The sequence below is a fragment of the Sorex fumeus genome, unplaced genomic scaffold, assembly GCF_029834395.1.
Source record: "Sorex fumeus unplaced genomic scaffold, SorFum_2.1 ptg000026l, whole genome shotgun sequence".
NCBI lineage: Eukaryota > Metazoa > Chordata > Mammalia > Eulipotyphla > Soricidae > Sorex > Sorex fumeus.
This window is the reverse complement of record NW_026606083.1, coordinates 821526-965704: the sequence shown is the minus strand read 5'-3', so window position 1 is coordinate 965704 and position 144179 is coordinate 821526. Positions and strand designations below refer to the sequence as shown.

At 40.6% G+C, this 144179-nt stretch overlaps 1 protein-coding gene across 1 annotated transcript; it reads left to right on the top strand.

The window, feature by feature from the left end:
- The first annotated feature begins 42753 nt into the window (after positions 1-42753).
- On the top strand, positions 42754-130934 carry RAB38 (RAB38, member RAS oncogene family). The gene is made up of 3 exons (XM_056114693.1): positions 42754-42955; positions 73412-73692; positions 130782-130934. Exons 1-3 carry the CDS (start codon positions 42754-42756, stop codon positions 130932-130934), a joined length of 636 nt encoding a protein of 211 aa, XP_055970668.1.
- Positions 130935-144179: the final 13245 nt, after the last annotated feature.

Sequence of the window (144179 nt, the reverse complement as noted above, 5' to 3'; positions counted from 1 at the left end):
TTCCTCATTCTCAGCATATAGTTTCCAAGATCTTGATGCTTTTCTTGATCAAATAGTGGAAAGAGAGTGCATGAAACATCACAAGTGGGAAACTTTTGTGAATCAAACTTGAAAGTGATTACTCATGTTATGACAATCCTTGACCACACATCACACATGGTCACATTTGATTGGGAAATAATAGTTCTATCTAGAAAAGGAAATGACTTTTGGTGAATATCAAGTCAGTTTCAGCTACCCTGTACTTTTATGAACCATAGGCCATAAATACCCATTTTACTCTTTCTCCCACAAATAGAAAATATTGTTTCCATTTTGAGGCAATTGGTTATCCAGGTACTTATGGTACTTTTCTATCAACTTTGAGTGCCACTTCTAATGACTTGAGAGAGAATACAAAGAAAAAAAATTATTTGTGTGATCTCTCTTGCCTATCCATTAAATAAACACTTGGAAAGGTGTAAGATTACTACCACTAAAACTTACAAACAACAATATCAAAAAGAATGGATTTCACAGATGTCAGTGGTCCATAGCCATAATCAGTATACTGGCAAATAGGAAATGTGAAGTTCCTTTCCTGTGGCACACGGAAAGAATTTCTTAGATAGTTCTCCTTTCTGAAGACATTTCTTCTTTCTGTGTCTTTTATGTATTGTCTCATGTCCTGACTTCTCTAGTTGGTGTTTCTCTAATAATTATCCTCCATTACTTTCCATGATGAGAGCTGAGATTCATTTGGGGAGTACTGTTTTTTGTTTTGCTTTTTTTTCTTCTTCTCAGATATGGCATAGATTCATACATTTTTTTTTGTTTGTGAAATTTTGAGACTTGTGTTTGAGTCACTGTCATTGTCCTCCCATTGTTCATAGATTTGCTCAAGTGGGCCCAGTAACGTCTCCATTGTGAAAGTTGTTACTGTGTTTGGTATATTGAATACTTCATGGGTAGCTTGCTAGGCTTTTCTGTGCTTGGGAGGACCATATGGGATGCTGGGAATCAAACCTGGGTCGGCTGTGTGCAAGGCAAATGTCCTACCCGCTGTGCTATTGCTCCAGCCTCAAAGCCAGATTTTTTTAAAACATGTTTTTCTCTTCCACTTACCTTACATTCTCAGCATGAAGATAGGTATCTGGAAATTATGGACTGTGGTCCTCTGAAGGCTTTTTAACTTGAATTTTACTGATTAAGTCTAGAAGCAGTTATCTTTTTCAACAGCATGAAGCCCCAAATTCTAGAATCTATGCTTTATGTTTTGTTTCTGATTGAAAATTATGACCTACCTAATTTATTTCTTATAATATTTTGTTGAAAGATATGTGGATCTGGTAAAGTATAATGGGAAAAACATTATTTTTAAACTAGCCCTAAGGCTATAAGGACTTTGATTTAAAAAAATATTAGAAGCCTGGAAAAACACTGAGGGTCCAGGTCCAGGTACAGTGGGGAGGGCGTCTGCCTTGGTGGCTGAACTGGTTTATAGCACCAGCATCCCACATAGTACCCCAACCACTGCAAGGAGTGATTCCTAAGTTCAGTCAGGAGTTAGTCTCTGAGCAACGCCAGCCAGGTGTGAGGTTCCACTGCCCCCATAAAAGAAAAGAAAAACCATTCAGAAGCAGAATTCCAGGCACAAATATGATGTTTTGAATGGAGAGGTAGTTGAATCCCTTGAGGAGAGCCCCTCACACTGGATAAAGGCAAGGCTAAGGATGTTGAAAGACCATCAACAGCTCCAGACTCTACTCCTCAGCAAAGACTCTAGCAAAGGTCTCAGTGGTGGGGTTGGGGGCAGTTTGGGAAAACTGATAAACTTGGCAGAGGAAAAGGGATCTCTTTGGCCTCATCTACCTGAAAAGTGGAGCTTCAGAAGTTAGGGAACATTTCCCCATTCTCCTGGGATATAATTTGCCTTTTCCACTTTGGAGAAGCCCTTGTTTTCTACACACACACACACTCACACACACACACACACACACACACACACACACACACACACTCCGACTGCAAATAAACTCACTTGACTTCACTTCCTTTTGAAATTATTTTTTGTTAGGGAAGGCAACAAACCTGAAAAACCTGGTATAATTTAGGACAGAGTTTTTTTTCCTGCAAAGAGCAATTCCTCACTCCAGACTGCATTTCTTGATTCTATCACAAACTGGAGTTAGGCATCATTTTCCACGCCAGGCAAAACAAGTGGAATCCAGAACAGACTGGCAACCACCTTGCTGGTCTGGTGAGGTATGAAATCTGCACTGAGCAGGAGCTCATTACACACTCTGGACAGCTGTGGATTCCTTCTGGAGCTTCCCCAGTTTTCTGAAGTGAGTCAGCAGGAAAGGGACAGATGCCCTTCCCAGGCTCTTTCTTCCCGGTTTCCATGAGTCACCCGAGGACCCCGACTCCTTCTGATGGCAGTCACATCTCCCACCAGCAACAGAAGCAACACATATTAGCAACATATACTAGTATTTGTTTTATAAGGTCTTTTTTTCTATAGCACAATGTGAATCAGCAATTTTGTAGTGTTTTCTGTTTATAATCAAAACAAAATAGTAAGCCAATTCCATAAAGTTTAGATTGATATGGGTCATAATTGTGACTGTTATCAATATTTTATAGTAAATAAAAAATAATGCAAAAACTACATTTTTTTCTTTCACAGATAGTTCAGTATCGACATACTTCATTAGACTCTTACTCAAGTAGCCTTGATAAGACTGGCCCTATTTTACACAGAGATTGTAAGATTAAAACATATTTCTCCATCAGTTTGTGGAAGGACATGGAGGATTACGTACGAACTATGTGTAAAAGTAGCAATGTAGCACTGTCCTCCCGTTGTTCATCGATTTGTTCAAGCAGGCCCAGTAACGTCTCCATTTTGAGACTTGTTACTGTGTTTGGCATATTGAATATGTCACGGGTATTGTTGTGCAGGCGAGATACTTTTGGTAGCTTGCCGGGCTCTACAAGAGGAGCAGAGGAATCGAACTTGGGTCTGCCATGTAGGCCACTTGCAAGGCAAACACCCTACCACTGTGCTATCGCTCCAGCCCATGTAAAAGTAGATAGTTTATCAGTCAAGTTTCACTATATCATCAAAGTTTTTCACTACATTAGCAAAACTTGATTCATAATGCTAAAGGCCAGTTTTGTGTTCCTGATTAGCTAAAACATCATTGTATTCAATATAGTTACCAAATACATTTTCTATTAAGGTAAAGGTAAAGGCCCTCCCGTTGATCGATTTGCTCGAGCGGGCCCAGTAACGTCTCCGTTGTTACTTTGTTGTTACTGTGTTTGGCATATCGAATACTCTCGGTAGCTTGCCAGGCACTCCAATAGCTTGCCGGGCTCTCCGAACATTTTCTATTAGCATCAATTAACACAATAAAACTCCCTACTTCCTCCCTATTATCCATGGTATAAAGCACAGTCTAAATGCTTAATATTCGATCTCTTATATCTGTTGTATTAGGCACCTATCTTAGAAAATTCAATTTTGTGCAAAAGATAAGTCTTTAACATTCTTACCTGTAGCTTGGGCTGGAGCAATAGCACAGCAGGTAGGGCATTTGCCTTGCAAGTGGCCGACCCAGCCAACCCGAGTTTGATTCCTCCACCCCTCTCGGAGAGCCTGGCAAGCTACTGAGAGTATCTCTCCCACACAGCAAAGCCTGGCAAGCTACCCATAACGTATTTGATATGCCAAACACAGTAACAAGTCTCACAATGTTACTGGGCCCACTTGAGCAAATTGATGAACAATAGGAGGACAGTGACAGTGACAGTGATTTGTACCTTGGGGTAATTGAATTCAGGTTTGTGTGAATGATGCATCAGGATTCATGCTTCCTTAAAAGTTGGTTTTTGGTCTTAAAGCAGGAGTGTACTCTGTGAAGGTCTGCTATGACCAACTATTGAGTCTCAAATTAGACCATGATTTAGATTGAACTTCTAATATTCCTACCCCCCCCTCCCCCCAGTTTGGAGGTTATCTGGGTTCACACTACAGATTTTTGTGATTTATAGTCTGAACTCAGGTCTTCAACTAAATTCAAAGCACCTTTCAAGAATGGACTCCACCCGAGCATTGGTGTTCCCCTCCTGGCATCTCTTCCTTTTGCTTCCCTTGTGACAACAAAAGCATCTTCCATTTAGTTTTTCTGCTTTTGGGAATCATTCATGTATTCACTGATTTCTTCAACAAATATTTATTGAGTGTCTGATATGAGCTCCCACAATGTGGAAACTGGCAAACTGAATGACTTTGATAGGGTGGAGTGAAAGGGGAGAGTGGCAGGTAAACGGTCACTGTTACTGTCACTGTCCTCCCGTTGTTCATTGATTTGCTCTAGTGGGGCCCAGTTACATTGTGAGACTTGTTACTGTGTTTGGCATATCAAATACATCACGGGTAGCTTGCCAGGCTTTGCCATGCGGGCAAGATACACTCGGGAGCTTGCCAGCCTCCCAGAGAGGGGCGGAGGAATCGAACTTGGGTCGGCCATGTTGGCTGTGTGCAAGGCAAATGCCCTACCTGCTGTGCTATCGCTCTAGCCCAGCAGGTAAACTAGTTAATTTAATTAGTTATTAAATTAACTTGGTTATTAAATTAACCGGCAGAGTCTCCTACCCTGTGCCTGATTATCCTCGCCAGGGCCCAACAGCTGAAGACCTCCAGGCCCCAGCCAAGGCCATACTAAAGGCCACTCTCCACAAACTTGGATAAGCCTCAGGCATAACAGAACTGGCAGAGGAACCCAGGTGTGTGGGACCCGGGGCTGAGATCTCCAAGCCTGCACAGTTTGGGACTGGACCTGTCAGTAGCTAGACAGTTACACCCTCCAGCTGCCGTGTAAGCCCAACAACGGCCAGGATCCAGAGATTATCACAACAAGCTCCCGGGAGAGCACAAGGCAGAGTCTCCTACCCTGTGCCTGACTATCCTCGCCAGGGCCCAAGAGCTGAAGACCTCCAGGCCCCAGCCAAGGCCATACTGAGGCCACTCTCCACACACTTGGATAAGCCTCAGGCATAACAGAACTGGCAGAGGAACCCAGGTGTGTGGGACCTGGGGCTGAGATCTCCAAACCTGCACGGTTTGGGACTGGACCTGTCAGTAGCTAGACAGTTACACCCTCCAACTGCCGTGTAACCCCAACAATGGCCAGGATCCAGAGATTATCACAACAAGCTCCCGGGAGACTATTTATTTACTTTTCTCTAAGTTTTCAGGGTACCTTTAAATATCCCACCCGCAAGGCAGAGCCTGGCAAGCTATCCGTGGTCTATGCCAAATAGACCAAATTGATATGCCAAATCCAGTAATAAATGGATCTCATTCCCCTAACCCTAAATATGGCAGAGTCCAGAAGGATATGGAAGGAAAGGCTGATAAAATACCAAGGCAGAAATAGGCTGCCAAAACAAAGAAAAACAAAAATGATTGTCTGTACTTTTAATGCTCGTACGCTGGCATCTGCTGCATCCATTGAAGACCTTATGGTACAAGCGCCAAAGATCAAGTACGACATCATTGGTCTGACCGAAACTTGAAGACATCAACCACATCATGCCGTTTTCGACACTGGAGAAGAACTGTTCCTTGGAACATGTGATAAAAGAGGCGTTGGTGGTGTCGGTATCCTTGTCAACACAAACTTAGCCACGAGCATTGATTCATTCGAATGCCTAACAACCCGAATTGGACGATTACACTTGAATAGATGTGACTCACTACCGGCAGTTTCTATCTTTGTTGTCTATGCACCAACATCCAGTTATGGTGAAAGAGAAACTGAGAAGTTCTACATGGAGCTGGAGAAGTTCTATAAAGAAGATCACACCTTCTACAAGATCATTGTCGGTGATTTTAATGCCAAGATAGGACCAAGAAGATCAGTCGATGAACTCCACATCGGGACCCATGGCCTAGAATGGAACGAACAGGGTGACAGACTGTCTGAGTTCATCATGTCAACCAAAACCTTCCATGGTTTCTCACAGTTCCAAAAGGCTGAATCTAAACGTTGGACATGGGAGTCTCCCAATGGACGGTTCCACAATGAAATAGACCACATCATATTCAATCAGCGGTTTTGCCTAACCGATGTTGCTGTTGTCCCAAAATTCCAAAAGGGATCAGACCACCGTCTTCTTCGTGCAAAATTCTACCTCACAGAACGAGGAGAAAAGAATGCAAGGTTTAAGAAGAGGACTCCCAGAACGACCACCAACTGGGAGCTCTTTGGCTCTGTTGCGGCAACATGGGAAGATGCCGTCATTGACAACATTGATGAGGAATACAATCGAATGATTCAGCACCTCCATTTTGCGAGGTATGCCAAGAGAGAGATAACCACAAAAAACCGCCTTTCTTCGAACACTCTTGAACTTATTCGCCAACGTGGCTTGGCACATGCCTCAGGCAACCACAAGCGAACATCCGAATTGGCAAAACAGTGCAGAGAAGCCATCAAAGATGACCTCAAAAACAGGAGAGCAGCAGTACTGGTAGATGCGGCAGAAGCTGGGAAAAGCATTCGTAATGCCCGCCTGTCCTTCACCAACTACAAAACCAAGATGACTGCCCTCCGACATCATGATGGATCTATCACATCTTCCAGAAGGGCAATGGAGAAGATTATTCATGACTTCTACTCAGATCGCTTTAATAGCCACGTCCACTTGCCCACATACCACATACCACATGATGGATATGTCGTTCCCACTGTTCTCCCTTCCGAAATCCAACATGCCATCTCGTCGGTAAAGAAACAAAGAGCACCTGGCCCGGACAAGATCAGACCTGAACACCTGAAGAACTTACCATCAGTACTCATCAATACATTGGCTCGGCTCTTCACATACTACCTGTCTGAATGCAAGGTTCCATCCCAATGGAAAACCAGCAGGACTGTACTACAATACAAGAAGGGAGACATCCACGACATTGGCAACTATCGCCCAATCTGCCTATTGTCTGTCGTCTACAAACTGTTCACTCGAGTCATCCTGAATAGGATTAGCAGAACACTAGATGAAGGACAACCATGTGAACAAGCCGGATTCTGAAAAGGATTCAGTATCATCGACCATATCCACACAATTACTAAGCTCATTGAGGTTTCTCAGGAGTTCAAGATGCCGCTCTGTCTAACGTTCATTGATTTAAAGAAGGCCTTTGATTCTGTTGAGACGGAAGAGGTCATGGAAGCCCTAGCCAATCAGGGCGTACAAACTCAATACATCAGTATCCTTCGTGAGCTCTATTGCGGATTCACTACCAAGATCTCACCATTCTACAAAGAAGTAATCATCCATATCAAGAGAGGGGTTCGGCAGGGTGATACCATTTCACCAAAACTCTTCAGTGCCACCCTCTAGAACATCATGTGACGACTGGAATGGAAAGGCATGGGAGTGAAGATAGATGGTCGGCAACTACACTACCTCTGCTTTGCTGATGACATCGTTCTAATAATACCAAACATCAGCCAAGCGGCACAAATGCTGAACGACTTTGACCGTGAATGTGGAAAGGTCGGACTACAGCTGAATCTTACGAAGACAATTTTTATGAGAAACAGCCTTGTTCCTGACGCTCCATTCGCTCTCAACGGAACCACCATCTCCGAATCACTTAATCACTTAACTTAACTTCCCGTTAGTCGTCGATTTGCTCGAGCGGGCGCCAGTAACGTCTCCATTTGTCCCTGTCGCGTGCTAGTGTAGCCCAATGGCATCTCTTCGCTCCGGGAACATGGAGGGCCTCAAACCGATCGTTCATGACCTTGACAAAGAAGTCTGACCATCTGGTAGGTGGGCGGCCACGCGGTCTCTTGACATCCCGTGGAATCCAATCAGTAACAGCTCTAGTCCAACGGTCGTCTTTAAATCTCATTACGTGACCAGCCCATCTGATTTTCGACACCTTGGCAAATGAGACAGCGTCCCTGATCCTTGATCGTCGACGGATGTCAGAACTCCGGATTCGTTCTCTCATTTGAGTGAAACGTGATATTCCAAGCAGAGCTCTTTCTATTCTTCTTTGGGAGACCTGAATGGCATTCTCATCTTGTTTGCGTAGGGCCCAGGTCTCTGAGGCATATGTTAATGCAGGAAGAACAGTGGAATCAAAGAGATGTGCCCGGAGCCGGAGGTTCTTCGTCCTCTTAGCTATTTCTTCGACGTTCTTGAAGGCGTTCCAAGCCGCTCTCTTCCTCCTGTGCAGCTCGGGTGCCAGGTCATTTGTCATGTTGACCTCTCGACCTAGGTACACATAGCTGTTGCATTCGGAGATGGTCGTTCCATTGAGAGCGAATGGGGCGTCAGGAACAAGGCTGTTTCTCATAAACATTGTCTTCGTAAGATTCAGCTGTAGTCCTACCTTTCCACACTCACGGTCAAAGTCGGCCAGCATTTGTGCCGCTTGGCTGATGTTTGGTGTTATTAAAACAATGTCATCAGCAAAGCGGAGGTGGTGTAGTTGCCGACCATCTATCTTCACTCCCATTCCTTCCCATTCCAGTCGTCGCATGATGTTCTCGAGAGTGGCACTGAAGAGTTTTGGTGAAATGGTATCACCCTGCCGCACCCCTCTCTTGACATCAACGATCACTTCTTTGTAGAATGGTGAGATCCTGGTAGTGAATCCGCAATACAGCTCACGGAGGATCCTGATGTATTGGGCTTGAATGCCCTGATTGGCTAGGGCTTCAAAGACCGCTTCCGTCTCAACAGAATCAAAGGCCTTCTTTAAATCAATGAACGTTAAGCAGAGCGGCATCTTGAACTCCCGAGAAACCTCAATGAGTTTGGTTATCGTGTGGATATGGTCGATGGTGCTGAATCCTTTGCGGAACCCTGCTTGCTCACATGGTTGTCCTTCATCTAGTGTTCTGCCAATCCTATTCAGGATGACTCGAGTGAACAACTTGTAGATGACAGACAATAGGCAGATCGGGCGATAGTTGCCAATGTCATGGATGTCTCCCTTCTTGAACAGTAGTACGGTCCTGCTGGTTTTCCATTGAGATGGAACCTTGCATTCAGACAGGTAGCGAGTGAAGAGCCGAGCCAGTGTATTGATGAGTACTGACGGCAGGTTCTTCAGGTGTTCAGGTCTGACCTTGTCTGGGTCGGGTGCTGTTTGCTTCTTTACTGACGAAATGGCGTGTCGGATTTCGGAAGGGAGAACGTTGGGAACGACATACCCATCCTGTGGAATTTGGTATGTCGGCAAGTGGACATGGCTATCGAAGAGATTTACCATCTCCGAATGCAACAGTTATATATACCTAGGTCGAGAAATCAACATGATGAATGACCTGGCACCTGAGTTGTGCAGGAGGAAGAGAGCAGCTTGGAATGCCTTCAAGAACGTTGAAGAAATAACTAAAAGGACAAAGAACCTCCAGCTACGAGCACATCTCTTTGATTCCACTGTTCTTCCTGCATTAATATATGCCTCAGAGACCTGGACCCTACGAAAACAGGATGAGAACGCTATTCGGGTCTCTCAAAGAGGAATCGAAAGAGCTATGCTTGGAATATCACGATTCACTCAAATGAGAGATAGAATCCGGAGTTCTGATCTTCATCAACGCTCAAGAATCAGGGACGCTGTCTCATTTGCCAAGACATCAAAAATCAGATGGGCTCGACACATATTGAGGTTTACAGGCAACCGCTGGACTAGAGCCATTACTGATTGGATTCCACGGGACATCAAATGATCATGTGGACGCCCACCTACAAGATGGTCAGACTTCTTCGTCAAGACCCTGAATGATCGGTTTGAGGCTCTGTATGTTCCTAGAACAATCAGATACCATTGGGCTATGCTGGCACGCAACCAGGTGAATGGAGACGTTACTGGCACCCGCTCGAGTAAATCGATGAATAACGGGGATTAAGTGATTAAGTGATTAAGTGATTAAATTAACCAAGTTAAATTGGTGAAATATAACAGGCTGAAAAGGCATCCAGTCAGAATCGTAAATGGTATAGCTGTGGGTGGGCGATGATACCAAGAGGTAACATGAAACCCCCACCCAGGCAATGTTCTTATTGCTCCCCACCTACTCCCACAGTTGTCAGTAATAAGATTCTAACTCACACATGTGGCTTTGGTCAGAGACTAAAAAAAGCCTCGGAATGGCAGCTGCTGGGAGAGTCTCACAGAGGCCTTTGACAGGTTAAGGAATAGCAAGAGTCAGCGACAGGAAAACAGAGTGACAGGGCTCCAGCTACAGATTCCGGATTCAAACAGTATGTGCTGGATAGAGAATTATGTAGGCAGAAGAACAGGCGATCATGCATTGGCAGTGAACACAAAATGAGTGACAAGCAGAGGATTTTGTACTCTGGATTAGACATTGAAGGAAACAAGTGATGTCATACATATATAATAGGAGAAACCTGGGCTCTGGGGAGGGACCCATCTATCTAGACTGTACAATAACTAAATTCTTAAGCATCTGAATTTTGTGTGCAAATTTCATCAAATTTTAATTGTTTTTAATTGAATAACTGAATATACCGTTACAGAGTTGTCATGTTTGAGTTTTAGGCACAATGCTCCAACACCTTTCCCTCCCTTCAGTGTACATTTCCCATCACCAGTGTCCCATGTTTCTTTCCAGATTCCCCACAGACAACCTTACTCTTTGGCCATCACTTTTCTTCTCTTTTTTCTTTTATTCTGTTGTATTTTGCCTTTTAGTATAGTTGTTCGCAACAGTGTTACAAAAGGTTATCATGCATATCATTTTACCTCCTACAGCACCAAGTTTTTGTCTAAAGTGCTCATTTCCAATTATCCCTGTCGTGTGCCCTTCTCTGCTCTAATTGCCCTCCTTCAACCTCACTCTTGAGGCACTCTTCCTACCAGGGACCAGTTTTTTTTTTATTCTTGAGCATTATTTAATACTTTTTATAATCTCACAAAATATCTCATACAAGCAAATTTCATGATTTCATTTTGCCTAATAGCTGCATAGTATTTCATTGTGTAGATTGTGTAGCTGTACCACAGTTTCTTAAGAAACCAGAGGCTCAGTAATAAATTCATTTTCGCTCTAACACTCCCATAAATCAGGCAAGAGGAAAACTCATAAAATACTCAGGCAATTTCTAGAAAATTAGAGTGAAATTTTGAGAAGAACATGTCTTTAAAGTCAGATGCTATTTAATTTAAAGTCCAATTTAATTACATTCAGGGTGGCTAATTATAAAATTAAGCTGTAATTTTTTCATCTTTGAAAATGTAGGTAAATATATACTTTAAAGTTACATGACAAAGTGAGATGAAACAGTATTAGTAAAAATGGTTGGCACAGAATAGTGGTGTAGATAATATATTTTCTTCTTTTCCTAATTTGTTTTCTAGGTAAACATCTGAATGGCTATTTCCAATCTCCAACAAAACAGATTCTAACACTCTTCAGCCTAAGTGCACCAGATAATATGTTCTTAATGGATTAAATATAATCAAAACAATAAGTAAAATGTAATGATAATTATAAGTAAAATTATTTTTTAAAAACTTGTCCTCCGTTGAAGTTGTTAGAGACAAGGGTCACATACATCCTTGATTATAGTTCTTGCATGTTTTAAAATTGGTTCTCAATTATTCAAACCGGAGACTTTGCTTTCCCTGTGTACACTCCCCAGGCATCCTCTACGACCCTGGGCCACCCACCATCCCTGAGCCTCTTCCTGTTGTCCTGAACACCTTGCCCGTTTTTCTTCTCCTCCCAGGTCAGTCATTATCTGAATTCGGGACTTTGCTTTCCCTGCACATGTGCCCCAGGTGTCCTGTAGGACCCTGGGCCGCCCATCATCCCTCAGCCTCTTCCTGTTTGCCCCCAACCCAGTGCCCGGTTTTCTTCTCCTCCCAGGTTGTACCTCCCCCCTCTACACACCAGGTACTCCCAGGGGCGTGGCCTCTGCAGAAGTGGGCGTGGCCTAATTTTTGACCAGCTGCCGCTATGCAACCACAAATAATTACTCATACCCAACAATCTCATGTAACATCTCAGTCTCCATACCACCACACCAACATGAAGAAACAATGCAAATCCCCACCATGAGGAGAGGATGATGAAAAGAGTCGAAAAACCTCATTAGGTGTTACTCAGTTAAGGGAGCTCTCTGAGAAAGAATTCAGATATGAAGTGATAAAGATGTTCAAAGAACTTAATGAAACAGTGACACAAATATCCAGTAAATTAAAGGGGGATATGAAAGAAAAAATCGGAAAATACAGGAAGAAATGAGAGCAGAAATTGGTAAGCTACACACAGAAATGTAAGGAATAAAAAATTCGGTAGATGAAATAAAATCTCAGTGTGTGCCCTCAACAGTAGAATGGTTACAGCTGAAGACAGAATAAGTGAGCAGGACGATGAGCTGCACGAAGCCTACAGGCAACAACAAACAATGGCAAGAGACCTCAAAAAAGCTCTAGAGTGAATCAGAGTTCTTGGGGAATGATTCCAAGAGGAACAACACTAGAATCATTGGAGTACCAGAAGGTCAGGGAAACAGTCCCAATGAAAAGGTAAAGGTAAAGGTAAAGGCCCTCCCGTTGATCGTCGATTTGCTCGAGCGGGCCCAGTAACGTCTCCATTGGAGACTTTGTTGTTACTGTGTCTGGCATATCAAATACTCTCGGTAGCTTGCCGGGCTCTCTGAGAGGGGCGGAGGAATCGAACTCGGGTCGGCCATGTTGGCCGCTTGTAAGGCGAACGCCCTACCCGCTGTGCACAGTTAAACAAATCATTGCTGAAAAGTTCCCAGAGCTGGACAATGAAGGCATCCAGATTCAAGGAGCCAGAAGGGTGCGAGCTAAAAGAGACCCTAACAAAAACACTCCAAGACATATCGTGGTTAGAATGATGGATGCCACTGATAGAGACACAATACTGCAAGCAGCAAGGTCAAAGAAGGAAATCACATACAAAGGAGAACACCTTAGATTCACAGCAGACCTATCAGAGGAAATGCTCCAAGCCCGAAGGCAATGGTGGGATATAGTGAAAAAACTCAATGAAATGAATGCCTCACCAAGAATACTTTATCCAGCTAAACTCTCACTCAAACTCGATGGAACGATATACCATTTTGTAGATAAACAACAGCTCAGGGACTTCATAGACTCAAAACCAAATATAAAAGAAGGATTAAAGGTGCTCCTGTAAGACAAGAAGGAAAACACTTAGAAACACAACCAACCCCTACAGAAAGAGGGCACAAAATCCCATGACAATAATCTCTCTTAATGTCAATGGTCTAAATGCACCAATCAAGAGACTCAGAGTGGCAAAATGGATTCAGAAACTGAAACCAACATTCTGCTGTCTACAAGAAACTCATCTGAACAATCAGAGCAAACACAGACTCAAAGTTAAAGGGTGGAAAACAGTCCTGCAAACAAACAGTCCCTCAAAAAAGCTGGAGTGGCCTTACTAGTATTGGACAACATAGATTTCAGGTTGTAAAAGATTAGAAGGACAGTGAAGGCCATTTTTTTATTAATCAAATGATATATACAGCAGGGAGAAATCACACTCCTAAACGTATATGCACCCAATGAGGGAGCAGCCAAATACCTACAACAACTGCTTGCAGACCTTGAGAAGGACATTACAAGCAACACAATAGTAGTTGGAGACTTCAACACCGCTTTATCACTCCTAGATAGATCAAGAATATTGAAACTCAGCAAGGAATTAATGGCTCTGAAGGAAGAAATCGAAGACAGAGGGCTAATAGATCCATAGAGGACTTTATACCCCCCCCTCCAAAAAAAGAATACACATTCTTTTCCAGTGCACATGGAACATTTTCCAGAATAGACCATGCACTGGGACACAAAACTTACCTCAACAGAATCAGGAAGATAGACATTGTATCAACTATCTTCTCAGACCACAATGCACTGAAGATATAAGTTAATCATGTACAGATGCAGAAAACCAAATCAAACACCTGAAAATTAAACAACTCAATGTTGAAGGATGAGTGGGTCAGGGAATAAATCAAGGAAGAAATCAAAAGACATCTGGAAACAAATGAGAATGAAGACACGAGTTACCAAAACTTATAGGACGCAGCTAAAGCCATGTTAAGAGCAAATTTTATCGCTCTGCAATCATTTCTCAGGAAGGAAGAAAGGGCCCACGAAGATCTGAACTTCACAGCTCAAGATCTTATGAAAGGACCATCAAAAGGAGCCCAAATCAGGCAGAAGGAAAGAGATCATAAAACTTAGAGCATAAATCAATGACATGGAAACTCAAAAAACAATCCAAAAGATCAATGAAACCAAGAGCTGATTCATCAAAAAAAAAATAGATAAACCACTAGCAACACTCACAAAGAAAGAGCGAGAAATTGAAGAAATTGAAATTGAAGAAACAGGAACTCTCCCAAACAGTTTCTATAAAGCACATATCTCCCTAATGCCAAAACAAACAAATACATCACTGAAAAAGAAAACTACAGGCCAATTTCCCTGAGGAAGACAGATGCAAAGATCCTCAATAAAATGTTAGCAAATAGAGTATAGCGTCTCATCAAAAAGATTATACACCATAACCAATAGATTCATCCCAGGGATGCAAGGATGGTTAAACATTCAGAAATCAACCAACATAATCCATCATATTAATAAAAGAAAACATAAAAACCATATGATCATATCAATAGACGTAGAGAAAACATTTGACAAGATCCAGCACCTGTTTATGATGAAAACCCTTGCCAAAATGGGTATAGAAGCACTTTCCTCAATATAGTTAAAGCCATCTACCACAAGCCTATGGCAAGCATCATCCTCAATGGGGAACAACTAAGAGCCTTCCCTCTAAGGTCAGGGATGAGACAAGGATGCCCACTCTCTACACTGCTCTTCAATATAGTACTGGAAGTACTTGCAATAGTGGTTATGCAAGAAAAAGATATTAAGGGCATTCAGGTAGGAAAGGAAAAAATCAACCTCTCACTATTCGCAGATGATATGTTACTATACTTAGAGAATCCTAAAGCCTCCACAAAGAAACTCCTAGAAACAATAGGCTTGTATAGTAAAGTTGCAGCCTATAAAATCAATACCCACAGGTCCATGGTTTTCCTATACGCAAATAGTGAGAGAGAAGAAAATACCATGAAAAAACAATCCCGTTCACAAGCATGCCCCTGAAAATCAAGTAACTACAAATCAGATTAACTAAGACGTAAAAGACCTGTACAAAGAAAACTACAAAATGCTACTTCAGGAAATAAAAGAGAACACAAGGAAATAAAAAGATATCCCCTGCTCATGGATAGGGAGAATTAACACCGTCAAAATTGCAATACTTCCCAAAGCATCGTATAAATTCAATGCGATCCCTATAAAGATTTTTATGACATTCTTCAAAAAAAATGGAGCAAATGCTCCTGAAATTTATATGAAACAATCAGCACCCACGAATAGCTAAAGCAATTCTTGGGAAAAAGAAAATCAGAGGAATCAACCTCCCCAACCTCAAACTCTATTATAAAGTAGTAATAATTAAAACAGCATGGTACTGAAACAAAGGCAGAGTCGCAGACCAATGGAATAAGGTTGAATATACTGACATCTCCCCCAAACATATGATCATCTAATCTTTGACAAGGCAGCAAGAAATGTGAAGTAGAGCAAGGAAAGCTTCTTTTCTTTTCCTTTTTGGGTCACTCCCGGCGATGCTCAGGGGTTACTCCTGGCTCATGCACTCAGGAATCACTCCTGGCGGTGTTCGGGGGACCATATGTGATGCTGGGAATCGAACCTGTATCTGTCATCTTGGCTGCGTGCAAGGCAAACACCCTACCCGCTGTGCTAAAGCTTCTTTAACAAATTGTGCTGGCAAAACTGGACAGCTACATGCAAAAATTGGGCTCAGATCTCTATGTACAAAATTTTGTAAATTTTTTTTTAAATTTTGTAATTTTGTAAATTTTGTAAAAATTCTTGTACACCATGTACAAAAGTAAGATAAAAGTGGACTAAAGACTTCAATATCAGACTGGAATCCATAAAGTACATTGAAGATAAGGTTGGCAAAACCCTCCACAACATTGAAGCTAACAGTATCTTCAAAGATGACACCCACTGGCCAAACAAGTGAAAACAGAGATAGACAAATGGGACTATCTTAAACTAAAAGCTTCTGCACCTCAAAAGAAACAGTGACCAAAATACAAAGACAGTCTACAGAATGGGAAAAGATATTTGCCCAATACCCGTCTGACAAGGGATTGATATCAAGGATTTACAAAGCACTGGTTGAACTCCACAAGAAGAAAACCTCCAACCGCATCAAAAAATGGGGCGTCGAAATGAACCAAAGCTTTCTCAAAGACGAAATCCAAATGTCTAAATGGCACATGGAAATGCTCTACATCTCTAATCATCAGGGAGATGTAGATCAAAACAATGAGATATCATTTCACACCACAGAGACTGGCCCACATCCAAAAGAACCAAAGCAACTGGTGTTGGCGCAGATGGGGCAAGAAAGGAACCCTCCTTCATTGCTTGGTGGGAATGCCGACTGGTTCAGCCCTTTTGGCAAACAGTATGGACGATTCTCAAAAAATTAGAAATTGAGTTCCCATTTGACCCAGCAATACCACTCCTGGGAATATATCCCAGAGAGGCAACAAAGTACAGTCAAAATGAAATCTGCACTTCTATGTTCATTGCTGCACTCTTCACAATAGTCAAAATTTGGAAAAAAAAAACCCCGAGTGCCCGAGAACAGATGACTGGTTAAAGAAACTTTGGTACATCTGCACAATGGAATACTATGCAACTGTTAGAAAAGATGAAGTCATGAAATTTACATACAAGTGGTTCTACATGGAAAATAACATGCTAAGTGAAATGAGCCAGAAAGAGAGGCACAGATATTGAAAGACTGCACTCATCTGGGGAATATAAAGTAACAGAATGGGAGTCAAACACCAGAGAATATTTGATATAAATACCAGACAGTCTGCTCCATGACTTGGAAGTCAACAGCACATGCTGGGAAAGACAGCTCAGATAGAGAAGGGAACACCAAGTAAAGGATGTTTGGAGGACTTGCTTGGGATTCGAAATGAGAGCTAAAAATAGACTATAGACCAAACATGATGGCCAGTCAATACCTCTACTGCAAACTACAAGACCCTGTAGGAAAGGGTTAGAAAAGGGAATGCCCTGCCACAGAGGCGGGGTGGGGTGGGGGGGATAGGGGGGTGGGTGTGGGAGGGCTAATAGGATCATTGGTCGTGGAGAATGTGCACCGGTGGAGGGATGGGTACTCGATCATTGTATAACTGAAACCTAAGCACAAATGTCTGTTAAGTCTACAACTGTATCTCATGGTCTTTCGCTAATAAAAATAATAAAATAAAATAAAATAAAAAATAGTAGGACTTTTGGCAGGAAAAAAAAAACAAATCAAAACCTAAGCTGCTTTTGTCAAAAAAAATGGTTGTCACTAAAAATTCTAGGGAAGCTGTAATGATTGTATAATGGGATATCATGCACACTGGGAGTCATAACCCTTCAGCTGTGGGCTTTTGATACAGTGCTCACCAGCAGACAATGAGGTGGGGCTACATATGTGCTCACTGCAGTTTCCACTCATGGATGCAGTGCTCACACAGTTCTAGTCGTAGTTCTTTCTGAGTGCTTCACTCTTTAGCTGTGATGCTTACAAGAATGTGACTGTAGACTGGCGAGAAGTTGTTTTGGGCACCAGGGATCTCAGAAAGCAGAGCTTTCAGACACAAACAGCATATTGCCAGGGTCACGCAATGTATTTTGTCTCTAGAAGGAAATTACTGTCCGGTAAGACTGATGTCCAGTGTCACTTTCAGTAAATATTGTTTATAAATGTTGCTGAGATGATTTAACTAGAAATTCCAAACAATCATCCCAAAGGCCAACAAACTAACAAAAAATTTAAATACTACTAATGGAAAACTAAAAGAAAAGAGTATTAGGTAAAGTTTTAAAAGTTATGTCATTTACTATTCTTCGTATAATTGATATTCATATTTATTTTAATAAATAATTATTATAGGTAAAAGTTAAGATAAATAAAATTTGACTCCATTTACTATGCATTCATCTTTTGATAGGGCATTTATTTCAGTGTTCCATAAACTGAGTCAGTAACTATATATTACATGTAGCTTCTTACAAAGTATATTTTTATAGACTTTCTTTGTTTAATAGCACCCCAAATTAAATCTTTAATTAAAAAAACTTTGAATCTTTATTAAGATGTGTGAAATACTTTGATGCACTCGAGATAAGAAGTGCTAAGTGCTAAGTATAATTAGATGTAGAAAATTTGCATGTGCTAAAAAATATGTTCAAAGACTACATTGACTTTTTTGTAAAATTTGCATTTGGATGAACTCCCAAGTATAAGAAAGATAATTTGTATAGCTCAAGAAAACTATTTTTATCAGTTATTTCCTATTTCCTTCTGGAAAAAACAGATGCTTTATATATTTTTAAAAGTGAAATGTGACCGGAAATATAGTACAGTAGTTAGGGCACTTGCCTTGCATCCGGTAGACCCCTATTTTAATCCCTGGGGCCATTTAGGGGCTCTTAAGCACAACCAGGAATCACTGCTGAGCAAAGAGCTGGGAATAGGCCCATTGTGTATGTCTCTCTCCAAAATGAAACCAAAATATGATTTTTTTTTCTTAAAATGGTATTTCTTATGTAAATTCATGAAAATATGTTAAAATTAAAGAAAAGTCATTAGTTTTTTAGTAATGATGTTATTCCTGGAAAACTTTAAGTTCAAAAGTCACAGTTTACTGATAGAAGGTTAAAAAAAAGATAGGGAGGGATATTAAATACTTGTTAGGTAGTCACTGTTTCAGGAAGACTTCACTCCCATCAACATAATTATTCTAAATAGAGCTCCAGCAAGGTTTTCAAAGCAACTACTAATAGCCCTGAGTAGATACACCAATGTCAGTACAATAACAGTGGGAGATTTCAATAACCCATTTTCCTCTCTGTACTGATAAGTTAGACAAAACATCAATAAAGAAGCAAGAACCCTAAATAATAAACTGGATGGACTTCTTAGATCACTTCCCCCCAAAATAAAATAAAATAAAAAGAATATTCATTCTTCTCTAGTGCATCTGGAAAATTCTCCAAAATAGGTCACATTCTCTAGTGTAGGGCCACATCCACAAAATCACAAAAATGAAACCATACCAAATACCTTATCGGACCACAAAAGTAGAAATCAAATCATAATAACTACCTTGTAACCGGATCAATCTATAGCACATGTCTGTGTCATTAATTTTGACTGATCCTGCTGGACAAAGGTCAAAGGTGGCAATCTGATGGGTTTTATTGTGGCAAGATGTCACATGAGAGAAAAATGAAATATTTGAAAAATTGAACAAATATTAAATGGTAATTGAGTCAAAATGGAAATTAAAGAAAAAATAAAAATATTCCTTGATACAATTGAGAATAAAGACACTGACTTCCAGGACCAATGGGTCAGAGCAAAAACAATACTAATGGGGATGTTCATAGATATTCAAGCTCATACCAGAATAATACCGAGATCTCCAAGCCTACTCGGATTGCTGGAGCGATAGCACAGAGGTAGGGCGTTCGCCTTACAAGCGGCCAACATGGCCGACCCGAGTTCGATTCCTCCGCCCCTCTCGGAGAGCCCGGCAAGCTACCGAGAGTATTCGATATGCCAGACACAGTAACAACAAAGTCTCCAATGGAGACGTTACTGGGCCCGCTCGAGCAAATCGATGATCAACGGGAGGGCCTTTACCTTTACCTTTACTCGGATTGGAGTCGAGCATCCTCCACCCAGATCCTCCAAATTCCAGTAGGCGGGGGTCACACCCACCAACTGGTCCCCTGGCGCCGTGTAATCCCATCAGCGGCCAAGACTCAGAGACTATAAAAACCAGATCCTGGAGGGAGAACAGTGCAGTCTCCTGTCGCGGCCGCGCGACATTTTATTATGACATCTCATTCCTACTTTGACAAACTGGCAGGCTCCCGAATGTATCCTGCCCACATGGCAGAGTCTGGCAAACTCCCTGTGTCGTACCCAATATGCCAAATACCAGTAACAATGATGGGTCTCATTCTCCTAAAGAGCCTTGAATATAATCTCAAGGCTAGGATGAAGGAGACGTTACTGGGGCCTGCTCGAGGCAATTGACGAACAACAGGATTATCTGTGATCTGTGACCAGAAATAAAGAAAAATTTCAGATCAATGACCTTCCTTCACAGCCAGAGAAAGTAGTAAAAGAACAGCAAATAACTATACTATATCAACAAAAGGAAAGATAAAGTTAACAGAAAGTTAAAGGTTTGTTAACACAGATAAGTCTTATGACAAAATCCAATATTCATTCATGATTTTAAAACACCCCAAAAGAAACATGCTGTAACAGAGTAATGCTTATCTACAGCAAACCTACAGCCAATATCATACTAAACGATGAAGAACTGAAAGCCATTCTTTTAAGAGCAGGCACAGGACAAGGATGTCCATTGTCACCACTCCTGTTCAACATAGCTTTAGAAGTGCTCACCACAACAATCAAAGAGGGAACAAATATCAAATTGATGAAACTTGGAAAAGAATTTGAACTATCACCTTTTGAAGATGACATGACAATACCCATTGAAAAGCCCAAAGAGTCTACCAAAAACTTTTAGAAACAGTAAGCCAATACAGGAAAGTAGCAGGCTACAAAATTAAGACACAAATTCTATGGCATTGGTGTATGCAAATAATGAACTAGAAGAGAAATAAACTAAAAAGACAGTCCCTTTTAAAATAATAGCCACATCATCAAAGACCTTGGAATCAGCTTAATGAAGGAGATGGAAAACATATAGTGGAAATAACAAAAACTACTAAAATAAAGAGTAGAGGGTATCATAAAAAATATTTTCTGTTCATAGATTAGATAAATAAACATTGCCAAAATGATCTTCTTACAGAAATATACACATTCAATACAATGACCATTAAAATTACAATGAGTTTCTTCAAAGACTAGGAATAAATTATACCAAAATTTATATGAAACCATAAAACTCTCTAAATAGTCAAAGCAATTCTAAGAAAGAAAAGAATATGAGAGGTATTTTGTTTCCCAAATTTTAATTGTATTAGAAAACTGTAATAATCAAACTGCATGGAACTGGAATAAAAATAGAACTTGAAATCAGAGGAACAGAGTGGATAGTGCTGAGTTAAACCCTCAGTTAATCTCTGACAAAGTAGCTAAATTCATGAAGCAGAGAAAAGAGAGTCTCTTTAGCAAATGTAGCACTGTAGCACTGTCCTCCCATTGTTCATCGATTTGCTTCAGCAGATACTAGTAATGTCTCCATTGTGAGACTTGTTGTTACTGTTTTGGGCACATCGAATATACCACGGGTAGCTTGCCAGGCTCTGCCATGCGGGTGGGATACTCTCGGTAGCTTGCCGGGTTCTACTAGAGAAATGGAGGAAAAGAACTCGGGTCAGTCACGTGCAAGGCAAATGCCCTACTTACTGTGCTATCGCTCCAGCCCATTTTGCAAATGATGATGGAAAAACTGAATAGTCACATATAAAAAAATTAGCAAGTAATTTATACCACTCACAAAAGTAAATTCAAACTGCATTTGTTAGGCCAGAATCCACCAAATACATTGAAGGAAACATAGGCAGAACTCTCGAGAAAATGAACCTCAGAAGTATCTTCAACAAGATGACCACAGTAGCAAAGAACGAAAACAAACAAATGCAACTATAAGTAAAGTAAAGTAAAGGCCCTCCCATTGATCATCGATTTGCTCTAGCGGGCCCAGTAACGTCTCCATCATGAGACTTGTTGTTACTGTGTTTGGCATATCGAATACGTCACGGGGAGCTTGCCAGGCTCTGCCGTGCGGGTGAGATACTCTCGGTAGCTTGCTGGCTCTTCGAGAGGGGCGGAGGAATCGAACTCGGGTTGGCCATGTTGGCTGTGTGCAAGGCAAATGCCCTACCGCTATGCTATTGCTCCAGCCCTAAATGCAACTATATCAAATTAAAAAGTTTTAATACAGCTAAAAGTAAAATTTAAAAAATTTTAAAAATTATATAAATATAATGATACACCCCTATATATATATGTCAAAGAAATAAACATAAAAAATAAATAATCAGAGTGCCAGAGGTATAGTATGGGGATTAAGGTGCATGTTTGATGTGGCCAAACTCATTTCACTGACACCCCATTCCCTAAACTTTGTCAGCTGCAGCCCCAGAAGCCACTGAGGTCCTCTGGGTATAACCAGAAATTGGTCCTTGAGCACCAACAGGCTTGGCCAAGTCATCCCCAACACCGTAAGGCCTGAGCAGCACCATATCAGCAGACCCTTGTATTGGACCACCATTTGCTTGGTTAGCTGAGAATTAGCAGGGCTAGCCACCAGGCCTTACAAGCACTGTTTATGAGGCCCGTTGTACCCTCCCAACTTAAATAATTGAATAAATGTTGGTTTTTATGTCAGATGATGAAGATATGACTACTTTGAACTCTACAGAATTATTTTTAGTGACTATACTTAATGTTTTCATAAAGAGCCTTATAAAACAAATTAGTGAAGAAAATTTAAGTAACACAATTGGTATTAGTGAAGTATTTATTAACTCAGTGCTCAAAACAATTCTATAATGTAGAGGCAGACTTTAAGACACAGAAAAGTAAAGCATTTAGCAATGGTCACTATCACTGTCACTGTCCTCCCATTGTTTACTGAGTTGCTCGAGCAGGCCCAGTAACATTGTGAGACTTGTTACTGTGTTTAGCATATCGAATACGTCATGGGTAGCTTGTCAGGCTTTGCCGTGTGGGCGAGATACTCTCGGTAGCTTGCAGGGCTCTCTGAGAGGGGTGGAGGAACTTGGGTCGGCCGCATGCAAGGCAAACGTTCTACTTGCTGTGCTATGGCTCCAGCCTGCAATGGTCACACATTTAATAAATGGTGGATCAGAACAAACCCAGCCAACTTAAATCCTGTACTTGCTAATTTGCTTGAGCTTACAAATACCTATTTCATATTTTGAGCTTTTATTATGCATAATGAGCTTGAGCAATAGCACAGTGGGTAGGGTGTTTGCCTTGCACGCAGCCAACATAGCCGACCTGAGTTCGATTCCTACACCCCTCTCGGAGAGCCCAGCAAGGTATCGAGAGTCTCTTGCCTGCACGGCAAAGCCTGGAAAGCTCCCTGTGATGTATTCGATATGCCAAACACAGTAACAAGTCTCACAATGTTACTGGGCCCGCTTGAGCAAATTGATGAACAATGGGAGGACAGTGACAGTGACAGTGATTATGCATAATTGATAAATTATAATTTAAGATCTGGATGTTTGGAGTTCAAAGGGTTACCCAGGTTACGGCAATGGAGATTATCCATGACTTCTACTCAAATCTCTTCGATAGCCATGTCCACTTGCCGACATACCAAATTCCACAGGATGGATATGTTGTTCCCAACGTTCTGCGCCATTTCGTCAGTAAAGAAACGAATAGCACCCGACCCAGACAAGGTCAGACCTGAATACCTGAAGAACCTGCAGTCAGTACTCATCAATACACTGACTTGGCTCTTCACATGCTACCTGTCTGAATGCAAGGTTCCGTCCCAATGGAAAACCAGCAGGACTGTACTACTGTACAAGAAGGGAGACATCCATGACATTGGCAACTATCGCCCCATCTGCCTATTGTCTGTCATCTACAAGTTGTTCACTCGAGTCATCCTGAATAGGATTGGCAGAACACTAGATGAAGGACAACCATGTGAACAAGCCGGATTCCGAAAAGGATTCAGCACCATCGACCATATCCACACAGTGACCAAGCTCATTGAGGTTTCTAGGGAGTTCAAGATGCCGCTCCATCTAACGTTCATTGATTTAAAGAAGGCCTTTGATTCTGCTGAGACAGAAGCGGTCATTGAAGCCCTAGCCAATCAGGGCATACAAACTCAATACATCAAGATCCTCCATGAGCTGTATTGCAAATTCACTACCAAGATCTCACCATTCTACAAAGAAGTAATCATTGATGTCAAGAGAGGGGTTCAGCAGGGTGATACCATTTCACTGAAATTCTTCAGTGCCACCCTCAAGAACATCATGCGACGACTGGAATGGGAAGGAATGGGAGTGAAGATAGATGGTTGGCAACTACACCACCACCGCTTTGCTGATGACATTGTTTTAATAACACCAAACATTAGCCAAGAGGCACAAATGCTGGCCGACTTTGACCGTGAGTATGGAAAGGTCGGACTACAGCTGAGTCTTACGAAGACAATGTTTATGAGAAACAGCCTTGTTCCTGATGCCCCATTCGCTCTCAATGGAATGACCATCTCCGAATGCAACAGCTATGTGTACCTAGGTCGAGAGGTCAACATGACAAATGACCTGGCACCCGAGCTGCGCAGGAGGAAGAGAGCGGCTTGGAATGCCTTCAAGAGCTTCGAAGAAATAGCTAAGAGGACGAAGAACCTCCGGCTCCGGGCACATCTCTTTGATTCCACTGTTCTTCCTGCATTATCATACACCTCAGAGACCTGGACCCTATGCAAACAGAATGAGAATGCTATTCGGGTCTCCCAAAGAGGAACTGAAAGAGCTATGCTTGGAATATCACGTTTCACTCAAATGAGAGAAAGAATCCGGAGTTCCGACCTGCGTCAACGATCAAGAATCAGGGAAGCTATCTCGTTTGCCAAGGCATCAAAAATCGAATGGGCTGGTCATGTAATGAGATTTAAAGATGATCGCTGGACTAGAGCTGTTGCTGACTGGATTCCACAGGATGTCAAAAGACCGTGTGGCCGCCCACCTACCAGATGGTCAGACTTCTTCATCAAGATCATGAACGATCATTTTGAGGCTCTTTGTGTTCCTAGAGCGAACAAACGCCATTGGGCTACACTAGCACGGGACAGGGACAAATGAAGACGTTACTGGCACCCACTCGAGCAAATCGACGATTAACGGGAAGTCAAGTGGTGTTTGGGGTTCAAGTCTCAGTTCAATATGTATAAATATGTGTGTGTATATAAACATATATATAAATATATGAAATGTCTTTGGAAAAGGTACTTAGTCTTGTCTTTTAGGCTAAACTTTTCATAAATAGAAAGAAGTAAAAATATTTCAAAGAATAAAAATAAATGGAATAGAATTATATAATAGATTCATACATGATAATAAACTCCAAGACAGAGCATTAAGTTCTTTTTCAATTTAGTTTTGTTTTTGAGCCACACCCATCAGAGCTCAGGGGCTATTCCCAGGTAGGAGGTTGGGGGTTGTTCTGGGCAGTGCTAGAGCATCCAACTAAGCCTGCTTGAAGGAACTTTGGTTTTTTGAGTTGCTTCCATGGTTCTCTAAGACACATGAAGTGGTTCCCCATTATTACACACATAGTGAGTTGCGGTGACATTATTTAAGTTAAGTTTCCTTTGACTGATGAAGGGGCCCACAATTGACTTTTCCTGGGAGTGCTCATGGGTCCCTCCCAGTGGCATATGATCTTGACTTGGGCCACCATATGCAGTGCCAGAGCTTGATCCAGGCAGGCAGTATGCAAGACGAAGTGACTTACCGTGTCCAATTTCCACTGTCTGTGTAATTTCCTTTTTATAAAGAACAAATAAAGATTATTTTAGTCACAGTGATTTATAATACTGTTAAGATAGGGTTCCATTCAACACTGTTCCTTCAGCATCCCTTCCCCAGAGGAAGCAGTGCTATGGCTACACTGCGGGGGACCCAGTTACCCACCCATTCTCTCCCATTCTCTCTCTTATCACCTCTGTAAAAATAGGCTCAGTTCTGTAGACCAGTTTTCAGGTTCTATTGCCTTTGGCCATTTTTATTCCCTTACGCTGCCTTTTAAAAAAAATTCCACACAGGAGAAGAGTCATTCTGTGTCTGTTCCTCCCCTTGTGGCTGATATCTCCTTAAGGCAAAAATGTCATGTGTTACACAGTTTCAAAAGGGACAGGGATTTTCTTCTAGTTGAGAACAAAGAGATATATACTTTCTTTAAAATGACATTACTTTAGTTTTGCAGTTTTTATAGCATGGTAAATAGAGCTCATTTAACTGACACATAACTGTGTTTAGTCTTAGAGAAAAAGTTAGTATCCAGTCTTACAAAAGACATATTTTAATCTGACAATATAGGCAACAGAAGTAATGAGAAAATACAAAAATAAACAATAAAAAATACCTAATTTTTGTATAGTACTCTTTAATTTCCTAAGTGATTTCACAGTCATTTATCTGTTCAGATTTTTATAACTAGTGTCACTTGTCATCCTGTTGATCATCAATTTGCTCTAGCGGGTGCCAGTAACGATTCCATTTGTCCCTGTCATGTGCTAGCGTAGCCCAATGGTGTATTAGAGGCTCTTTCAGGGTCAGGGGAATGAGGCCCATTATTGTTACTGTTTTTGGTATATCGAATACATCAAGTGTAGCTTGTCAGGCTCTGTCGTTCAGGCAGGGTACTCTTGGTAGCTTGCCACGCTCTTTGAGAAGAGGTAGAGTGAATAATATTTTACCTAGGTAGAGTGAATAATATTCATTATATTTAATAATGGTGTAAAATTTGAAGATAATTGAGAACCAATGATTTCTTAAGTCATGATTGAAATGATTTGCTTGTCTAGATGAAATGGATTCCATGAGACTAGACTAAGTATTTTTCTTTTTTCATTGTAAATGTAACAGTTATTAGTGCAATGTTATGAATTATCATTGATCTTCCATTTTAGTGTGTCCCAGGAATCTCCTATACTTTTCCTGCGATTAGCAAGTCAATCACCTCTTCCCTTTCAGGGACTCATGGTGACAGGCTCCTCAGCAATGATTGTCAGATCAGTGTTCCAAGTCCTGTATTCCCCAGTCCTACTGATGTCCCTGTCTAAGAAATGCCAAGCAACAGTAGCTAGTTAGCAAGCAGCACAGTGCACTGATACATAACTCTTACTCTTTCAAAACTTCTCTTTACTGCCAGTGTCTTGTGACTTGACTGTGAACCCAGGTGACAATAAAGCTACCACTGTGCTTAGATATTTGTAATGTTCTTCCCCATGGAATAAACAGTGAAAATCCTTTTAATATTCAATTATCCATTTCCATGGAGGGCAAACTGGGGCTCAATAATTCCTTGGGCAGAGTCTCGGGAGTCTGTAGCAACAAAAAAGCAATCCAAATCTGTATGCCAGGAGCTGTAAGTCTGTGCTCTAGACTGGAGAGACCTTGATTGTGATGAAGTTAGAAACACCTCCTAGTGAGTATCCAAGTGAGCCACTTTAAAAATGACTCAGGATAAGATCATGGCAATTTTCAATTGTTCTAAGTGGAAAAAAATAACTTGAAACAAAGTTTTATTAAAAATTAATAAAACTGTATATAACAGGATAAACTGAGATACAGCACTTTTTTGCACACAGTTGACCCAGGTTCTATCACTGGTACTTCATAGAGTCCCCTGAGCACAACAAGGAGTGATCTTTGAGCACAGAGCCAGGAGTAAGCCCTGAGTGCCTCCGACTGTGGCTCAATCCCCTCTCCAACTAAAGCTGAAAATGACAAATATTAGCAAGGAAATGAAGATAACAAAACCTTGGATCACTGTAGATGGAAATATAATTGGTGCAGAAATACAACTTGGAAAACGGCATAAGGATTTCTTTAAAAAATATTGAAATACTGTATGATCCATGATACCACTTGTAGGCACTGATTCAAAGGGTATATAAAATACATGAAACAGCATGAAAGCACACCAACAGATGACTGAATAAAAAAGCTGTGGAATATTGCTTTGTAATTATGATAAAATGAAACTGCATCATTTGGGACTTGGTAGAAACTGTGATGATTTTCAGGGGAAAAAGAGGATGGAAAGAGATATAGGTAGAAAAAACAAACTAAAAACCATTGTCAATTTATACTCTTAATGAAGGATTCATTTAAAAACAAAAAAACACTATACAAAATCCATATAATTTTTCTCCTATAATGTACATTATTGTTCAGAGATGAGAAATCTTAAAGCAGCATATAATTCCAGAGCTATTTAAACATTTTCAATATGGGAGGGAGGTGGTGAGTTGTCCTAGAAAATAATGTTTCTAATCATTTTTGGAAGCTTTTAATGATATTATTTTAAAAATTGGTGAAAATATCTAAAATATCTAAATTGGTCAAGTTGAAACTGTTCCTTTAAAAAAGACAACAAAGGGGCCAGATGAATAGCACAGTGACTAGGAAGTTTGTCTTGAACGTGGCTGACCTAGGTTTAATCCCCAGCACCATATATGGTCCCCTGAACATGAGCACAGGCGGTTTTCACTTGGAGCGCCCCAGAGGGGGATGGGCAAGAACCCTCCCCACCCCAAGGGGCCCCGCCCCAGCAGCCGACCTCCACTACCCAACTGTTGCCACGCTCCAGGCCTCTTTCCAGATGGACCACATGCCGTATTATAAGACACTTCCTACCCATTTTCCATAATTATCACACCATGTTTGTATACCTCTTGGAGAGCCCGGCAAGCTACTGAGAGTATCCCACCCACAGGGGCAGAGCCTGGCAAGCTACCTGTGTCATATTCGGTATGCCAAAACCAGCAACTATTAACAGGTCTCATTCCCTTGATCCTGAAAGAGCTCCAATCATTGGGAATGATGAGTAAGGAGAGGCTGCTAAAATCCCAGGGCAGGGATGAATAGAGGTGTTACTGGCACCTCTGGAGTAATTTGACAAACAATAGGGTGACAGTGATACCGTGATACAGAGCATGACTAGGATTAAGTCCTGAACACAACCAGACGTGGCCCAGAAATTAAAAAAGTAAAAAGAAAGAAAGAGAGAAATAAAAAAGGCAACTAAACCAATCTACAGAGCTCTTGGAATTAAAGTAGCTAATAAAAATCTTTTAATGGTGGGAGTGGAGCAATAGCACAGCGGGTAGGGCGTTTGCCTTGCACGTGGTCAACCCGGGTTTGATTCCCAGCATCCTACATGGTCCCCCGAGCACCACCAGGAGTAATTCTTGAGTGCAGAGCCAGGAGTAACCCCTGTGTATCGCCAGGTGTGAGTCCCCCTGCAAAAAAAAAAAAAAAAAAACTTTCAATGGAAGATTTGCTAAAGCAAGTTAAACAAATCTTCCAGAAAGTAGCCTAAAAAGAGAAAAGAAATAAAACCTCTTATAAAAAGTTTAAGTAAAGGCCCTCCCGTTGATCTTCAATTTGCTCGAGCGGGCCCAGTAACGTCCCCATTGGAGACTTTGTTGTTACTGTGTCTGGCATATCAAATACTTCACGGGGAGCTTGCCAGGCTCTGCCTGCGGGCGAGATACTCTCGGTAGCTTGCCGGGCTCTCCGAGAGGGGCGGAGGAATCGAACTCGGGTCGGCCATGTTGGAGCAGGTCAAAATCTCTTATAACTGTTAATAATGATGTTTTAGATTTATATTTTGAAAATCAAGCTAATAAAAAGACAGAAATTCATATAAAAATGAATAATACAAGTTTCTGAAAAAGAAATGACAGGTGTCAGAGATTATGTGACATTAATAAAATCAGATTTGTAGAATTTTAAAATACAGGAGTAAATAAAAATAGAAGATTCCAGATTTTTTTCAAAATAATTGCACTTTAACTTTATGTGAAATTTATATCTTATAAGTTATATATAATGGTACAAAATAGTATGATATACATACATATTAGTATGATGTCACTGGCTATAAATTATTTTTATTGACAATCCTTTGTCTTTGCAGGGAGTTATCTGAGCCATACTTGGATGTGCTCAGGACTTAATCCTGACTGTGCTTAGAGATCAGTCTTGACAGTGCTCAGGGACTGTGTGCGGTGCCAAGGATTGAACTGGGTTGACTGTGCGCAAGGTTAGTGCCATATCCCCTTGGACTATCTCTCTGGCTACTGAGTTTGTTCTTTTTAGCCAATTTTCTAATGACTTAAACTTAGGTTGCTACAAAAAATAGGGCTGCATTAAATGTCTTGTGTATAAATTTTTTTTTAACATTCGTAAAAGAGGAACAACTGCGCAAAGGACATTTGCCATTCATGTTAGATAATTATGTCTGTATTTAAGACTCAGAACATAAGATCAGATTTTGCGAAGATCTTATCAACCTAGTGAAACCATTGAAAGGAAATTGGAGGAGTATGCAGTGACATGCCAACTTCAGTAACATTATAAATAAAGACCCTCTCCCCCCCGCTCATTGCTTTCTTGGAAGCTGAAAGCTATGATAAAGTTCTTTGTAGAAAAAAGCAATAGGTGGAGAACAGTATATAGGTTTCAAAGTGGTTGACAATAACCCATGAGACCTATGGTCTAATGTTATTCATATTTTCCAATGTTTAATGAGTATCTATGCAGGTCTCGGTACAGATGTAACCTGGCCTGAATGAAGATAGAACATGTCTAGAGCCCACAGGTATGCCAAAGATGATATATACACACATATTTTTTAAAAATATTTATTGAATAACTGTGAGACAAACTATTACAAACTTATTTTGCAGAGTACCTAAATTAAATGGTAGAAAATGAATTGGAGAGAATTATTTCAAAGGAATTCTGGGAACACATAATCTTGTGACAAGGCTGACATATAAGCTATTGTTTTGAAGGAAGAGTATTCACTTCTTTTTACTGGACTTACAGAAAGTTTGACAAGCATTTATTGAAACCCCACTGTGAGCCCCATCGACTCTCTACCAACCAGACTGGTAATGAGGTGCCTAAGGATGCAATGCTGCATGGATCATGTGGTGTTACCTGGTGGCTTTTAGGGGCCTCTAGGGCCACCCCCTGAAGTGCCAGGGCATCCAGGGCTGTATCAGGCGACTGTTGCACTACTACGAGTCATAGAGATCCAACTGGGATTGACTTCCTGCAAGGTACACTCCTTTACTCCTGGACTATTTCTCTAGACCAAAACTCACAGAAATTTATCTCATAGGATTGGTTTGGCATATAAGAGAAATAAAAATTCGACAAAAAATTAAATGGGGTTATTTCTCTCCCAAAAAATCTACCTTCAGAGTCTGTGAGCAGAGACTACTGAAGCAATTCATTTTTGAGGAAGACTCATAAAGGAATAATGACAAGTGCAAGCAGGGGAAATGGATTTTGGGAGATTTCCTTAGGGAGCAACACTGTTGAGCTGCTAAGAGGGACCAAACAAGAATAACATGGGTTGGAGAAATAAAAAAAGTAAGAATAGAAAAGAAGAGCATGAGAAGAAGGAAGTATGATGAAGACCAAACCTTTCATGCACAAGACCAGCAATAAATAAATAAAGAAGTAAAGACTGGAATTCAGACTTTGGAAGGCCATGTCTCTGGGTAGAAACACCTGCTTTCTTTCAGGCACATGGAGTTCAGGGGATGGTTTCTCTCTGCTGGTACCTTGGGCATGACACCTGGGCTGTCAAGATACTCAAATCTGTGTATCCTGAGTACTAAAGTTTGGAAAGACAAATGGCTCAGTGTTGATAACAGCAGTGAAATCAGGAGGAGAAGTATTGACTGAAACATACAGAAACCTCAGCACTGAAACTAAATTCTAGTGTAGGGATCTAGGAAGTAAGTCAAGTGCGGGATGAGACTCCTGGGTCTCCTGTAAGACACATTCCATAGAGTTATCATAAACCTTAACATTTTTGTATTGTTTTGAAATAATAAGTGTTGTTATTAAATATGGGACATTAGAAAAATGTAATAAAGCAAAGTAGCATTCTTATAATCCAGAGATAACTTCTGATAACATATGGCATATAGTTTTCTATACCTTTCATCACCTATGTCCTAACCTGGAACCCAGATGACAACACCTCCCAGCATCTCTCTGAACTACAGCGTGGCAGGGGTTGTGGCCTCCTGGGGAGAGGGGGCAGCTGCCATTTCCTAGCATTCTGGACTCACAACTCAATCTCCATTACCTAATTCTGTGGAGGACATCCTGGCTATCTCAAACACATTAGACCAATAACCTACTAGCCCATTTGACCCAGCAATACCACTTCTGGGAATGTATCCCAGAGACGCAAAAAAGTATAATAGAAATGACATCGGCACTTTCATCTTCACTGCAGCACTGTTCACAATAGCCTGAATCTGGAAACTCCCGAGTGGCCGAAAACACATGACTGGTTAAGGAAACTCTGCACAGTGGAATACTATGCAGCTAATAGAAAGGATGAAGTCATGAAATTTGCATATAAGTGGATGGTCATGGAGATTATCATGCTAAGTGAAATGAGTCAGAAAGAGAGGGACAGATATAGAAGACTGCACTCATTTGTGGAATATAAAGTAACATAATGGGAGACTAACACCCAAGGATAGTAGAGATAAGGAAGATTGCCTCACAGCTTGGAAGTCGGCCTCACATGCTGGGGGAAAAGACAGCTCAGATAGAGAAGGGACCACCAAGTAAAGGATGCTTGGAGGGCCTGCTCGGGATGAAAGATGTATGCTGAAAGTAGACTATAGACTGGAAATGATGGCCACTTAATACCTGTATCACAAACCATAGCACCCAAAAGGAGAGAGAGAGAGAGAGTAAAAGGGAAAGTGCCTGCCACAGAGGTGAAGGTGGGGGTAGGGTGGGGTGGTGGGAGGGATACTGGAAACTTTAGTGGTGGAGAATGGCCACTGGTGGAGGGATGGGTACTCAATCATTGTATGACTGAAATGTAATCACAAAAATTTGTAAGTTTGTAACTGTACCTCATGGTGATTAATTAAAAATTAAAAAATTTTAAAAAGTAATGAGTCATCTCTTGCAAGCCGCAGGACCCAAAAGGAGAGAGAGAGAGAACAAAAGGGAATGCCCTGCCACAGAAGCAGTGTGGGGTTGGGGGATGGGGGTGGGAGGGATACTGGGACCTGTGGTGGTGGAGGATGGGCACTGGTGGAGGGATGGGTACTTGATCATTGTATAACTGAAACCCAAGCACAAAAATTTGTAAGTCTATAACTGTACCTCATGGTGTTTCACTAATAAAAAATAAATTAAAAAAAATTAATGAGTCATTAGATATTTATAGCATCATGTTTATTCTAATATTTATTTAGAGAGTTTTTCTATGATAGCAAAATAATGATATGCACTCCTGAAGTCAAATATGCATGAAGTTTTTTAGTGATTTTTAAATAATAAATTTCTACAAACAAAATTGTTAGGTCAAAGATCACATATATTTTTAAGGCTTTTTTGATACATATAACCAGTTTTTCTCCAATAGGTCATCCTAAATTATAATCCCACCAGTAGTACTGTACTTCCGTTGTTAATTGATTTGCTCGAGCAGGCACCAGTAAGTCTCCATGTGAGACTTGTTGTTACTGTTTTTGGATATTGAATATGCCATGGATAAGCTTGCCAGGCTTTGCTGTGCGGGCGGTATACCCTCTGTAGCTTGCGAGGGATAGAGGAATTAAACCCGGGTGGGCCACATGCAAGGCAAACACCCTACCCGTTGTGCTATCCCACCAGTATCATATAATAGATTTTTTGAATCTTAGTTAATATTGGGTATTTTTGATATTAAAACTTTGTCTTTTAAAAGCAAAAATGCCTAACTTTTGTTTAATTTTTAAATTTCTGTTGTATCAAACTTTTTTTCATATTAGTTTTTATTTTGTGTCTGCTTTGTTCTTTTTATATTCTGTCCCTTTTTATGTCTTGATGTTTTGCAATAACTAAAATTTGGGGGTTGGCCCACACATGGCAGTGTTCAGGACTTACTTTTGGCTCTGTGCTCACATATCACTGCTGGTGGGATCACGGGACCATATGGAGTGCTCCAGGTCAAACCCTGGCCAGTTGCATGCAAGGCAAGCTCCCTATTATCCCTGAAGCACTGTTCATCCTTGATTTTGAAATACTTTATAAAAGGTTTAGACATAATATATGTCCTTTTTGGCCTATCATAAATGTTGAAATGCCCTCTACCATTTTGCATTATCACTTGCTTTGATTCTGGTGATTTTAATTTGTATGCACTCATACATATTTTATAATTTTTGCTTTCCACATGAAGCCTAAAAATCATTTTATCACAATACTATTTACCACATGTTTGCCTTTATGTCTATAGCAATTTGAAATACTAGAGAAAAATGTATGGAATTTTCAGAAACTTGTTTGAGATAGGCTCAAAGAGCATGTGGGAATAGAAGATGGGAATTGGAGCAATGTTAAATTTTAGACTCAATAGACTCCTAAGAAGGTAAAACCACTGACTAAAACCAGAAATACACGAAAAGGAGCATGTCTGTGTGGGTAGATAATGATTTCAGTTTTGCACATGTTGTATCTGAAATGTCTGCCAGAGAATCTGATAGAAATGCCCAAAAGGCGGTTGGAAAGAGGGTATGGAATGCAGAAGTGAGGCTGCAGAAAATACAGAGCTAGAAATCATAAGCAGACATCTGATATTTTAACAACATCTTCTTTTCCATGTGTATCCCTGGCAAATGCTATGCTAAGCACTTTACAACATTATTTTATTTAGACTTGCTAACAACTTTAGGAAGTGGAAATTAGTATCCTTATTTACACATGAGAGGACAAGTTTAGAGGATTTTAATCTCTTTACTGAAGTCAGACAACTGGCCAGTGATAGAATAGAAATGTAAAATCAAATATGACTGTGTGATTTCAGAGTTTATTCTCTATCTCTGTTATGCAGCTATGAGAGTATATGTTCTATCAAGAAAACTCAGCATCTTAGGGATGGAGAACTGATTGAATTATATAACGAATAGCATATTTTAGTGTAAGCAGCAGAGAAGGAAGGCACAATGGCGGTGTCTGAGGTGGAGGGTTATGTGTATATAAGCCCACTAACAATGTTTTGTTTGTCTTTGGGGCCTCAACTATGGTGCACAGGGGTTCTGCCTTTCTCTGCAGTCAGGAATCACTCCTGGCAAGTGCGGGGGACAAAATGGGATGCTGGGGATCAAACCCAGCGTGGCCCCACGCAAGGCAAACATCCTACCGCTGTGCTGTCACTCTGCTCCTGCTCACTAACCATTTAATCCAAAAGCAAACTTGGTGATAGGGACTTATACATTTTACATTCTTTTAGACAAATTTCAACTCTAATCCTGACCTGTCTCTCAAATTTGTTGTTGTATTGTGCTTTGTGTGTATTTCTAGATCGAAACAATTGTGGTCTGTAAGTAAATTTGCTTTCTTCCGAGTTTTCCATACCAGCCTCTGAATCCTCACAAGTTAGGGACTAGAGGTTAATTTGTAGAGGAGCACCAGGATTATTAAACTATTGCCCTCTCAAAGAGCAAGCGAGGTTGTAAGTCTTGATGTATCCTCTCTGCATATACTAAGTGTGTTACTGAGTTGTTGAGAGAGTATAATATTATATACTTTTTATCATTAAGTTACAGGATTTTGTTTTCTTCCTTTACTGTTTTTCTACACATTAGGAAATCAACCTCTTTTATTTAGAACTTAATTTCTAGTAAAATAGTGAAAACGAAGCTAGAATATACACTAAAGGAGTGTGATACAGTAGAAAAGGCTTAGGTTTAGAAGTCAGGGACCACAATTTGTTCTTGTGGTTTGGGATAACTATTAATAAAGCCCCCTATCACTTGCTAGACTCCTGGTTAAATGTTAAATTTATTTTCATCTTCCCAATATCTTTCCAGAAAAAAAACTCATTTCATTGTATTGATCTGATAATCATGATCTTACCTTTTAATAGAGTCTTTGGCACCCATCTTTCAATTGTTTAATATTCCTTCAACACAATAATTAAGAATCATAAAGAACAGAGCAGCTCTGGAAGTGAAACACAGCTGCCAGTTTGTCTGAATGGTCACATCCAGTTATTTAGATTAATTTTCTATCTTATAAGCACCTGAATAAATATCCACAGTAGGTGGCATGGAATGGAGACTTAAACAAATTTGGCTCTGTAGTTTTCTGGAACACCAGAATTCTTTATGGTTTCACACGACTTTTACATACTAGATCCACCTGGTTTTCTGTTCTCAAGGAGTGGGTGTGCTGTGTTTTTGCCATTTAAGGGCAACAGGATTACCATTGCCAGAAATTTGAGAGTTACCACAGAACATAGATTTTTATGGTTCAAGGCAGATTCTGGAAAGAGAAGCCTTGTGATAGGGTAGGATAGATTTGTCAGGCTGAAGATGCAATCCTTCTAGAGAGTCTTTAGGTGGCATAGGTAGATAGATTTTCAGATTAGACCAGATTAGTTATTTATATTTATTTTCAATTTTTAAGGGCATGTAAAGCTTTCTCCCATGTGCCAAGTAAAAACAATAAAGCCAAACCAGACAGAACCACAAAGGAGAAACATGCATGCTGTAAGGAACTCTAGGACTGTCCTTGGAGTGAAAGGAACAAAATACAAACATGATCTTCTGGGTTCTCAGGAAGGACAAAGGACAATCTTAATCTTCATTTTCCCTTCTGTTTTTGCCTCCTCCCTCCGCCCCCTCAGTCTTCTCATGAAGCTTGCTCCCTAAACTCCAGGCCTCACTTCTGTCTTGGGGCTTGCCCCTCCTCCTTTCCTTTCACCAGGGAATGTCCTAGTTGCTTCTGATGGAGTCATAAGAACAAAGTCTAGGGGAGCTGGAGAGGCAAGGCCTGAGGACTGGAAGTTCCCAAGTGAGGAACAGTTTGGTTCTTATGAAACCTTCTGATCTGGCAGAGGAGGGAGGACAGGAGGTAAACCATGGCTCATTTTTGCATTGCATTTTTTATCTAAAGATGCAATGCCTGAATCTCATTTATAGTCTGTCCTCAGCTAACTGGCTTCTTGTTTGTAGCCTAGATTTGACAGAAGGAAAAAATTCAAAATAAGGCAAGGGATTCCAGAAGAGTTTTCCATCCAAAAAATGTGCTTATAGAGTCCTTTCTTTGGGGAAATACGTGTAGCAGCTGGGGAAAGAAGTCATGGAACCAAAGGGAATTACAGCAGAAGCTTTGCTTTGAAATGGCCTCTCCACAGCCAGTGCTTCTAACAGAAGGGCAAATGGGACACAAAGCAAAACAAAACTCCACTTCCTGTAAGCCAGAAGAAACATAAACAGAGGATGATATCACTTATATATGGCATTTTGAATAACTGGATGAGGAAAGACAATGTTTTTTTTTGTTTTTTTTTTTTGGGGGGGGAATCACACCCGGCGATGCTCAGGGGTTATTTCTGGCTCTGCAATCAAGAATTACTTCTGGTGGTGCTCAGGGGACCATATGAGATGGTGGGAATCAAACCTGGGTGGGCCGCGTGCAGGGCAAGCACCCTACGCACTGTACTATTGCTCCAGTCCCAAGACAATGGTGTAGAGGGGGATGCCTTAATCATCTTGGTCCCAAAGCATGGGGGAGGAAAGGAAAGAGAGATATTGGAGGGAGTAGCGGGGAGAAGAGACAGACACAAAGCGATAGGCACAGGTCAAGGTACATTAGTTGTGTTAAGAAATGACAGAATGAAATGTCTAAGCCAGAGTCAATAACACTGAAATAACAATATCCAAACTTTTAAAAAAATATTTAATTTACTTTTTGACTTTTTGCGTCACACCTGGCCATGCTCAGGGGTTACTCCTGGCTCTGCACTCAGGAATTACTTCTGGTGGTGCTTGTGGGACCATATGGGATGCTGGGAAGTCGAACCTAGGTCGGTCATGTGCAAGGTAAATGCCCTGCCCACTGTACTATCACTCTGGCCCAATATCCAAACTTTAATAACCAATTTTTAAAAGGTAACTATTGAGATCACAGGCTAGGGTAGGGTAGGTAGGACAGGAAATCGGGAACACCGGTGAAGGGAAGTTGACATTGGTGGTGGTACTGATGTTGGAATATTGTATGTGTACAATCCACCCAACTATGAATAACTTTTTAAGCCATAGTGCTTCAGGAAAATAAAATTTGGAAAAATATCCACTTCTTGTGTATTTGAACCATCTTGGGGTGCTTAGAATTTACAGCGTATCACTCCACCCAGAGGATATCTAGAAAGCCTGGTATACAGATATTTTAGCAACAAAAGTACTCTTAAAGATGCTGCAAGCCAAATTCCTCATTCCTCACACCCTGCTTTACCTTCCTGAAATTTTTAGATTCAGAGAAATTGATTCTCTTTATAGAGATGTTACTTGACTGCTAGCCCCATGTTAACCAAACTTTTTGTTTTCATCCGTTTTGCATTGCTTTTGTGCCATACCCAGTAGTGCTTATGGGCTACTCCTGGCTCTGCAGTCAGAAATACTCCTGGTAGTTTGTGGGACCATATTTGGATGCCAGGCATTGAACCTTGGTATGCTGGGCAAGGCAAGCACCTTACCTACTCTAGTATTTCTTGGCCTCTCCCAAACTGTGTTACTCTAAATTATTAGACTAAAATATAGAGATAGATGCCACTGGACTGCTAACCATATATTTACCAAACCATTTTTGTCTAAATGGTTCAAAATTATGAAGCTAGAATATTTTTCTCGTACTATAAATATTTTTATGGAAGTAAATCAGATTATATTCTGCTTGACTACCACTGTCTGTCAGTGTCCTTGACAAAAACATTTGTCCCTTGAAGAGATAGGGAAGTTCAGCTTAAAAATAACTCTTAAGTTCGTCTTCTTTTGCTTTGAAACCACTCCTTCTTCAATTTATAAGCAGGAGGTCTCAGAAAACCAGAATTGTAGCCAGTCTGATACAATAAATTGAAACATCTGAGGCTCCCACATGTTCCTGAGGAGAAGAGGGGACAGGTACATGTGAGGGTGACTCAGCCTGGCTGGCTGGAAGCAGACTGGGGCCTGTGAAGAAGTGTGAGTCTCTGGCACCAACAGACTTCCACCTCTTCCTGTTTTTTTTTTAAACCATTAGCCCTTTCTCAGAGCAAACTTATTTTACAGATCTGGAATGTTAAGGGTGGCAAGGTTCTCTGTGTTTTCATGCTCCCATTCCACAGGATATAAGAATTGCTGAAACACCTCCTACTTAATCAAAACTCTGAATTTTATTGTTCTATTTAGCCTTCTTAATAGCTCTATCTGGAAGATAAAATTGCTGGCATGCTGCTGCATAAACAGGCTCTGAGATGCGAGATGGAGTGTCCTGCTCAGGTATGTACAGCATTGCTCCTCTTGTGAAGGGCTTATGGCAGCAATAGATGGGGCATTCAGTGCCTTAGAAGGAAAAACAGTTGGCTACTAAGCCAGCTGCCCTGTTTCAGGGTATGACTACATCCCAGTTCTAGCACTGTGGCCAGGCCTTGGGAAAGTGGCTGTCTGGTTTTCATCTATATAAATTTAGCAATTGATAATGCAATTGGAACAGTGAAATGAAACAACGTGAACGTTGCTCAATTCCCAACATGTCCAGGCATTAAGCAGCTCCTTTTAGCACAGAGTATTCATCCCCTCGATCAACATGCCACTTTCTTGCCAACTTCAGGTTTCTCAATAAGGCATTCTCTGATTGCCAATCCAGAAAGTCAACCCACATTCACTCTCATTCTCTACATCTTCTTTTTCTAACACTAACCAAAATATTACAAATTGTACTTATTTCTGTCCTGCCTGTCTTCACCTGAAAGAAAGTAAATAAGCTTTTTAAACTGGGAATTTTTGTGTTGAAAGAATGAGTAACAAGAAGAAAAATATTTGGAACATAAAAGATTAGAGTTTTCATTTGGCTTTGAAAAAGCATTAAGGGGCCAGAGCGATGGTACAGCGGGTAGGGTATTTGCCTCAAATACAGCTAACCCGGATTTGGTCCCCGGCATCCCATATGGTCCATGAGAACTCCCAGAAGTAATTCCTGAGTGCAGAGCCAGAAGTAGCCCCTAAGTATGCCGGGTGTTGTCGCCTCCCCAAAAATATATAAATAAAAATTTAAAACTAACATAAGGGTCAGAGAGATAGTACAAGAAGTAAGACTGACCCTGTTTTGATGCCTGTTATAACCACCGAGCACAAAGCAAACAAATACTGTTTGTTTATACTTGGCCACCTCTGATGTGTAGGGTCCCTGACTGGCCTTGCTGAGGCCACTCACATCTATAATGCCAAGCGTTGAACTGGAGTTGGTGGCATGAAAGGTAGACATCTTATCCTTTGTACTCTTCCTAAGACACCCCCCCCCTCACACACAAAATCATTTATTTCTCTCTTCCCTTCCCTTTGTTGCTGTTATTACAATGATCAGGGGTCACACACATTTGGTTGTGGTGCTCAATAGCATGTACTGGAGGTATTCACACACATACCTGCAAAGGGCTGTACCCAGCTGTAGAATTCACACACCTTTGGTTGTGGGTCTTGCATGCAAGCTTACTGGGTTAGGTTCCTGAATGCAGAACTCACACATCTCAGCTGTTCTGCTCACCAGGACACTGACGTCACACACTGTTCGTATGGGTCTGACACATGTCTTCGTTTCACTTCACACTCTGTTGTGAAGCTGAGATCCCAGACAGTCCAACCACCAAGTTGGGGCTGAACTCAGTTGGGGAAGGCACTCCTGATCAACTCAGTGAACCTGGCACCATGAATCAAACTTGTCCTAGCAAGTATTCACAAGGCAGGCCCTCTTAACCAACATCACCCAGGTCCCTTGAATTTGCCTCTTTCCTTACTGGCATTCACCCTGGGTGTATTACTTGGGAGTCTGCCTTGCAGGCAGTCAACCTGGCCAACCTGGGTTCGATTCTTCTGCCCTTCTTGGAGAGCCTGGCAAGCTACCGAGAGTATCTGGTCTGCACGGCAAAGCCTGGCCAGCTACCCGTGACATATTTGATATGCCAAACACAGTAACAACAATTCTCACAAGGAGACGTTACTAGGCCTGCTTGAGCAAATCAATGAACAACAGGAGGACAGTGACAGTATTACAGTGCCTAGACCTTGCTTTTTCATTGGTAAAGTGGGAAAAGATAACACCATCAGTAGTTGAGATAGCTGGGATGATTGGCATATGTATAAAACCTGGCACACAGCAAGTGCTGAGTATTAGTACTGAAACTAGTATGACCTGTTGCTCAAAATACTGTTCAGCTTTGTTCCACGGGTACAACAGCATCTGCAGTGCACAGCGGTCCATCTACTAGCAGCTCTAGCTGAGTGGTGGGCCAGAGGGCTGTTCTGCCTCTCCACCTGTAGTGCAGGTAATGAAGTGGGACCAGCAGTAACCCACTCAGGTGTCTACAGCACTACAGTCTTGTGAGGACCATGTGCAAGCAGAGGCCTGGGAAGCAGCGCCAGAGGAAGACAGAGAGGGAGAAAGGGTGGCTGTGCTTCTCTCCCCCTAACTCTCAGCTGAACACCTGGTGTGGCCTAGCCCAGGAAGAGCTTTGGGCTCTTGGTCAAATACCAAAGCTCCCAGCTTTGAGGGTATGAGAAAGGGTGGCTAAAAGCCCACAACACTCTCAACTTTTTTTTAAAATTGAATCACCATGAGATACACAATTACAGTTATTCATGATCAGGTTTCAGTCATGCACAGATGCTCTCCTCCCCTTCCTCCTCCTCCTCCTCCTCCTCCCCCTCCTCCTCCTCCCCCTCCTCCTCCTCCTCCTCCCCCTCCTCCTCCTCCTCCTCTTCCTCCTCCTCCTCCTCTTCCTCCTCCTCCTCCTTCTCCTTCTTCTCCTCCTCCTCCTCCTCCCCCTCCTCCTCCCCCCCTCCTCCTCCTCCTCTTCCTCCTCCTCCTCCTCCTCCTCCTCCTCCTTCTCCTCCTCCTCCTCCTCCTCCTCCTCCCCCTCCTTCTCCTCCCTGAGAGGTTATTCTGTTTGTTCCTTTACCTGTTTTCTGCACTCAGTTCTTATCCAGATTTCCAACTGTCTTTGTCATAGTGGCCCTTCCTCCATCCCAACTGCCTTCTTCCCTGCACTTGAGGCCTCTTCCAATTGTGGACCAATCCTCTGGGTTCCTACTGTCCTTGGGTATTGAGATTATGTATATATTATATATATTTCCAAAATGAGTGCAATTATCGTCTAGCTGTCCCTTTCCTTCTGGCTCTCAGCTCTTTTAACCCAACAGTGCCCATTCAATGCCATGAGGGATGAAAGCCCCGCTCGGCCCCTGGCTGCTGATCATCAGCCCCCCAGAGCAAGAGGGTGCGGGCAGCTCAAACACTGGCCCTGCCCCCTCTCACAAACCCGGGCAGGCGCAATCCCACCCTGACACCGCCCGCTAACTTCGTCTCCTGTGCGTCGCGGGGTCTGCTGCGCTGGGAAGAGGGCGGTGACCCAGGCCCTGTCCCGGCGGGCTCCCCGGCACACGAGCCCGAATGCAACCCCCACCCCCCACACCTCTCGACGCGCGGGCCCAGGGACCCCCGGCCCGGCCGGTGCGCTCCCCGCAGTCTGTCCGTCCCTCCCTCCCGTCGGTTCCACCTCCCGGCTGGCCCTCCTGCCTGTCCCTCCCACCCGGCCGTCCCTCCCATCGGCCCCTCCCACGGCCCCTCCCTCGCGTTCGTCCCTCCCGTCGGTCCCTCCCTCCCGTCCGTCCGTCCCTCCCCGTCCCCCCCAGCCGTCTCGGGGCGTCCCGGCCGGACTCCCCGTCGCCGCCGGCATGCAGGCCCCGCGCGCCGAGCGCCTGTACAAGCTGCTGGTCATCGGCGACCTGGGCGTGGGCAAGACCAGCATCATCCGGCGCTACGTGCACCAGAACTTCTCGCCCAACTACCGGGCCACTATAGGTGTGGACTTCGCTCTCAAGGTGCTGCCCTGGGACCCCGACACCGTCGTGCGCCTGCAGCTCTGGGACATCGCGGGTGAGCGGCGGGGCTTCGGGGGTCGGGACCCGGGTCCGCGCGGCCTCCGGGGCACACGGACACTTCGGGCGGACCCTCCTGGGCTCGGCCGGGGAGCACGGCCCCGGCGGACACGCTGTCCAGGCTGCCGGCAGGGACTGCAGGTCGTGCCACCCGCCACCCTCTGCCACTCCCGGCCAGCCCGACTGAAGGAGCAAGGGCCCCTCTGTGCAGAAAGAACTTTCCAAGGGCCTCGGCTCCCTCCCATCTCCTCTCTCTCTTTCTCTCTCTTTCTCTCTCTCTCTCTCTCTCTCTCTCTCTCTCTCTCTTTCTCTCTGTTCTCTCTCTCTGTTCTCTCTCTCTGTTCTCTCTCTCTCTCTGCTCTCTCTCTGTTCTCACTCTCCGTTCTCTCTCTCTCTCTCTCTCTCTCTCTCTCTCTCTCTCTCTCTCTCTCTGTCTCTCCCCCCCCCCCCCTTTCTCTCTCTCTGTGTCCCTGTCACATATATTGCATATATTGTAAGGCCACTTTTGTCTACAGGTCCAGGATACTAACCGCAAGTTCTTTTCATTTGATTCTTAACTCTTCACTGAGAAATTTGGAAAGAGAAACACTTCTCTAGAACGTTTGAAACCAGAATTTGTTTGGAGAATTCTACGGAGTTAGTCTCAGGCAACTGTCAGGTTCAACACTGTCAACCCCAAGGGTAAATTCCTGAAGCCCGGGTGGGGCTAACCCCTCATGGTAGATTCTGGCTCTGTTGCTCACTGATCTCATTCATAGCTTCAGACAAGTCCCTTCAGTGGAGAAGGGTGGGGAGCTTGGGGTCCATAGCTTGGAACTGGATGCCCTCCTAGCCCCAGCACTGTATAGTGTGCTCCCCCATATCAGTTTGCAAAAGAATTAACTTTGCTCAGCATGACACCTTCTATTTCCATTGCCGAGTAACATTCCATCATTTGTTAGTCAGAAGGAGGGTCCAGATACAGAATAATCTCTCTTATAGGTGAGCTATAAAGAACATAGTAAGGAAATAATGATAATGAACAAAGACAACAGAAGCTGAGAACTGCCCTACAGACCTGGTTTTACCAGGGTAGGGGAGGTGGTAGAGAAATAGGAGTGAGCCCTGGGACCCTGGTGGTAGGTGTGGTGTGGGAATGTGCTATGCATTAGAATCTTCCATGAAGAGTATTGCAAGTTACAGTGCCTCAAATGAAAATTTAAAAATAAGGAAGGGTGAGATATTGACAGCCCAGCTCTCCAGCTAACAGGTATTAAGTTCCTTAAAGGTCTCTCTGAGCTAGTTCTAACAGTACCATCTTACCTCAGTGGATCATCCCAAGAAGCTTTTCTAATGCTGGACTCAAACTCACCTCTCCTTTTTCACAAAACAGATTAATTTTAGCTTATATATTTGAGTACTTTACAATGCTTGAAGCAAGAATGAATCTCGAATTTTTTGAGGGGACTTTTTCTCTTTCTGGGGACCCCATGGCTATGTCTTAAGAAGTTTAGATATTTAAAGTCATCTTCAGCAGATCCAGGAGCACAGAGTTTATCAGAAACTGAAAGATGTCATCAGCTGCTATCTTTTTGGGCTTTTTGTGTAAGAAACATACATTAGACATGGAATCTGTTGTATGTTTTGGCTTTATAGACATCTGTGGGTCTCTGGTTTAGGTTTAGTTTACCACTTGAAAGCAACATAGCTATAAGTTGTGCTTTTTAGTCAAATGCAAGTAATGTTATATATTTCATATAACCTCAGGTGTATTATCTATTAATGTCTGTGAGTCTCAGAGTTTTCTTACAACTGGAGAACTAGAACGACATAGTAATTAAGAGCCTAAATTGCTGAGTCCAATGCCTCTGTAATCTCTTTACTCCATATGTCCAGGGCTTTCATAGATCCAAGTTCCCTAAGTTCCCTAACTTTTCTTAGTCACAGTTTCTTTACCTATAAATAGGCTGAGTATTTTCCTCCAACAAATGGGAAAATGAACACTCGAGGTTGAGGATTGCTGCAAGGGTGTGATATACTAGCATTTATTTACCTAAGTGAGAGAGTTTCAGTGGGGCTGGACTAAATAATTTCTCTTAAGCCTTAAAACAAGTTCCAACTTATAAGGAAACTAGTTCCCTGCAGGACACATTAGTACTATTTTCCATAACTAAGCTGATGTTAGAAAACTTGGGCGATGCAGGACCTTAACTACCCAGATTTAGGAACCCTTGGAAAACAATGGCTGTGAGATTTATCTGGGGCATATTATGTGTTGTTTTATTTAACTATTTATTGATTTTTGCTTTGGGGATGCACCCAGTGATACTTAGGACTTTCTTCTGCCTCTGTGCTTAAGGACACTTTTTGTGTGCTCAGAGAACCATAAAGGATTCCAGGGAACAAACGCATATTGGCACATACAAGGCAACTGCCTTACCCTGCTCTAGTATTTATATGGCCCTGGTGTGTTATTTTAATGTTTGCAAAGGGTGTTGTGGTTTCTTCTGTGGTAAGGATTTAGACTTGATCACCTCTTCAGTAACAATTTCTGAAACTCTATAATCCTCAAGGGGTTTTAAAAGTGTCTCAAATATTAGTGTAATAGATATAGAAATGTGTAAAGAACTAAATCTGGCAGTAAAGATTTAGTTCAATCAAATGAATAAGAAATTTGTAAGGAAATAAATCTGGCAACCGAGATTTAGTTAAATCAAATAAGTAAATAAATATGCATGTGAAGTCAGGGAAATTCTCTGTTGAGAAGTTTATTGCCTTGTTTCAAGGCTTATTAATTATAGATGCTATAAATATCCTGTGGAATAATTCAGTATATGTTGTTATTGATCAATAATGTGTACACTGAGCAAAATTCATGACTATTTAAAATAGATGAGGGACATATAGGGAAAGCATTTCAGGGACTACTGTAGGGCAATTGTTTGACTCTTATGTGCGAAGACTATATTGGGCAGCTGGGAAATGCTTCATCTTTCAGGGGAGATCATACAGCCACTTGGCCAAGGAATTCTACGTTGTTTGAATGGAGGAGGGATGGAGAGGAATATATGTGTGGCTCTTATATGTGTGGTTCCTTCAGCAAATAAGCATGTTAAGTGCCCGATATATGTGAGGCACTGTGCCAGATAAGGGGAAAGCAAACAAGGTTTAGGTTCAAATAAGTCATGATTTCTGACCTCAAGGAGTTCACATGAATTGACATTACAAAAGGAAGGCAAATAAATCCCTGCAAAAGTGTGTAAAGTATACTGATACAAGTAACTTCAAAACACTTTGGAATGCAAAAGGGATCCTATTCATGGTATCTGGTCACTTTTTGAGATTGGATTTGGGTATGTAGGAACAACCCTACCTCTACCTAGCACCTGTTTGCTCCCTGTGTGTGACTCCAGGGCTGTACAAATTAAGAGAGAACTTATTCTCTCACCCTGCTTAATTTGGTCTCCTTTCCTTGAAGATCTTGTAATTACAGAACTTAAAATTCTATTCAGGTAAATCTGCGTTCAACTTTTTTACATAAATTTCAGTTACTACAATTTTAGTTGCATGCCGGACATAACCTTTATGATATGGGTGTGCTGCAAGATTAATATGTCACAGAAAAGTTGCATAAAATGACTGTTTCCATTAATAAGGCAATGCCTGCTCAACATAGCAAAATTGGAAATTACAAAAGAAAAAATGGCGTCAGCAATGTAGAAACGCAGACAGAATATCTATAATCTTCTCTCAGTCGTAGGTAGTACAGGATGCTACATGTACGTCTGAACTAAGTGTCTTTCCCCACACATTTTCCATATTACTTTTCTTCACTTAGACTTGAAATTTGTCATGTTTCTTCTCTTTTGACTCTTATATGCCAGGAATCTTCAAATCAGATTATGATTATGCCTTCTTATCCCAGCCCTAAGTCAGGAATCGCACTATTATTATTCACTCATCCTGCTGTCAGAGCTATCTCTCCTGGCCTCTTTTCCTCACACCAATATTAAGTATTTTCTCAGAATATCACTATGGTGATTCCTGGGTGCCAGTAGATTGAATAAATCTAATGAAAATTAAATGTGGATGAAGTAACAAGAAGATAGGTGCCAAGTCATAGAAGTATTGATAGAGGAATTTGGGGGGGTCTAAGAAAGTGAGTCCATGAGGCCTGACAAGGTCAAAAGGAAACCCAGAATATGTCTATTTATGGTCTTGTTTTAAGAAACAGTATCTTTCACTGTCTCATAAAAATAATTTTTCTTTTAATATATTTCATTTTTAAAAATTAGCATAAGATATTGCCTGGGAAATGTGTTCATTCTCTTCATAAGCTGCAGACAGCTAGGAAAGGACCTATATGTTAATCTAAAGGTTAAGAGCAGTAATTTATTGCATTTATCAATCTGTCTAAGTGATCTTTGCAGCAGTCTAAACAGCACAATATTTTGGCAAAATTCTAGTTTCATAGTTGTATAAACCAAGTCATGCACAGGTTGAGCACAATTTTAGTACATAATAGTTATTCAACAAAGAGATGAATGTTAAGCAGCCTCAATGTGGTTCATACTACATTGTTACGATCTGATACAGACTTTTCTTCTATACAGTAGAGCTCTTTCTCTTATCTTTTTATATTTTCTTTGTCAAATTTGAAAAACTTTCAAATCATTAAGAACTTCCTTTTTATTTTCTCTCCATGTCTTTGGTCCTCAGATGGATATTTGCAGAATATAATGTCTGGTCTGCTCCCTGTAAGGGTGGTGAGGATGGTTAAATCAGCTTTAGTCCACCAAGGAAGACACTAGTCCTTTAGTTTATGTACCTCAGTGGTCTACTTCAATTTGGCAAACTCTAAGATTATAGCCTGGGATTCCAAATATTGTTAAACTAAGTGTTTACAGCTATTAAAGAATTTGTTTAAAATGTCATAATACTTTAAATTATTCTCTGAAAATTACTTGTTTAAATTGACACAATTCCATGTTTGCTTTACTTTTCATTCTTTGGTGTTAAACAAACCCTGTATTTCCTACCTTGAAACATAACTCCATCTATTTCTCCTGTAAGTAGTTATGTCTTCTTTAAGTTCATCTGAACTCCAGGAGAAGCCTCCAGCTTGCAACCTCTTTCTCCGCAGAGTGTCATTATTAAGTCCCCAGCATGGCATCTGTCAGTAGATTCCCATCACTTTCAGAACTGCAAGTCTGTCATCCATCCAGCCCTGGTTCTCAGGTCTCTTATTCTTGGCTGTTGCAGACAATTTACATCGTTTTCAATTTGCCCCTTTCTCCTCTATTTTGTGGGACACAGAGTTGCCTCCACCTAAATACATCCCTCTTCTTCTCTTTTTTTTGTGGGTGGTCACATCTGGATGTTCACTTGTTACCCTTGGATCTGCACTCAGGAATTACTCTTTGTGGTGCTCAGGGTAACATATGGGGTGCCAGGAATCGAACCCAGGTCAGCCACGTGCAAGGCTAGCATCCTATCCCCAGCTCTGGTCTCAACTTCCCTGTTCTTTGCACATATATCTCCTATGGTCATGATATATTCCCAAGCTCACCACATCCTTTTACAAGTTTGTAATGAATCCAAGAGGCTGAAGGAGGCAACAGTTCTCTGCTCCTAGCAATAGCACAGCAGGTAGGGCATTTGCCTTGCACACGGCTGATCCAGGTTCGAGTCCTCCATCCCTCTCAGAGAGCCCGGCAAGCTACCGAGAATATCTTGCCTGCACAGCAGAGCTTGGCAAGCTCCTCATGGTGTATTCGCTATGCCAAAAACAGTAACAAAAAGTCTCACAATGGAGATATTACTGGTGCCTGCTCTAGCAAATCACTGAAAAATGGGAGGACAGTGTTACAGTGCACTCCAGATTACAAATGCTTTAATACTGCTGCTTTGGAATTTTGAAGGGGAACTTTGCTATTAGTATGATCTTTGAATTGCAAAAACACTAGCTATTATTAAAAAAACTATTATGAAGTGAATTACAAATAGAAACATATTATAACTCATAGCAAGAAACTCAGGTGTCCAGGTCCCTGGCTTGGTTCACAGATCAGATCACAGATCATCCTGTTATTCGTCGATTGCCTCGAGCAGGCCCCAGTAACGTCTCCTTCATCCTAGCCCTGAGATTATATTCAAGGCTCTTTAGGATAATGAGACCCATCATTGTTACTGGTATTTGGCATATTGGGTGCGCCACGGGGAGTTTGCCAGACTCTGCCGTGTGGGCAGGTTACATTCGGGAGCCTGCCAGTTTGTCAAAGTAGGAATGAGATATCATAATAAAATGCGCGGCATTTTATTATGATATGGCTTGGTTAATCTGCAGCATATTAATATAAATTGCTCTGTCTTTCTTTTTGCTCCTTCACTCCAGCAGCAATATGTTCCCCATGACAGTCACTAAAGAATGGGGGGGGGTGTTTAATTTCAACAGATTTTTCTTACCAAGGCAAAACAACCTTTCTCACAAAAATAAGGTACTGGCACTTGGGACAGTGTCCAGGGAACTGGGGGATGGATCTGGATCTCTTGAATAGAAGCATGCATTTAACCCATTGAACTATCTATTGTTCCCTATTAGAGACTCTTTAGAAGACTTTTCTTTAACATAATTCACCAGAGCTGAATCCTAATGGTCACTTCTAGTTCTGAAAAAGCTTCAAAATTTCTTGGTATTTGCACCCTTTCTCATCGAAAGTGGGAACTGCTAATTAGATCAGGTGGGAACTGTCAATAGAATCGCCAATAGGAAAGCCCTAGTTCATAGCATAGTATTTGGAACATAGTACCAGTTACACTAGTGTTCCATAAAATGTTTTTAGTCAACTATTTTATTGTTGCCTTAATCCTAGGAAATATTTTTGTTCTAAAAATATCATAAATATATAAAGATTAACTTGCTACATCAACATAAAATGTATTCTCTTCTGTACTTGATAAATAAGGTGGTGACTCTTCTTATGGTGAGAGTCTATTTTATTTTGCGCCCTAAGAATTGGAGAATGATTTAAAAAAGATAATTTGGCTTATTAGTTTCCCTAATTTAGAGTTAAATGTCATTCATTTTGAGGAAAAGTGGTAAATCTGTCTTTTTTAAATTTTAAGATGCATTAGATGAAGTAATAGCTTCTTTTTTTTCTGTTAAATTTATTTATTGAATCACTGTGAGAAAAGTTACAAAGCTTTTAGGTTTAAGTCTCGGTCATGATCAAACACCCTTTCCTAAATAAGCAGTAATTATTTTCCACCACCAAGAACCTCAATATTCCCTCCTCCCACCCCTCCCGATGCCTGTGAGGCAGATGATTTCTACTTAACTCTCTCTACTTTGATTGCATTCATTATTTAGACAATAGATGCAACATTATTGTTTGGAATTCCCCCCCCCCCCAACGATCAAAACTGCTGAAAAGGTATTGTGAAATAATTTTTGTTTTCTGTTGCTGGTTATAAAAACCATATAATGTTGCATGGCCACTATTGCGGCCACGCGATTTTGGATTTCTGATATTTTACTAATTAACTCTGGAGGGCTTTTTGCCAAGAGCCAGATAATTATGAGATTGGTTTCTGTACATCTGGTACCATGGTCATTCCGGAGAGCCGCTCATGAGGGGGCAACTCGTGGCCTCGGTAAGGAATGAATGTAATAACTTTTTGAAGGATAAATTTTACTAAGTTAAGACTTTGGAGGACCAGTATATTAAACCCTTCATTTTGTGGATGATGTAGATAGATTCTGAAAGGGAAGTGGCTTTAGATTCTCATGTCCATGTCTAGCACTGGAAGAATTGGATTGAGGACTAAAACATCTCTGGTTTATTGACTATAAAATTTTTTTTTTCTAATGTGAGCCTGGCAGTTTAATTATAAAATATGTCAAAGCTTTCCTTCCAGAAGCGATTACCACCAAAACATTGAATAACGTTACCATGGGCAGAACAGACTAATTGGTAGAGTAGGGTCTATTTTTTTAAATTTTTTTTATTATTAGTGAAACACCACAGGGCTGGAGCGATAGCACAGTGGTAGGGTGTTCGCCCTACAAGCGGCCAACATGACCGACCCGAGTTCGATTCCTCCGCCCCTCTCGGAGAGCCCGGCAAGCCACCGAGAGCACTCGACGACTATAAAATTTAAAGAATAAAAATACTTATTTTGAACATTAAATATTTTGGTGTGTGTTAAATATTGAGGCAATAGGACAATTGAATTGAGTAGGAGCCCACTCCTGAGGGAGGGATATGACGAAGAGAGGATGAATGCATGGCTTGGACATATTCCAATCCCAAAGTCATTCATGTAATGATTCAAATAATGTTTCTCCTTCTTATTGTTCTCCTTCTCCTCTTCTCTCTCTCCTTCTCCTTCCCCTCCTCATTTGTTTTATGGATCATGCCAAGTGGTGTTCATAATTACTCCTTGTTTCATGTTCAGGAATCATTCCTGATGGGGTGCCACATGTAGTGCCAGGTATTGAACTCAGATTGGCTGTGTGCCAGGCATGTGCTCTATTCGCTGTACTATCACTCTGGCCCATCTTAGTACTAATTATCCTGCTCTCCAGCACCCATTATGATGGTCAAAGCCTGACTGTGTGAACTCCCTGCTATTCCCTTTCAGGTTCTGTGTTACTACCTCTGTGCCTTTCACTAATTCTCCTTGCTGGCTCATATGCCTTCCCTTTCACAAGTCTACCTTATTTCACAAATTCTACCTGAGACTTATGATCTATCTGAAAGGTAAACTCCTCTGGGAAGACATTCTTTCAAGTGTTAAGTTATTATTTAAAAAACGTGTACTTTCCTTCACTATTCTTTTGAGGAGATGCTTGCTCAGAGGGTTTGGAAACTGCAGCTGGTGACACTTGGAGCAGCGGAGCCTGACAGTTTGGGTGCTTAGGTCAGTGATGCTTGATCTGTTGGGGACTGTGAGGGCCACACTCACCCTGGGAGGCAGCCTCTGGGCAGGGGATGGAACTTGAGATATTGAGGAGATCAGGCATGAACACCCTTCCTTTGTGTTATCTCCCTGCTCACCAACGCACACTCTTTCTTTATTTCCATTGCTGCACTTCTGTTTGGTATTAGAGTTGATTTGTATCTTTCCAGAGAGCCTTCATCACTTTTTGCAGACTTTGCCACAAGCTGTTTGTTATATACTCAAAATCAATTACTTTAAAGTAAGTGAAGAATTAGAGGAGAAAGTACCATATAAGAGAAGGTAAGAAGAGGTTTTAGAAAATCAAAAGAAAATAATTTCATAAGGGGTTGAACAATAGTTTCAAACATTTCAGAAAAGAGGATGGAGAGAGTAGAGTGAGTTAAGCTGTTACCACACAGTTGACCCTCCCCTCCCCCCGGTATTTATCTCTGAGCACAGAGCAGGAGTAAAGACCTGCACACTCTGGGTATGCCTACCTCCCAACCCCATTTATTCCTGGAGAAGTCAGTATTTTTTTTGGTGTGTGTGTGTGTGTTTGGGGGGGGGGGCGTGTTCTGTGCCTCTTCTTTTGGTAGTCTCTGTATTCCAGATACAGAGGCTGATAAATTTTTTTCTTTCTTTCCTTTATAAGCCTGTATCAGCATTTCAGTACTCAAGAAGAGCAGATGAAAAATTTAACGTTTTGTGAAACTTGTCAGCCAGATATGTATCCATGGTGTGAAGGATTTAGAAAAATTTTAACTTAATTTATTGGACGAAGTCTAAAGCAAATTTATTTAAACTACGTGCTAGGACTACTGCTTCCACTATTGGTAAAATGAGATATCAATAGCTTTTATTTGTATTAATAGAAAGTTTAATGTATCATTTCATTTATTGTCCATAGTGACCTTTTTTGGTGAGTGCTATCCTGTTAGTTACTAACTTCTTTATAGAGCTGAGAGAACTCTGCTTAGTCTAGGAAAAAGGTAAGCAAGTGAACAAATGAAAAATTATGAAAAGTTATACAGATGATAAGGGATGTTGCTTGCATATGAAATGATGTTTGTCTATTACAGATCCTGCTTTCTAAAAATTCTGTGTCCTACCATGTGTGATAGGACTATACAGTAGTTTTGACACATCATAGATTGTTTTAGTTACACTTAGCAAATATACTATTTTTATTTTAAAAAACTAATATGTGATATTTGAAACTTTATATGTTTAGGTAGAGCTAAAATTTGAACGACTTGAATTATTTCCATATTTCTTGATGAAATTGTGTGGTTAGTTTGGTTAATAAAAATTATTTTCCTATACTACTTTCTGGTAAGAAAACCATAGTGTCTGAGGAACATACATCTCTAGTGTGAGAATGTTCAGAATAGTCTGATGGGGATTGAAGTTAAAATTGTTATTGGTGGTAGATAAAAATGTGTGTATGTTTGTGTGTGGGGGGGTGTCTGTGTCTGTGTGTATGTGTGTGTAAATCTGTCCATATGACATAATTTTAAAAAAAGCAATTCTGCATCAGATTCTAGAAGCTGCATAAGACAGTCTCAAATTTCCTCATTTCATGGTACCCTTAATTTAAAAACAATTTCTGCATGGTGCCTCTGGGTCAATAGAACAACTTAAAGTTATGTCTAGTAAATAGAACCATATCATTTGTTGTTATGCTCTAATTACTTAATGGCCATATGAAAGAAAATGCTTGCTTAAATAAATTATTTTTATTTAATTTTTAATAACTAGAATTATTTAACATAGTCATGTATCTTTCATTCATCAAAAACCTCAAGACCTCCGTGTCATAGTGGACACTGCAACCCTGATTTCATGGTTTATATTGTTTTTCAGATGACTTTTGCTTTTTATCACACAAACTTCAAAAATCAGTTCAGGAAGGTAGGATGGGGAGCCTGAGTGGTAGAGCACAGTGGGTGGGGTGCTCGCCTTGTACAGGACTGATCTGAGTTTGATCCCTGGCATCTCAGGTGGTCCCCTTAGCACTGCCAGGAGTGAACTCAGAGTCCAGAGCCAGGAGTAACCCCTGAGCAATACCTGACATATCAGGTATGTCACCAAAAACAAAGCAAATTAAAAAAAAATAGAAGACAGGATGGTATTGAAAGATACGCAGCATGATATAATGTTAATGGGTTGAACCACCTCAATCTAGCAGATTCTGTGATAGAAGATCTTGGTTCCCAGTGTGCTTGCCACAAAATTTTTAAATATGTCTTTGCATCCCTGTGAGTTCACTGGGATACTCCAGAACACCTGGCATGCATTTTTTTGGCTTTTATCTCTAGATGAATGTGAATTTCTATGGAAAGGTGGTGTGGGGAACTCAGGGTACACTCAGGGAGCCTGGGGCTACTCCCGACATGAACCAGCTGTGGAGATCTGGAGTGAACTCAGAGCCAGAGATGCCGCTAAATGCTCAGAGCCAGAGATGTCATATTGTTTGAACTCAGCAGTGATGGTTGATGAGGACCATCCAAGTCAGACTCGCCTGTGCTTGAGAAACCATTGGATACTCAGCATCGAATGCTGAGTCTGGCACATGAACGATATTTACTCCAGCCTTTGGGTCATCTCTCAGGTCCAGTAATCCAGATTGAACTACATGGAGCTCAGCTCCCTTGTGAATTATTTACAAATTGTAGGTTACTTAAAGGTGATATCTCAAATGCTAAACAATACAACTTATTGTTTTACTTAATACATTTGAGCTTCTAATTCAGTGGTGGGGCTATTTTTAGGTAGGCTGGTTAATTTTTTTTTTAAATTACCAACATGAGGTGAAAATTTCTGTATTTTGATATCTGCTACCTCTTTATCTGTGACTTATTTTAATTTCATCCCTTTAACCAATAAAGTAAAGGCCCTCCCGTTGATCATCGATTTGCTCGAGCGGGCCCAGTAACGTCTCCATTGGAGACTTTGTTGTTACTTATGGTATTTCACCTTATTTCTCCACTCAAATGAGTTCTTTCATTTAAACTTAACTCCAGAAGCCATTTAAAAAGTTTCCCCTCACATTTCCTGATGTCATACTAGCATGTATCCCCCACATATACAAGTGCCTTAAATATAGGTAAAAATTCTAAATTTAGACTATTTTAAAATTTAATCTAAAAATTACAAATGTCTATAATCAACTGCCTTTAGTTTTGAAAATATTTTCATTTATGGACACCTCTGAAAATAACAGTTAATTTTTATCATCTTATTCTCTTGTATGGTTTAGTTTAATCAGTACACCATAATTACTTTTATCTTCTTGGTGAATAGAAGCAAGGTTTGCTTATAAAAGATGAAAAACAGTAGAAATATGAAATGACAAGCATTCATAATGGGAAAACTAGAGAAACCTCACAAAGAGCTTCAATGGCTCCAGACTCGGGGAATTACTTTTTTCATAATAAATTTTAAGAATGAGCAGGAGTTTGGGAGACTTTAAAAGTGAATTAGTTGGATTAGAGATTCTGCTTTATTATGTTCACTCCTGTCCTCACCACTGAAAACAAATCAATATTAATTGTTAAATCATTGTGTAAGGAGTACTTGTATTTCCAGTTCTATTCTATTTTGCAAGTCTACTGTGAACATAGAATGAGAACCTCTCAGAATAAGTGTGATGTGGAAACACGGGGCACTATAATTGAGTAATTCTGAAGTGACCCTTCAGAGCCTGCAGGGTGACTGGGGACAGGAGTGCAGAGGTTTGCGACACACTCAGAATAGTGCAGTGTGAGGGAAAACAGCAGAGCGTGTTGAGGGTCTCTGCTTTGATCTCAGACACCACATGCCCACAGTCCCCGTTTAGGCTACCAGCCTCTTGCACCCCACACTGAGCCCTCAGTCTTCATCAATAGGAGGACCCCTGCACCCTCCCTCTAGTGCCTCAACACTGTTGTGGGTCGGACTTACAGAAAAGCAGTGTAGGCAGGACTTGCTCAGTGCAAAGTCTGTGATATAGTGTGAAATGCTGTAGGAGAGAGAAGGAAAGAATTGAGCGTGGTAGTAGCCATGTAGTCATCAAAGTTCCAAGAAGAGAGGCTTTGAGTAAAAACAAGATTGTTTTCTTTCCACTCCTGACCTTGACTTCTGTAAGCCGTGCCTCAGTCCTGGAAGCCTCGTCACCCCTGGAAGGTCATGCCTTTTATTTATTTATTTTTATTTATTTATTTATTTATTTATTTTATTAGTGAGACACCATGAGGTACAGTTGTAGACTTACAAATTCTGTGCTTGGGTTTCAATTATACAATGATCAAATATCCATCTCTCCACCAGTGCCCATTTCCCACCACCATGGATCCCAGTATCCCTCCCACCTCCCAACCCCCCATCCAACCCTGCCTTTGTGGGTTGGATTCCCCTCTGTTCTCTCTCTCCTTTTGGGTGTTGTGGTTTGCAAAATAGGCAATGGGTGGCAATCATGTTTGGTCTATAGTCTACTATCAGCATGCTTCTCCCATCCTGGGAGGATCCTCCCAACACCCTTTATTTGGTGCTCCCTTCTCTATCTGAGCTCCCTTTTCCCCCAGCATGTGTGGCTGGCCTCCAAGCCATGGAGCAAAATTCCTGGTACTAATCCCGCAGCAGCCCTTCAGTTCTTGTTCTTTCACATTGTTATTCTGACCTGAAGCCAGCAGTTCTCCCATCTGTGGGTGGCTCGCTTCACCCCAGCTAGATGTTTCTCTACTCAGTTAACTTCTCTAGCCAATCCTGTATCCTTGCTGTTCTCCACTATTGGCTAGATGCTCCTTTTACTATTTCTTTTTTTTTAATTCTAATGAAATCTCAGTGTACTTTCACTGTTGCAGGGTGAACTTGGCACTCAACCTAACTATATTTGTTTTTTTTTTCTTCCTATTTATTTTTCCCCATAATAATTTTGCTTGGTTTTGGGACATACCCAGTTCTACTTAGAAGCTACTTCTTCTGTGCTCAGGAGTCATACTGTATAATGCCTAGGACTCTATTTGTACTACCAGAGATCAAATCAAGATTGGCAGTATGCAAATAAAGTACCGTAACCCCTGTATTATTTTCCAGGCCTTCTCTATAATAATTTTACCAGTTAATGTAGTGATCATAGTATTATGTATGCCACTTAATTGTGTTTTGTTTTTGTTTTAAGGCCATGCCCAGGTATTACTCTTAGCCCTGTGCTCAGGGGTCACTCCTGGCAGTGCTCTGGGGATCGTGTGCAGTGTCAAAGACTGAACCTGGGTCAGCTAAGTGGAAGGCAAAAAATACCTTACTAACTGCAGTGTCTCTATGGCCCTCTTCTTATTGTTTTTTGAAATATCTTCCAGTATAATATAAGATTGATATGGGCAAATATTTCTTTTTATCTCTAGTTGCTAGAACTGCACTGCTCTGTAGCACTGTCCTTCCGTTTCTCATCGATTTGCTTGAGCAGGCACCAGTAATGTCTCACAACAAATTGTGAGACTTGTTGTTTTTGTCGTTACTGTTTTTTTCATATCAAATGCATCACGGGTAGCTTGCCAGGCGTTGCTATGTGGGCAAGATACTCTCGGTAGCTTGCCGGGCTCTTGGAGAGGGGCGGAGGAATTGAACCCGGGTCAGCTGCATGCAAGGCAACTGCCCTATCTGCTGTGCTATCGCTCTAGCCCGTTGCTAAAACAGTGTCTAGAAAATAATAAGCACTCAAAATGTTGTAATAAATGAGTAAGATGAGATAAGGCAATCCTAGCTAAAGTTATTTCAGTGGGAATGTAAAGAAAGCCTGGATACTAATGATGTGAGATGAAGTTTCTCTCAGACTTGGTAAATTTGAAGTATCTACTGGAAAAGGATTAAGAGTTATTCCATCATGCAGAAAGGATACCCACTGTGTACAGAGCACAGAGCCTATCAGGGGGCAGTAGAAACTTGGTTCTGGTGATGGTGAAACATCTAGTGTTTTAAGGAAATTTTATACATGTTTAGTATCAGGATATACATTTAGATGATTTTGTAAAATTAGTGATTACACTTTTCTGTCACTGATTAGTGATTCATGGTAGTCAGAGAAGGTAAAAAAGTTTAGAACCATCACAAGAGGGAAAATGAAAATCTTGAGAAAGCTGAGTTCATAGATTTCAACCCAATTTTGATCCTAGTCAGTGGGTTTTCTTGGGCTTTCAAAACCAACCTGTCATCAAAATGTCAGTGTCTGATTATTACAGCAGTCAGATATATATTTTCCCACAAGGTTATTGTGCGAGAGCCATATGGCCTTATTTGGCTTGTATTTTTGGTTTCCACGCTGTTATTCTCTAGAAGCAAATAGCATATTAATTTTTTTACTGATTGAGGAATTTATAATTCCTCAATTGTGATTTACAATACTATTCATTCCACTTTTTAGTAAAGCACCGTGGTTTACAAAGTTACTTAGTTTAGTTTTAGACCTACAATATCACAGCAACAATCCCACCACCAGTGTCAGCTTCCCTCCACAGTATTCCCAAGTTCCTCCCATACCTCCCCCTGCCCACCCAGTCCTGTCTGTCCTGTTGACAGGCGTCTTTCTAAGCCATTTGCTAAAGTTTGGGTATCTTGACTTCAGTGTTGTTCACGCTATGGCTTGGATATTTGCTCTATCATTCATTTATTTATTTTTTTAATTGAATCACCTCAAGATATTTACTTACAAAGTTGTTCTTGACTGGGTTGCAGTCATACAATGTTCCCACACACATCCTTTTTTTAAAAAAATTTATTTATTTATTTTATTTTTATTAGTGAAACACCATGAGGTACAGTTATAGACTTACAAATTTTTGTGCTTGGTTTTCAATTATATAATAATCAAATACCCATCCCTCCACCAGTGCCCATTTCCCACCACCACGGATCCCAGTATCCCTCCCACCCCCAATGCCCCCGATCCCACCCTGCCTCTGTGGCAGGGCATACCCTTTTGTTCCTTCTCTCTTATTGGGTGTTGTGGTTTGCAAAAGAGGCATTGAGTGGCAGTCATGTTTGGTCTATAGTCTACTTTCAGCATGCTTCTCCCATCCAGGGAGGATCCTCCCAACACCCTTTATTTGGTGCTCCCTTCTCTATCTGAGCTCCCTTTTCTCCTAGCATGTGTAGCTGGCCTCCAAGCCATGGAGCAAAATTCCTGGTACTAATCTCGGTTACTCTTGGGTGTTAGTGCCCTATTTTGTTACTTTATGTTCCCCAGATGAATGCAATCTTTCTATGTCTGTCCCTCTCTTTCAGACTCATTTAGCTTAACATGATACTTTCCATGTAGTACCACTTGTATGTAAATTTCATGACTTCATTTTTTATAACAGCTATATAGTACTCCATTGTGTAAATATACCAAAGTTTCTTTAACCAGTCATCTGTTCTCAGGCACTCAGATTTTTTCTAGATTCTGGCTATTGTAAAGAGTGCTGCAATGAACAAACAAGTGCAGATGTCACTTCAGCTATACTTTTTTTTGCCTCTCTGGGATATATTCCCAGGAGTGGTATTGCTGGGTCAAATGGGAGCTCAATTTCTACTTTCTTGAGACTGTCCATACTGTTTTCCAAAAGGGCTGAACCAGTCGGTATTCCCACCTGCAGTGAAGGAGGGTTCCTTTCTCGCCACATCTGCGCCTGCACTGGTCCACGCACATCCTTTTACCATTGTAAATTTCCCACCCTCAGTGTCCTCAGTTTCCCTTCTGCCATTCTGACCCCACCCCAGCCTGCCTCTATAGCAGGCACTTTTCTTTTTCTCTGTCTTTTTCTTGCTGTCTGTCTCTCTGTCTCTGTCTCTTTCTGTTTCTTTCTGTCTCTCTGTCTCTGTTTTTCTCTCTCTTTTCTTTTGAGAATTATGGTTGTGATAAAGGTACTGAGAGGTTATTATGTTCATTCCTTTACCTACTTTTAGCATGCAGTTCTTATGCAAAGTGATCATTTCCAACTATCATTCTATCATTTCTTAGTACAAACTTCATATTAAGAAAGTCAACCTTTGACTCCCCTGACCTGGGTCCTGTTGCTTCTCATCTGTCTCTTCTCCCCTTCTCTGCCACTCTTTCTTTCTTTCTTTCTTTCTTTCTTTCTTTCTTTCTTTCTTTCTTTCCTTCTTTCTTTCCTTCTTTCTTTCTCTCCCTCCCTCCCTCCCTCCCTCCCTCCCTCCCTCCCTCCCTCCCTCTCTCCCTCCCTCTCTCCCTTCCTTCCTTCCTTCCTTCCTTCCTTCCTTCCTTCCTTCCTTCCTTCCTTCCTTTCTTCCTTTCTTTCTTAATTTCTCCTCCTTATACTCCGGGGTCAAGATTGATTAGGGGATCCCCCATTTAAAATATCGCATTCTCTCATTTAGTTATTTGAAATATCAGGTATAAGTGATGACATCCTGTGTTTATCCTTCTCCTTCTGGTTTACTTCCTTTAGCATGATGTCTCCCAGTTTCAGCCATATTTCGTAAATTGCATGATTTCATCATTGCTCACAAATATATATTCCATTGTGTATATGTACCACACTTTCATGATCCCCATCTGTCATTAGGCATCTAAGTTGATTCCAAATCTCAGCTATTGTACTGAGTGCTGCAATGAATAATGGTGCATATATTCTTTTGAATGAATTTTCTGTTGTAACACAAAATTGTTGTAACAGCTATCCACTGTCCTGTGGATAGGTGCCCCAAAATGGAATTTCTGGGTCTAAGAGAACTCAATTCTGAGTTTACTGACTTTACCCTCCATTCTGTTTTCTACAGAGGTTGGACCAGAAAACATTCTCACCAGCAGTGTTGGAATTATTTTTTACCACATCCTTGCTAACACAGATTGTTTCCAATATTTTTGATAGGTTCCATTCTCAGTGGTATAAGTTTATATCTTACTGTTGTCTTAATTTGGATTTCCCTAATAATAAGTGTTGATGAGCATTTTTTCATGTGCCTGTTAGCTATTTGTTGGTCTTTCTCAGAGAAGTGTCTGTTTATATCCTCTCCCCATTTTTTGATAGGGGTTTTTGGAATTTTTGTTGATCTTTGTGACTTTATGCATCCTGGATATCAACTCTTTTTCTGATGTGTTGAGTGTGAATATTTTCTCCCACTCAGCTGCCATTTAGCTTTATCCCAATTTCTTTTGCCATACAGAAACTGTTAAGTTTGATGTAGTTCTGTTTGTTTAGTTTTGACTCTGTAGCCTTTTCAAATGGCATTGTATCATTGAAGACTCCTCAGAGGTCTTGGTTTTGGAGGATTCTGCCTTTATTTTCCTCAGTGTGCTTTATAAATTCATGTCTGATTTAAAAGTCTTTAATCCACTTCGAGTTTACTTTTGTGTACGGTGTGAGATATAGGTACAGCTTTAACTTTTTGCATGTGATAATCCAATTCCAATCTCATTGCCATTTGTTGAAAATGCTTTCTTTATTCTATTTCATGCTCTCAGCTTATTTGCCAACATAGCGTGGGTATCCTTGGTTATTCTATTTAGACCTATTGGTCAGAGTCTTTATTCCAGTAACAATATGTTTGGATCACTGTATCTTTATAGAATAGTTTCAAGGAGGTTGTGAGATACCTCCCAGTTTTTTGCTTTTCAGTATGATTTTGGGCTATGTGGGATCTTTAAGATTCCATACAAACTTTATAACTGACTGGTCTAAGTTTTTAAAGAATGTTGTCTGAATTTGGGTAGGGATTTCAATGAGTCTATATAATAGTTTACTCAACATGGTCATTTTTACAATGTTGATTCTCCCGATCCATTAGCGTGGAATGTTTTTCCATTTCTTAAGATCTTTAATTTATCTGGAGTATTTTGAAGTTTTCATGGTATAATTCTCTCATCTCCCTTGTTATGTAGATTCTTAGGTATTTGATATTTTTGGACATTATTTTAAATGGGATAGACACTTTCTCTTCTGTTTTATCAATCATTTTTATATAGGAATGGAAAATATTTTTGTGTATTCACTTTGTAGCTGGCCACTTTGATGCATTATTTTATTGTTCCTAGGAGCTTTTGAGTGGACTCTTTAGGATCTTCAATGTGCTCCTTCAAAAAATCTGCAAATTGACATATTTTGACATACTCTTTTCCAATTTACATCCCTTTGATTTCTTTTTCTTGCCTGATTTCTGTTGCCAAGACTTCAAACACAATGTTGAATTAGAGTAGGAGCAGTGGACATCCTTGTCTTGTGCCTAATTTTAGTGATAATACTTCCAGCTTTTCATCATTAACAACAATATTGACTATGGTCTTTCTATGGATAGTTGTTACTAGCTTGAGGAAGGTTCCTTCCACCCTTTTTAATTGAGGGTTTTATCAAAAATAGGTGTTGGACCTTGTCAAGAACTTTCTCTATATCAACTGAAATGGTAATAAGATTTTTATTGTTTTACAGATGTGATATGTTATGTTAATTGATATGCATATATTGAACTATCCTTTCATCCCTGGGATGCATCCTACTTGATCGTGGCGCATGATTTTTATGATATGCGGTTGAATTCAGTTTGCTGAAATTTTGTTGAGGATTTTTGCATTGATGTTCATGAATAAAATTGGTCTGAAATGCTCTTTTTTTGTAATATCTCTGTCAGCCTTGGGTATGGAGTAATGTTAGCATCATAGAAGGTAATAGGAAGGGTTCCTATTTCTTTGATATATTGGAAATCTTAAAGGTCAGTTGCAGTAAGTCTTCTCTGAAGGTTTGATAAAACTCACCCAAAAACCCATCTGAGTTAAGACATTTATTCTTGGGGAGAACCTTAATTACTGTTTTGACACATCATAAATCATTTAATACAAGATACCACACCATATTTGAGGCTTTTAGGTCTAAAAGCCCTAAAAGCCTCTATTCCTCTCAGAGAGCCTGGCAAGCTACCGACAGTGTCCTGCCCGCACAGCAGAGCCTGGCAAGCTATCCATGGTGTATTCAATATGCCCAAACCAGTAAATACAATGGGTCTCATTCCCCTGACCCTGAAAGAGCCACCAGTATGGCAGCCTTAATAAGGATGAGGAAGGAGAGGTTGATAAAATCTCAGGTCCAAACTAGGCTGCCCAAATGAAGAAGGGCAAAAATGACAGTCTGTACTTTCAATGCACGTACACTGGCATCAGATGCATCCATCAAGGACCTGATGGTGCAAGTCCAAAAGATCAAGTACGACATCATTGGTTTGACCAAGATGAGAAGGCATCAATCAAATTATGCTGCTTTCGAAACTGGTGAAGAACCGTTCCACGGAACATGCGACAGAAGAGGCATCGATGCTGTCAGTGTCCTTGTCAACACGAAGTCGGCCATAAACATTGATTCATTCGAATGCCTAACAACACAAATCGGACAATTACACTTGAATAGATGTGGCTCACTGCCGGCAGTTTCTATCTTCGTTGTCTATGCACTAACATCCAATTATGATGAAGGAGAAATTGAGAAGTTCACACATGGAGCTGGAGAAGTTCTACAAAGAAGACCACACCTTCTACAAGATCATTGTTGGAGATTTTAATGACAAGATAGGACTGAGAAGATCAGCTGAAGAATTCCACATTGGGACCCATGGGACGAACAGGGTGAGAGACTGTCTGAGTTCATCATGTCGACCAAGACCATCCATGGTAACTCACAGTTCCAGAAGGCTGAATATAAACTTTGGACATGGGAGTCTCCTGCTGGACAGTCTCCTGCTAGTTCCAAAACGAAATTGACCACATCATATTCAATCGACAATTTTGCCTGATCGATGTCACTGTCATCCCAAAATTCCACACGGGATTGGACCACCATCTCCTTTGTGTAAAATTCTACTTCACAGAGCAGGGAGAAAGGACTGCAAAGTTTAAGAAGAGAACTTCCAGAACGACCAGCAACTGGAAGCTCTTTGGCACTATTGCAGCAACATGGGAAGATGCCGTAATTGACAACATCGATGAAGAGTACAATCAACTGGTTCAGCACCTCCATGATTGTGTGAAGAATGCTGAGAGATAGACACAAAAAAATGCCTGTCTTCGAAAACTCTTGAGCTCATTCGCTAACGTGGCTTGGCACAAGCCTCAGACAACCTCAAGCAAACGTCCGATCTCTCAAAGCAGTGCAGAGAAGCGATAAAGGAAGACCTCAAAGACAGAAGAGAATCAGTGCTGGCAGATGCAGCAGAACCTTGGAAAAGCATTTGCAATGCCTGTCTGTCCTTCGCCAACTACAAGACCAAGATAACTGCCCTTCGACATCCTGATGGATCTAACACATCTTCCAGAAGGGTAATGGAGATTATCCATGACTTTCACTTGTATCTCTTCAATAGTCACATCCACCTGCCCATATACCAAATTCCGCAGGATGGATATGTCGTTCCCGCAATTCTTCCTTCCGAAATTCGACATGCCATTTCGTTGGTAAAGAAGTGAACAGCACCTGGCCCAGACAGGGTCAGACCCGAATACCTGAAGAATCTGCCACCAGTACTCATCAACACTGGCTTGGCTCTTCACACGCTACCTGTCTGAATGCAAGGTTCCGTCCCAATAGAAAAGTAACAGGACTCTACTACTGTACAAGAAGGGAGACATCCACAACATTGGCAACTATCGCCCGATCTGCTTATTGTCTGTCATCTACAACCTGTTCACTCGAGTCATCCTTAATAGGATTGGCCGAACACTAGATGAAGAACAACCATGTGAGCAAGCCGGGTTCCAAAAAGGATTCAGCATGATTGACCATATCACACAATATCCAAGCTCATTGAGGTTTCTTGAATTTCAAGATGTCGCTCTGTCTAACGTTCATTGATTTAAAGAAGGCTTTTGATTCTGTTGGGACTGAAGTGGTCATCGAAGGCCTAGCCAAAAATGACTTTCAAAATCAATACATCAGGATTCTCTGTGAGCTGTATTGCGGATTCACTACCAGGATCCCACCATTCTACAGGGAGGTGATCATTGACATCAAGAGAGGTGTTTGGCAGGGTGATAACATTTCACCGAAACTCTTCAGTGCCACTCCCGAGAATGTCATGTGATGACTGGAATGGGAAAGAATGGGAGTGAAGATAGATGGTCCGCAACGACATCACCTCCACTTCACCGATGACATTGTTCTAATAACACCAAACATCAGCCAAGCAGTACAAATGCTGGCCAACTTCGACTGTGATTGTGGAAAGGTCAGACTACAGCTAAATATCATGAAGACAATGTTTATGAGAAATGGTCTCGCTCCTTACATTCCATTCACTGTTAATGGGTTGAATATTTCCGAATGCAACTGTTATGTGTACCTAGATTGAGAAGTCAACATGACGAATGACCTGGCATCTGAGTTGCGCAGGATGAAGAGAGCAGTTTGTAATGCCTTCAAGAGTGTCGAAGAAATAGCTAAGAGGAAGAAGAACTTCTGGCTCCGGGCACATCTCTTTGATTCCACTGTTCTTCCTGCATTAACATACACCTCAGAGACTTGGGCCCTACGAAAACAGGATGAAAACGCTATTCGGGTCTCCCAAAGAGGAATCGAAACAGCTATGCTTGGAGTATTACGCTTAACTCAAAGCAGAGAAAGAATCTGGCGTTCCGACCTCCATCGATGATCAAGAATCAGGGATGCTGTCTCATTTGCCAAGACGTCGAAAATCAGATGGGCTGGACACATAATGAGATTTGGAGATGACTGCTGGACTTGAGCCATTACCGACTGGATTCCGTGGGACACTAAAAGATCATGTGACCGCCCACCTATGTGATGGTCAAACTTCTTCATCAAGACCCTGAATGATCGGTTTGAGGCTGTTTGTATTCCTAGAATGAGAAGATGCCATTGGGCTACACTAGCACACAACAGGGACAAATAGAGACGTTACTGGCACCCGCTCAAGCAAATTGATGAGTAATGGGATGTCAAGAGATCAAGTGAAACCCATTTAGATCAAGACATTTATTCTTGGGGAGAGCCTTTATTAATGTTTTGATTTCCTTACTTGTGACTGGTCTGTTCAGGTCATCCTCTTTCTCCTCATTCTATCTTGGAAAATTACATGCTTTTAGGAATCTGTCCATTTTATCTAGGAGCTTAACAAGTACAGTTTTCCATAGTAAATTATCATAATGTTTTGGATTTTAGGGGGTTCTATTGTAATTTTTCCCCTTTTGTTTCTGATCCAATTTATTTTAGCCATCTCTCTTTTTTCCTCATGAATCTAGCAGTGATTTGTCTATCTTCTTTATACTTTTGAGGAACCAGCCCCTGATTTCATTGATTCTTTTGTAATGTGTTCTTAGTTTCTACATTGCTTATTTCTGTTTTGACTTTAAAATATACATATATATTATGTATAGCATATATATAAGAGCCATGGTTTACAAAGTTACTGATAGTTGCATTTATGCATACAATAATTCAACACCAATCCTTCCACCAGTGTCAACTTACTCCACCAGTGTCTCCAGATTACCTCCCCATCCCAACCTCCACTCCAGCCCCTCCTTTCAACATAAAAGATGCATTACAAAGTTTCAGTGCTTGCACTTATGTTTTCAGTTCTCTTGAATCTGTGTTTTGGATATATGACTACACCCCTCAGTCATACTCAGTCATACCCTTCACTCATATCACTGGAGCCCTGATGCCTGTTAAACCATTACTTCTTGTTTTCTTCTTCCCCCATAATTTCTTTCCTTTTCTATCTCTTTCCTCTCTAAACACTGGGGTTAAGGATGATTTAAGCACCCCCGCCTTTTACTACATCCAGTTGTCTGTATTCCGCAGATAAATAAGAACATCATGTGTTTATCTTTCTTCCTTTTGCTTATTTCACTAAACATGATATCTCCAGTATCAACCATGTTGCAGCAAACGGTGTAATACGTTGTTCCCTGCAGCTGCATAGTATTCCATTGTGTATACATGCCACATCTTCGTAATCCATTCATCTGTCTTTGGACACATAGGTTGATTCCATAGCTTAGCTATTTTACTGAATATAGCAATAAATAATGGTGTACATTTGTCCTTTTGAGAGAGTGTTTTTATATCCTGGGGATAGGTGCCCTAAAGTGGAACTGTTGGGCCGTGTGGCATTTCAATTCTAAGTTTACTGACAATGCTCCATATTGTTTCCACAAGGGTTGTATTGGACAATATTTTGCTCTGATTTTTATTATTTCTTTACTTTTTTGGATTCATTTGTTGTTAGTTTCCCAGACTTTTAAAATGTAATTTAGGTTGTTGATTTTATCTTTTTTTTCTTTCCCTATATAGCCTGAATTTCTATGAGTTTCCCCCATATGCTGCTTTTGCTGTGTCCCATAGATTTTCCTAACTATTTCCTCATCATCATTAGCTTCAGGGAATGTTTTTATTTCTTCCTTGATTTCCTCTTTGATCGACCTGTTAGGTGGCAGCACGTTGTTCAGTCTCTAGTTGTTGCAGTTTCTCCCTATGTTCTTTTTATGGTTATCTTTTACCACCAATGGCATTGTGGTCTCGTAGCATGCTTGGTATGATACTTAGTTGTGTAAATTAACCTAAATTAGACTTAATTCCTAAAATGTGATCTATTTTGGAGAAAGTTCTATATGGACTAAAGAAGACTGTTTTAGGCTTTTTACGGATGGAACAGCCTCTATAAATCCATTAGCCCTAGCTCTTCTAGTTCTTTATTTAGGGGCATTGCGTCTTGACTCTCTAGTATATCTATTCAGTGGTGACAGTGCAGTGTTGAAGTCTTCACTACTATTATGTTTCCACCCATGTGTTCCTCTAGGCTACTACGAGTGGTACATCTAATATTTAGGTTATTTTCCATATTGTGCAATGCTGTTTTAGTATGCCTTCCAAAATTGTCAGCTTGTTATTCGCTAAGTTAACTGACATATAAACTCAGCTTTGAGTTTGTGAAACAGTAATGCTCCTCCCCACCTACCCTCAGTATAAGGTAAACATTAAATAATTTATTCGTTTGGACACGCTAGCACTTTTTCTAGTTCATGGGTCAGAATGACTCATAGAGATGGGGTCTGGTGGTGTGCCTACAATACAATGATGATTTGGCATGTACGTATACTCTAATTCACACCTGCATCACCAATATCCCCACCTCCCTCTTCGGGAAGTTCATTGTCCCTCCTTTCCATCTCCCCTACCTGTTTGATACACACAAACTCAGTATCATTTGTGTGGATCAGTCCTCCCATTGTGTGGTCCTTGGCTCTTTGCTGCTACTTGCTTTAATCTTTGTGTCCTCATACAAGAGAGATAATTTTGTCTATATTACTTTCCTACTTCCTGACCTCACTCAGCATTATATTCTCTAGTTACATCCATGTCATGGAAAATTACATGATTTTATCCTTTCTGTATAGCATTACATTTGAATATATACTACAAATTCATAGATAGAAAAAGAGTTGAAGAATTTGATACCTGAACATGTTGAACTTTGGTTAGAGGGGATTTTCAGACTAATAAATTAGTTTTAGAACATTCAATTAAGGTTCTTTATTTTACCATTGAAGAAATCTGAAATTGGAATAGTGAAGTGACTACTTTCAGTTGAAGAGCAGAAATGAACCTGCTTCCTCTAGTTGCTTTTCTAATTATAATTTATTATTTTTTATTGAATCACCATGAGATATAGCTTTTGTGGTTGGGTTTCAGTCATACAATGTCCCAACACCTATTCTTCCACCAGTGTACATTTTCCACCACCAATATTCCCTATATCCCTCCTGCCACCCACACCCACAGCCTGCCTCTATGACAGGCACTTTTCTGCTCTCTGTTTCTTTCCTTGTCTCTCTCTCTCTCTATTCTTTTGGATATTATGGTTTGCAATACAGATACTAAGAGGCCATCATGTTTGTTCCTTTACCCACTTTCAGCAGTCATCTCCCATCCAGAGAAGTTCCTTCCAAACATCATTGTCATAATGGACCCTTCTCTATCCCTACTGACCTCTCCCCAGTCTTTGAGGAAGGGCTTCCCATCATGGACCATATGTCCTGGCCCTTGTTTCTACTGTTCTTGGGTATTAGTCTCATACTATATTTTTTTTCTATCTTATAAATAAGGGCAGTCATTCTATGTCTGTCCTTCTTCTGACTTATTTCACTCAGCATGATACTCTCTATGTCCACTTATAAGCTAATTTCATGACTTTGTTTTTATTCTGATAGCTCTGTCGTATTTCACTGTGTAGATGTACTATCTTTCTTTAACCAATTGTCTGTTCTTGAGCACTCAGGTTGTTTCCAGATTCTGGCTATTGTGAACAGTGCTGCAAATGAACATACAAGTATAGATGTCATTCTGCTGTGTATTTTTGCATCTGGAGGTATATTACAAGAAGTGGTGTTGCTCAGTCACATGGAAGCTCAATTTCTTTTTTTTTCCAAAACGGCTGGACCAGTCAGCATTCCCACTAACAGTGAATGAGAACCCATTTCTCCCTCCATCTGTGCCAGCACTGGTTGTTATTCTTTTTGATGTATGTCAGTCTCTGTAGTATAAGGTGATATTTCATTGTTATTTTGATTTGCATCTCGCTGATTATTTGTTGTGTAGAGCATTTTTTTGTGTGTCTTTTGGTCATTTGTATTTCTTCTTTGAGGAAGTTTCTGTTAATTTCTTCTCCCCATTTTTTGATGGGGTTGGAGGTTTCTTTTTTAAATTTAAAACCTCTAGTTACTTTTATGTCTGAGTTCATGACTGCAGTGGAATATTTCTAGCAATTGGTACAAAGGTCAAGTGTTGATTTAATGGTTATTTCACAGTGATAGGAGGTGTTGGGGTAGCAAGGAACCTTAGAGACTAGTATCAGAATTTCATTTTAGAGTTGAAAAATTTGATCTCAGAGGTTCTCAGTATTCTAAGCATCTTTGTCCAAAACCTGATTCAAATTGTGGGATTTGTCAGATTTAGTCTTGGCCCTTGTTTCTACTGTTCTTGAGTGTTAGATCCCCTCATTTTCTAACCATTTAGTTTAGTACCTTTGCAGTAAGAATATCCAGATTGGCCCTGAAGTTCTGGGTTAACTTTAGGTATTCAATTGATTGCTTTCTCATTTAATATCATTGATCTGGAATCTGAGACATGAAGTACTTCTGTATGATTATAGGTTATATGTTTAAGGAATAAAATCAGTGGGTTCACTTGGTAAACTGAGTCATTTTCAGCATATGCTTCCCCTATAATACTTAGTTTTTAGTGTCTTTGGGGCACCAAATATTGGTCTGTAGCTCACAACACAGAGCATAGAACATAATAGTTATTAAGTGTATGCTAATTATGTGTAGATTTAGTATTACAATCCCAATGATGAATTCATTTCTTTAAATACAAGTGCCATAATATTAATACTGCTAAAAATAAAGCTTCAGACATAAAATTTAGCAATACCACACTCACCACCAATGTTAAGTGAATTTTGAACTTAGTCTAAAATTTTTTTTTGAAAATTACCTATGATAAATTCCTTAGACCTCCATTTTTCTCATATGTAGGAACTCACTAAGAGTCATATGGTTCTAATTTCTTTGGAAAAACCAGAAAAATATACCAGAGTATATTTTCAGATGACATGGAAGGAGAAGGAGAAATGTGAGTCTTAGCAATGCCCTGGTCTCAACGTGACCTTTTGCTGGAATGCCAAAAATACAAACTTTCTAAATCTGTTAGCCTACTGACCTAAGACGCATAGTTCTTTTCTTTCTAGAAACATTTTTTTTTAGTTTTTCAAAATTTCACGTGGGGACACACACACACACACACACACACACACACACACACACACACACACACCACATAAACTTTTCTTTTCTAAAGCCCCCTGAAGGTATAAGCCACTACATTAGAATTTTTTACAGTCTTAAAAAATAATCTTTTACCACACATTTTGAGAGTAGAATCTTCTTTCTTAAGACTCTGTTCCTCTACTAGGAAAACCTTTCAACAAGCAAATTATTGAAGAACACATGACTCTGCCCTTCATCTGATTAGAAGAGATCATAAGACATCCTTAAGCAGCCCGGAGGCTGGCGGCACCCGGAGCAATCACAGAGTGCTTTCTTTCGATCTCTCTTGAAATGTCAGAGTCACCCTAAGCGATATCAAAGGAGATCACTGTTTGCAGTATCCAAAAATGAAAGAAAGAAACAAAATTGAAATTCACTCAAAAATAATGAAAGTTCATCTGTAGGTTATATGTCATATGAAGTATTTTATGCTTTCTTTCATTGACTGGATGATGTGGGGATTTAAAAGAGCCTTCTGTGATATAACCAATCTAAGAAATATTTTAGGGTCATCATGCGCTGATCTTGGAAGCATTTTGCATTTTTGCATTCTTTCTTGCAGTGTTTGATGGAACACACAAGCTCACACAAAGTATGTACACCCTTCACATATTTATTTTTCTATGTGTTTATGAATCATGACTTCTTACAATCTGTAGTGTTAATGGTGATATATCTGGACATGGTATCCTCATAAAACCTTCCTTCGTTTGAATTAAATTTCACTGTCAAAGACCCTTAGCCTCCACATGGTTTTCATTGTGGTGTGCTCTTTGAGGTACATTGACAAGTATTTTCTTGACTCTGTATCCATTTCAGAATTTTGTTCCTTTAAAGATTGGTTCGCTTACTAAATATATATCTGCATTGGTTTAATCAGTATAACTCTATAAAACTCCCAATAAATTCCCAAGTCCATATAAAAATCTCTTGTCTCATTAAACACCTTGAGGTCTTTGCATCAGAAAATATTAACCAAATCTTGGTGAACTGTGAGATCTGCAATTATCGGGAGTGAGTAGTGGAAGAAATGGGATTTTTTTCTTTTGGATTACACCAGTGGGGTGCTTCGGGACTCTGTGCTGATGCTGATTAACCCTGGTCTCCCACATGAAAGGCATGTCCTTCCACAACAGGAGTTTTACATTTTGTGTTAGATGGAATATTTATACTTTTCTGTCATAAATTCTATCTGGAGACCTGTTCTATTATCTTTCAAAGTATTTAATGTGCTGAGAAAAGGATAGCAAAACTCAAGTGCCAACTAGTTGACAGTTGCTTGCTGCTTTGCATAGATTTATTTATTTCACATTTATTGCCATTTTGCAGATAATAAACTAAATGTCAGATGTTTCTAAAACTTGCCAAAATTTCCTTTAAAATTAAGATTAGAATAAAATTGATTCTAATATATTTTAAAGCTAGTCCTTATGTTTATTTGTATGTTAGTTATTACTAAGAGCAGGGACTTTATTTATCCAGTAGAGATAATTTCATTCATTGCTGTATTCCTGGCATGGATACAGTAGGTGTCCAATCAATATTTCTCCTGTTGAGTTGAATGGAGTGTGCATAGACTCAGTGTGGTGTGCAGAAGCTAGCGGTGTACCCGATTGTGCATAAAGCTGGAAGAGAGAGTATGTAACTGTGGTTTAGTAGTTGAGAATGTTCACTGGTGGAAAATGGATATGGAATTTGGATTCAGGCAGCTCACATTTGGGTGGGTTTTTTTTTTTTTTTTGCTTTTTGGATCACACCTGGCGATGCTCAGGGGTTACTTCTGGCTCTGCACTCAGGAGTTACTCATGGCGGTGCTCAGGGGACCATATGGGATGCTGGGAATCGAACCCGGGTTGGCTGCGTGCAGGACAAACGCCCTACCCGCTGTGCTATTTCTCCAGCCCCGGCAGCTCACATTTGAACTCTTACTCACAACTGTATAATTAGAGTTTGTCACTTAGCCCATTTTAATTTCTAACTTTAAAATGAGGACAATAATGTATCTTCATGATCATTTTTTCAAATTACAGTTCTGATTCATAGTGAAGAGACAAAAATATTCCTTGATATTAAACTGCCTTCCTTGAAAATATGGATGTCTTTTTAACAGAATACATTATTTAGTAATTGTTATGTGTATAGTTTATCTTATTTCACTGAGATATAAATTCTATGACAGGGCTTTTATATTTGAATGATTGTAGCTGAAGTTATTAGAACAATGGAAATATTCTGTATTGGACATGTTGAAGATGCTACTAGTAACAAGTAGTTTTCTGAGTTCTTGAGTGTTTAAGTGTAGATAGCCTACTGTGCGTGAGACTGGGTTTGACTCCCTGAGCGTCATTGGCTAGAGCTCTGGAGGCCTCTGTTGGAATGCTATGGGGTAACACACTTTTTGTGGTGCTTCAGGTCACAGCAGCAGTATCCCTGCCTGGAATTTCACTCATTGATCTACTTGGTGGCATCACGTCTCCTGGGCAAGCAGGCACTCTAATGCTAAATCATATCCCTATTTCTGTTTGTTTATTTTAAATAAATAGGTTCCCTCTCTGTGCAAAGATTAAGAACAAAGCTTCAGGATTATGTATGGAACTCATTCTTTACAGATTAAGACTGAAATGTTTTACTGAGTGTTCTGCTCATACTGGAAGCCTTATAAGTCTCTAATGGACAACTAAGTCTTAAATTATAATACATTTTTGCTTTCTTTTACTTTTTTGCCAATAGGTCAAGAACGATTTGGAAATATGACAAGAGTCTATTACCGAGAAGCTATGGGTGCATTTATTGTTTTTGATGTCACTAGGCCAGCTACATTTGAAGCAGTGACAAAGTGGAAAAATGATTTGGATTCAAAGTTAAGTCTCCCTAATGGCAAACCAGTTTCTGTAGTTTTGTTGGCCAACAAATGTGACCAAGGGAAGGATATGCTCATTAACAATGGCCTCAAGATGGATCAGTTCTGCAAGGAGAATGGTTTCGTAGGATGGTTTGAAACATCAGCAAAGGTAACGTGACCTTAGAAAATAAACATAGGCAAAATTCACAATGAAACGATATCATTATCAAGATACGTTATTATATTTATTTATATATTTACATGTATTTATATTTATACTTATATTTATTATATTAACTATGTTTAGTGATTATACTTCCTAGACTTTATTAAGCTCCTTTGAATCTTAAGAGGATGGGTGGGAAGAGCGGAAATGATTAGCCACACAGTAAAATGAATGTGACTAAAAGAACAGAGTGATGTGTGTGCTGTCCTATTCATAAGGATTAGTAGCAGTATTCAATTACTGAGTGCTTGTTATGTATTAGGCATATCCTACACATATTTTTACATCCAATTCTTGCAGTAACACTGCTGGGTTTGTGTGATCTTACACTAAGTGGAAGAAATGAGCATTATATCAAGTGACATTTGATTATTCATGTATTAGTTTTTTGTTAACATTGAATATATCTTCAATAGACCAGGAATTTCTCTTTGCCTTAGAAATGAAGCTATCTGGGCTGGGGTGATAGTATAGCTGGGATGGCATTTGCCTTGCATGCAGCTGACTTGGGTTCAATCCCCAGTGTCTCATAACCCTCTGAGCCTTGCCAGGACTATTTCCTAAATGCAGAGCCAAGAGTAACCCATGAGTCCCACCAAGTACAACCCAGAAAACCAAAAAAGAAAAAAAGAAAGAGAGAAAGAAGGAAAGAAAGAAAGAAAGAGAAAGAGAGAGAAAGGAGGATGGGAGGGAATAAAGCTAACACAAGAACATTGAACTGCCAATTTAGCAATGCATTAAGAAATTGAGAAAGTAATACTTTAATACTTGATTTGGACTCAATAATACTTGATAAGAAAGTAGAATGAATGTACAAAGGTCCAGAACATGGTTTGGTTGGCACTGCTGGTTTCCTTTGTGTATGGCAGGAAGTAGGAAAATGTTGGGTTAGAACTATGGAGAATTCCATGTAACAGAATAAGGACATAGTAGTTCTCACTTTATATTGTCCATAGGATCTTTGAAATTTCTACTTTAGTATAACCACAAGTTAAAAAGATAGGTTTTAAAATCACATCATTTCATTCAATCTTACCTAAGATTGCATTTTCTCATTTACATGACAGTGTAACTACATTTAATGTAACAATGTTATTTTAGGATCTATAATATTATACTTCCTTTTAAGTCCCATTCTGTATATCATTTGTCAGGTACACATCTTTGTCTTTTATTTTTTAATCAAAATGGTATCAAGGAGAATAAAAAGTCCTGGTAAATATATAATATGTATATATTTTTTTCATTAAAGAGCCTTGATTTATAGAGTTACTGATAATTGAATTTTAGGCATACAATAATTCAACACCAATCCCCCTGGTGTCAACTTCCTTACACCAGTATTCCCAGATTCCCTCCCCATCCAAATGTCCCCACTACCCCCACCTATCAACTTGACAGGCACATTACAAAGTTACAGTGATTTACGCTTAGATCTCATGTTTACACTGTTGTTTAAATCTGTGTTTTGGGTATATGGCTACACCCCTCATATCACTGGTGTAATTTTAGCCCCGATGCTTGTTCACCCATTACTTCCCACTCACTTCTTCTCCTTGATTCTTTCCATGATGTTTTAATTTTTATAATAAAATACATAAAGAAAATAAAGTACCTTTTTGTATTTATGTATGCATATTATATGTGTATAAATGTATTATGAATATAATATTATATATAATGTATTTCTGTAGATTTGTCTCTTTGGGAAAAAGTTTTCAATTAACATTGATCATGTCTCAAATAAATCTCATTGACTACAATATGGAGACTGCACAAAGCTTAGATTTGTCACTTTTGAATGAGAGCCTGAATTTCTCCATTTTTGGGGGGAGGGGGAAGTTGGGGGAAGCACACCCAAAAGTGAACAGAGGCTACTCCAGGCTCTGTACTCAGGGCTCACTCCTGGTAGTGCTTAAGTGACTAGATGGGGTTCTGGGGATCGAACTCAGGTTAGCTGTTTGAGAGGCCAGCATCCAAGGTCTTACTATCCTATATGAAAAATTGAAATCATCTCTTGAAGTTGAGAGTAACTTAAGTGCAAGTCTCAAATTCTACCTACTCACCTACTTTAGGATCCATATAAATAAATAAAAGCGTTAACATTTTTATCCTTAGCTAATTAGCTCTCCAGAGGTTTTCTAGGTTTACATTTTATAATTTACTGAATCTGAGATATAACTGTAACTAAGGCCTTGTGGAAAAACAGGAAAATATCTTCAGAGAACTAAATCATAGTGTAGTAACCAGAGGCACTCCCTGCTATAAGGCTCACACGTTCATTTCTTAGAGACAGGTGCTTCATGAATCATGCTTGGACTATTGTAATAATCTGTTTCTGGTCATCCCATGATAGTCTGTATCAAAGGCCACTGAAAACTCATCATCCCCAAGGATTAACCTCCTGTCACTGTCTAATCTTCTCTTGACTATATTTCTTGAATCAAATTAAGAGACCTTTGAATGAGAGACCATCAAACTGCGGCTTGCAGACCAAATATACCCTGCATTCTATTTTAAAGGAAAGTTTTTCTGAAATGCAGTCATGCTCACTCTTACATTACCATGCATAGTTAACTGTTGCATTAGAGGCCCAATGCTTGCGAAGTCTGAGCTATTTCCTATCATGCACTTAGCTCTTTAGTGCTGCACTGAAGTCTTAGAATAATGGTAACTTTTCTCTAGCTATGTATTCTTCTATTGAATTTACATGATTTAACTTATTTTTAAAACAATCTTTGGCAGTAATATTATTATTCCTGTCTCACGAAGTTTCAATTGGAGAGTATAAATTAAGTAATAAGGATCTTATGGTTGAATTGTAGTAGTGTTGAGATTTCAGGTTGTATATAATAATAGTATAGTAATAATATGCACTAATAGTTTAGCTTAGTTCACCAACTTTCACATTGGTCTAAGTTATGGTCTTTCTAATATGACCTTCTTAGTAGTCACTGTCTATTGAATTCATTTAAACAAAGAAATTCAACTACATGTGTTAAAGTTAAAGAACAAAATTCTAGTCAAAAAGTAGAGTTTTTGGTAATCAAGCATCAGGGGTTCAGACATAAACTATGCTATTTTTCTTTTCAGAACTCCGGAGACCAGGCCTATTAATCAGAGTTTTTTCAGAGAGGATCAAAAACAATTCTCATGTCTCATAGAAAAAGAAATTCAGTTCTAACAAACAAGATGTGTCATGTTTTTTAATGATTATTTCAGGATAATTTAATTGTGGTTCTTAATGACTTGATTTTTTAAAAATTTTTATTAGTGAAACACCATGAGGTACAGTTGTAGACTTACAAATTTTTGTGCTTGGGTTTCAGTTATACAATGATCGAGTACCCACCCCTCCACCAGTGCCCATTCTCCACCACCACTTATGCCAGTATCCCTCCCACCCGATCCCCCATCCCATCCCTATCCCCATCCCCCATCCCACCCTGCCTCTGTGGCAGGGCATTCCCTTTTGTTCTCTCTCTCCTTTTGGGTTCTGTGGTTTGCAAAAGAGTCATTGAGTGGCAATCATGTTCGTTCTATAGCCTACTAGTCAGCATGCATCCTTTCCATGTAGTTCCACTTGTATATAAATTTCACTACTTCATCTTTTCTTACAGCTACATAGTACTCCATTGTGTAGATGTACCAAAGTTTCTTTAACCAGTCATCTGTTCTCGGGCACTCAGCTTTTTATTCCAGATTCTGGCTATTGCAAACAATGCTGCAATGAAAAAACAAGTGCAGATGTCACTTGGACTATACTTTTTTGTCTCTCTGGCATATATTCCCAGGAATGGTATTGAATGGGAAAGGATATTCACCCAATACACATCTGGCAAGGGGTTGATATCAAGGATATATAAAGTACTGGTTGAACTCTACAAGAAAAAAAATCCAACCCCATCCAAAAATGGGGCAACAAAATGAACAGAAACTTTCTCAAAGAAGAAATTTGAATGGCATAAAGGAACATGAGAAAATGCTCTACATCGCTAATCATCAGGGAGATGCAGATCAAAACAAGAATGAGATATCATCTCACACCACAGAGACTGGCCCACATCCAAAAGAACAAAAGCAATCAGTGTTGGTGCGGATGTGGAGAGAAAGGGACCCTCCTTCACTGCTGGTTCAGCCCTTTTGGAAAGCAGTATGGATGATTCTCAAAAAATTAGAAATTGAGCTCCCATTTGACCCTTAATGACTTGATTTTGACAAAGTCTGGAAATGTACGTGTATTTGTCCTAATTTCTAGGAGGAAGTGAAGAAGGATGAAGACCTGCTGTGTCCCACAGTGCTCAGAATAAAACCTGCTCCTAAAAATCAACAAAGATGATTAGAGCCAAAATATTAATACTAAGGTTGAGACATCTCAGGTATTATGTTTTATAAATTCCTATGACCTATTGTATTTTTTCTGTTAAGAAAAAGCAAATATCTATGCCTTTTAATTTTGTGTGGTTATAAAGAAACAATTGAAACTGGGTTTAGACACATATATGTTTGACTTTGGCTCATCTCTCTCATTTCTCATCTTTTTTCTTTACCATCTTTTCCTTCCCTGCCTCCTCCTCCTTCTCCACTTCCCCCTCCTCTTCCTAATACCTAATTTTCTCCTCTTTGTTTTCTTGCATTAGTTTGCAATATTGCCTAAGACCTGCAAATGTGTTTAAGATTCCTCACACCAGTGCTATTAGTCTTCTCTTTTAATGGTCAGTCACACCACTTAGAGAGATGAATCAGAGTATGACATGGATGAGGAGCTGTGTCTTTCTGAACCCAAAGAAACAAACTTGTTCCTAGCTGCATCCAGGCTTTAAGACTTATCCTGAGGAAGAGCATGGGGATGCATGTAGGGCCTCTTCATCAGAGAGTGATAAGTGTGATTGTTGTCAGGTAACTTGGGGTCAGAAACTTGCTTTGATGTAAAATTAAGTGCTTTAGAATAAATTTCTGAATTATGCTGAGACTCCTTTTTTTTTAAATTTATTTATTTATTTATTGAATCACTGTGGGGAAGGTTACAAAGCTTTCAGGTTTAGGTCTCAGTCATGCAAATATCAAACACATTTCCCTTTACCAATACTTATTTTTTACCATGAAGGACCCCAATAGAACCCCATCCCCCACCCCTCCCAGTCCCTGTGAGGCAGATGAATTCTAGTTAACACTATATCTGCTTTGATTAGATTCATTGTTTCAATAAAAGATTCACCACTATTATTTAGAGTTTACCCCCCCCCAATCAGACATGCTGAAAAAGCATTGTGAAGTGATTTGCTTTCTACAGCTGGGTTCAAGAATTAAATGTTGGTTTTGGATTTAGGCTATTTTACCTATTGACCCTGGAAGTATTTCTACTGAAAGTCAGATAGCTAAGAAATTGGTTTCTGTGTTCTGGAGTCGTGGCCGTGCTGGAGAGCCGCTAGTGGGGGACAACTGGTGGCCTCGGTAGGGCGTGAAGGGCGGACCGGAACGCCCCCCTTCCCATGAGGTTTTAGTCGCCCCCACACCCCCGGCTCATACCTGCTGTCCACAAGGCTCCCATGCGGCCGCCATCTTTCTTTCCAGAGAGGAGAGGGCGAGTGGGACAACACCCTTTCCCCTCTGGACAGACATGATGGCCTGGATTAACGCATAGTCCTTTCACTTTTCTGCTCCAAGCTGCCGGGTTCTGCATTAAGTCCTTGTGCTTCTGGGGCCGTTGCCGTGCTGGAGAGCCGCTCGCGGGGGGCGACTGGTGGCCTCGGTAGGGCGTGAAGGACGGACCGGAACGCCCCCCTTCCCATGAGGTTTTAGTCGCCCCCACACCTCCAGCTCATACCTGCTGTCCACAAGGCTCCCATGTGGCCGCCATCCTTCTTTCCAGAGAAGAGAGGGTGAATGGGGCAACACCCTTTCCCCTCCGGGCAGACATGATGGCCTGGATTAACGCATAGTCCGTTCACTTTTCTGCTCCAAGCTGCTGGGTTCTGCATTAAGTCCTTGTGTTTCTGGGGCTGTGGCCGTGCTCCAAACTTAACTCTGATTTTCAGGGAGAAAGGTTGGGTGGTTTACTTCCCATGGATCACTTTGTATATAGAGAGATGTCGCGCGGCCGCTTATGCAAAAAAGTTTTTGAAAAAAGTTTTTGAAAAAAGTCCTAGTTCCCGCATACTCGGGCTGTGCTTGTAGAGGCTTCTGGTCACCGGGGTTCCATCTGGGGGAGGCGGGATGCGGTACCTACCCCATTTGGGACTTGCTGGTGATCTCGGCTCTTTTTGGAACCTGTTTTTTTTTTTTTCCTCCGGGATCTGTGGTTCCCGCCCTCCATGTGGTCCTTCTCTTCGAGAATCCTTTTTTTATATTAAAAAATGGGAGTACAATAGAATAAGCATTCAAAGATTAAGAAAGAGTATCGATACTCATGAAATAGTTAGATGTTATCAGTATCACCAGTTGCTTGGTCTCTGATAAATACAGCAATCATGCAAAACTTGCAAACAACTTCAGGATCTTCTCAGGCAACCCCATTGGCTGCGGTATGAACTATAGTCAGTTTGTGCCATCTTTAATCACTTAAATTCTCTCTCAAGTGATTTTCAGAAAAATGTGTTAGAGCTAGAAAGATGTATTTGGAATTTAGGAATTATTTGTTAGGTAGAGGTTCATAATCAGGGAAAATGAAATAAAATGGGGAGTTTTTATAAAATTCTGAGTTTTAAAAAATGCTTTGTTATAAGGGGAACCCTTCTTTGTTAACCACTTTTAACCCTTTGTTAAAAATCCGTTTTGTTTATTGAGAAATAGTGTCTGTAGTATTTATTTCTTTATATTATGGAAAACCAGCAGGACTATACTACTGTACAAGAAGGGAGACATCCACGACATTAGCAACTATTGCCCTATCTGTCTTGTCTGTTGTCTACAAGCTGTTCATTTGAGTCATCCTGAATAGGATTGGCAGAACACTAGGATGAAGGACATCCATGCGAGCAAGCCGGTTTCTGAAAAGAATTCAGCACGATTGACCATATCCACATGATAACCAAGATCATTGGGGTTTCTCGGGAGTTCAAGATGCTGCTCTATCTAACGTTCATTGATTTAAGGAAGGCCTTTGATTCTGTTGACACTGGAGTGGTCATCAAAGCCCTAGCCAAACAGGGCATTCAAACTCAATAAATCAGGCTCCTCCGTGAACTGTATAGTGGATTCACTATCAGGATTCTACAAGGAAGTGATCATCCATGTCAAGAGAGGGGTTCGGCAGGGTGATACCATTTCACCAAAACTCTTCAGTGCCACCCTTGAGAACATCATGTGACGACTGGAATGGGAAAGAATGGGAGTGAAGATAGACAGCTGGCAACTATATCACCTCCGCTTGGCTGATGACATCATTCTAACAACACCAAACATTAGCCAAGCAGCACAAATGCTGGCCAACTTCGACCATGAGTGTGGAAAGGTCAAACTACAGCTGAATCTCACAAAGACAATGTTTATGAGAAACAGTCTCATTCCTGATGTTCCATTCGCTCTCAATGGAATGAACATCTCCGAATGCAACAGTTATGTGTACCTAGGTCGAGAATTCAACATGATGAAATGACCTGGCACCTGAGTTGCGCAGAAGAAAGAGAGCAGCTTGGAATGCCTTCAAAAGCATGGAAGAAATAGCTAAGAGGACGAACAACCTCCGACTCTGGTCACATCTCTTTGATTCCACTGTTCTTTCTGCATTATCATACACCTCAGAGACCTAGGCCCTATGAAAACAGGATAAGAATGCTATTCAGGTCTCCCAAAGTGGAATCGAAAGAGCTATACTTGGAGTATCATGCTTCACTCAAGTGAGAGAAAGAATCCGGGTTGGTCAAAAATCAGGGACGCTGTCTCATTTCCTTAGCATCGAAAATCAGATGGGCTGGACACATAATGAGATTTGGAGATCACCACTGGACTAGAGCCATTACCGAATGGATTCCACGGGATGTCAAAGATCGCATGGCCATCCACCTACTAGATGGTCAGACTTCTTCGTCAAGACCCTGAACGATCAGTTTGAGGCTCTTTGTATTTCTAGAATGAGCAGACCACACTAGCACACAGCAGGGATGAATGGAGATGTTATTGGCACCCACTCGAGAATATCGATGAGTAACAGAATGTCAAGTGGTCAAGTGATCAGGTATGGAAACCACAGTAAAGGCTGCAAAAGAAAGAACTTATTTATACTGGAGACCGAGGGATTAGGTCTAAACTCTACCTTAAGCATTTAATGGAGTTTAGAAGGATGGTTGTGCTTTCTTGTGTTAAAAAGGGGAATAGGAAGTAGAGGTACAGAGGTCATTAGATATTTGTCAAATTTCTAATATTTGCACTCAAAAATTTCTCATAATATCTATTCCTATAAAATATTTTAAGGAAAGAGACATATATACCTATATTTCAGAATTTCAAGAGGAAGGATGCTCCAAAGGTCTACATTTTCTGAATTTAGTCTGATCCATAGATAAAGTGTGTGAAAAAGCACAGGTCATAGAAAATTAGAGAAACGTGTGGATTCTTAGTTTTTGATTCTTGTGAATGAAAACATTGCAAGATACAGCTGGGTGCACGCCTGATCGAACGTGGCCTGAGGCCTTCACTAGGAGACCAGCCTCCATAGACCAATGCTGGATTCTGCTTATCGAATCAGCTTCTTCATGGATTTGTGCTCCCAACCACAATTTCTGTTCCCCAACTTCAGACTTCTGCATCTCACTGAGTGTCATCCAAATAGCTCTACCTAACCAACATGTCTGAAATTCATCAGCTTTCCTGAAAATGGTTGCAATTTATCTAACAGTAACAATATAACTTACAGTGACCCAGATGGCCTGAGCCTGTCTACAATGTCGGTTTCTCTATAACGAGGAGAGTCACCCTACCGGACCAGTCCCCCCCTCCCCTTTTGCTTAGCATGCAAAACCCTCGAGCATTGTTTGCTACTTATTCCCTTTATTTGCTGATGTCACTAGATTGCATCAGGTGGTCTGTAACAAGGTATTTTCCCTTCCACCCCACAGCTGGAGTATATATTTACTGTCATTCACTTGTCTCTCACATTTACTTCCGGACTTAGTTCAAACAGCATTTGTTCTGAGAGCTCTGCTGATCTATGACATTTCTTACCATATTGGGATCAACGTTTTTCTTTATGGATCTGGCCACTGAGCTGTGTGTCCCAGGTATCCACCACTCAGTAACTTATAAATGGACAGTGATTATGATAATGTGAACAGTGTTTATTGGATAAAACTTTTGCTTTCTGATAAAAATAGTGTTTCTTCTCTTGCTTTTTGTTTGGGGGTATTTCTGTGCTTATAGAACTGTACAGAGCAGAAAAAAATCATTTACTGCTGCATTTCCCAGGAGTGCTCCTTGTTACATAACTTCTTTCCTCTGAAAAGCTATGCAGACACTTTTCACAGCAGGGAGATTATAGTGTCCTGCAGTGTGGAGGAAATAGTAGAGAAAAATATGGGGGTGAGAGAAACAGCACCCTTTAGAGACTTGGACACTCAACTAGAAACCATAATTCTTTATTTCGTAATAGCTCAGAGCACCTGCCAAGAACATACCATTAGCCTGAATCTTACAATCCATTTGTCCCTCTTTCCTACACAATGATGAGAATTTAGCAGATTTCTCCTCATTGAAAATTGTTATAATCATTTTTACACATATCTCATTTGTCATAGTGTCACTTGAAGCGTAAGCACATTGACTATTAATGTGGTTATCGGAGATAATTGTTCTTTCTTCCAAAAAACAGATCCAGAAGAATTTTTGAGGATTTTCCTTGGAAAAACGAGGCTGAAATGCCAGATTTAGTCTAGAAATCTATTCAGTGACACTGATTCTTGAACAGTTGTATACATATGGAACACTTGAAATGCTTAGTAAAAGTTCAGATGCCTCAATATCATAGAGATTTATCTGAGTATTATCAGCTTTTACCTGGTGTCTGGGGCAGGGAGGGAAGGCAGGATAAAATATAGGCTTTTGGAAGCTGTCATTGGTAATTTTGATATGCCCTCTATTAAATGTACATTGTACATTGATTCATTCTTTTATCAGTCATGAGTTATTTCTTAATATACATGATATATGATAGACTCTTGGGCTGAGAATCGGAATACTATGATAAAGCTCACAGTTTGTACATATACAGAAGGGGATGTGACTGAGTTTAGAACACTTGTCTTAACCTGGGTCCCTGGGCTCAATCCCCAGTACTGCTTGGAGAGATTCCCTTAGCTGCAGTGGAATAGTAGCCTCACAACAGAGGGTGTAACTGCAGAAATCTTAAAACAAAAATACATCAATGAAAAACATTAAAACACATTTTCCTAAATAGCAGTACTCCTACATAAAAAAAAACACATTTTTCACCCCTGTGACCGGCCTTTGTCTTGATATGAGATTTCCCCTGGCTTTTTCCCCTCTGGAGTAGCCTGTGTTCTCTCTTGAACATCTCTTTTTCTCTATCTTGCTCTCTTTCTCATCATATTAAACTATTTACAATAATTTAAATAATTATTTACAATAATGTAAACATTATTGCATTAAATTATTTAAAATAATGTAAATAAATTTATAATAAAACTAATTTTTAAAACCTCTTTGTGTCCTAAAAGTTAACACATATCAAGGATTAGTTACAATACAAAATAAAGTTTCTTAAAAAGTAGTGACCTCAGTGAGCACTATGACATCATTTGTAGGTGAAAGTATTTATCTCCATCTGAGAGTGAGACAGCTTTTATGGGATTTGTGTTGATAACTGACTTCCAAATGGAAGGTCTTGGGAAAATTTTTTTTCTTAATGGAGTTTTTGCAGAGAGGTGGTAGGAAAACAACTTTAAAACTCCCCAGGCATTTTAAAAATCATAGTCAAGCTTTCATCTGTACTCTAAGTTATCTAAATAAAAATATGTCACTTCTGTAGAGTTACCCGGTTTTAATAGTCATAAGAAAATTGTCAGTGTAAAATTACAAAGAATCTTACAAACAATACTGTAAGCTTAAGAATAATAGTCAAGGCTTATGAAATATTTTCCTGCTCTTAACAGGATCTGTTATAAATATTTTTTATTTTATTCATTTTTCACAAATGCTTGTGAAGTAGGTACTACTATTATATACATTTTTCAGAAGAAGTAGCTAAAGCATAGAGAATCAAATGATTTACCTGAGATCATAGGGTTAGCAGATAACAGAATGAAAATTAGAAACATCCCTCTTCATAGATTTTTTATTAAAAGTTTTTTAGCCATCAAAAATGAGCTTCGATTACCTTATTTTATTGACAATATTTAGACATATTCATTGGTAAAGGTAAAGGTAAAGGCCCTCCCGTTGATCGTCGATTTGCTCGAGCGGGCCCAGTAACGTCTCCATTGGAGATTTTGTTGTTACCGTGTCTGGCATATCGAATACTCTCGGTAGCTTGCTGGGCTCTCCGAGAGGGGCGGAGGAATCGAACTCGGGTCGGCCATGTTGGCCGCTTGTAAGGCGAACGCCCTACCCGCTGTGCTATCGCTAATCTGCTATAGTCAATAATGATCTGCTCAACACCTCTTCCATTTAATAGTAGATCTCTATTACTGCGTTTAGTTGCATTATAACAAAAATCAGGGGCCAAAGAGATAGTACAGTGGCATTTAGCTTGAAAGTGGAATTCATTTGGTCACCCAAGCTCCCCCAGGATTGATCTCTCAGAGCTGAGCCAGGAATAAGCCCTGAGCACTGTCAGGTGTGAACTCCTCCCCAAATTTTTGCTATATCATCAGATAATCAAGCATTATTCATTCAGGTTATCATCATTATCCCTTAGTGATTTAGAAACTCCTAATCATAGCATTTATTCTTCTGAGACAACTTTCACCCTGAAGGTCTCCATGCCAGTGTACTTTTCCGATTCAGCCCTGAAATCTTAACACAGCTGGAATTCTAAGACTTTTCTTTATCACTGAGACTGCTTGCTGTCTGGGTGTTAGATTAACTCCTAGTTTTTCTGGAATAGTCTCCTAAAACCACTTAAGAAATCTATTTCTATATATATGAGTTTTTGATATCTTCAACTGCTCTTAATACTCACAGTTTTAGTTGTATATATGGGTATATAATTCCAGGTTGAAAATTATTTCCTCTGATAACTTGAAGGTGTTGGATTATTTTAGTACAGTATTTAGTGCAGTTCCTTAGATGTCTCATACCATTCTTAAGCTTTGTATGTAAGCTGTTTTCTTTTTATTTCGGGATAATTTTCAGAGCAATCTCTTTGCCTCATATATTTTAATTTGAAATAACACAATTCTATATTCTATGTAAGCTTTTTTTGTTCATTGTGCTGAGCCCTTTGTAAACTCTTTAGACCTGCAAACATATGTTTTAAGAAATACATATAATATTTTGATTGTTATCTTCTTTGTTCTTTTACTTGCTCTTTTTGGTTTCTGAATTAAGTCTGCAAAGTTACTTTAGTACTTTAGTTTTTCTCATATTCTCAGAACTTTATTCTATGTGCTTCTTTTACTTAATATTCTATTTTTGGAGCAGACAAGGGCAAGACTGGGCAACAGCTGGTAGTGCTTAGGTGTTACTCCTCGTGTTGTGCTCAGGGGTTACTCCTGGAGGTTCTTGGTGGGGTGGAGGTGGGGGCATAGGTGGTGCCTGAGGTACTAGCTCCCCAGTTCCCTTAGTTTTATACTATTGTTGCAATTTTTAAGTCAGAAATCATCCTTTTAACTTTAGGAACATTTTTACTATCTTTTTTTTTTATAGCATCTTACTTCTTAGTTAAAGGTAAAGGCCCTCCCGTTGTTGTCAATTTGCTCGAGCGGGCCCAGTAACGTCTCCATTGGAGACTTTGTTGTTACTGTGTCTGGCATATCGAATACTCTCGGTAGCTTGCCAGGCTCTCCGAGAGGGGCGGAGGAATCGAACTCGGGTCGGCCATGTTGGCTGTGTGCAAGGCAAATGCCCTACCGCTGTGCTATTGCTCCAGCCCCACTTCTTAGTTAAGAATACCATAACTTCCTGGCTGGAGAGATAGTACAGAGGTTGAGGCTGATAGTGCAGCTTTGCACTAGGTTGAAACTGGCCCCATCACAAGTCCCCTAGACAGCCAGTAGTGATCCCTGCGGGCAGAGCCTGCTCACATATACCCTGAGTACCTCAGGGTGTTGGCCCCCCAAAACAAACAAAAATGTGATCGCTTTTTATATTTCTCTAGCTAGTAGTTTTCTTAAACTCTGTCTTTTTGTTTCTTGAATTGTCTCTCTCTCTCTCTTTTTTAAATTTATTTATTGAATCACCGTGAGAACAGTTACAAAGTTTTCAGGTTTATGTCTCGGTCATACAATGATCAAACACCCATTCCTTCACCAGTGCATATTTTCCACCACAAAGAACCCCCATATACCTCCCCATGCCACCCCTCCCTGTGCCTGTTTCATTTCATTCATTTCATCATCCTGTTATTCGTCGATTGCCTCGAGCAGGCCCCAGTAATGTCTCTTTCATCCTAGCCCTGAGATTATATTCAAGGCTCTTTAGGAGAATGAGACCCATCATTGTTACTGGTATTTGGCATATTTGGTACGCCACGGGGAGTTTGCCAGACTCTGCCCTGTGGGCAGGCTACATTCGATAGCCTGCAAGTTTGTCCAAGTAGGAATGAAATAATAAGATAATAAGATGTCATAAAAAGAAGTCCTGATAAGATGGTTCTGGGAGCTGGATTTTATAGTCTCTGAGTCTTGGCCGTTGATGGGATTACACGGCGCCAGGCGGCCAGGTGGTGGGTGTGACCCCCGCCTACTGGAATTTGAAGGATCTGGGTGGAGGATGCTCGACTCCAATCCGAGTAGGCCGGGAGATCTCGGCCCCGGAACCCGCGTGGCTTTGTCCCGCTGCCAGTACCTTCATGTGTGCGGAGAGTGGTCTCAGCATGGTGGTGGCTGGTCCTGGAGGTCTTCGGCTGCCGGAGCCCTGGTTGGGGTGGGGAGGAAAGCTCAACCCGCGTCCCTCCAAGGGACCCCAGCGAGGAACAGCCAGGCGAGGGGCAGGAGACTGCTCTGGTCTCGGCCACTGATGGGATTACACGGCGCCAGGGGGCCAGTTGGTGGGTGTGACCCCCGCCTACTGGAATTTGGAGGATCTGGGTGGAGGATGCTCGACTCCAATCCGAGTAGGCTGGGAGATCTCGGCCCCGGAACCCGCATGGATTTGTCCCTCTGTCAGTACCTTCATGTGTGCAGAGGGTGGTCTCAGCATGGTGGTGGCTGGTCCTGGAGGTCTTCGGCTGCCAGAGCCCTGGTCGGGTCGGGGAGGAAAGCTCAACCCACTCCCCTCCAAGGGACCCTGGCGAGGAACAGCCAGGCGCGGGGGCAGAAGACTGCACTGTTCTCGTCCGGGAGCTGTGCCTCGTCCAGCTCCCTGTGCCTGTGAGGCAGATAATTTCCACTTAACTCTCTCTCTACTTTAATTACATACATTATTTCGACAAAAGATGCACCATTATTATTTGGAATTTTCCCTAACAGGGCTGGAGAGATAGCACAGCAGTAGGGCGTTTGCCTTGCACGCAGCCAACATGGCCGACCCGAGTTTGATTCCTCCGCCCCTCTCGGAGAGCCCGGCAAGCTACCGAGAATATCTCGCCCGCACGGCAGAGCCTGGCAAGCTACCCCGTGATGTATTCGATATGCCAAACACAGTAACAACAAAGTCTCCAATGGAGACGTTACTGGGCCCGCTCGAGCAAATCGATGATCAACGGGAGGGCCTTTACTTTACTTTACTTCCCCTAACAATCAAACCTGCTGAAAAGGCATCATGAAATAATTTTTTTTCTATTGCTGGTTATGAAGACCATATGATGTATTGCATTTCTGATATTTTACTAATTAAGTCTGGAGGGATTTCTGCCAAAAGCAAAATAGTTCCCAGACTGATTTGTGTGCCTGTGGGTCCATGGCTGTGCCGGAAAGTCGCTCATGGGGGGCAACTTGTAGTCTCGACAGGGCAAGAAGGACATGTTGGTTCCACCCCCAGATCCATGAGGCTGCAGTTGCCCCCTCACCACACGTTCATACTTCAAATTGTCTCTTTCCTTAGAGTTGTTTTAGCCTGTTTGTTTTATTACAGTTTGTTGTTGTTGATTTCCCCTTGAAATGTTTGATGACTCTTAAAAGAGCATTTATTTATAAGAATAAGACCACTCAAAGTAATACTAAGCTCTGGGGCTAAAGTGATAGCACAGCGGGTAGAGTGTTTGTCTTGCATGTAGTTGACCCGGGTTCAATTCCCACCGTCCCATATGGTCCACCCAATCACCACCAGGAGTTAATTCCAGAGTGCAAAACCAGGAGTAACCCCTGTGCATAGCTGGGTGTGACCCAAAAAGCAAAACAAAACAAAAAAAACCCCCAAAAAACCCAAAGTAATGCTAAGCTCTGAGTTGACTAGTAGGCTTATTAGTGACTGTGTCGACTGTTGAGCTGCACTCTAGGTGGGTAGCCACCAAGTCCTCTAACCTGTCATGATGGAGGTCTTTTATCTAGAGAATTCTTCGCTTTGGGAGGAAGATTCCAGCACTCTGTGAGGGAAAGAAGCATCCAGTTACCATATTTATAGATTTTGACTTTTTTCAGTCTCACATTCCCTATAGAGGAAAATTAATTGGTGTCTCTTGAATCTCTTGTAATGAAATCTCTTGAATGCTCATGCAATTTTTTTATTCTTTTATTTTTATATCCGACTTGAAAGAGTTTGCTTTTTAAAAATGGCTAGCTCAACCAAATAAAGGGTGTTTGGAGGATCCTCCCAGGAGGGGAGATGCATGTCGAAAGTAGACTATGGGCTGAACATGTTTGCCACTCAATGCCTCTTTTGCAGACCACAACACCCAAACGGAGAGAGAGAACACAGGGGATTGCCCTGCCACAGAGACAGGGGGGATGGGGGGATGGGGGTGGGAGGGATATTATCCATGGTGGTGGAAAATGGGCACTGGTGGAGGGATGGGTATCTGATCATTGTATAATTGAAACCAAAGCACAAAAAATTGTAAATCTACAACTGTACCTCATGGTGTTTCATTAATAAAAAAAAAAAAGGAAAAAAAAATAAAGTAGTTTATGTCCCTGAAAAAAAATATGGCTAGCTCAGAGTTTTGGTAGGTAGAAAAAGAAATTAACAGATTTCCTGAGTCTGAAAATTGACTAAAAGATGGTGATGAACATTGATATCTATTTTTTATTTTATTTTATTTTTAATTTTATAAAAATACAAATTTTCATTTTTTATTTCGGGGCTGGAGCAATAGCATAGCGGTAGGGCGTTCGCCTTACACGTGGCCAACATGGCCGACCCGAGTTTGATTCCTCCGCCCCTCTCGGAGAGCCCGGCAAGCTACCGAGAGTATTTGATATGCCAGACACAGTAACAACAAAGTCTCCAATGGAGACGTTACTGGGCCCGCTCAAGCAAATCGATGATCAATGGGAGGGCCTTTACCTTTTACCTTATTTCATTTCAGTGTATAACTAGACTAACTGCAGTTTCCTTTAAAATTAGAGATAAAGAGTATATGAGCTATAGAGCTGTATTTCACGTGGACAGATAGCAAACTTTGCATGCAGGAGACCCAGATTAGACCCCTGGTGTTGCCTGGCCCTTGAGCACTGTTGGGTATGAGCACCAACTGGGTGTGAATCCCCCAGATAAATAAAGTTATAGTTATTTTTTCCTCATACCATAATAAGACGGGCTGGAGCAATAGCCCAGCAGGTAGGGTGTTTGCCTTGCACGTGGCTAACCTGGCTTCGATTCTTCTGTCCCTCTTGGAGATCCTGGCGAGCTACCAAGAGTATCTCGCTCTCACAGCAGAGCCTGGCAAGCTCCTCGTGGCGTATTCGATATGCGAAAAACAGTAATAACAAATCTCACAATGGAGATGTTACTGGTGCCCGCTTGAACAAATCGATGAACAATGGGAGGACAGTGCTACAGTGTTACCATAATAAGCTAATGTGCAGCAGAATTTAGTTTATCCAATAAATGAGTGTCAAATAAACTCAGATTTTATTTCATTAGACCTTGTTCTTCTCATGCCAACTTTCTATTTTAAAAGATACACAGGCTGAAGAGATGGTATATAGGGTAAGGCACAAGCCTCTCATACAGCTGACCGGGGTTTGATCCCCAGCACCTATGTGGTTCTCAGCCAGGAATGATTCCTGAGTGCAGGGAATTTGTTCAAGCGGGCACCAGTAACATCTCCATTGTGAGATTTGTTATTACTGTTTTTCGCATATCGAATACGCCACGAGGAGCTTGCCAGGCTCTGCTGTGAGAGCGAGATACTCTTGGTAGCTTGCCAGGATCTCCAAAAGGGACAGAAGAATCGAAGCCAGGAGTATTGCCTGAGTAATGCCAGGAGTGAAGTACCAGCTCCCCTAAAATAAAATTATTCTTTTGCAAACCACAGCACCCAAAAGGAGAGAGAGAACAAAAGGGAATGCCCCGCCACAGAGGTGGGGGGTGGGGTGGGGTAGGGGATGGGAGAGATACTGGGATCAGTGTTGGTGGAGAATGGGCACTGGTGGAGGGATGGGTATTCGGTCATTGTATAACTGAAACCCAAGCACAAAAATGTGTAAGTCTACAACTGTACCTCATGGTGTTTCTCTAATAAAAATTTTATAAAATTATAAAAATAAATTTAAAAAATGTAAGAAATAATAGACAAAGACTTTCCTTTCTCTCAGAAGCCTCTGGGGAGGCCTGCCCCTTGCTTGGGGGCTTTGTCCCTGAGCAATGCTTGCCTTCTCCCTTCCTGTGTCGCTTGGTGGTTTTTATTATTGATTTTGTTGATTCCTTGTTTCCTGGTCCTTTACCTTCTTTGATGTGTCTCGTTTGCCATCTCTGAAGCGCCTTAAGATTTGTGGGCAACAGTTTTGCTCTCCTAAGGCCTTCTGTTTCATCTTGATCTGTTTCACTGCTAGTGAGGTATTGATTTCCAGGGCAAGCCTGCTGGGATTGGCGGGAAATCAATATCCCATCAGAGAGAAGTGAAAAGCAGCAGCAGCAGCACCTCTGCCGCCAATGCACTGACCTGACATGCGGGGGCTCGGGGAAAGGCCAGGACATTCCAGCCCGATCAGACCACCGGAAAATAATGTGGACAAGTCCAGCAGAGAGCAATCAGGAGTTGTAGATCCATTTCCTAACACTAAATTGACTGGAGTCATCTTTTGAACCCAATTTTGCATACTAAAGATGCTCCAAGGCAAGAAGGTCTCTCCTGGCAAGTTTTGTAATTTCCATGACTTGGAGTTTCCTAGTTTAGGCAGAATCTTTGTGAAAATTTACACAAGTCATTAAGCTTTCCAATTCCAGAGGGTTGACCAAACAGAAGATGCCAGCCCTGAAGTGCCTGGAGTTACCTATACATTTTTAGGGTTGTTTATTTTGATTATTTTAGTTTTTATATCACATTTAGTAGTACCAGTCCCAGGTCTGTGCCAAAGATTGCCTCAGCAGTGCATTAGAGATTGTAATCTCTCTCTCTCTCTCTCTCTCCTATATATATGATATGATATATATGTGTATGTATATATATGCACGTGTGTATACACATATATATACATATCATACACATGTATATAGCTATATATATATATATATGGGTGTGAGCGATAGCACAGTTGGTAGGGCATTTGCCTTGCATGTGTCGACCTGGATTTGATTCCTCAGTCCCTCTTCGAGAGCCTGGCAAGCTACTCAGAGTATCTCACCTGCAAGGCAAAGCCTGGCAAACTACCCATGATGTATTCGATGTGCAAAAAAAAAAAAACAGTAACAAGTCTCACAGTGGAGACATTACTGGTGCCCACTTGAGCAAATCGATGAACAACTGGAGGACAATGCTAACAGTGCATATATATATATATATGTATATATACATATATATAGTGTGTGTATGTGTATGTGTGCTGTGTGTGTATATGTACAAGCTAATCTTTCAATCTGGAAGAGAGCAACATAGAACAACTAGACCCCCGCACACCAGGCTGTCTTCACTTGGGCAACTCAGAGGGGTCGGGTGAGTTCCCTTCCCTGCCCCAATAGAGCCCTGGGAGCTGAAAACCTCCAGAACCCAACCGCTGCCATTCTCACAGCAGCTTTGATTTTTTTATTCAAAATGGTAAATATAGCATTTGTATTGGAGAATTTCAAACATTTCTTTTTTTATAGGATTTTTTCAAATTCACCACAGAATTTTTCACTCTTTTATAAGCATGTGTGTATGGGGGGGGGGGAGGGGGGTGGTTAAGAAACTCCATCCTGTATTGAGAAATTTTCACACCATTTTCCCCTAGTGGAATAATTTATATTCTCTCCACTTACCTTTATTTCCTTTTTTTAAGTGAGTGATCAGACCTGCTGAAGTTTGCCGGGCAGACTGAACAGAGATAGCATAAATCTTGGCTAGACAGGGGCTACGTAGTGGGTAGGGCACTTGCCTTGAATGTGGCTGACTGGGCTTTAATTCCTGACATCCCATACGGTACCCCAAGCACCAGCAGGAGTAATTTCTAGTACAGAGCCAGGAGTGACCCTTGAATATCACTGGGTGTGGCCCCAAAACAAAACAAAAATCTTGCCTAGGTCACATTATTTCTTAAAAAATAATTAAAATTAATTAACACTAATTTAACAGCTGGATGAATCTGAATTTTATATTTAGCACTAATCTATGATTATAGTTTCTTTTTTATTTTTGTTACCAGGGACTGGCAAGAAGAAGTGGGAGTTAGTCTTAGTTTCTTTCTTTACTTTGTTTTGTAGTGTCAGAGATTAAATTTAAGGCCTCACACATGTGAGCTAATACTGAGCTATATCCTTGGCCTCTCATGGTCCATTTTTTTGGCATATGAAAGTAAATTAAAATGGAACTGCAGCTAGGGTTATGCCCACCTATATTTAACTGCTGCCCTAAAAATCGTGCCAGTTTGCTCTTGGGTAGGGCTACTCTGAGCTTTCATTCTGACTTCTGCAGGACTAGAAGGAATTCTCTTCGTCTGCTGTGACAATCTGATAAAAAAGAACCAAATTTAAAAATTATTCTCCTTTATATTCAGAGGTTTTGTCTACATACAAAGGTCACACTCCCCAGGGAGTTGGTTTCTTGGGGACTTAAACTTTTGCATGCCTTACAGATTTCCAGGAAGAACAATTATTCCGTAAAGCCTTTAACAACTGGGTCACCCTCCCCCTCCTTGAAAAGTTGAAGAAGAATTTTGCGATACCCACCTAATAGACTTATTTTTATATTTTATGACTAAATAAGTAGTTACTCTTATTAGCACACGGAGCCAGGGAAAGAAGGTTTGGATACCTATACATAATTAGGATTTTGTTTGAAAGGAAGAGGAGATAATGAATTCTGGGTAGTAGTCAAGAATGAATTAAAATCTCCAAGAAAGATACATCTTGTGAAATTCAAGGAAAAAATCAACGTTTCTAATGAAAAAAGTTACATGTGAGTCCCCATTCAGCACCCATGATTGATTTTTGATGCTTTGGAGAGAGATTTAGCCCCACTTCGTGGAGTTTAGAGCCCATTCCTAGTTGTGTGCTAGAAGTCACACCTGACAGTGGCTGAGGGACCATTTGTGGTTTCAAGCATTTGAACTGGGGTCGACTGCATTCAAACCACCTCTACTATCTCTCTAGCCCTACATTAATAAGTCTTTATATTAGTATATTTATTAAATGCATCATAGATTGTACAGCTTTCACATTTTTTCATGATTATATGTTTGCAAATGTAGTTTGTATAGCTGAATACTATTCCATCATAAGGATGCACAATAATGCTTCCTATATTTAACCCTGTTTCTTATTGTATATTTAGTATTCACTGTTTAATATTACAGTGAATAACTATATCTACATTGGCAATTATATTTAAAATTCTCCCTCTTATTTTTGCTTGTGTGGGTAGGTAATACCGAGTGACCAGGGCTTACTCCTGGTTCTTTGCTCAGGGTACACTCTTGGCAGTGCTGGGGAACTAAATGTGGTGCTGGAGATTGAAACTAAGTCACACGTCTTGGCAAAGTGGCTTATTTATTCATAGTACTGTCTCTTCCCTCCATCATGTATTAATTTGTTAATTTTATTGCTGGTAAAATTATTTGTTAAAAATAAATGTACATTTTTATGATTCTTATCAGACTTTCATACATATTTAAAAAATCTATGATCTAATTAATACTTATCAACAATGAACATAGTATTCATGTTTTGATATTTTATAATTCTTCAGATCTAACAAGTTTATTGTATATTCTTTTTGTGACTTCATTTGAATTTCTAAAAATAAAGTTTGGTCTAGTCAGTGACTTCTGTTTCATGTCTTGGAAATTAGATAAGTAATTGTTCTCAGACAGTGTTTGAACCAAGAAAATTTTACATTTTACTTTAGAACTACCTCAGAGACACCTTGTCCACAGGAGGTAATGAGGGGTGTTATACAAAAGATATGAAGTGGAAGTTATTCTTCTGATTGCATAAACTGAAATCTTTATAACAGAAATAAATTAGCTGTGTAATATTCACCTTCTCTGTATATGCTGATTAACTCATGCATTATTTTTCAAGAACATGTTTGTTCATTCTTGATAGTGCTTTTCTTCTGAAAAGTACTATCTGAAAAGTAAGCCCCACGTATTTTTTTTGTATGTAGAACTTTCTCCAGGCTTGTCTTTAGATTTGATTTGAGTGTTTTTGAATCAATCAGAATGAATTCAGAGCACCCTGGATCTGTTCTGAGTTCACTTCCCTTTTCCTTTTATCTTTAGTGCATGTTATTTTTAAAGGCTTTTCTGAGAAGTTCCTATAATCAAACCGGTTTCCCTTAGATCTCTTTCCTTTTTCTTCTTTACTGTATTCTAGAGGTCAGCTTATAGAGTTAGAATAATGGGTTATATTTTGTATCGTTATTTTTATCTAGGCTCAATCTTCTGTGTCAACCTATGGTAAAAGTATATATATATTTTTTCATAGTTCTGTTTTTCAGTTTATGAAATATTTATCGATACATTTTTTCCTTGCTTTTGTCTGGAGTTTAGGGATAAAATAAAAACATTAGAACTCCCAAAATTATTCATGGGTTTCAAAATAATCTCTTCTTTATTTGTTCTACATCTGTGAATATGAGTATTAATACAATATAGGATCCATAGAGAACTTATAACATAGCAGAATTTATAACATAGAAGATAAAAATTAGGTGCAATAATCAAACTACAGGTAATTTCACTGTTCCATGGAAAGTGCTCAATGATTATTGCTGAATAACAATTATTTTGCTGATTGTTACATGATTTTTTTAAATAGTAATTTAAAGTTATTTTATTTTTTTTATTTATGCTTTTGGGGCGATGGGGATGTGGGTCGCACTTGGCAGTACTCAGAACTTGGCTCTGCACTCAGGGATCACCCAGGTTGTGCCATGCAAGACAGGAGCCCTATCCCTGTAGTCTCTCCAACCCTTGTTGTATCATTTTATTTCCTGGTGCAGTTTTGAAGAATGAAGGAAGGGATGGTGTTAGTCCACATTAAAAAATAGAAAATTTTAAATTATATTTTAGGTGCTGGCACAGGAATGCTGCAAGGTTAAGAATGACTGGTATCTAACTTTGGAATATGGGAGTTAAATATTAAGAATTTCGTGGAACCAGGATACTGGTAAATGACTAGAACCAGAGATTCCAAATTCTAAAAGACAAATTTGCTTAGTTTTATCAACATTTTTACTCTTACACCTAGGCTTATTCCTATGTGTTTTCTCCTAAGTTAATGATAAAACATTATTTTGTTGATGTAGCAGAAAGAGTTTGATTTATGCTTTTTGGAAATACAAGGATTTTAAACTTTGCGTAAGAATTAGCTGAGTTCTGGGTAGAGTGCTACAAAGAAAGAGAAACTAAGTTAAGCTAAAGATTCAAAAGAGAATCTTTGTTTGTTTATAGTTTTTGGGTCACACCTGTAGTTGCTCAGGAACTACTCCTAGATTTCTGCTCAGGGATTACTCTTGGTGGGCTTGGGGGATGATATGGGGATATTGGATACCAAAGATCAAACTCAGGGTGGCCACATGCGTGGCATGTGCTATTGCTCCAACCCCTCAAAAAGAAAATTTGTTACAAATTTGGCCATCTTGTTTGGTAAATATTGTTAGGAGAAGATGATATTAAGATCAATTGGTATAATATATGATGATAAAATATGTTACCATGTTTTACTTTTGCCTTAAATATATTTCTAATCTTCATTATGTTATCAGTTGGATGCTATTAGCATTATCTTATATGTGAGACCTCAGAAAATTGAGTATTTTGGTTAAGCTATACTCACTATTAAGTAAGGTAAGGTAAAGACCCTCCCGTTGATCATGGATTTGCTCGAGTGGGCCCAGTAACGTCTCCATTGGAGACTTTGTTGTTACTGTGTCTGGCATATCGAATACTCTCGGTAGCTTGCCGGGCTCTCCGAGAGGGGCAGAGGAATAGAACTCGGGTCGGCCATGTTGGCCGCGTGCAAGGCAAACGCCCTACCCACTGTGCTATCGCTCCAGCCCTACTAAAGTAGTTGATGCTAATTGGTATTATTTTTTGAAGAACAAGATATAATGAATTATGACCTTTAAAAATTATTTATTGATGTAGCAATGCAATTATAAGTATGTTTCAGGTATGCATCATTTAAAAATCAACATATTATTGGGCCAGAGCGGTAGATAACACAGTGCATAGGGCATTTTTCTTGCACACAGCTCACCTGAGTTTGAGCCCCAGCATCCCATATGATACCCCAAGCCAGGAGTAATTTCTGAGTGCAGAGCCAGGAGTAACCCCTGACCATTGTTGGGCGTGACCCAAGAAGCCAAAAACAAAAAAATCAGCATAATCTGTACCGATGTTTCTTAATGTTTTTCATACCATGGCCCCTTCCTCACTTAATTTCCTTCCCGTTTCCTCCTGTTCTACTGATTGGCCCCTAGCATAAGGATTTACTCCTGGTGGTGTTTAGAGAACCATATGTGGTGCTGGCATGGAACCAGGAATGGCTTCATGTCAAACAAGCACCTTAACCACCATGCTGCCTCTCTGGCCCCTGAAAGAATGACTTTTAGAACAACAGAAATAAAAATTGTTCTCCAAAGTGGGAAACAAGGCTCAGATTGGAGGAACCCAATCGGGGCTCACTATGGTAGTAGGAGTTCCCTATAGGAAAGGAAATAATGTTAAGGAAGCGATGAAAGTGGTAATGTAAAGACAAAAAAAATGAACACACTGTGCTTGTTCCCATTTGAAATGTGAACTAAAATAGGAGAGGTAGAAGTATTCTTGTTACTTATGTGCTCATGGTGAATCTTAGAGAAAGAATTAAAAACCCCTGTTCTCTGTCAAGCTTCTTACAGTGGTGTTATTTTCTTGCAGGCCATCTGCACTAATTAAATTTCACAGTGCTGAGGAATTTAGTGCCCTAAACTCAGAGCCTCTGATACACTTGGTGTTTTGCTTGAGGTTGATGTTTTTGAAAAGATTAGTAGAGGACAATTTTTTTTGTCACTTCTAACTAGGCAGATATAAAGGTTTTTCTGCTAGAAAATTTTTGTTCTTTGGCGCTGAGGTCAGAGATTAAATAATTTGTCACTGGACAGATGTTCTGAAGAGTAAAATCATAGGCATGTATACCCAAGACCCCTGTTATTCAGATTTATATGGTTCTTATAGAAAGATAAGAAATAGCATAGCGGGGCTGGAGCGATAGCACAGCGGGAAGGGTGTTTGCCTTGCACTCTGCAGACCTGGGTTCGATTCCCAGCATCCCATATCAAACCCCGAGCACCGCCACGAATAATTTTAGAGTGCAGAGCCAGGAGTAGTCTCTGTGCATCACCGAGTGTAACCCAAAAAGAAAAAAAATAGAAATAGCATAGCTTACAAATCACTAAATGATATTGCCAAGAAGTTTACAATAAAAATGAAATGAAGTAGTTTTAAACATATTTTTAATTTTATGGATGTTTCTGAAACCTCGATTGACATTTTATATAAGTATAGAATCTAAATAACACCGAGAATTGACATATCAAAGACGAATCAAATACATATCTCTAAGGAGGAACCTGGTAGCATTTTTTAACTCTCCAAGTGATTTGACTATGCAGTCAGGATTGAAAATTACTGGGTTAGAAATGAAGCTATGAAAAAATATATATATATATATAAAGAGAGAGAGAGGAAAGTGCCTGCCATAAAGGCAGGCTGGGGCTGCGGGAGGGAGCAGGTGGGAGTGAAGCTGGTGCATTGCTGGTAGGAATTGCACACTGGTAGAGGAAGGGGTGTTGGAGCATTGTATGACTGAAACCTGTAACAGCTTTGTAACTGTGTATCTCACGCTGACTCAATCTTTCAAAAAATTTTTAAAAAATAAAGAAACTACAGTACATCTACACAATAGAATACAATGCAGTCACCAGGAAAAATGAAGTCATGATATTTGTTTATAAAAGGATGGATATGGAGGGGCTGGAGCAATAGCACAGCCGGGTAGGGTGTTTGCCTTGCATGCGGCCAACCCGGGTTTGATTTTCAGCATCCCATATGATCCCCTGAGCACTGCTGAGGGTGATTCTTGAGTGCAGACCCAGGAGTAACCTCTGTGCATCGCTGGTGTGACCCAAAAAAGCAAAAAAAAAAAGGATGGATATGGAGAGTATCATGCTAGAAAAATGAGTCAAATAAAAAGCATTATATGAGACTGATACTCACGAACAGAAAAAACAAGGGCCAGTAGTACTGGTCCACAGATGGAAGCTGCCCGAGTGGAAGGGCAGCGGGAGGGCAGGTAGGACAGAGAAGGAACCAGTAAGACAAAGATAGTTGGAAATTATCACTCTGAACAAGAACTGAGTGCTGAAAGTTGGTCATGGGATTTGCTTGATAACCTCTCAGTACCTACATGTAACCACAGTGCTCAGAACAACAGAGAAAGGGACAGAGAGCAAGAGAGAGAGAAAGAAGAAAAGTGCCAGCCATAGAGGCAGGAGCAGGCTGAGACTGTGTGGGGGAGTACAAGTGGGAAGGGAAACCAGGGACATTGTCGATGGGAAATATACACTGGTGAAGGGATGGGTATTAGAACATTGTATGACCGAAACCCAATCATGAGCAACTTTCTAACTGTATAGCTCATGGTGGCTCAATTAAAAGAAAAACAAATTAAAAATAAAGAATATTAATGCAAATTAAAAATATATAGCTTTTAGTGTCAGACAAATAGTACAGCAAGTCGGGTACTAGCTTGCATATGGCATGCCGGATTCCATCTTTGCCATAACATATGTTCCTCCAAGCCTCACCAGGAGTGTGTCTGAGTGCAGAATTAGGACTAAGCCTTGAGCACCATTGGGTAGTGGGTCCTTACAATCTATATCTATCTATCTATCTATCTATCTATCTATCTATCTATCTATCTATCTATGGAGAGAGAGAGTACTTCAAGTGTACTTCTGTCAGAAAGATAGCACAATGGACAGGATGCTAGCCCTGCATGCAGCTGACCCACTTCAATCCTTGGCACCTCAAATGGTCCCCTGATTCACCCCAACCCTTGCAGGAGTGATCCCTGTGCACAGAGTGAGGAGTAAGGTCTGAGCACCACCACCCTCCCAAAAATACCAAAAAATTCTTTTAGTTATTGAATTTTTGTGAAGACTTTTTTGAAGAAAGAATGTGAACATTATAGAGTACCACTGCCGACCCAGCATGAAGTAGACACTAATAACTATGAGAGTTTCTATCTTTTTTTTTAAACTAAAATTCTACTGTGAATTTTAAGACTGTAAGACTTGTTTACTGACATAAGTAAGAAGGCTCTGAGCAGAGGCACACAGATAAAAACATACTGACTAAAGCAATCATCACAATAGAGCACCTTGTCATACTGAAAAAATGTAAATAAATCACTGTAAGATTTAGTCTAAGTATAGATGTGGTTTGGAAGTCATAAAATATATAAATTTCCTTTGTAGCAGAAGATGTCTCTAGAGATGTAATCACAGTTTTCTAGCATACATTTAAATAAAATTTCTAGGTGGTATTTTACATTTAAGCCATAAGCTTTGATTCTTCACAGTCCTCTGTAAAATGTGAACTTGGCTTTTTGTATTTGTATGCTAAGTGACTCCATCAATAATAATTCAATACATATGCTTAAAGATGTTTGAAATTGTAGTACTACTAGGAATGCTTAGATTATTATGTAAGATTTAGATAGGATGGGAACGGAAGGAATGTTCTGTTCTGGATAGCCATCCCTATTTCCTACTTGAGATTCTCCTATACAATAATGTCGAATAATCAGTACCACACATCAGCATTTTCCAAGGCCTCCACTGTATGCTTCTAACCTTATAATCCTGGAAAACCATGAGCTGTCATGTTGGCATATATCTTTGCAAAACGGGTAGCAAAATAGTTTGTTTCCAATTATGTTTCAAAAACATTCTATACCTTGCTTTATGTGGCAAGAACATGGTAAACATTGTAATTATCCTATCTGATCTACTTCCATACAATCTAGTCCAGTTAGATTTCCTCAGTCTGTTTTGTTGCCAAAAAAGTGAAAGAATGATTGTGCATTATTGTGCTTTTCTCACAGTTAAAGTATTATATCCAGTTCATTATACATGGTATGCAGACAACATTGATAGAATATATGTTCTCTTTCCCAATGTTATGTTTCATATGTTCAAAGTATTAGCATGCATAAATTCACAATCACTTGTTATGTGATTCTCTTAATTCCTTTGTTACAGTGAGGTAATTGAGGCAGATAATTAAAGTGATTTTACCAAGGTCATGCATACAACCAAGAAAGCTCTTGTCAAATGAGTTAAGAGCTTATCTGTGGTGCTATCTGCTATATGTTCCACATTGTACTTGTTTGAAGCATGTGAATATAGTATTAAGTAAGAAAGCTTGCTCTTCTTCCTGGCTACCTTTCAAAATTCCTATCTTAAATAGGTACCCCGGAGATGCAAAAAAAGTATAGTAGAAATGACATCTGCACTTATATGTTCATTGCAGCACTGTTTTCAGTAGCCAGAATCTGGAAAAACCCGAGTGCCTGAGAACATATGACTGGTTAACGAAACTTTGGTACATCTACACATTGGAATACTATGCAGCTGTTAGAAAAGATGGAATCGTGATATTTGCATATAGGTGGATCAACATGGAAAGTATCATGTTAAGAGAAATGAGTCAGAAAGAGAGGGACAGACATATTTGTGGAATATAAAGTAACAGAATGAAAGACCAACACCCAAGAATAGTAGAAATAAGTACAAGGAGGATTACTCCACAGCTTAGAAACCGGTCTTACATGTTTGGGGAAAAGGTAGCTTAGAGTGGGTGCTAGGAGGGCCCACTCAGAATGGGAGATGCGGGCCGAAAGTAGACTATAGACTGAACATTATGGCTACTTAATAACTCTATTGCAAGCCACAACACCCAAAAGGAGAGAGAGTGCAAAAGGAAATGCCCTGCCGCAGAGGTGGGGTGGGGTGGAGGGGACAAGGTGGGGATAGTGGGAGGGATGCTGGGGCCATTGGTGGTGGAGAATGGGCACTGGTGGAGGGATGGGTACTTGACCATTGTATGACTGAAATGCAAGTATGAAAGTTTGCAAGTCTGTAACTGTTCCTCACAGTGATTCACTAATAAAAAAATCACTGTATCACTGTCATCCCATTGTTCGTGAATTTATTCGAGTGGGCGCCAGTAATCTCTATTCCTCCCAGCCCTGATATTTTAGCAGCCTCTCCTTATTCGTCTTTCCCAATGACTGGAGGCTCTTTCAGGGTCAAGGGAATGAGACTTGTTAGAGTTACTAGTTTTGGCATATTGAATATGCCACGGGGAACTTGCCAGACTCTGCCCGTGTGGGCAGGATGCTGTCCGAGAAGCATATATATATGCTTATACACACACACACACATACACACACACACACATTTCTATGATTTGTTGCCACTGTCTGAACCTCATCAAACGTGGTGTGATAATTACAGAAAATGCATAGGAAATGTCTTATGACGGCATGGTTATGGGTGCCTCATTTTATACTCCCATCTGAGAGGAGCAGCCGTGAGTTCTGGAGGGTGGTCGATGAGGAGATTTTCTGATGCCAGCAGGGTGTGGCTTATGGATGTGACTGCTGGGTCACCAGAGACTGGGGGAAGTGGGCAGAGGATCTCTGCTTCTGGGTCCCATTGAGTCCAGAGTCCAAGTTCACAAAGTTCCACATTACCTGGGTCCCATGGAACTTCACTCCTGTGTGAGGTTTGACCTGAGCATCTGGAAAGCGGCCTGAAGCATGGCGGTGGTTGGGTAGTGGAGGTTGGCTGCCTGGGCTGGGTCCCTTGGGGTGAGGAGGGCTCTCGCCCGCCTCACTCTGGAGCGCCCTGAGTGAAAACAGCCTGGAGCGGAGTCCGCAAGGTTATATTATTATTTTTTTATGATTTACAAATTTATTCATGGATTTATTCAAATTTACTCAGAATGACTCTGGCGTGAGTTTGGGATCCTGCCCCTCTATGCACCTCCCTCCTTATCCCACATAAATGTACAGCCAGTATCTCCCTCCACTCACTTTGGAGTGCTTTGGTAAAGGAGTCCCATAGCTTTCGTCCAGAGCCACCCTACGATGCATTTTTCTCCCCGGGACCCTGTGTATGCTCCAGATGCATATCGGGAAAATACCCCTAGAGTCTCGCCAACAATATTTCAGAGCACCCTGTTCCGCCACAACTATATGCCAGAGGCTTATAGTTCCTGGTGGAGCCAAGCATGCCCGCCCCCCACCAATATGTGTCTCATGCAGGCTACTGCAGGTGAAGATCCCGTAGCCATCGGCAGAGCCATTCCCAAACGCTCTGTGGTTCCCTGGACAGATTCAGCCGAGCAGCCCCAGTCTGACCCCCACAACTGCACCCTTATCTAGGTTACAGCAGTCCATGCCCCTCAACAGCAGGCCAAAAAGAGAAAAAAAAAGACAGCAAATAGTAAGGAAGATAGGGCACTTACTTGCCTTACAGCTGGGTTCAATCCCCCGCACTCCTGAGCACTGACAGGCGTGATCCCTGAGTGCAAAGCCAGTCTTGAGCAATCGCTGGATGTGGCCTCCATACAAAAACAAACAAAACCAAACAGCCCCTTATGTGTGTGCAGGAACCACCAGAACCGAGCCGGGCCCACCCATACCCCCTAACTCCCACCCAGAGAGTCCTGCCTGTGAGGACCACAGCACCTCACTGGCACATCTGACACTGACACCCTATTCCCCCACACACTGGCTGCCGGGCTTGCCTGAGTGGAACCAGCAGAGCAGGTTAACCCACCTATACCTCTCCCCAAAATCACGGGAGGAGTAAGCAACCCCCCCCCAGCCAAGCTATTTCTGAACCCCTTTACCATGGCCCTCTGCACCTTTGGGTGATTGGGTGAGCCGTCCCCAGCCTGAAGCCCCATCTGGATCCCATGAAGGACCCCAATGACATGTGAAGGACCCCAACGACAATGCCATTTCCAACGCCACGAATTCCCAGTGCCCTGTGAGCAACCATGGGTGCCCGTGCGAAGCCTGAACCAGACTGACCTCCCACCCCAACACCTTCCAAGAGCACTTGAGTGAAGGGCCCCTGTGTCCTCCCCCACTTTTCCCCCCAGGCTGTTTTGTAAACATTCTTCTCCTCACTGCCCTGTGTTCCCAGAGACACCACAGTGGGCCAGTCCTGCCCATCTCTCTCTTGTCCCATGCATTGTGTGTAAGGACAGAATCCTGACACCCTCGTGAGATCCATGGTGAGATGTATCTCTCTCACCATGAGTGAACTGGCAGAACCAACACCAACCCAGGTGCCCGTGAGGGAAGGACCCATCATGGCTCGCCAGAGCCATTTCTTGTTTGATCCTCAAACCTGACTCCTGGCTCTGCAATCAGTCATGACTCTTGCTCGAGATAAAATAGAATGTGGGTTGATCACGTGCCAGGCAAGCATCTTACCCACTGTGCTATCTCTCTGGCCCTTCAACTTCCCCCCTTTTGTCAGTAAAACAAAAACACAGACATAGTCTATTGGTTAGGTCATTGCATGTGGCTACCCTGCATGAGCTCTGACATTCTAAGTGGTCCCCAGAGCCCACCAGGAGTGATCCCTGAGTGTAGAGCCAGCCCTGAGCATCGTCAGATATGGCCCAAAATTTTTTTAAAAAATGCTCAAAAAAAAAAAAAAGAAAGAAAGAAAGAAAGAAAGAAAGAAAGAAAGAAAGAAAGGAAGGAAGGAAAGAAAGAAACTGAAAAAAGAACCTTTCGTGCACGGTGGTACTGGGACAGAGCAGTCCCACCTCCAGTCCCAAATGTATCCTATCCAGGTGAATGCAAGTGGGGATCCCAAAGCCTCTGCTGGAACTTCTACCTAACACCCTATGGAGCCTCTACCTAATACCCTATTTCTGCCGCTCTCTGTACTGGTCTATGCTGAGTGGTCTGGTCTGAGCCATGCCTGGCTCCGCAGCCCACACATGTGCAGTCTGGGTGTGCATTAGGGAAGGACCACAGGATTCTCTGTGAACTACAGTGTGAGGCAGATACTTCAACTGAAGAAAAAAACTATTCTAATTTTCAACCTAATGTTAAGAACAAAGCCAGTAATAACAATATCATAATCCTACCTTTAAGGGCTTTTAAAATCGATTTGCTTGAGCAGGCCCAGTAACGTGGTCAAATACATTTTATACATAAACATACACCAAAAGCTTGATCACTTGACATCCCGTTACTCACCAATTTGCTCGAGCGGGTGCCAGTAACATCTCCATTCATCCCTGTCCAGATCTAGTGTAGCCCAATGGTATCTGCTCATTCTAGGAACACAAAGAGCCTCAAACCAATCAGTCAGGGTCTTTTTTTTAGAAGATAAACAGCAGAACATTTAATAAAATATGTTCGGTATATACGAAACATTTAGATAGGTCAGAGGAGAATATATCAATCTTCAGAACAGTTCCCTGAGTGTTAGAGACCTTTCATTTTCCTTCCTGGGCCGGATATTCTTATAATGATTGTTACTTTGCTGCTGTTGCTGCTGTAGTAACAGTAATTGTTGTCAATGCCGTAATGAGTTGACATTCAGCATAAATATAAACTCTCCTTTGTAGAATAGAGGTTACAGGTTTTGCCTTTTTTTAAAAAAAATTTTATTAGTGAAACACCATAAGGTATGGTTGTAGACTTACAAATTTTGTGCTTGGGTTTCAGTTATATAATGATCAAGTAAGTAACCATCCCTCACTAGAGTCTATTCCCTACCTCCAGTGCTCCAACTATCCCTCCCACCTCCCCCACCCCACCATCCCACCCCACCCTTGTGGCAGGGCATTCCCTTTTGTTCTCTCTCTCTTTTTGGGTGCTGTGGTTTGCAAAAGAGGCACTGAGTGGCAATCGTGTTCGGTCTATAGTCTATTTTTAGCATGTATCTCTCATCCTAGGAGGATCCTCCCAATATCCTTTACTTGATGCTCCCCTCACTATCTGAGCTGCCTTCTCCCCTAGGAGGTGCGGCTGGCCTCCAAGCAATAGAGTGAACCTCCTGGCACCTATCTTGGCTATTCTTGGATGGTACTCTCCAAAATTTTACTTTATATTCCCCAGATGAATGCAGTCATTCTATGTCTATCCCTCTCTTTCTGACTCATTACACTTAGCATGATACTTTCCATGTAGTACCACTTGTATGTAAATTTCATGACTTCATCTATTCTAACAGTTTCATAGTACTCCATTGTGTAGATGTACCAAAGTTTCTTTAACCAGTCATCTGTTCTTGGGCACTCTGTTTTTTTCCAGATTTTGGCTATTGTGAATAGTGCAGCAATGAACATAAAAGTGCAGATGTCATTTCAACTGTACTTTTTTGCCTCTCCAGGATATATTCCCAGGAGTGGAGGGAGTGATATTGCTGGGTCAAATGGGAGGTCAATTTCTAAATTTTGAGAATCGTCCATACTGTTTTCCAAAAGGGCTGAACCAGTTGGCATTCCCACCAGCAGTGAAGGAGAGTCCCTTTCTCACCACATCCATGCCAACATCGGTTGCTTTTGTTCTTTTGGATGTGAGCCAGTCTCTGTGGTGTGAGATGATATCTCATTGTTGTTTTGATCTGCATCTCCCTGATGATTAGTGATGTAGAGCATTTTCTCATGTGACTTTTAGCCATTATGATTTCTTCTTTGGGAAATTTTCTGTTCATTTCATCACCCCATTTTTTGATGGGGTTAGATGTTTTCTTCTTGTAGAGTTCAACCAGTGCTTTGTAAATCCTTGATATCAATCCTTTATCAGATGGGTATTGGGAAGATATCCTTTTCTATTCTGTCGATTGTCTTTGTATTCTGGTCATTGTATCTTTTAGGGTGCAGAAGCTTCTTAATTTAAGATAGTCCCATTTTTTATCTCTGTTTCCACTTTGTTGCTCAGTGGAGTGTCGTCTTTGAAGATACCATTAGTCTCAATATGCTGGAGAGTTTTGCCGACCTTGTCTTCAATGTATCTTATGGATTTTGGCCTGATGTTGAGATCTTTAATCCATTTTGATCTGACTTTTTTTGCATGGTGTTAGGTCGAGGTCTAAGCCTATTTTTTTGCATGTGGTTGTCAGGTTATGCCAGCACCATTTGTTGAAGAGGCTTTCCTTGTTCCACTTCACATTTCTTGCCCCCTTATCAAAGATTAGATGTTCATACATTTGGGGTTGTGTGTATGGATATTCCACCCTGTTTCATTGATCTATCGCCCTGGCTTTTTTCCAGTACCATGCTGTTTTAATCATTACTGCTCTGTAGTTGAGTTTGAGGTTGGTGAGGGTAATGCCTCCCTTTGTCTTTTTCCCAAGAATTGCTTTGGGTATTCGTGGGCGTTTGTTGTTCCATATGAATTTCAGGAGTGCTTGATCTATTTCTTTGAAGAATTTCATGGGTATCCTTATAGGGATAACATTGAATCTGTATAATGCTTTCGGGAGTATTACCATTTTGACGATATTGATTCTTCCTATCCATGAGCAAGGGATATGTTTCCATTTTCTCGTGTCCTCTTTTATTTCATGGGGTAGCGTTTTGTAGTTTTCATTGTAGAGGTACTTTACCTCGTTAATTAGGCTGATTCTGAGGTATTTGATTTTCTGGGGCACAATTGTGAATGGGATTTTTTTTTCATGTCATTTTCCTCTGTCTCATGATTTACATATAAGAAGGCCATGGATTTTGGGGTGTTGATTTTATAGCCTGCGACTTTACTGTACAAGTCTATTGTTTCTAGGAGTTTCTTGGTAAAGGATTTAGGATTCTTAACTTTTCTCTACATTGATTACATTCATTATTTTGCCAAAAGATGCACCATTATTGTTTAGAATCTCCCCCCAACAATCAGAATTGCTGAAAAGGCATTTTGAAATACTTTGTTTTCTATAGCTGGTTATGAGAGTCATATAATGATTCTGGATTTCTGAAAAGAGCCAGATAAATTACGAGACTGGTTTCTGTGCATCTGGTGTTATGGCTGTTCCGTAGAACCACTCATGGGTGGCAACTCGTGACTTCAGTAGGGTGTAAGGGACAAGCCGGTACCGCCCCCCTTCCCATGAGATTGCAGTTGCCCTGTCACCACCAGCTCATACCTGGATTTCCTATAAGCTCTAAGGCAGTGGCCACCCTGCTGCTGGGGGCGGGGAGAAGGCGGAAGGGAGCAACACCCATTCCCTCCCAGGGAGACATGGCACCATAGTTTAACGCATGGTCCATTCACTTCTCTGCCACAAGCTGCCGGGCTCTGGACCATTCCTTTTGCCTCTGGAGAAATGGCTGTGCTGGAGAGCCATTCGTGGGGAGCAACTCGTGACCTCGGTAGGGCGTGAAGGACGAGCTGGTACCACCCCCCTTCCCATGAGACTGCAGTTTCCCTGCTGGCTCATACCTGGCTTTCCTATAAGCTCTGAGGTGGTGGCCACCTTGCTGCCAGGGGGCGGGGGAGGTGGAAGGGAGCAATACCATTTCCCTCCTGGGGAGGCATGGCGCCATAGTTTAACGCATGGTCCATTAACTTTTCCGTAGCAAGCTGCCGGGCTCTGAATTAAGTCCTTTTGCCTCTGGAGCCATGACCATGCCAGAGAACCACTCGTGGGGGGGCAACTCGTGACCTCAGTAGGGCGCAAGGATGAGCCGGTACCGCCCCCTTCCCATGAGATTGCAGTTGCCCTGTCACCGCTGGCTCATACCTGGATTTCCTGTAAGCTCTGAGGTGGTGGCCACCTTGTATGCAGTCCAGATGGATTTCTGCCAAAGGATGCTGGACTTCGAGATTTGTTTCTGAGTTTCTGGAATCATGGCTGTTAATCAGCTTGATCAGGAGCCAGAGAGGCCATTTGTAGATGGTGACTCGAGGTCTTGTTGGGATGGGGAGGAAAGGGCTGGTTCCACCCTCATCTAGTGCGGCCCCGAGTGTCTCGTCACTGCAGGCCTAAACCTGACTGTCCAGTGGCCACTGGAGGATGGTAGCCACCGGGCCGCCAGGGGGAACAGGCCAAGGCACAGAATCCATTCCCACCTGGAGTGGCCCAGCGACAGTAACCTACTGCAGGAACAGGACACATTTCTGCCAAAAGCCTTTGGGTTCAGAGATCTGTTTCTGACTCTCTGGGATCATGGCCGTTAAGCACTTCAATCAGGAACCAGAGAGGCCATGCTTCCACTTATATAGCTGAGCCAGAGGTGGTTTTTGGGTGTCCCACACACCTGACTTTTGGCCGTTTACTTTCATGGTAAACTTTGCCCAAAGTTTCTGGGCTCTGGCCAAAGGCACAGCAGCAATTTGGGGGTATCTGAAAGTCTGACGGTGCTATCAGGCTGCTGATGCACTCGCCTCACAGGTACAGGTTGACCTACTGGCGGCACTATACCCCCGCACCCCAGCATTTTTGAGAGGCTGTTTGCTTGCAGGATTGTTTTCCATCCTTTAACTTTGAGTCTGTGTTTGCTCTGATTGTTCAGATGAGTTTCTTATAGACAGCAGAATGTTGGTTTCAGTTTCTGAATCCATTTTGCCACTCTGAGTCTCTTGATTGGTGCATTTAGACCATTAACATTAAGAGAGATTATTGTCATGGGATTTTGTTCCATCTTTCTTTAGGGGTTGGTTGTGCTTCTAAGTGTTTTCCTTCTTATCTTATAGGAGCCCCTTTAACCCTTTTTTTATATTTGGTTTTGAGTCTATGAAGTTACTGAGCTGTGGTTTATCAACAAAATGGTGTATCAATCTATCGAGCTTGAGTGAGAGTTTAGCTGGATAAAGTATTCTTGGTGAGGCATTCATTTCATTGATTTTTTTCAATATATCCCACCATTGCCTTCGGGCTTGGAGGGTTTCCTCTGATAGGTCTGCTGTAAATCTAAGGGGTGCTCCTTTGTATGTGATTTTCTTATTTAATGTTGCTGCTTGTAGTATTGTGTCTCTGTCCACAGCATCCATCATTCTGACTATGATATGCCCTGGAGTGTTTTTATTAGGGGTTCTTTTTGTGGACACCCTTCTGGCTCCTTGGATCTGTATTTCTGCATTCTTTAACTCTGGGAACTTTTCAGCAATGATTTCTTTGACTGTGGCTTTTTCATTGGGTTGCCTCCCTGTCCTTCTGGTACTCTGATGATTCTGATGTTGTTCCTCTTGGTGTCATCCCCTAGGTCTTTGATTCTCTTTAGAACCATTTTGAGATCTTTTTTCATTGCTTGTTTTTCCATATGGTATTTCTGTTGCTCATCTCCAAGCTCACTGATCCTGTCTTCAGCTATACTCATCCTACTGTTAAGGGCACTTACTGAGTTTTCAATTTCGTCTACCGAATCCTTTATTTGTGACACTCCTTTTTGTAGCTTTTTTGTTTCTGCTCTCATTTCTTCCTGTATTTTTCTCGACTATCCGTTCTGTTGTTTTTTTCATTTCTTCTTTTAGTTTTCTGGATACCTCCTACATTGATTCTTTGAGTAGATCCTTGAACATCCTCTGCATTTCATCTTGGAATTCTTTATCAGAGAGATCATATTTGTAGGTTACCGCTGTTAAGAATTCAGGAATCTTTTGTCTTCTCCTTGTAGTGGAGATTTGCACTATTTCTTCATGTTGTTTTGGTTATCTAGTAGTAAAACCCTGGAATTCAGTAGCACCATTCCCTCTTATTGTGGGAAAGGATTCTGGATAAGGCCAGTCGATGGTGGACACCCTTCTCTATTTCTAGGGTCAGGGATTTTTCTTTGGCTTATGATGGGCATCTAGTGAAGCTTTGTAGGAGGTGCTCTTTTAATATTGGATTTATACAGCTTCTATTGCCTGCTGGTCTTTTGTTAGAATTGGAGTAGGCCAGTGGATTGTTGTTGCATTGTAGTTTAGGTAGCCAGAATTTTTTCCACAGATTTAGATGATAAAGCCTGGGGTGAGAGTCCAGAGTGCTGGGAGTGGGAAATATAACTGCGGCCGCATGAGCAGCCTCCCTCCCCAAAGAAGGCCACACCCAATTTTGAGGAGGCCACACCCCTACAGTGATGTCCACGCTCCTCGCCAGTCTAGATGCTAGTCCACAGACCTGTTGGGAAGGGTCGGCGACTACTTGGGCCGGTGCTCCCTGCGGAAGTGGTTGCAGATGCCCCTGGCCGGGGTCCCAGTGGTGGTGGCTGTGTTTCGGGGTCCTAAGTTGGGGTGAGGAGTGCACGCCAGGTGGGAACCTTGTAGGGAGGGGCAGTGACTACTTCCGTTCAAGGTCTTGACGAAGAAGTCTGACCATCTCATAGGTGGGCAGCCATGGAATCTTTTGATGTCCTGTGGAATCCAGTCAGTAATGGTTCTAGTACAGTGGTCACTTCGAAATCTCATTACGTGGCCAGCCCATCTGATTTTTGATGCCTTGGCAAACGAGACAGTGTCGCTGATTCTTGACCAACGATAGAGGTCAGAACTCCAGATTCTTTCTCTCATTTGAGTGAAGCGTGATAGCTCTTTCAATTCCTCTTTGGAAGACCTGAATAGCGTTCTCATCCTGTTTTTGTAGGGCCCATCTGAGGCGTATGTTAATGCAGGAAGAACAGTGGAATCAAAGAGATGTACCCAGAACTGGAAGTTCTTCATCCCCTTAGCTATTTCTTCGATGGTCTTTTTTTTTTCCCCCTTATTTTATTTTATTTTTTTAAAGTTGTAGATTTACAATTTTTTGTGCTTTGGTTTCAATTATACAATGATCAGATACCCATCCCTCCACCAGTGCCCATTTTCCACCACCATGGATAATATCCCTCCCACCCCCATCCCCCCATCCCCCCTGTCTCTGTGGCAGGGCAATCCCCTGTGTTCTCTCTCTCCTTTTGGGTGTTGTGGTCTGCAAAAGAGGCATTGAGTGGCAAACATGTTCAGTCCATAGTCTACTTTCGACATGCATCTCCCCTCCTGGGAGGATCCTCCAAACATCCTTTATTTGGTGCTCCCTTCTCTATCTGAACAGCCCTTTCCTCTAGGATACCCGGCTGGCCTCTAAGTTATGGAGTAATCCTCCTGGTGCTGATCTCAGCTATTCTTGGGTATTAATCTCATACTTTGTTACTTTATATCCCCCAGATGAATGCAATCTTTCTATGTCTATCCCTATCTTTCTGACTCATTTCGCTTAGCATGATACTTTCCATATTGTACCACTTGTATGTAAATTTCATGACTTCATCTTTTCTAAGAGCTACATAGTACTCCATTGTGTAGATGTACCAAAGTTTCTTTAACCAGTCATCTGTTCTTGGGCATTCAGGTTTCTTCCAGTTTCTGGCTATTGTAAAGAGTGCTGCAATGAACAAACAAGTGCAGATGTCACTTCGACTATACATTTTTGCCTCTCTGGGATATATTCCCAGGAGTGGTATTGCTGGGTCAAATGGGAGCTCAATTTCTAATTTTTTGAGAATCGTCCATACTGTTTTCCATAAGGGCTGAACCAGTGGACATTCCCACCAACAGTGAAGGAGTGTCCCTTTCTCGCCACATCCACGCCAGCATCGGTTGCTTTTGTTCTTTTGAATGTGGGCCAGTCTCTGAGGTGTGAGATGGTATCTCATTGTGGTTTTGATCTGCATCTCCCTGATGATTAATGATGTAGAGCATTTTCTCATGTGCTTTTTTGCCATTCGGATTTCTTCTTTGAGAAAGTTTCTGTTCATTTCATTGCCCCATTTTTGGATAGGGTTGGATGTTTTCTTCTTGTGGAGTTTAACCAGTATTTTGTATATCCTGGATATCAACCCCTTGTCAGATGTGTATTCGGTGAATATCCTTTCCCATTCTGTAGACTGTCTTTGTATTTTGGTCACTGTTTCTTTGGAGGTGCAGAAGCTTCTTAGTTTAAGATAGTCCCATTTATCTATCTCTGTTTTCACTTGCTCGGCCAGTGGCGTGGCATCTTTGAAGATACCATTAGCTTCAATGTCATGGAGGGTTTTGCCAGCTTTATCTTCAATGTACCTTATGGTTTCTGGTCTGATGTTGAGGTCTTTAATCCATTTTGATCTTACTTTTGTACATGGTGTTAGGCAGAGTTCTGAGCCCATTTTTTTGCATGTAGCCGTCCAGTGATGCCAACACAATTTATTAAAGAGGCTTTCCTTACTCCACTTCACATTACTTGCACCTTTATCAAAGATTAGATGAGAATATGATTGAGGAGAGATGTCAGTGTATTCAACCCTGTTCCATTGGTCTGCAGTTCTGCCTTTGTTCCAGTACCATGCTGTTTTAATTATTACTGCTTTGTAGTACAGTTTGAAGTTCGGGAGGTTGATTCCTCCCATTTTCTTTTTCCCAAGAATTGCTTTAGCTCTTCGTGGGGGCTTATTGTTCCATATAAATTTTAGGAGTGTTTGCTCCATTTCTTTGAAGAATGTCATGGGTATCCTTATAGGGATTGCATTGAATTTATACAATGCTTTCGGTAGTATTGCCATTTTGACAATGTTAAGTCTCCCGACCCATGAGCAGGGGATATCTTTCCATTTCCTCATGTCCTCTTTTATTTCCTGAAGTAGCGTTTTGTAGTTTTCTTTGTACAGGTCCTTTACTTCCTTAGTTAAGCTGATTCCTAGGTACTTGATTTTCTGGGGCACAATTGTGAATGGGATTGTTTTTTTCATGTTGCTTTCTTCTCTCTCACTGTTTGCGTATAGGAAAGCCATGGACTTTTGGGTATTGATTTTATAACCTGCAACTTTACTATACGAGTCTATAGTTTCTAGGAGTTTTTTGGTGGAAGTTATTGGGTTCTCTAAGTAGAGTATCATATCATCTGCGAATAGTGAGAGCTTGATTTCTTCCTTTCCTACCTGAATTCCCTTAATATCTTTTTCCTGCCTAATCGCTATTGCAAGTACTTCCAGTACTATATTGAACAGCAGTGGAGAGAGTGGGCATCCCTGTCTCGTCCCTGATCTTAGAGGGAAGGCTCTTAGTTTTTCCCCATTGAGGATGATGCTTGCTGTAGGCTTGTGGTAGATGGCTTTAATTATGTTGAGGAAGGTCCCCTCTATACCCATTTTGGCTAGGGTTTTCATCATAAAGGGGTGCTGGATCTTATCAAATGCTTTCTCTGCATCTATTGATATGATCATATGCTTTTTATCTTTTATTTTGTTGATATGGTGGATTATGTTGATTGATTTCCGAATGTTAAACCATCCTTGCATCCCTGGGATGAATCCTACTTGGTCATGGTGTATGATCTTTTTGATGAGTAGTTGGATTCTATTTGCTAGTAGTTTGTTGAGGATCTTTGCATCTGTGTTCATCAGGGATATCGGCCTGTATTTCTCTTTCTTTGTGGTATCTCTATCTGCTTTTGGTATCAGTGTGATATTTGCTTCGTAGAAACTGTTTGGAAGTGTTTTTGATATTTCAATTTCGTGGAAAAGCTTAAAGAGCATTGGGAGTAAGTCCTCTTTAAAGATTTGGAAGAATTCACTATTGAATCCATCCGGGCCAGGACTTTTGTGCTTGGGGAGACTTTTTATTACCATTTCAATTTCCTTGATGGTGATAGGTCTGTTCAGGTATTCCAGGTCTTCTTGGTTCAGCCTTGGGAGTCTGTAGGAGTCTAGGAATTTATCCATTTCCTCGAGGTTTTGATGTTCCGTGGCATAAAGCTTCTCAAAGTACTCCCTGAGGATCCTCTGAATTTCTGTGGTTTCTGTTGTAATAACCCCCTTTTCATTTCTGATTCGGTTTATTAGGGTTTTCTCTCTCCCTTTCTTTGTGAGTTTTGCTAGAGGCTTATCGATCTTGTTAATTTTTCTCGAAGAACCAGCTCTTGGTTTCATTGATCTTTCGGATTGTTTTTTGGGTTTCCATCTCGTTGATCTCTGCTCTGAGTTTTATTATTTCCTTTCTCCTGTTCGGGTTGTGCTCCTTTTTTTGGTCCTTCTCCAAGCTCTTAAGCTGTGAGGTTAGGTTACTTATGTGTGCTCGCTCCTCCTTCCTGAGGAATGCTTGTAGAGCTATAAACTTTCCTCTTAACACAGCCTTTGCTGTGTCCCATAAGTTTTGGTAACTCGTGTTCTCATTTTCATTCGTTTCTAGGAATCTTTTGATTTCCTCTTTGATTTCCTGTCTAATCCACTCGTTGTTCAATAGTGCACTGTTTAATTTCCAGGTGTTTGATTTAGTTTTCAGTTTTTGTGTGTGATTTACTTCTAATTTCAGCGCATTATGGTCTGAGAAGATTGTTGATACAATCTCTACCTTCTTAATTTTATGGAGGCATGTTTTGTGGCTCAGCATGTGGTCTATCTTGGAGTATGTTCCATGTACGCTTGAGAAGAATGTGTATTCAGCTTTTTGTGGATGAAGTGTCCTGTATATATCTACTAAGTCCCTTTCTTCCATTGTTTCCCTCAAATGAAGTATGTCCTTGCTAAGCTTGAGTCTGGTTGATCTATCAAGAGGTGACAAAGCAGTGTTGAAGTCTCCCACTAGTATTGTATTGCTATTGATGTCTTTTTCCAAATCTATGAGTAGTTGTTTTAAGTACTTTGCTGGTCTCTCATTAGGTGCATATACATTTATTATTGCAAGTTCTTCCTGTTGTACAGATCCTCTGATCAATAAGAAATGGCCTTCACTGTCTCTTATGACCTTCCTCACTCTGAAATCGATGTGGTCTGATATAAGGATGGCTACCCCAGCTTTTTTATGGGAGCTGTTTGCCTGTAGGATTGTTTTCCAGCCTTTGACTCTGAGTCTGTGTTTGCTTTGACTATTGAGATGCGTTTCTTGCAGGCAGCAGAATGTTGGGTTCAATTTTCTAATCCATCCTGCCACTCTATGTCTTTTAATTGGTGCGTTTAGCCCATTGACATTGAGAGAGATTATTGTTATGGGATTTTGTCCCATTGTTCTGTTAAAATTTGGTGTATTTGAGGGGCCTTTCTTGCCTTAAAGTAGCCCATTTAGTTGTTCTTGTAACCATGGTTTTGAGTCTATGAAGTTCCTGAGCTGTTGTTTGTCTGTGAAACTGTGTGTTGTTCCTTCTATTATGAATGAGAGTCTTGCTGGGAAAAGTATTTTGGGGGAGGCATTTATTTCATTGAGTTTTTTTACTATGTCCCACCACTGTTTTCGGGCCATGAGGGTTTCATCAGAAAAATCAGCTGTGAATTTTAAGGATGCTCCTTTGTAAGAGATTTCTTTCTTCGATCTTGCTGCTTTCAGAATTTTGTCTCTGTCTAAGGTTTTGGTCATTTTGATCAGAATGTGTCTTGGGGTATTTTTATTCGGATTTCTTCTAGCTGGTACCCTTTGGGCCTCCTGAATGTGGTCACAAGTTTTTTTCAACTCCTGAAACGTTGAAGCAATGATGTCTTTGACAGTTTCTTCTTCATTGAGGTTTTCTTCCTGTCCCTCTGGGACTCCAATAATTCTTATATTACCCTTCTTGGCTTCGTCACGATCTTCTCTTGCCATCTGTTCCCAAATTGTGAGTCTCTTTTCCATTTTCTGCTCTTTCCTGGAGAGTCTCTGAACTCCATCTTCGAGCTCACTGATTCTATTCTCAGCAGCTGTTACTCTGCTGCTGAGGCCTTTCACTGAGTTTTTCAATTTGCCTACCAGATTTTTCATGTCTGACATTTCCGATTGCATTTTCCTCATTTCTGCCTTCAAATCCTCTTGTCTTCTATTGGCATTGCTTTACATTGTTTCTTTTAGTTCCCTAAGCATCCTAAGTAGTTCTCTTCTGAATTCCTTGTCAGAGAGGTTGTCTACCACTACAGTACTGTTGGTGTTATCTGGGCTAGACTCTTCAATAAGAAAATTTGGTTGGCTTTTGCGTTGCTTTACCATTGTGAGAGGTGTGGTTTAGTCCTTCACGTTCACTGTTACTATTCTGCTTGATATGCTGTGTGAGTTGAGATAGGCTTATGAGTTATTGGCTACGGTGTTTCTAGTGCCTGAGCTAAAATAGAGAAGATTCCATTTAAAAGGGTAGCTTATGGTTCCTATGGTTCTTATGGTTCCTATAGCTTATGGTTCCTATGGTTCCTATGGTTCCTATGGCGTGCCCGTCCCACGCGGATCAGGGGTTGAAAACCGGCTGTCTAGGGGCTGTTTCTAGCTGCGCGTGCCCAGAGAGGAACCCAGGCCCTTGGGGGCGGGCTGTACCTGTTGGAATTGGAGCTGTTCAGCTTTGTTGCCCAGAGCTGGGCCTCTGTGCCCGTCCCACGCGGATCAGGGGTTGAAAACCGGCTGTCTAGGGGCTGTTTCTAGCTGCGCGTGCCCAGAGAGGAACCCAGGCCCTTGGGGGCGGGCTGTACCTGTTGGAATTGGAGCCGTTCAGCTTTGTTGCCCAGAGCTGGGCCTCTGTGCCCGTCCCACGCGGATCAGGGGTTGAAAACCGGCTGTCTAGGGGCTGTTTCTAGCTGCGCGTGCCCAGAGAGGAACCCAGGCCCTTGGGGGCGGGCTGTACCTGTTGGAATTGGAGCCGTTCAGCTTTGTTGCCCAGAGCTGGGCCTCTGTGCCCGTCCCACGCGGATCAGGGGTTGAAAACCGGCTGTCTAGGGGCTGTTTCTAGCTGCGCGTGCCCAGAGAGGAACCCAGGCCCTTGGGGGCGGGCTGTACCTGTTGGAATTCTTCTTCGATGGTCTTGAAGGCGTTCCAAGCTTCTCTCTTCCTCCTGAACAACTCAGGTTCCAGGTCATTCGTCATGTTGACTTCTAGACCTAGGTACACATAACTGTTGCATTCATAGATATTCGTTCTGTTGAAAGGGAATGGAGCATCAGTAACCGGACTGTTTCTCATAAACATTGTCTTCATGAGATTCAGCTGTAGTTCGACCTTTCCACACTTGTGCTCAAATTCGGCCAGCATTTGTGCTGCTTGGCTAATGTTTGGTGTTATTAGAATGATGCTATCAGCAAAGCGAAGGTGGAGTAGTTGCCGACCATCTATCTTCACTCCCATTCCTTCCCATTCCAGGTGTCGCATGATGTTCTCGAGGGTGGAACTGAAGAGTTTCGGTGAAATGGTATCACCCTGCCGAACCCCTCTCTTGATATAGATGATCACTTCTTTGTGGAATGGTGAGATTCTGGTAGTGAATCTGTAATACAGATCACGGAGGATCCTGATGTATTGAGTTTGAATACCCTGTTTGGCTAGGGATTTGATAACTGCTTCCATCTCAACAGCTGGAAGGCCTTCTTTAAATCAATGAACGTTAGACAGAGCAGCATCTTGAACTCCCAAGTAACCTCAATCAGCTTGGTTATCGTGTGGATATGGTCGATTGTGCTGAATCCTTTTTGCAACCCGGCTTGCTCCTATTGTTGTCCTTCATTTAGTGTTCTGCCAATCCTATTCAGGATGAATTGAGTGAACAGCTTGTAGATGACAGATAATAGGTAGATTGGGCGAGAGTTGCTAATGTCAGAGATATCTCCCTTCTTGTACAGTAGTGCAATCCTGCTGGTTTTCCATTGTGACGGAATCTTGCATTCAGGTAGCGTGTGAAGAGCTGAGCCAGTGTATTGATGAGTACTGACGGCAGATTCTTCAGGTTTTCGGGTCTGACCTTGTCTGGGCCAGGTGCTATTAATTTCGGGAGGGAGAATGTTGGGAATGACACATCCATCCTGCAGATTTGGTATGTGGGCAATTGGACGTGGTTATCGAAGAGATCCGAATAGAAGTCATGGATAATATTCTCCATTGCCCTTCTGGAAAATGTGATAGATCCATCAGGACATTGGAGAGCACTCATCTTGGTCTTGTAGTTGGTGAAGGACATTGGGCGTTGTTAGTGCTTTTTCTGGCTTCTGCCGCATCTGCCAGCACTGCAGCTCTTCTTTCTTTGAGGTCTTCTTTTATCGCTTCTCTGCACTGCATAGCAAGGTTGGAAATTTGCTTTTGGTTGCCTGAGGTTTTTGCCAAGCCACGTTGATGAATAAGCTCAAGAGTTTTCAAAGACAGACTTTTTTTGTGGCTACCTCTCTCTTGGCATTCCTCGCACAATCATGGAGGTGCTGAACCAGTCGATCATGTTGCTTGTCAATGTTGTCAACTATGGTACTTCCCATGTTGCACAATTGTGGCAAAGAGCTCCCAGTTGGTGGTCTTTCTGGGAGTTCTCTTCTTAAACTTTGCAGCCCTTTCTCCTAGCCCTGTGAAGTAGAATTTTGCATGAAGGACATGGTGGTCCGATACCATTTGGAATTTTGGGTCAACAGCAACATCGGTCAGCCAAAACCGTAGATTTAATATGATGAGGTCAATTTCATTTTGGTACAGTCAACCAGAAGACTCCCAAGTCCAAGGTTTAGATTCAGCCTTCTGGAATTGTGAGTTACCATGGATGGTCTTGATCAACATGATGAACTCAGACAGTCTCCCACCCTGTTCATTCCATTCTATGTATGGGTCCCGATGTGGAGTTCTTCAGCTGATCTTCTCAGTCCTATCTTGGCATTAAAATCACGGACAATGATCTTGTAGAAGGTGTGGTCTTCTTTATAAAAGTTCTCCTGCTCTATGTAAAACTTCTCAATTTCTCCTTCATCATAATTGCATGTTGTTATGTAGACAATGAAGATAGAAACTGCCAGCAGTGAGCCACATCTATTCAAATGTAATCATCTGATTCGGGTTGTTAGGCATTCGAATAAATCAATGCTCATGGCCAAGTTCGTGTTGACAAGATCACCAACACCTCCGATATCTTTTTTGTCACATGTTCTGAGGAACAGTTCTTCTCCAGTGTTGAAAACGGCATGATTTCATTGATGCCTTCTTGCCTCGGTGATGTCGTACTTGATCTTTGGCTCTTGTACCATCAGGTCCTCGATGGATGCATCCAAATGCCAGCGTACGTACATTGAAAGTACAGACAGTCATATTTGTCTTTCTTCGTTTTGGCAGCCTAGTTTGGCCTTGAGATTTTATCAGCCTCTCCTTCCTCATCCTTCTTAACACTGCCACATTGGTGGCTCTTTCAGTTTCAGTTGAATGAGACCCATTGTGTTTACTGGTTTTGGCTATTGTATACACCATGGATAACTTTCCAGGCTCTGCTGTGCAGTCCGAACACTCTCGGTATCTTGCCAGGCTCTCAGAGAGGGATAGAGGCTTTTAGGGCAGCCTCTAATAGCCCTTTCAGGTGCTCCCGGTTCAAACCATATTTGAGCTTTATCAAATGTGGTGTGGCAATCCTGAAAGATGGGTATTAAGTGTCTTATAATGTGTCACTTGGCCGCTGGAGTGTGGCTGTGGCTGGATAGTGGAGGTAGTAGAGGTAATTGTGGTCTGCTGGTGAGGTATTTATCTGGTACCGGTAGGGTGGATCTTCTGTCTGGAATCCCTGGGTTACCGGCTGTTGGTGGAAGCAGACAGGGTAGGTTAGGGTGGGGCTCCTGGTTTAAATCCCTTGGTCACCTGTGGTTGGTGGGAGTAGAGCGAGGATCTCTGTTCCTGGGTCCATTGAGCCTGGATTCCAAGGTCTCAGAGTTCCGCTTACCTAGTTCTTTGGGGTTTCACTTGTGCGTGAGTCTCGGTCCAAGCATCTGGAAAGCGTTCTAGAGCATGACAGCAGCTGGGTAGTGGAGCATCTACCATATAAAAGATTCTGTAGCACTATAGCACTGTTCTCCCATTGTTCAACGATTTGCTCGAGTGGGCACCAGCATTGTCTTCATTGTGAGATTTGTTGTTACTGTTTTTGGCATATCAAATATTCCACAGGAGCTTGCCAGGCTCTGCTTTGCTGGAGGGATACTCTCAGTAGTTTGCCGGGCTCTCCGAGAGGGACAGAGGAATCAAACCCGGGTCGACCGTGTACAAGGCAAATACCCTATCTGCTGTGCTATCACTTCAGCCTATAAAATATTAAAAACTCCTTAATCCAGTAATTATAAGATGTTCATTTAGATCAGGGTTACTCTCAAGACCTTTGCTTAGATGAGGGAAGAGTTTCAGAGACATGAATTCACATCTGGTTTCAACATAATTAATAGCTCCATCATCAATAAAAAATATAACCAGAGCTTCACTTTGTGACTAATAATATTATTATTATTAATAATAATAATAGTAGTAATAATAATAATGACTCGATGTGAAGTTTTTTCTTATTTATATTGAAATAAGACAAAAACAATTCTACTAATTGTGGTGATATGATGACATTTGATTATACTGAAGTTTTTCTCTTGGTATTTTTACATGTATTTTGTTCTCTCAGTAGCATAAATTAAAATTTTATGTTAATTGAATAAATGATGTATTTAATATTTAAATATTTTCTCCAGATTTTCTTCAAATTAATATTTATTTCATGATTACTTCTAATTTAATATTTTTCTTTAAATAGCTATGTTCACCTGTATGTTAGGCACTGTCACAGTGATATAAACATTTCTAAATGTTAATGACTTAAAACAACAAAGTTAAACCCTGGTTCAACTCCATTTAGCCCCATCCCAAGAAACTGAGAAATCTCAGTGGCATCAGGGTCCCTATTTTTACTTGCGATCATCATTTTAGATGGGGGATCCACCCCTCCTCCTCTTCAATAGCCAGATATTTCTTCACTTTTTCATAACTCATTGTAAACATACAAAGACATCCTAACTGTAGACACCTAACCACGTAGCAACACACAAGAAACAACTCCAGTCAGTATAGGTCAACAATGCTTAAGCAATGTAGATCCTATCACATGCTGGGACAAAATACATACCCACACAAAGAGCACAGAAATCATATCAGCTCTCTTCTCAGACCATAATGTAATAAAAGTAAAAGTTAATCACAAACAGAAATGGAGAAACAACTCAAACTCATGGAAATTAAATACCTCACTACTCAAAATATAAAGCATTGAGCCCAGGGAGGAACTTAAAAGATTCATAGAAACAAACGTGAATGAGGACACTACTTACAAGAACTTATGGGGTGCATCAAGCATGTTAAAAGGAAAGTTCATTGCTATGTGAGCATTTACCAGGATGGGATAAAGGTCACACATAAGCAACTTGGCTGCTCAAGTTAAAAAAAAACTGGAAAATGACAAACAAAAGGAACCTAAAGTAGGAGGGAGGAAAGAAATAATAGAACAGAAATTAATGAGCTGAGCTGGCTCCCCCCCCCCCCCCCCACACACACACACAATTATCTGAAAAGTCAGTGAAACACAGACCTGGTTCTTAGAAAAAATAAATAAGATCAAGAAAATGCTGGGAAGACTCACACACACAGAGGGGAGAGAGAGAGAGAGAGAGAGAGAGAAAGAGAGAGAGAGAGAGAGAGGGAGAGAGAGAGAAGGAGAGGGAGAGCTAATAAGCTGAGTCATAAATGAAAGAGGGGGAATCACAACAGACACTACAGAAATCATCAGAGATTACTTTGAGAATCTTTATGACATGAAATTAGAGAACTTAGTAAGAAATGGATAACTTCATGGACTACAACATCCCATATCTGAGTCAAGAATATTTTAACAGACCTGTCACTATTGAGGAAATTAAAATAGTCAAAAGTCTTTCCAGAAACAAAAGTCATGTGGATCCACTAATGACTCTTTTAAATCTTTTCAGAGGATTTACTGACAATTCTTTTCATGCTTTATCAAAAAATTGAAGAAACAAAAACAATCCCAGTTTCTATGAAGCAAATATCACCCTGATACCAAAAACAGACAGAGGAAGTACAAAAAAATTATTATAGGCCAGTATCCTTGATGAAAACAGATGCAAAGATTATCAACAAAATACTAGCAAATAGAGTCCAATTCATAGAAAAGATCATACAACATGACCAAATAAGATTCATCCTGGGAATGCATATGCAAGTCATTCAACATAACATACCATATCAATAAAAGAAAAAAAGCATATCATCACACCTGTAGATTAAGGGAAAGCATCTGACGAGATATTAATTATTAATATTAATATTAATTCATGATAAAAACTTTCAACAAGATGGGAATTGAAGAAACATCCCTCAATATAGTTAAATCTATGTACCACAGGCCCACAGCTTGAGAATGGGGAGAAACTAAAAGCTTGTTCCTCTAAGATCAGGCACAAGACAAGGTTATCCTCTCTTGCTATTTATATTCAATATGGCATGCAACAAGGATGAATGAAGACGTTACTGGTGTCTGCTTGAGCAAATTGATGAACAACAAGATGACAAGTGATACAAGCGATGGTACTGAAAATACTTGCCATAGCAATTATGCAAAAAGATATTAATAAAATCCATATAGGAATCCACCCGCACGGCAGAGCCTGGCAAGCTATCCATGGTCTATGCCAAATAGACCAAATTGATATGCCAAATCCAGTAATAAATGGATCTCATTCCTCTAACCCTGAATATGGCAGAGTCGAGAAGGATATGGAAGGAAAGGCTAATAAAATACCAAGGCAGAAATAGGCTGCCAAAATGAAGAAAAAAATGATTGTCTGTACTTTTAATGCTCGTACGCTGGCATCTGCTGCATCCATTGAAGACCTTATGGTACAAGCGCGAAAGATCAAGTACGACATCATTGGTCTGACCAAAACAAGAAGACATCAACCACATCATGCCGTTTTCGACACTGGAGAAGAACTGTTCCTAGGAACATATGATAAAAGATGCGTCGGTGGTGTCGGTATCCTTGTCAACACAAACTTAGCCACGAGCATTGATTCATTCGAATGCCTAACAACCCGAATCGGATGATTACACTTGAATAGATGTGGCTCACAACCGGCAGTTTCTATCTTTTTTGTCTATGCACCAACATCCAGTTATGGTGAAAGAGAAACTGAGAAGTTCTACATGGAGCTGGAGAAGTTCTATAAAGAAGATCACACCTTCTACAAGATCATTGTCGGTGATATTAATGCCAAGATAGGACCAAGAAGATCAGTCGATGAACTCCACATCGGGACCCATGGCCTAGAATAGAACGAACAGGGTGACAGACTGTCTGAGTTCATCATGTCAACCAAAACCTTCCATGGTAACTCACAGTTCCAAAAGGCTGAATCTAAACATTGGACATGGGAGTCTCCCGATGGACGGTTCCACAATGAAATAGACCATATCATATTCAATCGGTTGTTTTGCCTAACCGATGTTGCTGTTGTCCCAAAATTCCAAATGGGATCAGACCACCGTCTTCTTCGTGCAAAATTCTACCTCACAGAACGAGGAGAAAAGAATGCAAGGTTTAAGAAGAGGACTCCCAGAACGACCACCAACTGGGAGCTCTTTGGCTCTGTTGCGGCAACATGGGAAGATGCCGTCATTGACAACATTGATGAGGAATACGATTGCACAGCGGGTAGGGCGTCTGCCTTGCACGCAGCCAACATGGCCGACCCGAGTTCGATTCCTCCGCCCCTCTCAGAGAGCCCGGCAAGCTACCGAAAGTATTCGATATGCCAGACACAGTAACAACAAAGTCTCCAATGGAGACGTTACTGGGCCTGCTCGAGCAAATCGATGATCAACGGGAGGGCCTTTACTTTACTTACTTTTACGATCAAATGATTCAGCACCTCCATGATTGTGCGAGGAATGCCAAGAGAGAGATAACCTCAAAAAAACGCCTTTCTTCGAACACTCTTGAACTTATTCGCCAACGTGGCCTGGCACATGCATTAGGCAACCACAAGCGAACATCCGAACTGGCAAAACAGTGCAGAGAAGCCATCAAGGATGACCTCAAAAACAGGAGAGCAGCAGTACTGGTAGATGTGGCAGAAGCTGGGAAAAGCATTCGTAATGCTCGCCTGTCCTTCACCAACTACAAAACCAAGATGACTGCCCTCCGACATCATGATGGATCTATCACATCTTCCAGAAGGGCAATGGAGAAGATTATTCATGACTTCTACTCAGATCTCTTTAATAGCCACGTACACTTGCCCACATACCACATACCACATGATGGATATGTCGTTCCCAATGTTCTCCCTTCCGAAATCCAACATGCCATCTCATCGGTAAAGAAACAAAGAGCACCTGGCCCAGACAAGATCAGACCTGAACACCTGAAGAACTTACCATCAGTACTCATCAATACATTGGCTTGGTTCTTCACACGCTACCTGTCTGAACGCAAGGTTCCATCCCAAAGGAAAAACCAGCAGGACTGTACTACTATATAAGAAGGGAGACATCCACGACATTGGCAACTATCACCCAATCTGCCTATTGTCTGTCGTCTACAAACTGTTCACTCGAGTCCTCCTGAATAGGATTAGCAGAACACTAGATGAAGGACAACCATGTGAACAAGCCGAATTCCAAAAAGGATTCAGTACCATCGACCATATCCACACGATTACTAAGTTCATTGAGGTTTCTCAGGAGTTCAAGATGCCGCTCTGTCTAACGTTCATTGATTTAAAGAACGCCTTTGATTCTGTTGAGATGGAAGCGGTCATGGAAGCCCTAGCCAATCAGGGCGTACAAACTCAATACATCAGTATCCTTCGTGAGCTCTATTGTGGATTCACTACCATGATCTCACCATTCTACAAAGAAGTAATCATCCATATCAAGAGAGGGGTTCGGGAGGGTGATACCATTTCACCAAAGCTCTTCAGTGCCACCCTTGAGAACATCATGCGACGACTGGAATGGGAAAGCATGGGAGTGAAGATAGATGGTTGGCAACTACACCACCTCCGCTTTGCTGATGACATCGTTCTAATAACATCAAACATCAGCCAAGCAGCACAAATGCTGAACGACTTTGACCGTGAATGTGGAAAGGTCGGACTACAGCTGAATCTTACGAAGACAATGTTTATGAGAAACAGCCTTGTTCCTGACGCTCCATTCGCTCTCAATGGAACCACCATGTCCAAATGCAACAGTTATATATACCTAGGTCGAGAAATCAACATGATGAATGACCTGGCACCTGAGTAGCGCAGGAGGAAGAGAGCAGCTTGGAATGCCTTCAAGAACGTTGAAGAAATAACTAAAAGGACAAAGAACCTCCAGCTACGAGCACATCTCTTTGATTCCACTGTTTTTCCTGCATTAACATATGCCTCAGAGACCTGCACCCTATGAAAACAGGATGAGAACACTATTCGGGTCTCTCAAAGAGGAATCGAAAGAACTATGCTTGGAATATCACAATTCACTCAAATGAGAGATAGAATCCGGAGTTCTGATCTTCGTCAACGTTCAAGAATCAGCGACGCTGTCTCATTTGCCAAGAGATCAAAAATCAGATGGGCTGGACACGTAATGAGGTTTACAGACAACCGCTGGACTAGAGCCATTACAGATTGGATTCCATGGGACGTCAAAAGATCACGTGGCCGCCCACCTACCAGATGGTCCGACTTCTTCGTCAAGACCCTGAATGATTGGTTTGAGGCTCTGCATGTTCCTAGAACGAACAGATACCATTGGGCTATGCTAGCACGCAACTGGGATGAATGGAGACGTTACTGACATCCGCTCGAGTAAATCGATGAATAACGGGGATTAAGTGATTAAATGATAAGTGATATAGGAATGGGAGAAGTCAACCTCTCATTGTTTGCAGATGACATGATACTATGTTTAGAACATCCAAAAGATTCCTCCAAAAAACTCCCTAGAAATATAGCTTTTATATTAAAGTAGCAGACCATAAAATTATATGCAAAAATCCATAGCTTTCCTATATGCAACTAATAAAATTGAGAAAGAGGTTTTTAAAAATATCCTATTCGAAATTATGTCTCAGAAAACCAAGTACCTCAAAATAAACTTAACTAAAGAGGTGAAATACTTATGCAGAGAAAATTGCGAAATACTATTTCAAGGGGCTGGAATGATAGCATAGTGGGTAGGGTGTTTGCCTTGCACCTGGCCAACCCGAGTTCAATTCCTCCACCCCTCTAGGAGATCCTGGCAAGATACCAAGAATATCTTGCCCGCAAGGCAAAGCCTGGCAAGCTACTGATGACACATTCGGTATGCCAAACACGGTAACAATAAGTCTCACAATGGAGACGTTACTGTGCCCGCTTGAGAAAAGTGATGAACAACAGAAGGACAGTGCTATAGAGCTACTTTTCAAGAAATAAAAGAGTACACAAGAAAATGAAAACACATCGGCTTTTAATGGATTGGTAACATTAATAACATTAAAATGGCAATACTTCCCAGAGCATTGTATAGATTCAATGCAATCCCTATAAGGATACCCATGCCATAATGAAAAAAAAATAGATCACACACTTCTGAAATTAATTTAGAAAAATACCCCTTTCCCAAATAGCTAAAGCAATCCTTGGGGGGGAAAAGATGGGAAACATCACTTTCCCCAACTTTAAACTGTACTATAAAGTGGTAGTAATTAAAACAGCATGGTATTGGAATAATGACAGGCCCTCAGTTCAATGGAATAGACTTGAATATCCTTTGACTGACATTCAAGTACATGATCAGTTAATCTTTGATAAAGGATCAAAAAAAAGCTGAAGTGTTGCAAGGAAGCCTCTTCAATAAGTGGTATTGGGAAATTCATGGTTAAATACATGCAAAAACATAAAATAAAAAATAAATTCCGACTTCTTTCTAAAGACTTGATAAAAAAACTAACCAAAATGGATTAAAAACCTTGATAGTAGGCCTGAATTCACAAAGGACAGAGAGGAAAATATGGGCAGTACTCTCCATGATATTGAAGCTAAGACATCTTCAAGGATGAAACATCACTGACCAAGCAATCAGAAGCAAAGATAAATAAATAAAACTACCTTAAAGTATCAAGACAGGAAATTATTACCAGAATACAATGACATCCAGAGATTGGGTAAAATTATATATCCAACACTCATCAAATAAGGGATTGTTATCCAAGATTTATAAAGCACTGGTAGAACTTTACAAGAATAAAAAGAATACAACAAAAAAATGGGGATAAGAGATAAACAGAAACTTTTTCAAAGAACAAATAGTAAAGGCACACGACAAAGTCCTCTACATCACTAATTATCAGAATGATGAAAATCATGATCACGACCATCCTGTTGTTCGTCGATTGCCTCGAGCAGGCACTAGTAACGTCTCCTTTGTCCTAGCCCTGAGATTTTAAAAAGTGCCATATTCAAGACTCTTTCAGGGCTAGGAGAATGAGACCCATCATTGTTACTGGAATTTGGTATATTGGGTACGCCATAGGGAGTTTGTCAGACTCTGCCGTGTGGGCAGGTTACACTTGGTAGCCTGCTAGGTTGTCCAAAGAAAGAATGAGATATAAAACCCAGATGAAAATCAAAACAATGAAACATCATTTCATACCAGAGAAACTGGCACATGTCAAGAAGAACAACCAGTGCCTTTGTGGCTACAGTGAGAAAGGGACTCTCGGTCATTGCTGGTAGGAATGCAATTGGTCCAGACTTTCTGGAAAACAACATGGATATTCCTCAAAAAAAATATAAAGAAATTATGCTTCCATATGACTCAGCAACACCAGGTCTGGTAATAGACTCGAGTGGTCCAAAAAACACATGGCAGAAAAGCCATCTGCGGTTCTATGTTCATTAAGCATTCTTCACAATAGCCAGAATCTGGAAACAACCCAAGTGAACGAGAACAGAGGAGCCAATAAAGAAACTATGGTGCATCTACACAATGGAATTCTACACTGTCAGGAAAAATGAAGTCATGAAATTTGTTCATATATGGATGGATATGGAGAGTATTGTGCTGAGTGAAATGAGTCAGAAGCAGAAGGACAGAGAGATTTGCCTTATCTGCAGAATATTAAAAAAACATAATATGTGAATTAAACCCAAAAATAATATGTGAATTACACCCAAAGAACAATAGGAACAAAAGCCAGGAGGACTGGTTCATGGTAGGAAGCATGCCACAAAGAGAGAGGGAGAGAAGGGACCACTGTGACAATGATAGTTGGAAATGATCACTATGGACAAGAACTGAGTGCTGAAAGGAGGTAAAGTTATATTCATGATATCCTTTCAATATTGCAAACCACAGTGCCTAAAAAGAAAAGTGAGAAAGAAGGAGAGAGAGAGATAAAAATATTTGCCATAGAGGTGGACTGAGGGGTTGGGGTGGGGGGTCTGGTGGGAGGGAATCTAGGGACATTAGTGTTGTGAAATGTTCACTGGTGGAACATTGATGGTGTGAACTGTACACAGGTATTGGAATCTGGTATGGTGAAATTCGATCATGAATAACTTTGTAACTATATCTTATGGTAATTCAATAAATTTTAGAAAAATAACAGCAAAGTTATGTGCATGAAAGCTAGCTTAGGAGTTAAGGTCCTTTCTTTGTTGCAGCCAAGTGCTGGCACCTCATATGATCCCCTAACTACTGCCAAGAGTTTGGAGTGGCCAAAAACCCCACTCCAACTCCACCCTGCAAACACCCATCAAGTTCATATTTCTCATTCATGATATTTAGATCAACAGGTGTACTTTGTTTTTGGTCCTCATTAATAGAGGATCAACACAATTTTCATCTTGTGAACACAAGTTTACAGAGGTAAAGAAAAATATAATGTGATGCATTGAGCTTTTATTCTGACTGCTTCTGTTCGACGTGAGCTACCTTTCCTCCCATTTCATTGTTCAGTGAAAGTTCAGAAAAAAGAGAGACAGAAATTCTTACGAAACCACTAAGGACCTCTGCAAGACATTTCTTATTGTTTTTTATCGAGCTCGAACGGGCCCAGTAACATCTCCATTGGAGACGTTGTTGTTACTGTGTCTGGCATATCGAATACTCTCGGTAGCTTGCCGGGCTCTCCGAGAGGGGCGGAGGAATCGAATTCGGGTCGGCCATGCTGGCCGATTGTAAGGCGCACGCCCTACCGCTGTGCTATCGCTCCAGCCCTTTGCTATCGCTCCAGCCCTTGTTGTTTCTTATCAGGGTCATAAAAGTAGTATGTGAAAGAGTGTTGTAAATTGCATTGGTCATATTTCTTCTACAATGTTATCTTGTGGCAAACTAAAATAGTGTAAAAATAAAAATGTTCCTCTTTAGCTCAAACTGAACCCATTAAAGGAGCCAATCAATCACAAGTTCTCTTGAGTGACAGAACAAACAAATATTCTTCTGTCTACAAAGAACTAAAATATAAAACGCATACAAGGAGTGAGAGGAACGGATAGAATGGATAGAGTATGGAGAGGAATAATTAAATGAACTACCAAAATCTACTGCTCTTTCATCAATATAGGTCTTTGCTCCAGCATTAATTTAGAATATTGAATAAATAAAGCTGTTTATTTTTTTCCTAGGAAAATATAAATATCGATGAAGCCTCCAGATGCCTGGTGAAACATATACTTGCAAACGAGTGTGATCTCATGGAGTCCATTGAGCCAGATGTTGTGAAGCCGCATCTCGCAGCGCCCAAGGTGGTCAGCTGTTCCGGCTGTGCTAAATCCTAGTAGGCTCCTTTGCCTGCAGGTGTTAGAAATATTCCCACCATCTCATGAATTGTGCCTCTGTTTTATCACGTTGGGGTGATGCCAGGATGGGAATACACATGTCACAAGCCAAAAGATCTATCCCTGTATCTATCCTATAAGAGAAAGAAATATAAAGTGTTCTTACGCTCTTCCTCAGCCTCGCCAATGTTTACAACCTTTAAATATTTAGTCTGTTACCAAACTTAGTTCTGTAGCTGAGCAAAATTCTGCAGGCCCAGAATCTGTACTGTTATTTGCTTCTTTACATCGGTTTAGGTCTCAGATCTTAAAGAAAAAGATCAAAAGAACAGACGTGCTGTCAAGTTAAGCATTGGGTTTTGCTTCACTCCTGGTGTCTTTGTCCAGATTTCAATACCTTCACTGCTGCTCTGAGAGGCCTGTTAAGAAGAAACAGCATTTTCCTCAGAAATGACCTCTAGTCTCACGGCACTAAGAGTCATCTCATTATCAACTTCAGAATCATGTCAACAGACTTCCTGAACTTGTGCTGCTGTTACTGTCCCCTACCATGCCCTGAATGTAACTGAACAAGAAATAAATAAAAGAAACTCTGTCCCAGTATATGTGCTGTCTTAGCTTTCTCGGACTCAAGCTCTGGTACTCCTTTTTACATGCAATGCATGCAATACATGTGTGTGTATTCATAAATGAAAAATAAGCACTGTAGCACTGTCCTCTCGTTATTCATCGATTTGCTCGAGCGGGCACCAGTAATGTCTCCATCATGAGACGTTTTGTTACTGTTTTTGGCATATTGAATACATCACGGGTAGCTTGCCTCATCTAAGGTGGACATAAATGATTAGATCAGTACTCCAGCTTCCTTGTTCCTGATATGAGAAGCACCGAGACATAATCTATGCACTGTCTTAGAGGTCTTCAGAAGAAGTGAGGCAAAATTTCACATGTTGAGTCTCCCTCTTTTAACTGTCTCACTTCTATCTCCTGTACCATGCTTTCAAGGATTACTATCCAGTTAATAGGTTCTTCTCTTTAATTGACCTTCAACTAACTTTTAGAACTAATTACTCTTTTATAATGTGTAGAAAAATAGAGCATTTAGGAAGTAACTCATTACCAAGAATCTTTCTCTATTCTACTGTTTTTCTTCTGAAAGATTCACTAAAACATAACACGTAAGATATACATATATATATATGATCAAATCTGTATTATATAACTCTTTCCCCTTTAGAGGTTGTTAATTGTATAGTCTTAAAAATAAATTTTCATCAATAAGCTCAGTCCCTCAACAAATATGTATTGAGCAATTATTGTATTCCCAACACGTCAGTAGGCACCATTGAGGAGAAACAAATGATGAATCATACCCAGATATTAGATTGCTATAGGTGTTACAGAGCTTAACTGCTACAGGGCACTGAAATATGTAAATAATTTACAATGTTCCAAGAAATAAGTGTCCAAAATAAGATAGGTATTTTGAACAATATGAATTCAGAGACAGCAGCTCAGAAATTGCTTAAGGAAATATATGGTTCGCTACCATTCTTTTCTTAGAACACTGGGATATGAGCAAATTATACTTTTATTCTGCTAGATATTCCTACTGACTGTGACATTCTTCTCATTCTTTTCTATTATTCTGGAAGTAATACCCATCCTTAAGGACCAACACAATGACACAAACTGGTAGTTCTGCCAATCTTTGTAGATAATGTGAATATTTCCCACAGTTTTTTTGGTTCTTGATTACTTCTATCATCTAACACTCACATTTTGTAAGTTACATATTAACTATTATTTATACATCATATTCTATTGGATATGCACTCATATAAAAGTCTACTGTTCACTTAATCCCCTCAGTAACTCTAAACAGAAATACTGATGTTACTTTATTTATGAAGAAATTAAAGTACAGAGATAATAAATAATTTGCTAAGGTTCACACAACTACCTGTTGGCAAAGTAGTGATTCAAAATCAGGTTAATTCCAATGTTCTGCATCTAATTGTTATGTTAAACTCAGAGCAGGAACTTACAGCTTTTACATGTCATTTACTATTACAATTTTCTCTTAACTACAGTGAAAGTTATTTTTGTCAATAGACTATACATACAAAATACTTAGCATAGTGTCTACAGCTTGCTAAGCAATTGATAAATGTGATACTATTCTGTCTGCTCAGTTATTTATTAAGTTGAGGTGATGAAAATAAATCTAGCAGAGAAAAATGCTATATGCTTTTGGACATGTTAAAAATGGCACCATGGCAAATCTGTAGACAGAAGGAAAATTAGTGGTTGTCTAAACTTGACAAGATTGGGACTAACTGCAAAAAATCATGGGTTTGTTTTTAGCTATGACAAATGCTGGAGCGATAGCACAGCGGGTAGGGCGTCTGCCTTGCACGCAGCCAACGTGGCCGACCCGAGTTCGATTCCTCCGCCCCTCTCGGAGAGCCCGGCAAGCTACCGAGAGTATTTGATATGCCAGACACAGTAACAACAAAGTCTCCAATGGAGATGTTACTGGGCCCGCTCGAGCAAATCGATGATCAACGGGAGGGCCTTTACCTTTTTACCTTTAAATGCTATCCAATTTATTGCAGTGAATCTTAAGCAGTAAGTTTCACAAACATAGTAAGATGACCAAATGAAGTACTTTAAGTGAATGATATGTATGGTATGCAGAAAAATATATAATTATAACGATATAAACTTTGAACTATTGGAGAAGCAAGGTGTCTACTGTCTCCCTGGTACATTATCTTAGCATCACCATGGAATATAGTCAGGGAGTTATTCCATAGTCAGAAATATTAGGATTCTATTTGTGTTTGCTTTTATCTTTATTTTACTATAACCTACCATGTTAGTCATAACTACTGAATCAATTGTTTTCCCTCAAATGTTAATATCTGCACCAGACATGGGTTTCACATATGCTGCATCTATCTGTTTCTCTCTGAAAAAATATCCTTGGACTTTTTGGTCTTCTCGGTCATGAGATAATTTGAAAATAATATAAAAAATAACAGTAAGAAAGGTCAGAAATGGTAACGAACTATGTCAAAGTTCTCTCAAAAATGAGGGCAAAAGTCCCTGGGAAGTAAGCACACACTATTTAACTTTATTAAGTATATGAAATTTTCCATTTCAATCAAATAGCTTACTTTATTCTATTTGATTGATTTTTAGACTTATTAATCCTTAGAGGCATGATATTCTTAAATATAATGCACTCAATACAATTGTAATAAAAGATGTGGGATTTAAAATTTCAGAATCACAGATTGAGTTTTAGAATCACAGAACAAAAAAAAATTTTAAGATAAATAAAAGAAATGTGGAAATGCTTTTAATACCAAATATCAGAGAATTGCTATTACCTGTGACAGAATGCAATAGTTTTTATTTTGTCTTAATCTAAGCTTTAAAGAAAGATTTTATGACAGACTTATAGAATCATTCAGTTTGTATTCATTTAATTCTTCAATCAAACATCTATAAAAGTGACTGCTTTAAGCAAGTTCTGTGTTTGGTGCATTAAATAGGTCACATGTCAAAATTTCATCTAAAATTCATAGTGCTAATATATGTTACTTTTTTCTCTTTTCTCTGTGATAGTTGTCATGGAAACGTGAAGAATGAAAGTCAGGGTCCTTGCTTTTCAAATTTGATGTTTTCTTGGGGAAAGGGGGTGTGTACTAACAAGACAGACAAAATATACAAATTCTTTATTTGCTGGAGCGATAGCACAGCGGGTAGGGCGTTCGCCTTACAAGCGGCCAACATGGCCGACCCGAGTTCGATTCCTCCGCCCCTCTCGGAGAGCCCGGCAAGCTATCGAGAGTATTCGATATGCCAGACACAGTAACAACAAAGTCTCCAATGGAGACGTTACTGGGCCCGCTCGAGCAAATCGACGATCAACGGGAGGGCCTTTACCTTTACCTTTACCTATTTTACAATAATAGATATTGACATGTAATATCTATTATAGTTATAATACCTCATAATTCAGGTCCTAGAGCATATATTTTCTATCATATCTAAATACAACGACATTTAGTCATCACAGAAACTCTACTTTTAACAATTTTAGGATGAAGAAACAGGATGGTAGAAAATAATATCCATCTGTATCATATTCTCTGACAGGGTTCTGGTCAGTATTCATGGTTTCTGGTCACAGTTGGCTAACCAGAGTCACATGTTCCTTTGGGTTAAGATGGCAGATTTAGGGCTATAATTATAATTCATTTAGTTAGTCAGAGTACTTTCCTTTACCTTATGTGTTAGGGAGAGTCAGGCAGAAGGAACAGGTCAGGGAACAGCTTGGTTTAGTTATGCACGAATCCTTACATAGTCTTGAACTTCTCAAATGTACTAAGGCAAAAACTCCTTTGCTTTCATTGTTTCAGGGCGCATTGAGTTACATTTTTCCACTTGTAAATCAGACTCTCATGACAACCATCATTACAATGGCATTGCACTTGTTCCAGTATGTCTGTGTATATGGTCCTCAAAGTTCAGTATACAATAACAGCTTGTTAAAATGCTTATTAACATACAATAATAGTCCCAATCAAATGAATATTTTTATAGGCATGGAGGTTTTGCTTCAAATATACTACCAATAGGGAAGTATGTAAAATCATTAGTGATAAAAGGTGATTTTTATTAATCAAAACTGCAAATTATGTTTAGTTTATCTCAAAATTAGTAGGTGAAACAAGTAGCTTATACAATACAAACAATGTGCTCAAATACTTTTAAATAAATTAATATGAAATACATAAGAAGTTTTAGTATATTATTATGACACATGCTGTTTTAAAATTTTTAAGTAGTTTAAGCAGATAGTGTTTGCATACAAAAGTTAAGAGGCAGTTATATTTAGAGAGACTATTGAAAGAAATCACAGAACACAGAAGGATGAAAAATAAACAAAAGTAATTGTCAAAGTCCAGAGTAATGTGGAATAAAAGAGACTTCAAAAAGGGACATGAGAAGGAATTTTGAAAATGCCTTAAAGGATGGTTAATTATAAGAAAAGTTATAATCAACTACTCCCTTTGGCAAAGGAAAGAAAATGAAAGGACAAACATTAGCGGCATTCAGAAGCATCCGTTTTAACTGAAAATACGCACAGAACTATAGAGAGTACATGGGGGGACAACTTGTAGTGACAAGTAAATGGGATAATTCTCAGTTACTAATACTGAAAAATCATTGTAGTGAGTTAGTGGAAATATCCTTTAGGGCCAAAGACATAGCTCAGGTGGTGGAGCACACAGCTCAGATCAGCTGTTGATCCTCCATAAGTGCCTCTGGAGTATTTAGTGCTTATTATGTGCCAACTATTATACATTGCTACTTTTGGGCCTTATGGATTGTACTACAGATACTAAGGGGCTCTCATCTTTGGTCATTTATCTACTTTCAGCACACATCTCCCATCTCAAGCGATCCCTCCAGCCATCATTGACTTAGTGACCCTTCTCTATTCCAGCCGCCTACTCCCCCAGCTCATGAGGCAGACTACCAACTATCGAGCAGTATTCCTGGCCCTGTCTCTACTGTCCTTGTGTGTCAGGGTCATATTATGTTATTTTATATTTCACAAATGAGTGAAGTCATTCTATGTCTGTCCCTCTCTTTCTGACTCATTTCTCTTAGCATGATACTCTCCATGACCATCCACTTATAAGCAAATTTCATGACTTCATCTTTCCTAACAGCTGCATACTATTATATTGTGTAGATATACCAAAGTTTCTTTAAACAGTCACCTGTTCTCGAACACTCGGGTTGTTTCTATTTTCTGGCTATTGTGAACAGTGCTGCAATGAACATACATGTGCAGATGTCATTTCTACTGTGCTGTTTTTCACATCCTCTGGATATATTCCCAGAAGTGGTATTGCAGGGTCACATGGAAGCTCAATTTCTAGTTTTTTGAGGAATGTCCAAATTGTTTTCCAAAAAGGCTGGACCAGTCGGCATTCCCACCAACAATAAAAGAAAGTCCCTTTCTTCCCACATCCATGCAGCACTGGTTGTTCTTGTTCTTTTGGATATGTGCCAGTCTCAGTGGTGTGAGATGATATCTCATTGTTGTTTTGATTTGCCTCCCCTTGATGATTAGCACTATAGAGCATTTTTCATGTGCCTTTTGGCAATTTATATTTCTTTTTTGAGGAAGCTTTTGTTTGTTTCTTCTACCCATTTTTTGATGGGGTTGGAGGTTTTTTTCTTGTACAATTCTACTAGTGTCTTGTATATCCTAGATATTAACCTCTTAACAGATGGGTATCAGGTAAATGTTCTTTCCCATCCTGTGGGCTCTCTCTATATCTTAGTCACTGTTTTCTTTGAGGTGCAGAAGCTTCTTAGTTTAATATAGCCGCATTTGTTTATGTTTGTTTCCATTTGCTTGGTCAATGGTGTTTCATCCTTAAAGATGCTTTTAGCTTCAGGGGCTGGAGCGATAGCATAGAGGGTAGGGCTTTTGGCTTGCACACAGCGGACCCAGTTTTGATTCCCAGCATCCCATATGGTCCCTCGAGCACTGCCGGGAGTAATTCCTCAGTGAAGAGCTAGGAGTAACCCTTGTGCATTGCCATGTGTGACCCAAAAAGCAAAAAAGAAAAAAAAATCATGGAAGGTTCTGCCTACATTTTCCTCCAAGTACCTTATGGATTTATGTCTGATATTGAGGTCTTTAATCCACTTTGATCTGACTTCTGTGCCCGGTATTAGACAGAGGTCAGAGCTTATTATTTTGCAGGCATCTTGTCCAGTTTTCCCAGCACCACTTGTTGAAGAGGCTTTCATTGTTCCACTTCATATTTCTTGCTCCTTTATCAAAGACTAAGTGATCATATATTTGAGAGTCTGTCTTTCCCTCTCTATTCTGCAACCCCTTAAAAAAGATGTTTGCTTTTCAATGGGAGAAAACTCTGTGACAGTAAATTTCAAGAAAGAATTCTAGCTAAAAAAAAAACAATATATCCTGAGAACAATTTTGTCTGCTTAAAGATGAAACCTGAAGTTTCCTGTAAAACTAATGGCCATAATATTTCTAAAATTAATATCAAGTCTTTGTTTCACAGTGAGTATTGTAGTATATCTAGTCTATCAAAACTTTGACCACAATTTTGATGACTGCTAGACTTTGTCTTAAATTCACAGAAATAAAAGATGCCTTCAAGAATGTTTTGAGGCTGTTTACTTTGGCATAGACTAGAATTCAGATAACAATAAATACAAATCTAATACTCACTCCTGGAATATCCAGTCATCTGTTCTCTACCTGTTTGGTTTTGGGCCTCACAATGCAGTGCTTAGGGCTTCCTCATGATTCTGCCTCAGGTGTTGCTTCAGGCAGCATCTGGGACCATACCGGGTGCAAGGGATCAAACCTTGGTCAACTGCATGCCATGCAGCACCCTACCAGCTGGAATCTCTCTGGCCTCCCAGTCATCTACTTTATTTCTTTAAAATTTTTTTGGACGAAAGATTTATACGATCTGAAGAGAAACCAGAGTTGGACGGGCTGGAGCGATAGCACAGCGGGTAGGGCGTTCGCCTTACAAGCGGCCAACATGGCCGACCCGAGTTCGATTCCTCCGTCCCTCTCGGAGAGCCCGGCAAGCTACCGAGAGTATTTGATATGCCAAACACAGTAACAACAAAGTCTCCAATGGAGACGTTACTGGGCCCGCTCGAGCAAATCGATGATCAACGGGAGGGCCTTTACCTTTTACCTTTACCCTTTTTTTGGACAACCATAATTTATTTATTTATTTATTTATTTATTTTTTATTAGTGAAACACCAAGAGATACAGTTGTAGACTTACAAATTTTTGTGCTTGGGTTTCAGTTATACAGTGATTGAGTACCATCCCTCCACCAGTGCCCATTCTCCTCCTCCAATGCTCCCAGTATCCCTCCCACCCCATCCCCCCTCATTTCACCCCACCCCAGTGTCAGGGCATTCCCTTTTGTTTCCTCTCACCTTTTGGGTTCTGTGGTTTACAAAAGAGGCATTGAATGACAATTATGTTCTATCTATAGTCTACTTTCAGCATGCATCTCTCATTCTGAGAGGATCCTCCCCAAACCTTTTACTTGGTGCACCCTTCTCTGTCTGAGCTGCTCTTTCCCCTAGCATGTGCAGCTGGCCTCCAAGCCATGCAGTGAATCTCTTGGTACTTATCTTGGCTATCTCTTGGGTGTTAGTCTCCTATTTTTTTACTTTATAGTTCCCAGATGAATACAATCTTTCTATGTCTGTTCCTTTCTTTCTGAATCATTTCATTTAGCATGATACTTTCCATGTAGTACCACTTGTATGTAAATTTTATGACTTCATCTTTTCTAACAGCTGCATAGTGCTCCATTGTGTAGATGTACCAAATTTTCTTTAACCAGTCATCTGTTCTTAGGCATTCGGGTTTTTTTTCTAGATTTTAGCTATTGTTAACAGTGCAGCAATGAACATAGAAATACAGATGTCATTTTGATGAACTTTTTTTGCCTCTCTGGCATATATTCCCAGGAGTGATATTGCTGGGTCAAATGGGAGCTCAATTTCTAATTTTTTGAGAATCGTCCATACTGTTTTCCAAAGGTATGAACCAGTTGGCATACCCACCAGCAGTGAAGGAGAGTCCCTTTCCCGCCATATCCAGGACAACACCAGTTGCTTTTGGTCTTTTGGATGTGAGCGAGTCTCTGTGATGTGAGATGATATCTCATTGTTGTTTTGACCTGCATCTCCCGGATGATTAGTGATGGAGAGCATTTTCTCATGTGCCTTTTAGCCATTCAGATTTCTTCTTTGAGAAAGTTTCTATTCATTTCATCACCCCATTTTTAGATGGGGTTAGATGTGTTCTTCTTGTAGAATTCAACCAGAACTTTGTATATCTTTGATTTCAACCTCTTATCGGATGGGTGTTGGGTAAATATTCTCTCCCATTCAATATATTGTCTTTGTATTCTGGTCACTGTATCTTTTGAGGTGCAGAAGCTTCTTAATTTAAGAAAGTCCCACTTATTTATCTCTGTTTCCACTTGGTTGGTCAGTGAAGTGTCATCTTTGAAGATACCATTAGCCTCAGTATCGTGTAGGGTTTTACCGAACTTGTCTTCAACGTACCCTATGGATTTTGGCGTGGTATTGAGATCTTTAATCCATTTTGTTCTGACTTTTTTGCATTGTATTAGGTCGAGGTCCAAGACCAATTTTATGCATTTGGTTGTCCAGTTATGCCAGCACCATTTGTTGAAGAGGCTTTTCTTGTTCCACTTCACATTTCTTGCTCCCTTATCAAAGATAGATGTTCATACATTTGGGGTTATGTGTACGGATATTCCACTCTGTTCCATTGGTCTGCGGCCGTGCCTTTGTTTCAGTACCATACTGTTTTAATTATTACCGCTTTGTAGTAGAGTTTGAGTATGGGGAGTGTCATGCCTCTCCACGTCTTTTTCCCAAGAATTGCTTTACCTATTCAGGGGCTTTGGTTGTTTCATATGAATTTCAGGAGTGCTTGATCTATTTTCTTGAAGAATTTCATGGGTATCCTTATAGAGATCGCATTGAATCTGTATAATCCTTTCAGGAGTATTGCCATTTTCACGATGTTAATTCTTCCTATTCATGAGCAGGGGATATGTTTCCATATCCTCGTGTCTTCTTTTATTTCATGGAGTAGTGTTTTGTAGTTTTCATTGTAGAGGTCCTTTACCTCATTAGTTAGGCTGATTCTGAGATATTTGATTTTCTGGAGCACAATTGTGAAAGAGATTATTTTTATATATCACTTTTTTCTGTCTCGTTATTTGAGTATAGGAAGGCCATGGATTTGGGGGAATTAAGTTTATAGCCTGCAACTTTACTGTACAAGTCTATTGTTTCTAGGAGTTTCTTGGTAGAAGATTTAGGATTCTCAAGATATAGTATCATATCATCTGCGAATAGTGAGAGCTTGATTTCTTCCTTTCCTATCTGGCTGTCTCTAATGTGTTTTCTAGCCTAATCGCTATTGCAAATACTTCCAGTATTATGTTAAACAGAAGTGGTGATAGTGGGCATCCTTTTAATGTCCCTGATCTTAGAAGAAAGGCCCTTAGTTTTTCCCCATTGATTATAACACTTGCCATGGGTTTGTCATAGATGACTTTGAGTATCTTGAGGAAAGTTCCTTCAAAACCCATTTTGGAGAGAGTTTTCATCATAAATGGGTGCTGGATCTTGTCAAAAGCTTTCTCTGCAACTATTGATATGATCATATGGTTTTTATCTTTACTTGTGTTGATAGGATGGATTATGTTGATTGTTTTCCGAATGTTAAACCATCTTTGCATCCTTGGGATGAATCCCACTTGGTTGTGGTGTATGATCTTTTTGATGAGTTGTTGGATTCTATTTGCTAATATTTTGTTGAGGATCTTCGCATCCGTGTTCATCTGGAATAGTTTTCTTTGTTGGGGGTGTCTTTGTTTGCTTTTGGTATTAGGGAGATGTGTGCCTCACAGAAGCTGTTTGGGAGAGTTTCTGTTTTTTCAATTTCCTGGAAAAGCTTGAGGAGAACTGGCAACAAGTCTTCTTTAAATGTTTGGAAGAATTCACTGGTGAATCCATCTGGGTTTTGGCTTTTGTTTTTGGGAAGACTTTTGATTACAGTTTAAATTTCCTTGATATAAATGGGTCTATTCAGGTATCCCTAGTCTTCTTGGTTCAATCTTGAGAGATGATAAGAACCCAGGAATTTATCCATTTCTTCTAGATTCTCTTATTTTGTGGCATACAGACTCACAAAGTAGTCTCTGATGATCTTTTAAATTTCATTGGTTTCTGTTGTTATGTCCCCTTTTACTTTTCTGGTTCGGTTTATTAGGGTTCTCTCTCTCTCTCTCTCTCTCTCTCTTTCTTTGTGCGTTTTGCTGGTGGTTTATCTATCATTTTTATTTTCTCCAAGAACCAGCTCTTCGTTTCATTGACGTTTCGGATTGTTTTTGGAGCTTCCATGTTTTTAATTTCTGCTCTAGCACTGTAGCACTGTCCTCCTGTTATTCATCAATTTGCTTGAGCAGGCCCAGTAACGTCTCCGTTTTGAGACTTGCTGTTACTGTGTTTGGCATATTGAATACGTCACAGGTAGCTTGCCAGGCTTTTCCGTGCAGGCAAGATACTCTTGGTAGTTTGCTGGGCTCTTTGAGAGGGGTGGAAGATTCGAACCCAGCCACGTGCAAAGCAAATGCCCTACTGCTGTGCTATCGCTCCAGCCCAATTTCTGCTCTAAATTTTATTATTGCTTTCCTTCAGCCAAGTGTCGGTTCCTTTTGGTGGTCTTTTTCTAAGATCTTGATCTGTGAAGTCCAGTTATCTCTGTAGGCCCTTTCTTCCTTCCTTAGGATTGCTTGAAAAGCTATAAATTTTCCTCTTAGCATGACGTTAGCTGTGTCCCATAGGTTCTGGTAACTATTATCGTCATTCTTATTTGTTTCCAGGTATCTTTTGATTTTGTCTCTGACTTTCTTCCTGACCCACTCATTGTTCAAAATTGAATTGTTTAATCTTCAGGTGTTTGATTTGTTTCTCGGTGTCTTTGTGTAATTCACTTCTATATTCAGTGCATTATGGTCTGAAAAGATTGTTGATACTACTTCTATCTTCCTGATTCTATTTAGGTATATTTTGTGGCCTAGCACTCGGTCTATTTTGGAAAATGTTCCATGTGCATTGGAATAGAATTATTGTCTTTCTTTTTGGAATGTAAATCCCTGTATATGTCTATTAGCCCTCTCTCTTCTATCTCTTCTATTTCTCTTTCAAGGGCAATGTTTCCTTGCTGAGTTTTGTTGTTGTTGATCTATTCAGAAGTGATAAGGCGATGTTAAAATCTCTGACCATTATTGTGTTGCTAGCAATGTCTTCCTTAAAATCTGTTAGCAGTTTTTTTTTTAAGTATTTACTGTTCCTCATTAGGTGTGTATACTCTTAAGAGTTTGATTTCTTCCTATTGTATCCCTTGATAAATAGAAAATGACCTTCGCTGTCCCTTCTGATCTTTTTCAACCTGAAGTCTATGTTGTTGGATACTAGTATCTGACTTTTTAAGTGAGCTGTTTGCTTGCAGGATTGTTTTCCATCCCATTAACTTTGAGTCTGTGTTTGCTCTGATTGTTCAGATGAGTTTCTTGTAGACAGCAGAATGTTGGTTTAAGTTTCTGGATCCGTTTTGCCACTGTGTGACTCTTGATTGGTGCTTTTAGACCATGGACTTTGAGAGAGATTATTGTCATGGGGTTTTGTGCCATCTTTCTGTAGGGACTGGTTCTGTTTATGAATGTTTTCTTCTTATCTTACAGGAGCCCCTTTAGCCCTTCTTTTAGGTTTGGTTTTGAGTCTATAAATTTCCTGAGCTGTTGTTTATATACTAAATGGTGTATCGTTCCATTGAATTTGAATGAGAGTTTAGCTGGATAAAGTATTTTTGGTGAGGCATTCGTTTTATTGTTTTTTCACTATATCCCACCATTTTCTTCGGACTTGGAGGGTTTCCTCTCATAGGTCTGCTGTAAATCTAAGGGGTTCTCCTTTGCATCTTATTTCCTTCTTTGAACTTGATGCTTGCAGAATTGTGTCTCTCTCTATCCATGGCATCCATCATTCTGACTATGATATGCCTTGGAGTTTTTTTTTTATTAGGGTCTTTTTTAGCTTGCACCCTTCTGGCTCCTTGGATCTGTATGTCTGCACTCTTTAACTCTGGGAACTTTTCAGCAATGAATTCTTTTACTCTGGTTTTTCCATTGGGGTTGAGCCATTCATTTCATTGTGTTTTTTTCACTATATCCCACCATTGTCTTCTGCTGTCCTTCTGCTACTCTGATGATTCTAATGTTGTTCCTCTTGGCATCATCCCCTAGATCTCTGTTTCTCCTTAGAGCTATTTTGAGGTCTTTTTCCATTGTTTATTGTTTCCTATGTGATTTCTGTTGCTCATCTTCAAGCTCACTGATCCTGTCTTAGGCTGTAGTCATTCTACTGCTGAGGGCACCTAGTGAGTTTTTAATTTCATCTACCGAATCTTTTATTTGTGACATTTGTTTTTGAAGCGTTATTATTTCTACTCTCATTTCTACTGTATTTTCTCAGCTATCTGTCCCACTGTTTCTTTCATTTCTTCCTTTAATTTTCTGAATGTCTCCTCCAG

Bases quoted from the DNA above. Each gene is read 5' to 3' on its own strand.
- RAB38 (XM_056114693.1), top strand. From the start codon at position 42,754: ATGCAGGCCCCGCGCGCCGAGCGCCTGTACAAGCTGCTGGTCATCGGC. The intron at 42,956-73,411 runs GTGAGCGGCGGG...TTTTGCCAATAG, and splicing joins GCAGCTCTGGGACATCGCGG to GTCAAGAACGATTTGGAAAT. The intron at 73,693-130,781 runs GTAACGTGACCT...TTTTTTTCCTAG, and splicing joins GGTTTGAAACATCAGCAAAG to GAAAATATAAATATCGATGA.